General features: G+C 51.8%; 8 protein-coding genes across 12 annotated transcripts; 3 read left to right on the forward strand and 5 right to left on the reverse strand.

Moving 5' to 3' along the window:
- Positions 1-17,281: 17,281 nt before the first annotated feature.
- On the reverse strand, positions 17,282-17,629 carry LOC311180254 (large ribosomal subunit protein eL30-like; the record flags this gene model as incomplete). The annotated part of the gene is made up of 1 exon (XM_084247952.1): positions 17,282-17,629. One exon carries the CDS (start codon positions 17,627-17,629, stop codon positions 17,282-17,284), a length of 348 nt encoding a protein of 115 aa, XP_084104078.1.
- Positions 17,630-18,783: 1,154 nt separating this feature from the next.
- On the reverse strand, positions 18,784-26,392 carry PIGT (phosphatidylinositol glycan anchor biosynthesis class T; the record flags this gene model as incomplete). Of its 5 annotated transcripts, none has more annotated exons than XM_084246448.1 (12): positions 18,784-19,036; positions 19,672-19,755; positions 19,839-20,004; positions 21,651-21,851; positions 22,758-22,923; positions 23,005-23,102; positions 23,209-23,296; positions 23,799-23,885; positions 24,059-24,159; positions 24,463-24,590; positions 25,488-25,665; positions 26,206-26,392. In XM_084246448.1, the coding sequence occupies 12 exons, from the start codon at positions 26,390-26,392 to the stop codon at positions 18,784-18,786; spliced, it is 1,737 nt and encodes a 578-aa protein (XP_084102574.1). The 5 variants fall into 5 exon arrangements, with proteins under 5 accessions (XP_084102574.1, XP_084102573.1, XP_084102575.1 ...); XM_084246447.1 differs by having other exon boundaries at positions 23,781-23,885; XM_084246449.1 differs by lacking the exon at positions 24,463-24,590 and having other exon boundaries at positions 25,528-25,665.
- Positions 26,393-32,446: 6,054 nt separating this feature from the next.
- DBNDD2 (dysbindin domain containing 2) lies at positions 32,447-35,842 on the reverse strand (the record flags this gene model as incomplete). The annotated part of the gene is given in 5 exon segments (XM_084247241.1): positions 32,447-32,649; positions 33,601-33,738; positions 33,916-34,062; positions 35,574-35,694; positions 35,696-35,842. Coding segments are annotated over 5 exon segments (756 nt in total).
- A 6,143-nt stretch (positions 35,843-41,985) lies between these two features.
- TP53TG5 (TP53 target 5) lies at positions 41,986-49,124 on the forward strand (the record flags this gene model as incomplete). Its single annotated transcript, XM_084246620.1, has 4 exons — positions 41,986-42,003; positions 46,926-47,000; positions 47,159-47,289; positions 48,617-49,124. 4 exons carry the CDS (start codon positions 41,986-41,988, stop codon positions 49,122-49,124), a joined length of 732 nt encoding a protein of 243 aa, XP_084102746.1.
- Positions 49,125-53,303: 4,179 nt separating this feature from the next.
- On the reverse strand, positions 53,304-56,670 carry SYS1 (SYS1 golgi trafficking protein; the record flags this gene model as incomplete). Its single annotated transcript, XM_084246454.1, has 3 exons — positions 53,304-53,689; positions 54,876-54,943; positions 56,509-56,670. The coding sequence occupies 3 exons, from the start codon at positions 56,668-56,670 to the stop codon at positions 53,449-53,451; spliced, it is 471 nt and encodes a 156-aa protein (XP_084102580.1). The 3' UTR covers positions 53,304-53,448.
- Positions 56,671-70,417: 13,747 nt separating this feature from the next.
- Positions 70,418-86,328, forward strand: SDC4 (syndecan 4; the record flags this gene model as incomplete). Its single annotated transcript, XM_084247953.1, has 4 exons — positions 70,418-70,486; positions 82,141-82,293; positions 84,085-84,280; positions 86,083-86,328. The coding sequence occupies 4 exons, from the start codon at positions 70,418-70,420 to the stop codon at positions 86,232-86,234; spliced, it is 570 nt and encodes a 189-aa protein (XP_084104079.1). The 3' UTR covers positions 86,235-86,328.
- An 8,549-nt stretch (positions 86,329-94,877) lies between these two features.
- Positions 94,878-102,918, reverse strand: RBPJL (recombination signal binding protein for immunoglobulin kappa J region like; the record flags this gene model as incomplete). The annotated part of the gene is made up of 12 exons (XM_084247646.1): positions 94,878-95,151; positions 95,271-95,374; positions 95,505-95,660; positions 96,339-96,491; positions 96,762-96,871; positions 97,228-97,365; positions 98,341-98,515; positions 98,743-98,858; positions 99,026-99,096; positions 100,386-100,511; positions 101,658-101,766; positions 102,897-102,918. The coding sequence occupies 12 exons, from the start codon at positions 102,916-102,918 to the stop codon at positions 94,878-94,880; spliced, it is 1,554 nt and encodes a 517-aa protein (XP_084103772.1).
- A 1,237-nt stretch (positions 102,919-104,155) lies between these two features.
- On the forward strand, positions 104,156-113,520 carry MATN4 (matrilin 4; the record flags this gene model as incomplete). The annotated part of the gene is made up of 10 exons (XM_084246621.1): positions 104,156-104,235; positions 104,732-105,301; positions 105,787-105,909; positions 107,775-107,897; positions 107,996-108,118; positions 108,212-108,334; positions 110,175-110,588; positions 110,681-110,833; positions 113,271-113,416; positions 113,470-113,520. The coding sequence occupies exons 1-10, from the start codon at positions 104,160-104,162 to the stop codon at positions 113,518-113,520; spliced, it is 1,902 nt and encodes a 633-aa protein (XP_084102747.1). The 5' UTR covers positions 104,156-104,159.
- Positions 113,521-139,750: the final 26,230 nt, after the last annotated feature.

Raw genomic sequence — 139,750 nt, forward strand, 5'->3', positions numbered from 1 at the left:
ATCCCGAGGAACGAAAAAGGAACAACAGTCTTTAACTCAGCAGTGGAGCCTTGTCCTCTTACACTGTTAGACCCACTCAAACTCCCTTCATTCCACGGACACCTCTTTCTCTGAGTGCTGGCTATTTTGTTGTTCTGTCACCTGGCATTTACTTGTCGTTTTTCCTGAAAATAGCACCCTGATTTGCTCTGTGTATGACTTCCTCCACCTCGGACAGGTGGGGCCTGAGAAGCCTGCCAATCAAGGTGCTTGCCCTACCCCCAGACAAAGAATGGCCAATCGGATGTTCCCCTGGAATTTTAAATTTGAGCAATTAATGACAGAAGACCTGAAACTGTATGGAGGTGCCAACTTGGATTCTTTTAGCCTTCCCTTCAGTTCTGCGGCTAAACTAAATCAGTTCATGTCACGGGTTGTCAGGGGAAGAATACACCAAGACTGACTCCTGGTACTCCTAGAAAGGAAAGAAGGAAGGGAAGAGGGTTATCTGTCATCTGCAGTGTAAACCGGGCACTAGCAACGTGCCTGCCCGTGATGCGGGCTCAGGACGTGTCAGTTTCCCTCCTGGACCCCTTCTTTGAGTCCATGACACTCCACCTCTTTTCCCTTTTTTTCATCTTGGCCTTTTTCATCCTTGGTTGCTGGCCTTGGGCCTGGCAAATGCCTGGGGGAGAGCATTTCTGCTGGGTAGAAAGCCTAAACCCGTCTCCTCACACTCAACACCTCCATCAGCAAGCTCCCCCCACCTGCCTGGGGGCGTAAAGCAGAAGGCTCACGCCACAGCATCACTGTTGATGCGCCCCTTCTTCCCTGCCCAGTGTCATGAACTCGTTTTCCTTCTGAACATCTTTCACATTCACCTACTCAGCCTCTGAGCACAGGCTCCTGTTACCCCCAGACTGGACAATTCCCGCCACTCCTCTTTCTTTATTTTTTTATTTTTTTTTTGAGATTTATTTATTTATGCATACAAGAACTGGGGTACAGGCCAGAGGCGCCCCCCAGAGGTGAGAGGATTCACCAGAGACAGAGTGGGGAGCAGAACAAGTAGATCTACTGAAATACACTGCTGAGGGGAGCAGCGGGGAGACAGGAGAGGTCTGCTGTGCCATGTGTGTCACCTCCCTGGACCGGGATCGAACTTGTGCTGCAGAGGCTGCGGACAGCTTCACAGTGCTGTGCTTCTTTCTTTCTTTCTTTCTTTCTTTCTTTCTTTCTTTCTTTCTTTCTTTCTTTCTTTCTTTCTTTCTTTCTTTCTTTCTTTCTTTCTTTCTTTCTTTCTTTCTTTCTTTCTTTCTTTCTTTCTTTCTTTCTTTCTTTCTTTCTTTCTTTCAAGATTTATTTGTTTATTTATTTATACAAGCAGTGGGTACAGTCAGAAGTGCGGGAGGGTGAGAGAATTCACCAGAGCCAGAGCGGGGAGCAGAGCAGGCAGAAGGACCGAAGTACACTGCTGAGGGGAGCAGCGGGCGGCAGGAGAGGTCTGCGCGCCATGTGGGACCCTCCTCCGGTGGCCGGGGAGCAGCCGGGGATGGAACCGGTGCTGCAGAGGCTACGGGCAGCTTCGCAACCCAGCGCTCAACCGCTGCGCCACCGGGGAGGCCCTCCATGCTATTCTTGAGCCCCATTATGTCCTTAATCTCCTTGCCTACCTCAGTAAGTGGCAACTGGTTTTCCCAAGTGCTCAGGTCAATAATCTTATAGTCACCCGCCACCCTCTGTCCTTCTCAGAACCCGCAGCAATCTATCAGTAGTTAACTGACAGCGGCAGTTAAATTTTACTTTTTATTATCTAACCTTGAGGGTTAGGATAAAAAAGGTAAAATGAGCTTCACTTTCTGTAAAGGGAATTTTCTTTTACCGCAGGCACACTCCCCATTAAAGTAACTCATTAACCAAAAAGCTACCTGGTGTCTCACAGCACACCTGATGCTGTGAGGTGATGGGTATTATTATATTATACCTCCCTCCTCAGAGATTCCCCTCGACTCGATGACCTGAAGGTGGTGGAGCTAGTGTGCTGATTATATTTTTTAAAGATGGCCACAACCATATCTTCCATGCCATAAACTCCTCTGCAACACACCCTAGCCACTCCCCAGCCAGGACATGGACTTTATTCTCTACATTTGAACATGGGCGACTCTTCCAATCACTTTGCTCCATAGAATATGAGGAAGTGCCAGTTCTGGGCAGGGAGGGTGAGTGTCACCCCCAACTGCTCTGCCAGCTTCCATTTCCCAACCCTTGGAATACATGATCTTGGTCCCTCTCAGACCCCGGCCACCAAGCTGTGAGACGCCCTGGTGTTAGGGAGTGTCATCAAGAAGTGACCACTGAGGGCCTCCCTGGTGGTGCAGGCGGTTGAGCACATCACTGTGAAGCTGTCTGTAGCCTCTGCAGCGCCTGTTCGATCTTGGCCTGCTGGGGAGGGTCCACATAGTACAGCAGACCCCTCTTGTCTCACCCGCTGCTCCCTTCAGCAGTGTATTTCATCAGTTTGCCTGTTCTGTTCCCCACTCTGTCTCTGGTGAATCCTCTCACCCTCCCGTGCATCTGGCCTGTACCCCAGTTCTTGTATAAATAAATAAATCTTAAAAAAAAAAAAAAAGTGACCACTGAGTAGATGCTCCCGCTGGACCCAGGGTTCTCATCCCATTTCCTTGTCCAAAGGCCTTGAAAACTACTTACTGCACCCCTGGAGTGAATGTTCCCAGAAGCCGCTTCAAGGACAGTCTTGTGTAGTGTGTCCTTGAGCCTCTCAGGATTGCGCATGTGAGTGAACAGTTAAAGCCTCTATAAAACCCCTGGGATTTGGCAGGTGGCGTTACAGGAAACTACTTGTCTTGTGGCCTTGTAAGTTCCCTGGTTACTAAAATCACCAGTGACCAATATGGACTGGTCTGCCTTTTCCCTGTTCCTCCCTGCTCTCCGAGGATGAGGGCCAGTTTCAGATTACACTCTGGTTGTGCCCCTACACCAGAGGCAGAACAAGCCAGAAGAATGCCAAGAAGTCAGAAAACCAAGGTAGCTGGGGCAGAGCGAGATCGCTGGAGTGGGAGACAGTCAAAGAGCTAGGTAAGGGTGGGGTGGAGTGTCACGCAGGCCCTGAAGAATAACAAGCTCTAGGGGACGTGTCCTAATTGCAGTGGACATCATGCGCTGGTTGGGGGATGAAATGATTTGATTAAAAATGTTTGAAAACACCCGGGCTGTCCTACAGAAAGGATGATTAAAAGCCAGCGACGGGAGCTGCAGTGGCGGCACAGCGCAGCTGTCTGGCCCCTTCCAGTAGGGAACGGGTCATGAATCACTGGGTGCTGGTCACTCTGTCACCTCTGGATGACAGGTCTGATTCATTAGATTTGTCACCCTAAGGAAGACAAAGGCACAGGAAGGGACTAAGTGGTTATTCATTGTCTATCAGGACACCCACCCCTCTTTGTCTTAGTCTGGGCTGCTGTCGCAAAGTGTGACGAACTGGGTGGCTTATCAACAACAGAAATTTACTTCTCATAGTTCCAGAACCTGGAAGTCTGATACCAGCATGTCAGCATGGTCAAGTTCTGGAAAGAACCCTCTTCTGGGTTTTGGGCTGTCAATTTATTATATCCTCACGCGGGAGAAAGAGCTCACTGGCTTCTAATAAAGGCACTAAACCCACTAATCTCCATTCTCATGACCTAGTTCTCTCCCAGGGGCCACATCTAAATGCCATCGCATTGGGACTAGAGTTTTAGCATAAAAATTTGGGGAAGACACAAACATTCAAGGTAATGCACTATTTTTCTGATGCTTCTTGGGCTTGAAAGAACGGGGACCCACACAAATGTCACAAAAGTCGTGTACACCCCAAAGGGAAACATATTGGGGGCCCATGAGATTTTTCTACTGAGAGGCTGGGAATGATGAGCAGTTTTTAAACATGACTGCAATATTTTTGACATTTCTCCTATTGAGAAGCAGGGTCTCTGTTCCCTTGCCTTGAATCTAGGCAGGTTTGTGGTTGTTTTAAGAAATAGAGTATAGGGGCTTCCCTGGTGGTGCAAGGAGCAAAGACACAGCACTACGAAGTTATCGGCAGCCACTGCAGCATGACGAGTTCAGACCCTGGCCAGGGAGCTACCCACATGGCGCAGCAGACCTCTCCTGTCTTGCCCACTGCTCCCCTCAGCAGTGTATTTCAGTAGATGCACCTGTCCTGCTCCCCACTGTCTCTGGTGAATCCTTTCAACCCCTGCATCTCTGGCCTGCACCCCATTTCTTGTATGGATAAACAAATAAATCTTTAAAAAAATAGAGTATAGTAGAAGTGATAATATATGCTTCCAAAACTAGGTCATAGAAGACCATGCAGTCTACCTTTTTTTTTTTTTTAATAGAGGCATGTTTTATTTATTTATTTGTTTGTTTGTTTGTTTGTTTGTTTATACAAGCACTGGGTACAGTCAGAAGCGCGGGAGGGTGAGAGAATTCACCAGAGCCAGAGCGGGGAGCAGAGCAGGCAGAAGGACCGAAGTACACTGCTGAGGGGAGCAGCGGGCGGCAGGAGAGGTCTGCGCGCCATGTGGGACCCTCCTCCAGTGGCCGGGGAGCAGCCGGGGATCGAACCGGTGCCGCAGAGGCCGCGGGCAGCTTCGCAACCCAGCGCTCAACCGCTGCGCCACCGGGGAGGCCCCAGTCTACCTTTTTAACTGCAATGCTAGCTCTTTGCACCCAGATCTGCCAGGGGAGAGGTCAGACTTTCCTGAGGCTGCCATATTGGAAGGAACCCCAAGGCCCATGGAGAGGCCTCGTGGAGACACTCCGGTCCACTGTCTAGCAGAGTCCCAGCCTTTCAGTAATCCCAGCCCAGGAGGTGGGGCAGGGTGAGGGGTGAGGAGTAAAGAAGTCACAGGATGATTCCAGGCCCCAGCCATGAAGTCGTCAATAACTAATTGAGTTTTCCCAGCTGAGTGCAAAGGCATCATGGCACAGTGATAAACCACTCCCACTGTGCTCTGCCCAAAACCTTGGCCAGAATCCACAACCATAAATCATAAAGTGGTTATTATTTTACACCAGGGGAAATTGGCAGCATTTTTTTTATAACCCTAATGGACCAACTAGGCTGTACAGAATTAAAATAGACTGTAAATTATTGAGGTTAACCTACTGAAACCATCTGCAACGGAGGTGAAGAAGGAAAACCACCCAGGAAGTGTTTTACTATTTGCCAAACTGATCCTACTCCCCAGCCCATGAGAAGAGTTAAAACTTGAGATAGGGGCCTCCCTGGTGGTGCAAGGGGTTAAGCATCAGCACTATGAAGCTATCTGTAGCCACTGTAGCATGAGTTTGATCCCCGGCCAGGGAGCTACCCACACGGTACGGCAGTCCTCTCCTGTCTCACCTGCTGCTCCCCTCCGCAGTGTATTTCAGTGGATCTGCCTGTTCTGTTCCCCACTCTGTCTCTGGTGAATCCTCTCACCCCCACACCTCTGGCCTGTACCCCAGTTCTTGTATGCATAAATAAAGAAATCTTAAAAAAAAAAAGGAAGAACCTGAGATATGAGTCAAGACCCGATCTGAATCTCAAGACCACCTCTTCCTAATTCTGTGAATGTGGGTGAGTCATTTAACCTCTCTGAGTTTCAGTTTCTTCCTTCCTTCATAGCATCAAGATATTTCTAGCTTCAGAAATTGAGCTAGGATTAAGAAATCATTTTTTTGAAAGCATCAACACAGTGCCAAGACTTGATCAATAGCTATTGACAAAATGCCCTGTGAGTGCCTGGGGCTCTGTCTTCTTATCCCACTTCACCCTCATGCCTAGACAGCCTCAAATTCTGGACCCAAAACACCTTGTGCCTGCATCCCCACCGGTTCATGAAGCCTGAAAATATTTTGACTTGGCCTTGTAACATCAAGCGCTGTGGTTTCTCTGTCTGGTCTCTACAGAAAGAGAGACAGTGAAGATACTACCACACAGATACACAATAGCTTTTCCCCTTGCCTCCTTACTAAAAAAGAAAGTTCGATTTTGTGTGGTGACAAGTACTGTCCTAGAAAGACGATGAAATATACATGTACGCGCGAGAATAGACATTCTTCCCGCTGCCACCAGGGGGCAGGCAGGGCCTTTCTTAAGCAGCGATTCCTCCCCACCAAAGAAAAGGTGTCTTTGGTCTTAAAGTGAACCTGAAATCAAGCCCATTTCTCTCCCAGACTTTTCAGCAACCAGAGACCAAAAAAGGGCAGATTGGGTTGGGCATGGGATTAGACGAAAGGCACCCACTGGGACCCACTTGGATGAGAAATTGCAGCACTTCTTGGGCACCAGGTGGACTTCCAGGCAGTGACACTATAAACAATGCTATTTGCTCCAAAGCAGTCAGGAAGGTCAGTGCTTGGAATGATTTCTTTAATCCACTTTTGGTCTCTGGTAAGAAGAGCTGTTGAAAAGGCCTTACTATTACAGTTCAGAAGACACAGCAGAGAAACAGAGAAAGTGCCACCTCTTGAACCCGCTATAGCAGCAGACACCAAAGAGACAGCAAGGATTGAGTCTCATATAATTCAGGATCTTACAGATACATGAGTGATGATAAAGAGGCTGATGTCAGAGCTCTGGAGAAGTATCATGGGGAATTAAGACAGAGAACAGAAATGTGCAAGCCTGGCAGCTGCTCCTCTACAAAATAATGTGAAGTATGAATTTTTATAAAACTGTGTCAATAAGGTTCAAGTTGCAGACAACAGAATCCACTCCAGTTACCTTCAGAACATGAAAAAAAAAATAGATCCAAGGCCTGAGAGTTTGAACCCACACACAGGAGAACGTGCAGGGTCGCCGTGAGGGATGGAGCGTTTGAGTGAAAATTTCCTGTCACCCTGATGTTCAGCCCCGATGTCACCCATTCTACTGCTGCCACCCCGAAGAACCATGCATGGTGGGGTGAGGAGGAGGGTCAGGCCTGGGTCCTGGCTTCCAGCCTTGAGCTCCAGGGTAAGTCCAGGGGAGAGGTGTGCTCAAGGGGAGAGATGTGCTCGTGCATTCATGCATTCCACAAATATTTATAGTTCCTTCTTAAGGCAGGGCCTGTGCTCAGGGCTAGAGATGAAGTGATAAAAAACCAAAGCTCACGGCTCCTGCTCCCAGGAAACCAGGCGTCACTGAAAAATACCAAGCAACAGCATGGACAGGTTTTGCTTCTTGGCAGGTTTTGCTGAAGAGGGATCAGGAAGGAGGCTGAACTGTTTCGAGGGCAGCCCAGCAGGCCTCGTGTGGGGCTGTCAGATGTCAGTATCTTGGGGCAGCACAGGCCTGGGGAGCCCTGCAAAAGAAAGGAACTCGTTGGCTGTCACCGCCAAGCCCCTGATCTGAACACTGGGCGCCCTAACAGATACTAGACCACCGAGAAGTGAGCAGCCAAGGTCCATGCCACAACCTGGCTGACGACAAGAAGGCGGCAAGTTTGCCAACCCGGGTAGAGGAGCTCAGCAGCAGGCAGACCCATGCATGGGGTGGCCGTCCTGACGTTCCCATCTGCAAAAGGGGAGCATGTGAGAAGGCTCAGACGATCTCCGAGGATTTGCCCAGCAGTGACCTTCATCCAAGCTGGCCCAGCTGGGCCTGTGACTTCACGGGACACTGCTGCCACCTTGTCCTGGGCAGCAGGAGGCAGGAAGACACTGTGCAGGCGTGAAGGTGGGTGGGCCTCTGAACGCCACCCCTTTCCTCTGCCCTTCCCTTCCCTGTCCTCTGTAGATGCAGAGAGCTCATTTCCCTCTACCCCTCTGGAATCTTCCTGAGGTGATTGAGCAGTCAAATTAACATCAGGTATATTAGTAGGAGAAAGGAACAAATTTAATTACATACACATGGAGAATCTACATGGATGTAAATTCTAAAGTAAATGAGGCAAATTAAGGATATATATCCTGAGTTAAGGAACAGGATAGGCATCTGGGGCTTCAAGGAGAGAGGGTGACTCAAATGACAAAAAAACAGATGCCTCGTAGCTGGAGGCCATGCCGTTGAAACAGATTTGTCTGATAGAAAGGTTAGTTCTGGAGAATCTGGGTGCAATCCCAGTGTTTCGCTCTTCTAGGTAGGGAAGGGAATAGTAATGGTTTCTCTGGAGCCCACAGGGCCTTGATTGACCTTAACTCAAAATAATCCACATGCCAGGGGGCCTCCCTCATGGCGCAGGGTTAAAGACAGCGCTATCAAGCTATCGGCAGCCCCTGCAGCATGAGTTCAATCACTGGCCAGCCAGGGAGCAACCCACATGGCACAGCAGACCCCTCCTGTCTCACCCACTGCTCCCCTCAGCAGTGTATTTCAGTCAATCTGCCTGTTCTGCTCCCCACTCTGTCTCTGGTGAATCCTCTCACCCCTCTGCACCTCTGGCCTGCACCCCAGTTCTTGTATGCATAAATAATCTTTTAAAAAAAATCCACATGCCAAAGTGGTCTGTACTGGGGACACCTGTCCTTCACCTGCTCCTGATCTAGTCCTGCCCCAAGTACCCGGCTCTCGCCCCCCACAGGCATGGTAGCACTGCACCTCATCCAGGAAGTGGTTCTCCCTGGCCTCACAGCCACCGTACTTGAAGGTCTCACAGCACCCAGAGGTGGCGTTGAAGAAGAACTTGGTAATGACAGCCTTGCAGGGACCCTGGTAGGGCGGCTCCAGGCAGAAGTGAAGAAGGTCTGCAGGGACACAGAAGGCTCTGGTCAGTTCCGAGCCTGGTCATCCCAGCAGGGTGGACACAGCGGACAACTGAAACAGCGTGTCTGGCAGTAAAGGGGATGTTGGGGAGGAGGTGGGCGGTGTGAGGCCTCCCTTGGATGCTTGGCTTTCTGGGGTGTTATTAATGCATTTGTTAGATGTGATAATGACGCAGTCATGTGGTGATAATGTAAAAAAAAAAAATACCCTTAATGAGGTGCTCATGGATGAACTGGCATGATACAAGAGTAACTTCAAAACACTCCACAACAAAAAGGAAGCTGGATGATGGGCATCTAGGGCCTTATTATTCTGTTCTTTGCACTTTGGGGATTGAAAGTTCCCACTATTTTTTTTTTTTTTAAGGCTTTAAAGAACCATGGGAAAAGGTACGGAAGCAAGCATACCAGTTTGCTAACTTTAGTTATCTTGGGATGAAACTAAGGGAATATTGGGCCTCCCTGCTGGCGCAAGGGGTTAAGCACCACACTATGAAGCAATCCACAGCCTCTGCAATATGAGTTTGATCCCCAGCCAGCCAGGGAGCAACCAGGGAGCAGAGGTGCAGGGGGTGAGAGGATTCACCAGAGCCAGGGCGGGGAGCAGAGCAGGCAGAAGGACCGAAGTACACTGCTGAGGGGAGCAGCGGGCGGCAGGAGAGGTCTGCGCGCCATGTGGGACCCTTGCCCAGTGGCCGGGGATCGAACCGGTGCTGCAGAGGCTGCGGGCAGCTTCGCAGCCCAGCGCTCAACCACTGCGCCACCAGGGGAGGCCCAAGTTCCGAAATTTTTTAGGCCAAAACTCAGGGACAGCCGAATGGAGGAGATATTTGAGGGGAGGCGAGGGGGGCAGACAGAGAATTCCACAGCACCTCTGGGCACACCAGCCTCACTGTATCTGAGTGTGTTCAACATTGGAGCTCTCCGAACCCCCCAAGTGCAGGGGTTTTCATTGAAGTTTCATTACAAAGGCATGATTGATTAAATCTTTGGGCCTCCCGGGTGGCGCAGTGGTTGAGCGCTGGGTTGCGAAGCTGCCCGCGGCCTCCGCGCCGCTGGTTCGATCCCCGGCTGCTCCCCGGCCACCAGAGGAGGGTCCCACATGGCGCGCAGACCTCTCCTGCCGCCCGCTGCTCCTCTCAGCAGTGTACTTCAGTCTTTCTGCCTGTTCTGCTCCCCACTCTGGCTCTGGTGAATTCTCTCACCCTCCCGCACTTCGGACTGTACCCAGTGCTTGTATAAACAAAACAAACAAACAAATAAATAAATAAATAAATAAACATGCCTCTATTAAAAAAAAAAAATTAAAAAAATTAAAAAAAAAAAATCTTTGGTGACTGCACTCAGGCTCCTTATCCTGGGGTGGGGGGAGGGGGACAGTTGAAAGTTCTAATCACCTCTAATCACCTAATTGCCTGTCCTGAAGCTACCTGCAGCCCCAGCTTCCAGTTACCTCACTAACATACAAAACAGTTACACCACGCGTTTTAAAAGGCCTGGGCCAAGAACCTAAGCAATGTTCAAATATTTATCTTTTCGTTACACTACTTGGAGGTTCTGCAGAGATAGAGACCCGAGGAGGCGTCCAGGACTAGCGGGCGTGTGTGATGACGGTGAGACAGTGACTACTCTCAAATCAATGAAAAATCAGCGATTTCCATTTTAGAGCCTGGAAATGTCCCTGGAGTTAAAACTTCCCAGCTTCCCAGGAGGACTCCAGAGAGAGTTTTGCTCTCCACACTGCTCGGCTGCTCCCCCAGCCCCTTCCACGGACTCCCCTCGTTTTCAGCCCCAGCTGCAGAGGGTAGGGGAGCCAGCACATACCAAGGCCTGGGGTGCTGGTTTCATCGCACTGGGTGGCGGGCAGCAGTGCGGTCAGGAGGACGAGAAGCGCTGTGGACAGCTTGAAGGGACTCATCTTCAGGGTCTGGACGCCTGCTCCTGAGGAGACCTGGGGAGGGAGAGCTTTTCCAGAGCCCAGGTGGGGTGGGAGCAGAGGCGTGAGGAGGGCCTGAGGAAGGGGCCGAGCTGAGGTCCCACCTGGGCATTGCTTCATCTCCCACCTCCGGGGCCTTCTGTGTCTGCACCAGGCGCCGCAAGGCTCAGCCACAGCATTTTTCAAACTTCATTAAGTACTAAGAATACTCGCCACGTCACATTTTACTGTTGAATTGAAATGGTGACTTAATCTGGGGTTTAGGATCTCTCTGAAAGGAAGGTGCTGGCCTTTCCAGAATAAAAGGAAGTATTGAGAGTTATCACCCCTTCGTGCCTAATACGACTTTGGGCTTCCTGTTTGTGCAGTGGGATGTTTGGTGTTGCCTCCAGAACTTTTTTACCCAGCTGAGTTAAGGACTGATTAACTTTTCCATCATGAGGAAGGGAGTAGAAATGATATATAAATTACTACGCACCTCTGGGTTTTAGAACTTTCTTGATTTTAGAACAGAAGAGTTTGTGGACAGGAAGAAGGTCTTCGAGTCCATACCTGGCCTGTGATCTAAACTGTAGAGGATAATGCTGCCAGCACCGAGCATGGAGGCACATGGAGAAGTTTGTTAATAGTCTCCTTTGTCTCTTTAAATATCGATTCTGCTTGAGGATATTAAAGTTCTTGGCAGACACGTGGGCTTCAGCTTGAACAAATGCGTTTTAAGAGTCAGAGCACAATCTAGTCTTAGAATTCGAGAATTTAGAGATGTTGTGTTTATCATTCATTTGAGTTGTTTGCTTGTTGTAAAGCAATAAAATCTTTAAAAGAAAAATAAATAAGCAAGTAAGAAGGAATCTTGCAGGTTTATTCACCTCTGCGTGGAAATCTGACCTTGCAAGACCTGCTCCAGGGGGATAAGGTCGCCTCTTCCCTCCAGAGCCACCACAGGGATTTAGTTCTTGTTTTCCAGGGCACAGATAATTGGGCAAAATATCTTGGGTGGGTAGTTTTTTTCATGGTTCAATGGAAAAAATTCAAATAATTCTCAGGCTACTTCTGTACATCCTCGGGCAGCCTGCCTTTGGCCTCCACACTACACACCTTGAAAAGTGGTGGAGGGCCTCCCTGGTGGCCAAGGGGTTAAGCACCACACTATGAGCAATCTGCAGCCTCTGCAGCATGAGTTCCATCCCTGGCCAGCTAGGGAGCAACTCACATGGCGCAGCAGACCTCTCCTGCCTCGCCCACTGCTCCCCTCAGCAGTGGATTTCAGTCAGTCTGCCTGTTCTGCTCCCCACTCTGTCTCTGGTGAATCCTCTCACCCCCACATCTCTGGCCTGTACCCCAGCTCTTGTATGCACAAATAAATAAATCTTGAAAAAAAAGAAATTGCAATTAAAAAAAAAAGTGGTGGAGGCAAGATCAGGTGAATTTCAGAGCGCCCCCAAATTCTCTCCCACTGATACACCCCTCTGTCCGAACCCACACCTTTACGTGACTTCTTTGGAATGGTCAGGGTAACAAAAGTGAGCAGCAGACGCCCCGCTGTGAGCGCGCCTATGCACCCATGGGTGAGGCTCTGGGTGTGATAGGCCATGGGGCCCCAGCTGCTGCCGCGCGGGGGACCCTCCGGGAGGGCTGGGATGGAACTGCCAGGACAAGCTGCAGATATCCTCAGGAGAAGAAACCCCTCATTCCCGTCTCACTGCTTCTGGGACAGGCTCTACTGGGAACGCTGGGCATCACGGTGGACCCAGATTTGGCTGATTCCCTGGCGGTCCGGCCGGGCGCCCTGGTCTGCGCGGTGGAGGTGCTTGAGGCTGCAGGGTCCAGATGTGCAGCTCGGGGCGCCCGGGTAGTGAACGGCAGACAGTTGACTTGCTGGCAAGACTCAGAAGGCTGCTCCAATTAGCTGCTACCAGTTTTCCCCTTAAATAGCCAAGAGGAAACTAAAATTAAAATGAATGGAAAACCGTCTGAAAGACGCCAGGGCTGCGCACTGTCTGTTAAGCCTCATTTATTCTGGCGCCTGCAGATGGCAGGACAATCAGACTGACCACCGCCTCCGCGGGGCTCTGCAGTGCTCTGCCGAGAAAGGACGTGCAAGTGCACGAGTCCCTTCCTTTCTCAGTCTCACCCCTGTGAATTTGGTTTTGGGGGCCCATGGGTGATCGACGCTTTCCTTATAGGCAGCCACTGACTTCTTGATTGTCTGGATCTGTGCCTAAGAGCTCAGCTTGGCTTTCTGCCTGGTTGGTACTCAAAGGTGGTCAGTTCTTGCACATATGCAACTCAACTGTCAGGTCGGGGCCCCCAGATATGACTGAACAGAAATGTGGGTTGCACCCCATTTTTAGTTAGATAGGACCTGACAGAAACGTGGGTTGCATTCTATTTGTGGCTAGAGTCCTACCAACTATTGCCAGTTTTTAAGGGAATTGTCCAAGTCCTTCTTTCTGAAGGGGTCCAATGAGCCCATCAACCCCAAAAGATTCTCAGAACTGGTCTCCTCCAGACACCCTGCTCTGGCATCCTGAGTATTTTGATCTAGGACCAATGAAGTCCCTTCTGTCTTTGCCTACATCTTTTGCTCTTTCCTAATCAAAGAAGAGATGATCATGTCAAATCCCCTTTAAGACTTAGAAGAATGTAGGTTGGCGGGAGGGGGGTAGGTTTGTTAGCAAACATGCCCCCTCGGAGAGGCTCATCATTACTCTCAGAGTGGACATGTCTAGTGTGTGAAGTTCCCCCCTTTCATCAGATTTCTCAGCAGAAACTGTACAAACAAGAGGAAAATAGAAGGACATATTCGAAATACTCAAAGATAAAAATGGGCAGCCAAGAACACTCTGCCTTCAAGACTCTCTTTCAGGGGCCTCCCTGGTGGCGCTAGGGGTTAAGTCTCAGCACTATGAAGTTATTCACAGCCGCTGCAGCACAAGAGGTGCAGGGCAGTGGGGGGCGGGGTAGAGGCGGGTTGGGGGTGGGGGCGGGGGGCGGGGGGCAGGGGTAGGGGGTGAGAGGATTCACCGAGATAGAGTGGGGAGCAGAACAGGCAGACTGATGAAATACACTGCTGAGGGGAGCAGCGGGCGAGTCAGGAGAGGTCTGCTGTGCCATGTGGGCGAACTCATGCTGCAGTGGTTGCAGACAGCTTCATAGTGCTGTGTCTTAACCCCTTGCGCCACCAGGGAGGCCCACAATAGGGAGTTCAATTAGTAGGTCAGATCAATTCAAGAGATGAGACAAGAGCTGAACACCTGCTCCATGTAAGTCAAAGTACTGAGTACTGGTCTCTCAACAACCAGAATGACTCCTTCCCTGGGGTCCCTGGGCCACAGCCCTGTTCCTGTGTGTTAGGTGTGTCCGTCTCTGCCTGGAGACTGTGATGCTCCATCACAGTAACAGCATGGGCCACGGTAACATGGGACCACGTGTGGCAGCATCTTTTGCAAAGATCTTACATAGCGTGATGACTCACCAGCAAGCACTGAATGAATCATTAGTGAATTAATCCTTGAATGGACGGATGCATAGAATCCATCGCACACTCCGTGCAATAGTCAGTCCTGGGCCTCTTTACCCCACACTCACTCAACTTCCCACCTTCTCTACGGTGACCGCCCACACCCCTCTTCTTGATGACTATCGTCTCCCCTTTGTCTGCCCCATGTGCATTCTTACCTCCTACAGCCCGTTCTCCTCACAGCAGCTGGTGTGAGCTCTTGAACATCTACTCAGCTAACTACACTCCCTGACGGGGGCAGACTGCGCTGTCATGCGTGCATATGGGTGGATAACACACTTCGTAGGGGCCAGCCGTGACCAATGATGAGAGTATCTTGAAGCAACTATTATAACCCAGCTCTGTGCATTAGCATGTATAGAAACCTAGAGAGAAATCTGAGTCAGGTCTCGTTATGCGTTAGCTCACCATCAGTGCAGAACGAGGCCTGGGGCCTACACGGTCCCTGCCGATACTCCAAGTCCTCCTTCTCTTCCCGCTAAGTCCCAGCTGCCCACACACGCTTGTTTTTCAAACACACTAAGGGGCTCCTGCTACAGAGTGTTTGTACCTGCCATCCCCTCTGATTAAAGCTCCCCCAAATTTCATGATTTTCTCTATCACCTGGTGCAGGGCTGTGCTCCTTTCTGCCTCCTGAGAAGGCTTTATCATCCTCATCATGTTAATCACTTTATTTCAAGAACATAACACCAGCGAAGTTATATTATGTATTTATCGATACACATGAGTGTTTATTGTCTGTCTCTCCTGCTAAATGGTAGGCATCGTGATGGCTTGGGATTTCCTTTCTTTTTTACTTCTGGATCCCTAGAGTCTAGGACAAGTTGGCACATGACCAGGAGGCGTTAAAGGAAAGAGCCCCAGCAGAGGTGGGAGGCTGGAGATGCAAGGTGATGGTCTTCAACCCTTTCTCCGTGTTCCCGACACTCTTGGCTCCAGGCATGGACCATCCAGGTTTCGGGCATTAACACCCCACCCTCCCCACTGCAGGGAGAGGGCTCGGACCAGACCATCCCCAGATTCTGGTAGCTGGAGGAAGGTTGGGTTTGATGAGCCCCTCGAATCCCCCCTGAGCTTTCTAAGACCACCTGGTCGGGACCTCACAGCTCCCAGGGTGCAGCTGTCAAGCCTGCCTGACCCTGAAGCCGTCTCTCTCCGTCTCCAGAGAGGGTGGGGCTTGCTGTGTCCTGGCCACGTGCGGGGACAGTGTTAGTGGGCTCTGTCCAGGGCAGACAGTTGTTTACCAGGATCTGTCCCAGGCGTGGAGGGAAACACGAGGGACTCGTGTTCTGCTGCCAACACCATCTGTGCAAGCCCCTCAGCTACTCCTCCCTGTTCTCCTGGGGAGCCCCAGAGGCTAGGAGTCACCCCAACCTCCCAGTGCTATCCCAGAGCAGTTCCACACACAGCCCAGCTCTGTGAGGGGAGAACCCAGCTCCCAGTACCCTGGCGACCTGATGGACCTGGCCTTCAGCCCCTCTGGCCTTTTTCCCAGAAGCCGCTGCCTCGTGCCAACCCCCCTGGAGAGGGCTGTGCCCAGGCTTACCCTTGCAGAGCCCCAAGAAGCCTCAGTGGAAAGAACCAGGCCAGACAGCACGGGTAAGAGAAAAGTGTCCTGGCGCCGGTACAGCAAGAAGTTCAAGGCCCCAATTACAGATGTTTGAGTGACCTGGCCTGTTCAGCAACATGACCGCCTGACAGTCATACATTCACCCCCTAATGATTGGAATGCAAACCACTTACCAGGCGCTATTCCAAACACTGCAGTTACAAGACAAAATCTTTGCCTTTCTGGGGCTTAATCATTAACACACAAGTAAGATAGATAGTAGGCTCCTTGGCCGCAAGAGCGGGAGAGAAAAACAGGCGTTTGGAAATAGCATACATGAGGTTGGCAGTACAGAGGGGTGACCAGGAAGGCCTCACCATGACTGATAGTGGAGTTGGTGGGAAGGACGGAAGGGTCCAAATGTGCTTCTTTGATGTGTAGATTTTTTCTTACATTTAAAAGCTTATTAGGAGGGCCTCCCCGGTGGCGCAGTGGTTGAGCGCTGGGTTGCGAAGCTGCCCGCGGCCTCTGCGGTGCCGGTTCAATCCCCGGCTGCTCCCCGGCCACCAGAGGAGGGTCCCACATGGCGCGCAGACCTCTCCTGCCGCCCGCTGCCCCCCTCAGCAGTGTACTTCGGTCCTTCTGCCTGCTCTGCTCCCCGCTCTGGCTCTGGTGAATTCTCTCACCCTCCCGCGCTTCTGACTGTACCCAGTGCATGTGTAAACAAAGTAAACAAACAAACAAATAAATAAATAAATAAAACATGCCTCTGTTAAAAAAAATAAAATAAAATAAAAGCTTATTAGGAAAAGGAGAAAGGAAAAAAGAAACGCCTGGGCAAGCTGAGAGCTGCCTACATGTGGATTATTTTGATGTGAAGGCAATCAAGACCCAGCAGGCTCAGGGAAAACCTTGACCACCACCCCCTTAATTAGTTAAGCAATTTAGATAGAGGAACTGGCCCCAGAAGAGAACTAATATCAGCGATGTTATCTGATTTTATCTGAATGGCCATCTGTGTGGGAGGACAGACATCTAATTATCAAACTTCCTCCCCTGCTGGAGGCCCCGCTCCCAGTCCCATCCTAAGCTTGAGATAGTTCTAAGCCTGCTTTGGTCTCATTTGCCCTTTTGACTTCTATCTTTGAGGCCTACATATGTATGAAATACAATTTGTTCTTTTCCTGTTCATTTGTCTTACGTTAATTTAATTATTAGGCCAGGGCCTCCCTGGTGGCACAAGCGGTTAAGCACCGCACTATGAAGCAATCGGCAGCCTCTGCAGCACGAGTTCGATCCCCGGCCCGCCAGGGAGCAACCCACATGGTGCAGCAGACCTCTCCTGTCTCGCCCGCTGCTCCCCTCAGCAGCGTATTTCAGTCAATCTGCCTGTTCTGTTCCCCACTCTTGTCTCTGGTGGATCCTCTCACCCTCTGCATCTCTGGCCTGTACCCCAGCTCTTGTCTGCATAAATAAATAAATCTTTTTTTTGTTTGTTTTTTTGTTTGTTTTTAAAACAAGCTCTGGCCAGTTTTATTAAAGAAAAATTTCGCATGATTTACTTTTCACCAGTCTGTTCTGGCATGCTTCTAATGGTATCAGAATCACCTGGGTCAATGATCGCCAGTGTGCATACTCTGTAGTATTTTCCACACGCTGTGCCCAATTCAATATAATTACCACTGTAGTGATGGACACCAGTTTTGGCCAACATGGCGTAGTTCTCTATTTCAGATTTCCTCAAGGCTGGGCAGTTGTTGGCGAGGATGACCGGTTTAGCTTTGCCTTGTCTGATCATTTTCAGAGTCTGCTTGTACCCCAGCACGTACTTTCCACTTTTCATAACAAGTTGGAGCCTAGAGTTGATCGACTCCAGCAACTTTTTTGTCTTCTTGGCGGCCACCATCTTCCTGCCTTAGGTGCGGGATGGCCCCCAACCAAGAACAGCCACCAAGATGGCCGGGGAGAGAGAAAAGCAATAAATAAATCTTAAAAAAAAAAAAAAAAAAAAGTATTAGGCCAGTTGAAAGACCTGGGAGGGCAGAAGGGAAATTTTTTTCTCCCTCCATAGCAGTTAGATTCTGCATTTATTTTGAAGGCAGAGGAAAACAGGTTGGTGGTTGGAATACACCTGGGGTGTGAGAGAGAATTTAGGGTGGTTCCAAAGTTTAGGGCCTGGGGAACTGGAAAGATGAGGCCTCCACGGCAGAGCTGAGCCAGCTACGGGTAGGCATGTTTGCAGTGGGGGTGAGAGAAGGGAGGACCAACTAAGCTCATCAGTAATTTAGAGATCGAGGTGGACAGCACCCCACGCAGCAGTACAAAGCGCTGCAAGGGACTTGGACAAGCTGGGCGGATTTTAGAGTCAGAGGAGGAGAAGATGAGCAGTGAGCTCACTGGTGCGACTGGTTAGGAAACAGGGCTCTCCAGCTCCGCCCTGGGGGACTGGGAGCTGGTTCTCAGGGTCAGGGAGTGCAGGGAGTTCTGGGAATTAAGGTGAAATGAAGATGGCAGGAGAGGGGCATGTAGAGACGAGAAGGAATTTATGGGGGGAGGAAGTAGTTTTGCTTGTTTTTTGGAGGGGTAGGAAGGAGGGGAGAGGGTATGAAGTCCTGCTCAAACACCCGGCAAACAAGTCCTAGTCTTTAACTCTTCCCGGGGCTCAAGGACAGAAGGCAAAGAAACAAGGAAGAAACCACTTTTTATTCCATAGCTAGTAAATTCCATCCACCACATGGTGGTGGATTCTTCAGCATGCCCTGTGCTGTCCAAGGCAGCTCTCTGGAGTGTGGGAAACGTTTTCTCTGCATGTCCAATACAGCAGCCACTAGTAATTTCTGCCTACTGAGCACTTGAAAGGTGGCAAGTACAGCTGAGGAAACGGATTTTTAAGTTAAATTAATTGAAATCCAAATGCCACGTTCGGCTCCCAGCTCCCACACCGGACAGCACAGCTATCGGCCCTGGCCCAGGTAGTTTGGTTCCAAGGCCAGAGAGCAAGTGGTAGAAAGTGGAGCTCTTCCCAGGCGCAAAAGTTGCCCCAGCTGTGAGGGGGGTGTCTCAGAGTGGGGGGACACCCCGGACACGCCGGATAAGGTTCGCCAGCCGCTTGGCCAGGCCGCCGGTGCTGGGCTCCTCGACGTGGAAAGTTCGGGTGAGGAGGTTGTAGAAGGAGCCGTAGCACACGGCCACCACGGTGCACGTGAGGCAGATGACGTTGTAGGGCATGCTGAAGTCGGGCGTGGGCAGGCTCACCAGCAGCGGCTCCGTGTAGAGCCGCACGAAGTAGCTAGAGCCGTCGGACACGGGGAACCTGGCACAGAGAGGGAGGGGTAAGGCTGAACTTGCTGCTGCTCCCCGTCTCACCGTTCCCACTCCCAGGCTGCTGGGCCAATGCTCCACGGTCAGGGTGTCCAGAATTTCCTTCCCTCATAGCCTTTCACTGGAAACAGCCAGATATGCAAGCCTGACCAGTGTCCAGCAGCCTTGGGCTGGCTCAGGAGCGGAAACGAAGCTTCCAGTGTCAGCTGAAGGCCACCTCCTCAAAGAAGCCTTCCTGGGTAACCTGCTAGATCCCTCCTCAGCACCACCCTGGCCCCATTATTGTCTAGAACAGAACAGAATCTCCCTCTAGACTGAAACATGGGCAAATCCCCCAGGGCTCTCTGAAGACCCGGGCACTTAGTAAGTGCTCGAGGAAATATTTAAGAGAATCAGTAAATAAACGTATGCTAGCAAGAACTGCTCTTCTCATCTATCTATTCTTCCAGAAGCACTTCAGAATCCACTTTTAGTCTGTTCCAATGCAGATCACTAGGATTTTTGCTAGGATGGAGTTAAAGCCACACATTACTTTGGAAGAGGCAACATTGAGCCCCAGCCCACCCTGCGGGGCCCGGATCCTGTGCCGACGCACACCCTGAAGCAGGCAGCTGAGGTCACACTTACAGGGAGTTGAAGAGGGGGCTCTCTTCCCAATCCAGGGGTTTGGCTGCCACCATGCTGGGCACGAGGGCGCTGAGGATAGACGGGCTGCAGAGAAGCACACAGATACTCCATAAGCTGCGCTCCCCTCTGGCTTCCCAGCAAAGGGCAGGGGGTGGGGTGAAGCCCACCTGACATAGAAGCCGTGGTTGGGGTCTGGGGTGTACTCGGTCCACTTGAGCAGCGCCCGCTCAAACTGGATGGAGACCTTGGTGACCGAGTTGGCCGGCAGCTGGATCAGCATCTCCAACAGGTGGGGCTGCAGCCGGTCTTGGGCAGGCTGGTAGTGGATGTAACCTGTGGACAGGAGGGAGTCAGCTGTACCTCATTTGTGGCTTAGAGCACTGGCACCTCTAGCCCCCAAGTATCAAGGCCCTGCGGCCTGGAACTGGGTGCCTAGAAGGTGGGCTGTGCAAGACAGAAGCCGGCAGACTGAGGAAAGGAATAGGGTCTCTGAAAAGGGAAAAGATGTTTCCAGGGCAGCCTTCCCAGGACGTGTTCAAGTTCATCAATTTCTACATCACAAAACTGGGGCACCAGGCGACAGGATGCAACAGGAAGTCCACCTGGGAAGTTGACTTGCTAAAAATATGGGCCCTGAATCTAATCGAGTCTCTAAATCTAACCAGCAACACACGAGAAAGGCAGGGGAGGGCAGAATACCTGAAACAGCAGCCCAAGGACAAACCCAGAATGCAGAACAGTCCACACAACAGATGACCTAGTTTCTCCAACAAATAGATTTTCTTTAAAAAAGAGGAAACTGCTATAGATTAAAAGATTTTACAGCACCGCACTGAGGCACGCGGTTAACAATGGGGGTGGGGTGGTGAGAGGGAGTTTATGAGAATTTTGTACTTTCGGCTTAATTTTTCTATAAATCTAAAACTGCTCTAAAAAGATAAAGTCCATTTACTATTTTTTTTTAAAGTGAAAACAATAAAAAAAAAAAAAAAGGAAAAAGAAAATGAGAAACTTCAGAGCATGCCAAGCAAATGCAAAGCAAAGACCCTGTTCGGATCCCAACTCTAACAACCCAATCACAGAAAGTTATTTTTAAGATGCTGGGGAAACCAGGAATGATGATGATAGGTTTTTTTTTATTGTTTTAAGCCTATTATCTATTAGAGATACACACTGAACTGTCTGAAATTGAACAGATGGGATGTCTAGGATTTAAGACACTTCAGCAGAAGTGGGGGTGAAGCTGGGGGTGGGTACCCGGGAGCTTCCTGTGTGATTCCATTGAGGTATGTGTTTGAAATTGTCCAGAAAAAAAATTTAAAAAACAAACCAGAAAACCCTCCAAATACACAAGCTACTCGAACCCGAGATTTCAAAGGTGGCAGACAGTGGTCTGAAGGTAAGCGAGACCACCATACAGGGGTATAGAGGTCTGAGGCCTCGCTGTTTGGGGTGTGAGCGGTCACCCCTCCCTGGAAATCCGCCTCACCAGTCACCTCCACTCACAGGGAACCGAGGGCCCTCCTGCTGCGCCTGGCACCCAAAGGAAAGGACTCAACAAATATCAGCGCCTCTTTAGAAAAACAGTAGGAAATAGAGAAAGCTTAAACATAAAAAAGGCACCTCTTTACCCATGGACTGCAGCTCTGGCACCTGTTCTGCTTCCAGCGCTCTCTGAATTGCTGGCCGACTCTTTACAATGAATCATCACAAAAGGATGCACCCCAGGGCCAGGAGACCACTGCCTCCCGAGCCTCTGAGAGCCAACACTGGAAGGCCTCACTATTCTCACTTCACAGGTGAGACCTGCAGACTCGCCAGAGGGAGAAACAGCTTTTCTGCTTCTGAAACTATTCCTAACTCTATGCCTGTGTGGTGTTTCAGGAGTACATCAGGAATGACCCTGAGAAACAAGGCTCTGAGGGTCTGGGAGAGAGAGCAAGCTGGGGGGCTGGAGGGATTTGGGACTCAGCTCTCACTTGGCTTGTTCTCCTTGCCCTTGGAGGTGATGGTCAGCGTGTGCACGTAGAGCCGCAGGTACCAGGGCACGGTGTCCAGCAGCAGCACGGGGAAGGCCCGGTAAGGGTGGGTGTTGTACAGCAGCGTGCTCAGCTCCCCGTTCTGCAGCCCGTAGCCGCTCACATATCGCTGGGCGTGCAGGAAGGGCACAGGTGGGGCCTCTGCACAGAAAAAAGCCAACAGTAAGAGCTCCTGAAAGAAAGGGTCACACCCCACCCCTGCTCCTGGGGCCACATCCTGAGTTTCAAAGCTAGGGAGCGCTGGGGGAAAGCTCTGCCGTGGGCCAGGGAGCTTGCATCCCAGTCACCCTCTTCCTCAGCCCACGATGCTACAACATGACCGTTATTTACTGAGCATGTATAGGTGCCAAGCTCTGTGCTCCTTCCAACCCAAATCAGACACTTTTCATGGTGACACTGGACACAACCACAATGGTCTGGTGCCTGCCTTGACTAGTGGATGTCACGTTTCTTGAAGGCAAACTCTGTTTTCAAAAAATACTTGTCGCGCCTTCCCAGTGGCGCAGCGGTTGAGCACTGGGTTGCGAAGCTGCCCGCAGCCTCTGCAGCGCCAGTTCGATCCCCAGCTGCTCCCCGGCCACCGGAGGAGGGTCCCACATGGCGCGCAGACCCCTCCTGCCGCCCGCTGCTCCCCTCAGCAGTGTACTTAGGTCCTTCTGCCTGCTCTGCTCCCCGCTCTGGCTCTGGTGAATTCTCTCACCCTCCCGCGCTTCTGACTGTACCCAGTGCTTGTATAAATAAATAAATAAATCTTAAAAAAAAAAAACAAAACTTGTCAACTAAATGAATGCATGAAAAAACTCTGTGTCACATTAGCTGTTTCATCCAAATCCACGAGGTATCACTGTCCCCGTTCTCCAGATGAGGCGGCAGAACCGACCCAAGGTCATGGAGCGTAGCGGAAGTGGAACTACAAACCGGAAGTTCTGACTCCAGAGGTCTGGGTCTAAACACAAGCCTACTATCTGGTGGTGGGGGGTGGGGGGTCTTCCCCAAGATGCGCCATTCTGTAGCCCCTCATGGCCTGGCGGCCCACTGGCCACCCACCATTCTCTGGGGGTCTCCTCCACTTGAGCTGGAGGTTCAGATTGCGGGAGGTGTTGATCGTGGCTGGGTCAAGCAAGTCATAGACGGCATAGGTCTTCCGGGTCCCCAGGATGACATCCTGGTAGATGGTGGTGGGGGGCGGGTTCACCTCCAAGGTCTCGTTGTCCTGGAGACACACAGGGCTGACAGGTGAGCAGAAGGGCGGGCTGGCCTGGGGAGGGGAACGTGCAGCCGGGGACCTTAGTACCTGGTTGTAGCTGGTGATGTCCACGTAGACTCGGCTCTCCGCGGCCAGGGGGCAGGCCTCTGTGAGGGTTCGGGAGAACATCCGGAAGAGGGACCAGTCTGAGGGGCAGAGAGCAGGGTGGGGCAAGGGCTGGGGTGAGACCTGGTTGGCACATGCAGGACGGGCTGGCGAGGGGTGGAGAGAAATGACCTACCGGGGCCTTACCTTTCTTCCCCTGCCCAGTGACGAAGGCATCAAACACCACGGAAAGGGTCTGCCTCAGCTCCCAGGAGACGCTGGTACAGCGGGCGTTCTACCACAAGACCAGGCAGCCATGAGGACCTGTCACTCCTCCAACCACATCACTGGGGGTTGCCTCTCCAGCCTCAATCCCCTGCCTGTTGTCTCTTCCCACCGGTCTGATGCTAGCACCCCCTGAGCCTGTGCAAGCAGCTTTGCGGGTACTGCAGGATGACAATCAGCTACAACCCTGAGCTTAGGAACTATTATTCTTGCTTGACAGATGAGCAAACCTGGCCCGGGGAAATTAAATAATTCACTCAAGGTTATGCCAGCTGAGCTGGCAGTTGCACCTGCACTGTTCTCAACCACTCTGCTCCACGACAAAGATTTACTGAACAACAGTCAGGCAACCTCTCGGCTTCCCTGTTGCATGGCCAGTCCCCAGAATGAGCATCAGCATGTCTGTGCTGGCTGCTGGCTCTGCTGGCCACCCACACTGGGCTACAGGCTTCACCTGTACCATCGCTCAGAGTCCCAGGTAGCGCCACCCCCACCGGCCCTTCCCAACTTACTCTGCAAACAGGGCGGATGTGCACCGCCTGCGAGTGGTAGCTAGTGTGAAACAGGCGATCCGCCTTCAGCAGCACAGAGAGTCCTGCCTTAAGGACGCCAAAAAGATGAAAGGTCAGTGCCCTGCACTGTGGGGCAGCTGGGCAGGGGCAGGGATTATCTGTACACGTACCCTGGTTGTCAGGCAGTAAAGGGGCAATGGGCAGTAAAGGGGCACCCGCTCTCTAGGGCTCCCACCCACATTCAGACCCCCTGGCCTTACCTTGGAACTACAGGGCAGGAGCTTCTTCCAGGGGGTGAGGTTCTCCGTGCAGACCACCTCCCGGGGCAGCACAGCATAGCGCAGGAAGTAGTGGTCAGTGCCTGAGGGCGACACAAGTTGTTTGGGGTGGGCCCCCAACCCCCATTCCTCAGGATGCACAATCTAGAGATGAGGGGTCCTCCCCTCTTCCCACACAATTCTCCAGCCCCAAGAGTCCCAGCAGGGGTGGGCAGGGGGGTGCTCGTCCCCCACTTGGGAGAGGGCAATGCAGACAGTCGTCTTCGGGGTTGTGATCCGGGCTTTGTGATCCGGCCCAGCCGAGGAAGGAGGAAACTGAGGGAGAAGAAGGCACAGGTCCAGGTAAGAGGGAACAGCAAGAAGGGCAGGGTGTGGGGTCATCTCACCATTGGCCAGCCCCAGGGGTTTGAAGGAGGCAGTGGGAGTGACTGTGTTGGTAGAGTCGATGAAGTTGAGAGAGGCGCAGAAGACCCCGGAGAGGACGTTACTGAGCTCCTTCCAAGATTTATCCACACTGGATGGAGACACAAACCCACTCACTGTCCCGAGGCTGCCAGTCCCGGCTCCCTCACAGCCTGCAGTTGGCTAACTCTCAAAGATGGCAAACTTGAAGTTCTACCCAAACCGTAGCTATGATTTATTCGGTGTGCATGACACTGACCCACATAGCACTTCTTATATTTTTAAATTACTTGCTGATATTCAATTTGCCAATTTTCACACTGAAGTTCAGATTTCTGCTATCTCTTGAAAAGTGAGAGCATCTGATGAGAGTAGGCCTCCATTCCCACATGGCAATGCACTGGGGGCTGAGTGGAACTGTCCTCTCGAGTTCTATCTTTCTGCAGTCCCTACCACTCCCTATTACCTCAATATTTTTTTAAATCATACTGGTACCATTGATTTCTCATAGTGGGGATAAAAGGAAATTGTGATACAACTACAGTACCTAGAACCACTACCTCGACCTCTCTCCCAAAAGCAATTCCTCTAATATGAAAATCTGGGATCTTATAGGCTAATTCAAGTCCATAGATGTTTTGTTTGGCCCTCATTGTATTATTATTATCATCATTGTTATTGTTTTTGGATGAATGTCTTATAAAAGGTTATCCAGTTTGCCAGTTTTCTACTGCTTTACATCTAATTAAGTTTCAATTATTTATTATCGGCCTCTGTAGAGATATGTAGGTGTTAACTCAGGTCTGGAAATATTAGAGGAAATAAGTATATTCAACCAGGTAAAGAATGCCACCCAGTGGTAGTATTTCTTCCTCCCAACACCAGCTTACACTTCCCAGAACTGCTGCCTGCTGGAACTGCTACTCCTCAGGGCAGAGACAGGGTGACAACACCTTCCCCAGCCACACTGCCTCCATAGGCTGCAAGAGGCTTCAAGGTGGGCACTCACTCAGTGACTGTGTCTTGAAACCAGACCCAGAGCTCTGCACCTGATGGGGCCTGCAGAAAGGGTGGCCCCCAGTATCGAGTCCTCCAGAAGCCTTGTGTGAATGACAGGTGAAGCTCCTGAAGAGAATACTTGGAGATCAACTGCCCCAGGGCCTTGGGGAAGAGCCTATAATGAGAAACTGGAGAGGGAGGTGCAAATGAGTGATGATCCTGGAAGGAGAGTTCCCGGCCATCCTACAGAAGATGCAGAACTGAGGCTCTGGGGTCTGAGAGATCTGGATACCAGGCTAGACTGTTATTTACTAGCGATGTGCCTTTGAACAAGTGTCTTAACTTCTCTGCATCTCCAATTTCTTCTTTGTAATGGTCCACAGAACTTAGCACTGTGCCTAGAACCCAAGCTAAATGGTGACCACCAACAGCAAATCATCAGTTGACAGAGGGCTCTAATTAAAGGTTTAGCGAGGTATCCTGGCCCTGCAGAAAGGGCACTGGATTAGGAGTCAGGAGGCGTGACTGGCCCTCAACGGGGCTCACTTCCACTATCAGAAGAAAGGGGTTCTTCAGTAACTATTTCACCCTTCTCCAAGGAGCCACCGCAGAGGGCCCCAAGACCAGGAGGGGCCAGAACCCCACCCAGGGATCAGGCTCCGCCCCCAGGCTTGCCTCCGCCCCACTCGCAGCAGGTGCCACAGATTTCTTCAGTCTCATCCTCTCACCTTCTTCCCGCTGCAGCTCCGAATCCCAGCGCGTGCGAAACTGGAATGTGGCGGCCACGTCCCCAGAAGGCAGCGGGGTGATGACGAGCTCTTCCCGCAGGCTGTCGCGTGGGGGCCCCGCATGCCCCCAGCCGCCCGTGGCCAGGAGCAGCAGTGCCAGCAGCGCGAGCCGCAGGGCCGCCGCCATGCCCGCGGCCGCTTCCGCCTCCCAGCGGCGCCCGCCCCCGCGCAGGGCCGGCCTCCAATGGGAAGAGCGCGAGGCCGGCGGCTTCCGGCGCCGTCCCGGAAGCAGGGGCGGGGCCTCCCGCGCGACGGCCTGCCTGGGCCCTTTGGCGCGGTTGGGGCTACTGGGTCGCGGGAGGACGCGGCGGGACTTTAGGCGCTGGGCGTCGCAGAGGTTCACATTGCGGACCCCTCCGCCCCCACTTTGACATAGTCCACCCACGCGAAAGTGCTCGGTAACACTGAGCGTGGCCACCACCGCCATTGTGCCTCTAGTTGAGACGGAAAAAGGTTCCCTGCTTTTGCGAGGTCGCATGGCGGGGCTTCTACCCCCCCACTTCCACGGTCTCCCTTTGCTCCGTCCTAAACCTAACCGGTTCCTCGGGTGCGGTTTTCCAGCTACACCCCTGCCCTTCCCCAGGCTCCTACCCTGGCCCTTTTCCTATGAAAACTTTCAAACAGCAAAGTTTAAAGAATGAACACCTGTTACCGTGAACGTGCTTCCCCAGTACCTAGCTCCACCATTCACGTCTTACTCTACTTGCTTATCACATTAGTGGTCAATAAATCCCTCAGTTCATCTTCTGTTTTAATGCATTTCAAAGTAAATTTCAGATATAAGTACACGTCTCCCTAAATACGTCAGCATGCTTATTGAATTCAGTATTTGTTTGCATTTTTCTCAGTGTAAAACTGTATGAAGAAACGTGAAAGACCAAAGCGAACATTCAAATCCTGACAGATGAGCACACTTGTGTAACCCACCTTGCAATTAAGATATACAACATATCTAAAAGCACAGAAAGCTGGCTAATGCCTCTTTCTGGTCTCCCCCCATCTTGTAGGGGTAACTGCTGTTCTCATTTTTCTCTACAATATAATCTGCTCTGGAGCTTCATATGAAAAGATCAATGCATATATACTTTTTTGGTGGGAGCTTCTTTCACAAGAAGAGTTTGAGAATCATCCATGTTCTTGCATGCATCACCCATTGTCATGGCTGCATAGTATTACCTTATATGAACATACCATCCTCTCTCCATTCTATTGATGGAAATCTGAGCTCCTTCAAGTTTGTAGTTATTACAAACTAGGCTGCTGTACCAGTCACTCAGTAAACAAGTTTATCATTTCCCTTGGGAAGATATTTAGGAGTGGTCAAAGAGTAGGCAATATGTTGAATTTTGTAAGAAACTGCCAGCCCTTTCTCCAAAATTTATCATTTTCTATTCGTACCAACAATGTAGGGGAGTTCTAGTTGGTCAACATTTGTCTTTAATTTTTTTTTTTTTTTGAATTTTAGTTCTAGCCATGTGGGTGTATCTGCAGTCGTATCTCCTGGTTTTAATTTGCATTTCCCTGGTACTAATGATGTTGTACTTCTCTTCAAGATTTGCTTATTGGCCACATATTTTCTGAAGTCTGTTAAAATCCTTTTGCACCTCCACCCCCATTTTACTGGCTTGTTTGCCTTCTTATTGAGTGGTAGGAATTCCGATGCTAAATTTCTGCTCATTTTTTTTTCTACCTGGCCTGTGCGGGACATATTCACAAAAGATTTTGTGCAGTGTCATGGTAAAAATGACAACCATATTGATGTGAAGGGCCAGATGTGGATTCAGCAGGTCTGCCAAGATCAATCCCAGCCATTCGGAGAGAAAGCCTCATCTTTATCTCATCATGCCCTCTTTCTGTCCTTCCCCACTACACATAGAATAGAAGGCAGGCCATGGGCTGTTAGGCGGATATGGGTTCAAATCTCCTACCAGACTTGAATTCATAAGCATGAGTGAGATGAGCACCAATTCCCTCCTCTGTAAATTGGACAAACCTACTTTCAGAGTTGTAAGTAAGTGCTTAATAATATTAATGTTTACTCGACAGATCTATGTGGCTGTGTGGTAGGTAATGTTACCTCCATTTTACACACAAGAAAACTGAGGCACAGAAACTTGAGATGATTGCTCAAGATCACATGTGACAGAGTCAGAACTAGAACCTGCCCACCCATTTAAAAAAAGGAAGAACTGCTGCTATCATTATGGTTTTTTTGTACTCCCTTGCTAGCCATCCTTTTGAAATTGCCTGCCCCCACCATTCAAGACCCAGTCACCTCCAGAGACTTCCTTCTCCCTCCTTATAGTCCTCCGTGCCACAGTCCTCTGTGTATTCCTGCTGCAGTGCATATTCTAATGCCATCCTGGAAGAGCTCTGCTCGCCTTAGTGTCTCCACTGCCCAAGCAAGGAGGGGAGCATATAGCAGGTGCTCAGTGAGGTTTCAGTGAACAAATCTACACCATAGCACCAGGCCATGCTGTCCACCATGCTCTCGTGGTATCAAGTTCTGTGCACCCCTGGGGACTGCTACAGTGTGAGTCTTCTAGGGACTGTCCTGCCCACCCCCCAGTTGTGGTCTCTCCCATTTCCTCTGAGGCACAGGGTTCTATGGGACCAGTCTGTCTCTGCTCCTCTCCAGAATCTGTCGGATATCCGTCCACTCTTGGACAAATGTATGCAGCAAACAGAAGCCGCTGCACTGTGGCTTCCAGATTAAAAGCTGGGCTCCTTGCCTCAGAGTTGGCTCCAAATCATTCTTCCATCTCCAAGGGCACTGTGTGACCTAGAAAACAGTCAGCTGGAGACGTTGGCTCTGAAGGCCTGCCAAATCCCTGTGGCTTGGCAGAAGAGGAGGTCATTCTCTAACCAGGAAGTGGTCCTGGGGTCTCGGCCGACCTTAGACTTCTCCAGGGAGTTATGGGGCTCATCGGTGCTAAATTGAAGATTTCCCTGTAGGCTCCCAACAATTCTACCTCTCCCGAGGGCTGTGGATTCCTCTCTTCAGGCAGAGTCCTGGCCCCAAACACCACAGATCTTAGCATCTGATGCTACCAAGCTAGTCTAGCTTCCCATCATTTACCTTAGAGGTCATGGGGTGACTCCAGAAGCTGAGAAATGGGGCAGAGCGCTCCAGAGCTCAGGGCTACAGCCCAGAGGCTCAGCCACAGTCAGAGAGGAAGTTGAGTCTTGCTACTCCAAAGGAAAGAAGGGAGAATAAACACGAGGACAGAGACCCTGTCATCTGGCTGCAGCAAAATCACAGGCAATCCAGGAAATTCACAAAAGTTAACATGAGCCTGGGCCCTGGCCCAGCTTAGTGGATGATCTCAACTTAGACACAGAAGTTTTGAGACAAAAAGAGCACAAAACTCCCACAGGCTTCTCACTAGCATTAGGAAAAGCACTTAAAAACTGTCACTCCCAACGGCCTCCTGCGGGGTGAAAGCAGAATGGGGGTATGGGAAGAAGTAAGTCCTGTCACTCAGCCTGCATGGCACAAAGAGCTTGGAGATTTGGGCTGAAGGTTGCTGACCCCAGGGTAGTGTTTGATGTACAAAGGGAGTGGAATGATTTTCCTCTTCTAGTGTGAGAAATGACTTGATGTTCCTTAAGGCTGGGTCCTATACCTCCCTGCTTTCACTGAACATTCTCCCTGGGAAAGCTCATTCACAGCCAGGGCTTCACTTACCACCCACACACTGCTAACTCGTCCACTCATTTTCCCAGCCCAAGTCTCTCATCTAAACCCCACACTCACGGGTCCAATTGCCCACTCGTGTCCTCTTGGACATCTCAAAAGCATCTTCAACTCAACATGTCCGAAACCAAATTTATGACCTTCCCAAACCTGATTCTTAAACTCCATTAGGGTGAAGGAAGACTCTCTGAAGTCACTAGGCAGAAATGCTGGCACCCTTGACCTTCTTCTCACTCACCCTTCTCCCAAATCTTTTGGGGCTTACATCCTAAATATCTCGTCCTTTCCATTTTCCTACACCCCACCCTTACCCTCCACTGTAGCCTGTCATCTCTTACCTAAGGGCTGAAATCTCCTGTCTCCCAGGTAGCCACTCTGGCCCCCTCCAGCCAGGATTCTACAAGGATCCTTCCAGCCAGTCTTCCCCTGCTTCTCCCCTACCCATCCTTCGGCTCTCAGCTCAGATATGCTTCCTCAAGGGACACACCTCCAGATCTCCCGAAATAGGCTATTAACTCCTTCCTGCCACTAGTCCTAGCTGCAATTTTGCCTGTGGGCCTGCACTAGACTCTAAACTCCATCAGAGCAGGGACTGTGTCTCTTTGGCACTACTATATCCCCAAGGCCAGGCTCAGTGTCTTCCATGCTGAACACGGACATATTGTATTTAACAACGAACGCCATTTGTTGTTTATACAAGTTATGCTCATGCAAGTTAAGTTAACCACTGCCACTGTCCTCTGGGCCACGATTATCTCTTGCGTGAATTATTGTGTTATGTCTGTCTTGAGCTGCCCTTCCCTCCTCCAGTATATTCTTTATACTGTGGCCAGAATTACCTTTTGAGCAAGCAAATTCAACCACTGTCATCCTTTACTCCCAATAAAGTTCAAATCCCTTAATGTGGCATCTAAAATGTAAATTGCTAGTTTCCCACCCAAAGTTCACTGTTTTCTTGTTCTTTAGTAACAAAACCATGATTTTATCGAGATGGCCCTGTGCCCTACCCAAGGAAAATCCCGGCCTCCCCAGTAGCCAGGTGCTGCTGAGCCGAGCGACAGGTTGTACAGAAATCAGATGCGCTGGAAATCCAGTGACTTGAAAGGGTGACTGCCTTTCCCAAGGCCAGAATTTCCTTTCTTCTAGAAAACTGTGTCCTGTGTCTATGCAACGTCTCTAAATGAAATGTTTCTCATGTCAGCAAGTTCTAGTCAATAGGGGAAGTAGATGCTACTGGCTAGAACTTCCAAAAATGCCCCTTGAGCTGGGAAGAGACAGTGGGCTGGACCTTTTTTGCTAGTCCCCAATTTCTTCTGTTTTGTGTGGATTCCAAGGACACCACAGCTGCAAGTCACCTTAGACATGAAATACCAACAAGGACCCGAACCACATGCCTGGGTTGGCTGAGCAAACAGAGCCAAGAAGGACCCGGATGCCCAGTAGCAATGGAGTGGCCACACAGCCCTGTACTTTGGACTTCTTTTATATGAGGAAATAGATTTATAGCTTAAGTCACTGATGTTTTATTAGCAGTAAAACAGAAGCTGGACACAGACTTCAAAGCATTTCATGACTTAACCTCTGTCAGTCTTACCTACCCTTCATCCTCCTCCGATGCAGCCAAGCTGAATGTTTTCAGCTTCTCAGGGTTAAGTTCTTTCCACTTAAAGTCTTCCCAAATTGCTTTTTCTGCCTAGATTCCAGCCCCCACCTGACTCCTACTCATCCTTCAGATCTCAGCTTAAAAATCAAAAACCAAATGTTAATCAATGACACAAGCTCGGTTAAGACGCCCTTATTTTCCCACACCACGCTAGTTCCTTGTCATGTTAGTTATTACACCGCGAGCTGTGGTGTTTACTTGATTTCCTCCTCCAAGAAGGCAGGGATAAGGCCTGTCTTATTCAAAACTGTATTCCAAATCCCCAGCACTGATCGAGGAAAGGCCTGGTGGGGATACATATGGTGGTGGTTAGAGAGCTAAGGAAATACAGTGGGTTTGGTATCTTTGCAGGGTGAAAAATGAAGTGGCATGGTCAGCTTATTATTACTTGTTTATTATTTATGCCATGCCCTGTTCCAAAGAGGATAACAGGAAGCAGGATGGCTGGGATGCCATCTCACTGGGAACGCTAAGGGGCTCTCGTCCACTTAGACACACGGGCTTAGGAGACTACCGGAAGGCTGTGGAGCCTTTGGGGTGGCAGGAGAGCCAAGAAGGCAGTGCCATCGTGTCTTGCCTCGTCCGCCAGCTCCTCACAGCCAGCCCTACCTTAGGAGTGAACTGGTGGACACTGGACGGTTGCGGCAGAGAAAGGTTAGCAGGAAAGCAGGGGAGGGTTATTCCCAGTGAGGTTCACCGGCCGCCACTGCTCCCTCTGGTGTGTCCCGCAAGAGTCTGATTTTCTCTGAAGGGCTCTGGCTGGGACTAGGCTCTCACGCGGAGAGAAGTCAGCTCCGTCAGTCTGTGGGAGGGGCCCACTGCTAGCTGCAGGCTCCGGGCTCTGCCCCTCCATCACCTCCATCCTCCTCATCAGACTGTGCCAAGGGCGTGTCTGCTCCGCCGTCACTGGGATTCGGGCTGCGCAGGTCAGTGGAGGAGTCAGAGGACGCAGAGGAGGAACGGGACGTGGTCCTGTCTGGCGCGGGCATTGGCAGGCTCAGCTCCTCCGGATGGTCGTCCATCCCTGCCCAGAGAGAAAAGCGGGTTAGGGCCACAAATAGGGCTTCTGAGGAACCTTAGAGATGTCCATCCAGGAGAGACTGGAGCCCGAAGAGGGCAAGGACTATCCAAGCCACTGAGCCAGCCCAGCAGAGATCCAGTGCCTTGAGCCCCAGCGCCTTCCATTCACTACACCACATCCGGGCTCTCGAGTCAGGTCAGTCAACCCAAGGGTTCAAGTTCTACCTACGTCACTGTCACCTGCTTGCTACTGAGTAGCTTCGGGCAGGTCTCTTTCCCTCTCCAGCACTCTGCTGCCCCTCTGTTGAAAAGGGACACTAAATTCCAGAAGGATTTTGAGGATGAAAGTTAAGAATGTATCTGAAATATCTGGCACATAGTAGGCCACCAATAAACAGTAGCGGTTTTGTAAGAGGATCTTATAAGTTAGAGGGTTTTGGAGTCAGCCAGTCAGTGTTTGAACCTGCCTTTCCACTCTTTGGCTATGTGACGCTTCTTCTAATTGCCTTCCTTCTAAAACGTGGATAACACCGCCTGCCCGAGTCCATTGTAAGGACTGAGATGATATATGTAGAGTTCTTCTAGCACAGGACGAAGAGACCTAATCAAGGGCCCAAGAAGTATTTCTGGTATCCTTAAGATGACCCAAAAATGCTAAGTTGTCTAATGAAAATATTTACATTTTTACATTATTTTAATTACATTAATTTCACTGAGATGAAGTAACAAAGACTAAGGAGGTTCTGATAGTCCTACACTTTTAGACTGGGGATCTGTAACCCAGTTCCCCTCAGGGTCAACTTCCTAAAATCAGCAGAGACAGCTCTTTCTTTGGCAGAAACGCCCACTTCCAGCCCCGGAGTGTCCACTTCTCCTGTCCGGTCTTGCGGTCTCACTCGGAGCTGACATCCGTCTCTGGCTAACTGGTGCTCAAGTTCTACGCAGAGGGACATACCCGATGTCTGGGGGGTCGGCGGAGGATCTTCGCAAGGCAGGAACACATCTGCTCCGTCCTGATCCCCAAGGTCAATAAATTCCACTTGCTCCAGTGTGTCCACATTCACTTCCATGGATGAGATACTACCTATGGGGGCTGCAGATTCAAGAAGGGGGCAAGTCGTCAGGGGAAGCCCATGGGGTGGCTGGACATACGTCAGGTCTGGACATAAAAGGGGCGAGAAAACAAGAGGAAGGAGCCCCCAAGACTCAGGACCTACAAGATTTCGTCCCCACCCCACCCCAGCCCCTCTCCCTGGGACTTAAAACTTACGTCTCTGTGATTCGAGATGCAGGTGGGACAGGGGGAAGACAAATTCTGCGTCTGGCTGCAAAATGTCCTCAAAGAACTTCTGCCGCTCCCGAAGGCGGAGCTGCTGGCGCTCCAGGGCTGCCCGGGGGTTAGGGTCCATGTCAGCTCCTGGAGGTGGAAGAGCAAGCACAGCTATGAAGTTGAGAGGGAACACGCTGGGGGCCTGGGGAGCCCCCTGCAGCCTGCACCCCAGCAAGGTCGTCTCTGGTTCCAGCCTAGACACCCCTGGAATTGGTTACCACCTTCCCCTTCCCTGGAACAAAGTCCATGACCACAAACTTCAAGGCTCATGCAGGGGGGGTGGACCCCTAGCTCTACAAAGGAGATGCCAGTTCCAGGCACGGCAAAAAGAGGCTCCTCAGTATGCAGGGAACACAGCCAATGGCCGGCTGTCATGCCCCGCTCGGAGGGCCGGAGGGCCAGGGCCGGTCCAAATAGCGGAGTCCCTTTTTCTACTTAATAGGCACAGCACCCCATGAAGGTAGGGAAGAGGGGAGCACAGACGCCACCTCCCCAACCCCACCAATCCCAGCTCTCACGTCACAGACCCAGCTCTCAGCCGTGGCTCTGTCCCGAAGGAAATCCCCTTCCCCGCCCGGTCTCCCCATCTGAAAATGGCATCGCTGTCCCACTTGCCTCAAGCCCGAGCGGGGCCTGCAGAGGGGCCCCCGCACCCCGGAGCTCCAGCCCGTGCGGGAGCTATTCCGGGGACCACCCTCTCCCCCGTGAACTCCCACAGCGCTCTGTTTGTGCTCCTCGCCTCCGACTGTCTCCCTCCCCTGGCTCCCCGCTCGTCAGCGAGTGGCCACTGGAAGGGCGGGTCCTGGGTCGGGTTCGGCCCAGGCCTCCGGACTCCGGGGCTGAGAGCTTTCCAGAACCCCAGCGCGGGCCAGGCCGGTGCATTCATTCCCGGCGCGCAACTTCCTTCCTGGCGCGCCCCGCGAGCCCATCTCCCGCGGGCGCGCCCCCCGGGCCGGCCTCCCGCCTCCGAGGATCCCGCGGGCCGAGACCCCGGCTCCGCTCCACAGGGCGGGCCGGCCTGGGGGACCCCAACCGCGGGCGTGCGGGGCCCGCGCGGCCGCGGGGGGCCGGGCAGGAGGGAGGCGCTGCCGCGGGCTGCTGGGAAAGACTCTCCGCGCTGCCGCCGGGTCACCGGCTAAAAATAAAAACACGCCGGGCCCCGAGGGCCGGCGGCGCAGCGGGCGGAGGAGGGGGAGAAGCAGGAGGGGAGCTGCCCGCATCCGGCGCCCCTTCTTTCTCCCCTCCCCGGCCCCCTCCATCTCGCCGGGTTGGAGGGGGGCCCCCCCGGGCCGGGCCGCGGGAGCGCGGGCTGGAGAGGTGCGGGGAGCTGTCTGTGCGCCCGGGGGTGCCGAGGCGGGCGGCCAGGAGATGGGGGGCCGGAGGCTGCCGGGGCGGCGGGGGCTGGCGAACCCGAGCGCGCCTCCCGGCCTCCGCCCCACCCGCTCCCGACTCCGCGCGAGCGAAAGAATTCCCTAAAAAAGGCCACGCCGCGTCGGCTGGGGAAGGGGGGAGGGGGCGCCCCCCGCGGCCGTCCCCCGGGCGCTCCCGGCCCCTCCCCGGCCCCTCCCGCGCACCTGCGCCCCCGCCGGCGCCCTCACCTGCGGCGCCCCGCGCCCCCGCCGCCTCGGCGCGCCCGCGCGGGACTCGGGGCGGGGGCGTGGGAGCCGGCCGGGCGGGGCCGCGCCGCGGGTGTCCCCCGGGACCGACGGGCCCCGGCGCCGCGAGACGGCGGCGGGAGGCGGAAGTGGGGGAGGGGCGCCGGCGGCCCCCGCGCCCCCCGCGCCCCCCCGCGCCCCGCGGCCGCCCGGAGCCCCTCCGCGCGCTCAGCTCGCACTTCCAGCGCGGGCAAAAAGTTCCCGGCGCGCATCCTGCCCCTCGCGCCCGCCGCCGCCCGCTCCCTGCCCGCCGCCGCCCGCGCGCCCCGCTCCGAGCGCTCCGTGCACTTGCCGCGCCCCGCCCGCCGCTGCAGAACCGCGCGGGGACACACGTGGGCTCCGGGCCCTCGCGCACTTGCTGCGCGCCCACTCCGGGGAGCTCCGGAGCGACGAGCCCACACCCCGACTCCCGGGCACCCGCGGCCACTCGCCGGGCGCACGTCTCCGGGAGGCGCGCTCGGGGGAGAGGCGGGGGCCCCGCCGGCGGGGAGGGCTCCGACCCGGTGCCACCCTCCGGGCAGGTGCCCCGCGGCGGAGGCCCCGACCCTGGAGCTCACCCGGCGGCAGCCCCTGGCTCCTGGCTCCGGGTCTGGGCAGAGCCGACGCCCAGTCTCGCCGCGATCTGGGCGGGGTGGGTGCTGCGACGGGGCGGGTCAGGGCGGAGGGGTGGGCCGCTGCCCCGCGCTCCCGACGCCGGCGGAGCGCCAAGCGCTCCGGGGCTCTGAGGGGGCGCCTGAGGGGGCGCCGCACGCCCCGGCCCGCGGCGGGTGGAGAGGGGGCGCAGAAACGGCGGGCGAAGAGGGGAAACGCTTGCCCCCCGCGCGGAGCTTCTGGCTCAGACCAGCGGCAGAAGTGCCCAGCCTGGGAGCTCCGGGACCAAGACGCCGCCGGTTCTCTTCCTCCTCCCTCTTCTACCCTGTGCTGCTGGCTCCGGGGCTGCTTGGGTCTGTCGGGGATGCTCCCGGGGTCGCCCGACCCTTCATTCAACAAACGTCTGAGAACAAATCAGGAGCTGGGACTCATCCACACAGCCTCCCTGTTCTCTGCCACAGTTAAATACACCTCCATTTCCCGTGACTATTCGTGCTAAATGTCCTCCCAATCCACCGCTCCTGCACGGTTCCACCACCACATCGCCCTGCGGCCCTGCAGAAGCTTTCACCTGGGTTCTCTATACGCACCTCCGGCATCTCAGTTCCCCACAGAGCAGTCAGTCATCATTTCACATCACAAGTCTGATGTGTCATCGCTGTTTAAATCCCTCCATTGTTAGAATCAAATCTGAGCGCTGATACCTGAGCCTTGAAGAAATTAGTTCAACAAGCAGAGCAAAGGGGGGAAGGGCATGTGCAAAGGGATCGAGGTGTGGAAGGTCATGCCACACTCAGGTTTCCCTGTCAGGGCGCCAGGATTCTGTACAAGTACCCAAAGCACTGCCTCTGCTGTTCTTACTGGCATCTCAAAACAACCCTGCGAGATCAACACAGCAAGCTGCTCTCTCACTATTTTACAAGCGAGCAAGCTAGTTTGTGGGAGGCCCCAAGTGCAGCAGTTAAGAGCACAGGCATTGTAGTCAGATTCTCTTGGGTTGTAAACCCAGCTCTGCATCAATCCAGCGGAAGTGTAAAACACTTAACTTCTCTGATCCTTGACTTCCTTGCCTACTAAATAGGATTAATTTAACTTAATCAATCCCTATCTGTTAGAATTCATATAAGATGCTTAGTGCAGGATGTGGGCACTCTGGAGATGCTCAATAAACATTAGCTGTTTTGATTACAGTGGGTTCTGAGAAGGGGAGGAAACTGCTTTCTTGTACAAATTTCTGAAATTATAGGAAGTATGCCCTAATATTTAACACTTCTACAGAGCTGATTTTGTACCGGTCACATTTATAAGTGTTTTTGCATATGTTAACTCTTTTAGCCCTCTTAACAATCCCGTAGGGTAAGTACTATTATTATTCTCATTTTGCAGATACAGAAACGGGGACAGAAAGGTAAGGGACTTAATCCAAGACCACACAGCTAGTAAGTGATGGAGCTGGAATAGGAACCCCGATAGGCTGCCTCCAGAGACTGTGTCAGCCTGTTCCCTTCTCATCCTGTTGCAGTTTTCAAATTTCAAGAAATGTTTTGGTCAGTCTGATTCTTATTCCCCATTAATGGATGAAGCAGATACTCAGCCCCATTTCCTAGCATACAAGAATGAGGTCAAGTCAGGAGCACAGTGGCTGAGAGCTCAGCCCCCAAAGTTACTCCCCGGCTTTCAGGCTCATCCCTGGGAACAGGACTCCATGGGCTATTTTGAGCTGTCCCTAAGACAGTGAAATATCACAAACCTCTGTCCCTTCTCCTTGTCAGATATTTTTTACATTAAGGGGAAAGAGAAGGGGGGAAAAGCACCCAAGCTAGGAATAATTCAGGGAGCTAAACTAGAAGGGTATCAGGTAAGAGAAAGACCCAGAGCACAGATCCAGGAATTTTTAAAAGGAAGGGTGAAAAAGAAGACAACTTAGACTTCTGGCTTCCATCTCAGATGTAGAAAGTGAGAGGAACACAATTACCACATGATTAATAATTTAAGAAATTTTAGGTAATCTATAAAATTATAAATTTTGTTGAACCCCGGGGAGAGATAAGGTTGCTGAGCAACAACAACAAAAAAAACCCTGCGTTCCACAGACAGGAGCCTCCAAGAACAAATAAGATGCAGCCCCTGGCACACTTGTGAAGTGGAAGATGAGTCTCCATACAAGCAGGTAATGAGTTCAGTACAGGTTTTATTGTAAAGGCCCACAGTGGCTAGCAAGAGAATACAGAATCTGTGGACTCATTGGTTAAAAGTGTGTAATTCAGTGGCATTAAATAAAAAGAAAAAAAAAGAATTACAGAAAATTTCTCACCCAAGAAGTTATATGACCTGAAGTTATATGATTAGAAGACAACAGAGTGACATCTTTAAAATGCTGAAAGAAAAAGCTATCAACCTGCAATTCTATATCCTGCAAAAATATCTTTCAAACAGGAAGGAGCTATAAACATTCTCTTCCAGAGAACAAAAATAAAAAATTCATTACCAGTAGATCAGCACTATAATAAATAGTCAAGAGAGTTCAAGAGGCAGAAAGGATATGATACCTGGGTCAACAGAGAGAAACTAAGAGGTCCTGGAATGAATAGAATGGTAACTATAAGAGACTTTTTTGTTTTAATCATCTTAAAAGAAAATTGACCATCTGAAACAAAATAACAATAAATTGTGGGATAATCGTATCTAAAAAAGTAAAATGTATGACAATAACAATAGCAAAAGTGGTGGAATGGGGAAATGGAAATACACTGTTTAAGGATCCTTATACTATATAAGAAATAATTATAATATGAAGATTGTGATTGAAGATACAAATGCAAAGGCAATCACTAAACATTTTTTTAAAAGGGGTATAAAAAAAGAGTTATAGTAATAAGGTAATAGTGGAGATGAAATGGAATCATGAACACAGGTGGAGGTACCCTCCCTGGGGGTTGCAAAGTGCTGACTTTTTCACGTAGACCCTTGTTCAAGATTATCAATACAAGTGGCAGTTTTGAGGGATAAAATCATGTGTTTCTCAGAAAAAGGCAGGCCTGCTTCCTGCTTTTCGTAAGAGTCCCGGGCCTGTGTTCCTCAACTATAACACAGACCTCTGTGTGTGATCTGTGCCGCTGGAAGCACTGTCCCCGTTGTCATTCTTAGGGTGAGAACCAACCACAACTATGCTGTTGTTTCTGTTATTTGGTGTGCTACAAGAAGGAATAAGAGATTTGGTCAGTAAGTCTTATTGTGTGCTTCTAGTGAAAACCCATGATGTTGAAGTTTCTCCCTAATCAAAACATAACTAAATTTAAAGTAAGGGGAAAAAAAGGAAAAATGGGGAAAAGGACAGATGGGAAAATAGAAAATGAATAACAGGATGGAAGCTTTTAATCCAATTGTATCAATACAGGCCAGAATTAGAAGTTAACAAAGGATCAATAAAAAGACAGAAATAAGTATACTGGAGATAAAGCAAGAGGCAATAGTATGCTGTCTATAAGAAACCCAATTAAACTATAAAGAAATAAATATGTTGAAAGTAACTGGATGGAGTAAGGTACACCATACAGACTAATCCAAGCAAGGTGGGGGTAATATTAGTATCAGATGAAGCAGACTTTAATAGAAGGATGATTACCAGGAATGAAGAGGGAGATTACATAATAATAAAGGTTTCAATTCACAAAGAAGACAACAATCATAAATGCTTATATACCTAATAACAAAGATTCAAAAACACATGAAGTAAAAAAAGAAATAGAAAAATTTGTATTACACTTAAAAAATTCAACACTTCTCTCAACAATCAACAAGCAAGCAAACAACAAAAAGTAAGGATCTAGAAGGCCTGAATGCTATCAGCTAACATCTTCTGATTTACATTTTTGTATCACTTTACCCAACCGCAGCAGAATAAACATACTTTTCAATTGCACAGAAAACATTTGCCAAGCTACATCATATTCTGTGCCATAAAACAGACCACAACCAATTTAAAATCATTTAAATTATACAACATATTTTCAAGAATATAACAGAATAAAAGTACAATAACAGAAAGATATCTAGAAAACACCCCAATACTTAAAAAGAAAAGTCAAGATGTCAAAACAACCCATGAGTCAGAGATGAGGTCCAAAAAGAAAAATAGAAAAATCTTTTGCTTTGAATAAAATTGAACAGCAGCAGCCAGACACCAACACAGCCCCCAATGTCCCTTGCCTCCTGTTCTTTCCTGCCTTTGTGTGCTCCCCTCTCACACTGTGTCAAGTTTACTCTTTGTGGCCAATAGGATACAGTATCACATTCCACAAGTAGGATTAAAGAAAAGAAAAAGACCAGGGCTTCTATCTCTCTCTATGGCTTGGATCACTCACTCTGGGGCGGCAAGCTGTCCGGGAAGCAGGTCCTCAACAGACAGGCCCACCTGGCACCTCGCGAGGATTCTGTCCAACAGCCAGGGAAGAGCAGATGACGGCCTGCAACCCAAGCCTGAGAGGAGACACAGGTCCCCAGCCCCAGCTGAGCCTGCAGATGTCGCAGCCTTGAGCCCCCAAGGCTGGATCCTTCAGCTAGAGGGTCCCTGTATCCTGAGGCTCAAAACCTTCAACATGATAATAACTTCTGGTTTAAAACTGCTCCATTTGGAGATAACATGCTATTTAGCAATTAACAACATAGATTTGGTACTGGGCAGAGTGCTGCTGTAAGAGTGCCTGCCATGCCGGGGTGGCATGAGATCTGACCTTGAGGAGAGTGCCGTGCAAGCCCCAGGTGCCTGGAAAGAGCTGGTGATAGAAGCCCTGGCCTTTGATGAGCCTGCCATCTCATGCAGGAAAAGGAGGTAAATACTACTGGAAAAGGGGGCGTGGGGTGCAGAGGGATTCTTGTTATGTTAGGCACTAAGTCTAGCAGCCCTGTGGCTGGCAGTAAAGAAGAAAGCAGAAAATGTGCCTAATGAATAGGGTGATGGCACTGAGGGTATTTCCAAGTAAAGTGTTAAAGGCACCACCTGGCTTCTTGCTGAAGGAGGAGGAGAATGAAGATGGCTGCGCTCCAGTGGAAGTGATGTCGCTTCCTGTGGGACTGTGGGCTGGTCTGGAGACATTTTTGGTTGTCAAAACTAGAGAGTTTGGGCCTCCCTGGTGGCGAGTTTGATCCCAGGCCGGCCTGGGAGCTACCCACATGGCACAGCAGACCTCTCCTGTCTCCCCGCTGCTCCCCTCAGCAGTGGATTTCAGTCAGTCTGCCTGTTCTGCTCCCCGCTCTGTCTCTGTGGATCCTCTCACCCCCCACACCTCTGACCTATACCCCAATTCTTGTATGCATAAATAAATAAATCTTAATTAAAAAAAAAAAACAAACACCGGAAAGGTTGCTACCAGTATCTTGTGAGTAGAGGCTGGGGGGCTGCTAAACACCCTACAATACAGAGCTCCTCTCAGCACTACCCCTCCCCCCACAACAAAGAATTATCAGTTCTTTCTAACATGTCAATAGGATTGAGGTTGAGAAGCCCTGAACTAAAAGGAAGGACTTTGAAATATGAAGGAGCCAGGATTTCATGGTAAAAATTCTCAGTCTCTCCAAATGATGATAAAATTCAGGAATGGTTGCCTCGCAAAGCTCACATTCAGGGCATTGCTGGGAAGACATGATGCAAACATGAAACTGAGAATGTGACTATAAAATATTCTGTTTCCACCTCAGAGAAGGCAAGGCCTCAGAGGCCCACTCAGTAAGACCGCCAGAAAATTACAGGTGTCTGGCTCAAACCATGGGGATTCTAGAAAGCGTAAGGGTGTAGCCTCTCAGCCATTGGAGCAGAAGCCTCAAAGAGAAGAGCTTATCTTTAGGAAGTTGTGGGCATGGCTTCTGTCTAACAGAGTGCCCTGAATAACATTCAGGGTGACTCACAAGTTCTTGAAAGGACTATGTGACCATAAACATCTTTGGCTTCGACTTACCGAGATAAAAAGTCTGAAGAGAGGATTTCTGGTTCTCAACAAGATGGAGCAGAGCCGCATTTCTCTCTGTCCATCCCACGGAGTATAGTTTTAAAAGCTGGGTATGTCCTGGGCCTCCCCGGTGGTGCAGCGGTTGAGCGCTGGGTTGCGAAGCTGCCTGCACCCTCTGCAGCACCGGTTTGATTCCCGGCTGCTCCACAGCCACCAAAGGAGGGTCCCACATGGCGCGCAGACCTCTCCTGCCGCCCGCTGCTCCCCTCAGCAGTGTACTTCGGTCCTTCTGCCTGCTCTGCTCCCCGCTCTGGCTCTGGTAGATTCTCTCACCCTCCCGCGCTTCTGACTGTACCCAGTGCTTGTATAAATAAATAAATAAATAAATCTTAAAAAAAAAAAAAAAGCTGGGTATGTCCTATAAAACAAATATAGGCAGCCCAGCTAGGAGCCCTAGTCCCCAGAGGATACAATGTGGGTCTCCTGGTTTCCATTTTTCTAGAGTCCCATAGAAACTTGCAACCATTTAGGAAATGCCAAACAGGCACAGATAGAAACCACCACCAGGAAAATCTGTTCTTTCTTGTCAAAGGACGGAAATCGACACCCAAGCAAGACATAAATCTTTGACAAGAAACGGCCCACTCCAACAAAAGAGTAGAGGAAAAACTCATTCCCAGTCTCCACTGGTGTAGACAGAGGGGGAAATCAAGAGGGGAAAGCCTGGAGTTCAGTCTTTGGACTGTGGTAAAGAGGGGCGCCTCCAGGTGGTGACAGAGGAGGCCAAGTGAGGCGCCTGGGCTTCATCGCTACGCAGCGGTGACCCAGCACCTCTTTCTGTAATTTTCATGGTGTCATGGAGGACATGGAGCACCCTCGCTCTCTGCTCCCTCACCCTCTGCCTGCTCAGGCCTCCCCGCCTCACCTGCACAGCTGCAGCTCCTGTCAGCTGGACTCTGACTCTGGTTGCTCTGAGGTCCTGGTGCCTGGCAGGCCGCATCAGAGTCAGCTACACCTGCCACTCAGCCCCTGGGCACCCAGGAGTGCTCAGGCTCCTATGGTAATTCTGGTTTTTTGTTTGTTTGTTTGTTTTGTTTTTTAATGCTTTGAGGACCACCGTACTGTTTTTTACAGCGGCCACACCATTTTACATTTGAGAGTTCTAAATACATTTTGGATCCCTGTGTCAGACATATGCTTTACAAGTACTTTCTGCTAGACTGTGGCTTATCATTTCATTTTTAATGGTCCTTTAAAGAGCAGATTCTTAATATGAAGTCCAATTTATCAGTGTTTTTATGGATTATATTGGTGCCAGGTCAAGCCATGAGCAGTCTGTGTCTTGCTGCCACTCTTGCCTCTTACTTTCTACTCCAGCAACACACAACTGTTTGCAATTCCCTTCCACACCTACATTTTTTAAATTCCCCCTGTTTTGAAAATGCCCTGCCCACCTCACACTCCTTTGCCTGGCCAGCCTCTCCTCCCCCTTCACTTCTCATCTCCACTTCAACAAAGGCCTCCCTGACTTCCTCAGCTGGTCCTCTGTGTTGTCAAAGATAATGCTATGTATTTCACCATTTTTTCAAAAACCACTTGGGCACCTATTATCTGCCAAGCACTATTCTAGGCTCTGAGAGGTTATCAATGAATAAAAGACAACAATCTTTGACTTTGAGGAGCGAGTCCACATGCCAGGGGTTCCTCGCCTTCCGGCTGTGTGTTTCTTGACAGCAAGCATGTCTGCTGTCCTCCACCCCTGGCACACAGTGGGTCCCTGGTCCTGGGTGCCCAGGGGCTGAGTGGCAGGTATACGTGACTCTGATGAAGCCTATCAGGCGCCAGGACCTCAGAGCATCCAGAGTCAGAGTCCAGCTGACAGGAGCTGCAGCTGTGCTAGTGAGGAGGGGAGGCCTAAGCAGGCAGAGGGTGAGGGAGCGGAGAACAAGTGTCCTCCATATCTTTCTTCCAGAGTCACCGCCTCTGTTTCTTCCTTCTTCTGGACCACAGCAGCTATCTATCCACCCCCCACCACCTTCACTAGAATAATAAAGGACATCTGTATACAAGAAGCTTCTCTGAGGGCCTCCCTGGTGGCACTAGGGGTTAAGACACAAACTATGAAGCTATCTGCAGCCTCTGCAGCACAAGTTTGATCCCAAGCCAGGGAGAAACCCACATGGTGCCAGCAGACCTCTCCTGACTAGCTCGCTGCTCCCCTCAGCAGTGTATGTCAGTCAATCTGCCTGTTCTGTTCCAACTCTGTCTCTAGTGAATCCTCTCACCACTCCACACCTCTGGCGTGTCCCCAGTTCTGGTATGCATACATAAATAAATCTTTAAAAAAAAAAAAAAGCAGCAGCAGCAGCAGCTTCTCTGAAATCCAGGCTTCGTCTGCAGCCCAAGGTTGGACTTCCGACTGGATCTACTCCAGGGCTTTAAGGAGTCCAACCACACCTAGGGCAGGCAGGGTTGAGCACTCCCTCTGAACACACACCTCTCTGCCCTAGAAGCGTGGCGGGATATGAAATGGTTTCCACACTGGGCTGGGCATCAGCTGGGCCCAATGAATGGGGTGGTGCTGGAGAAGCTGTTGTTAACAAACTCTTCAGGTTAATCTGATGTGGCCAGCTGAGCACTAGGGCTTAGCGTAGCCTGTGTCCTTAAAGTCTGCCATGATCTGTGCCAGCCCTTCACCACATCTCCCTCTGCCCTTGCCTCCTCGCCCACCCTCTCCCCTTCCCTCACTTCCTTCAGGTCTCTGCCAACTCTCACCTTGTTGGTGACGATTTCCCCCCCACCCACTTCTAGCAAAGCAAATACTCTACCTTGTCCTTCACGTCCCCTCTGCCCACACACTTACTTCCATCTGATCTGACAGCGGGAGGCTGGAACTGACTCATAAGCTTACAAAACCCTGTTACATTTTCAAAACTCTGTAGGCTGGGTGTTAAGCACAGCCATCATTAAAAATTAAATTACGTAAACTTAATTAAGTTAATGACATTAAGAACAAAGGTGAAAATGCCCAGACTCATCATTTCTAATTTTTTTTAACTACCCTTCACTTATCTGTGTTTGTGTGTCTTTACACCTATAGAAATACAGTTGAGCTGTACACTGCATATATACTACTTAATGGTAACTACATAATATAGACTGTGTATACAGTGGTATGCAACTCTGCATTCAGTGATATCACATTGGTAGCTTGAAAAGCCATGATAGGGGTATTTATACCACAGGACTAGGTAAATGAGATAAATCAGGCTTTGATATATTGTTATATTGATTGCAAAGACCAAGTTCAAATCCAGCCCACCAACTACTTTTGTAAATAAAGTTTTATTGGCACACAGCCATGCTCATGCCCATTCATTTGCATATTATCTTTGCTGCTTTCCCACAACAAAGGCAGAGTTTAAGTAGTTGCAACCAAAAGGCCTGCAAAGTTTAGCATATTTACTCTCTGGCCCTTTACAGAAGGAACATGAAGACCCCTGGGTTAGCCTTAAGAAAGTAAGGGAGGAAATGTTAATAATGCAGGTTAAATATAAACTTGTGTCCCTCTATAGCTGTTACATTGTAAATAGCAACACAAACAAAACTAAAAACATTCTTCCAGTATCTGACAACTGTGATCCAACAGAGTAAATAAGTCAATCATGTGGTTGATGAATGAGTGTACTACAGCTTTGTTCTTTCACTTTCTCTTATTCTTTAGCACAAAGTCAACATTCATTTGGAACTACACTTGTTTGTCCACTACAGCCATAGGTTTGTTATGGATACAAGAGTTAGTCGAAATTCAAGAAAAGAATACTCTGAGAATAAACTGGCTATCTGGAATTTACAAGAGTATTATAAATATTATTATTTTAGATTTCTAGCAGTAATATTTATCATACTCACACATACACACACTTGGGTTTGAGCACACACTCTTGCTTCTCCTCCACTAGACTGTCAGCTCCTCGAGGGCAAGAATTTTCTTTTATTCTAGTACTGCACCTGATGTGCCACAGCCACACAGGTTGACGCAGGGGTTGGGGGCTCCTGGTCTCACAGGCTGACTTCAAGCCCTAGGTTTCCAGTGCCACCATTACCTAGCTATGTAAATAACTGAGTAAATTTTTAGCTTCTTTGAAGCATGGCTTTCTCGTTAGCCATACTAGATAACCCTCTCGCCTGGCAGGGAGGTGGTGTCAGTGCGGAGGGCTGTGGTTTCCCCACAGATGGGCGCTCCCCCCTCACCCTCCACCCAGCCACACACATATTCCTTGGAGACCCAGCCTTGCTGCTGTCACATATTTCAGTGATGTCACAGCTCCCCTCCCTGGGGGCTCCAGCACAGCCGTGCTGATGCCCAGCCTGACTGTTGGCTGAGTGGAGAAGGGCAGTGTGCAGGCAGTACCTGGTACCAGTCTTGCTCCAGCTGTCTCTGCGGCCTCAGCCCCAGCATGAGTCCATCAGTAAAGAAGAGACCTGAGATTAGAGTGATTTCCAAGGTTGGGCTTCTGACTGGATCTGCTCCGGGGGCCTTAAGGGGTCCAACCAGGGCAGGGGAGGGTGCGAGGGGAAGGACAAAGGGGGTGAGGGGAGCTAAGAACGGTCTCTCCTTTTCCACCCCAAACCAAGATGACAAAACTCCCTGTGCAGGGTTGGTCAACCAAGCTCAGGTAAATGGAGAGGTTGAATGGCGGCGTGCTGGGAGCCTCCACCCGTGGTAATACCCACTCTCTCTCTCTCTCTCTCTTAGAAGCAAGATAAGGAGTCACAGGACATTGTACAGAAGCCAGTCAGCACAGTAATTGAGCGGAACCGACTTAAAATGGTGAGATGCCTCACCGAGGAGAGTCCCTGTGCTCCCAGATGCCTGACTGAGTGGCCCCGGAGGAGTCACCAGGCCCAGCCCTGACATGAGCTGAGCTGGGCCAAAGTCAGGATGGGAAAGCTGAAGCTTCTGTTTTTCTGTTTTCCTGACCCTGGCAGGTGATAAAAAACTTGTCGCTCCTGAAAGTACTCAAGAGTTCAAACCCCCGGATCCAAGAAATGCACACCCTGGCCAAAAGGTGTTGGGAGTCACTGATCAGAGTCCCAAGGACCCCCCGGATCTCCTCCAGGTGAGCTTGGCCCTCCCGTGGCTCCCACCGTGGACCCAGTCGCTATCCTTACAGGAGCAGGCATTGTGCTAAGGAATTTAGAAGTGCCTAATTTTCACAAAGGCGCTGTGGGAAAGGCACACGTGAGCCCGTCTTCCTGGAGGAAAGCTGAGGCTCACAAGGTAACGTGACTGAGCCGGGACGTAGCAGGGTCAGGGTGCAAAGCCAGTTCCTCTCCAGAGCAGAGCTGTGGGCAGTGCCAAGGTCATAATTGGCCAGTTAGGGGAGTACCTGCTTCTTGTTTTCTTCCCTCCCCTCTCAAGGCAACACTCCTGAGAGTCCCCTGCAGACTCCCCATCCTGCTGAGGCTGTTTCACCTGCTAACTACTTCACTGGCTTCACCCTGTTTAGTTTATTCCTCACAATAATCCCATGAGGTAGACTGAATTATCCCAGTTTTACACAAAAGGAAACTAAGTTTCTGAGAAGTTAAGTTTCTTGCCCCAAACCACACAGACAGAAGAGGCAGAACTTGACCCTCAGTCTGTCTGTCTCTTGAGGGCCGGGTGCTCTCCACCCCACTCCTACTCTGCAGGGCTATTGTACAGCGCCAGGCCTGACACCGAGCGGGCACTCAGTCTACAGGAGCCATCACTAGTGTTGTCACCTCGAGCCTGGGGCCTCCCCACTACACGCACATGCTCAGCTAGGACAGCGCTGCCACTTTGCAGGGGGCACAGTCAAAGGCAGACACCTTTCAGGGAGCCCATCCAGCACTCAGTGCCTCCTGTGCCTCTCTGGACCCATCTCCCTGAGTTGGCCTTTTAGACACAGTGAGTTAGCACCAAAAAGAAGCATCAGGATCATCTAGTCCACATTTCTCCGACCTTTTTAAAGCAGTGGAATCTCCAAATATCTGCCCCCGAGCCCCAATTGTGTGGTTGGGGTGAAGGTCTCTCCTGGGGGACAGGGCATTTGAGATAATGAAACAGAATCCTAAGATTTCTTGGGACACAATTTGAAAAATAGAACAGAACCCCCATCCACTGAAACCAGAGAGGCAGATCCCTAACCTAGTGACCTAGTGACACAGGCCTCTATCTCCAGGTGTCCTAACCACTAGCCATGGCCTTTTCCCAGCCTCTCGCGCCCCCAGCCTCTCACGCCCCCTCTGCCAATACTTGTCACAGACTCTCCCACCAGGCACAATCACACCAGGGGCAGAGAGGTTTCTTTCCAGGCTGCCTCTGGCTCTCTCCCCGCAGCTGGCTACACAGCACGTGTCTGGGCAAGAGCAGAGGACCAGGGCTTAGTCCTGCTCTGCTGACTGCTGTCCTCTCCCTGCCAGGACTGAGGTCCACAAGAACGTGAAACAAAATAATGCAGTGCTCCAAGGAGCCATGTGCCCCAAGAAGAAACTGAGGTTCAAAGGGGAGACTGAGGAGCCTGAGCCTGAGGGATCAAAGCCCAAGGAGAAATGGGGGAAGAGGAATAAGACAAAGGAGTCGCCTGCTGTAGAGCCACAGAAAGAAGAGCAGGTGGAACTTGAGGTCCCAAGGACATCACGGGATCGTGGCCTGATCACTAGTCCTGGAGCCCAGGGTAGGAGACCACCGCTTAGGGACCCCCGAGTCGTCTTCCTGAAGATCCACCGGCACAGAACCCCCAAGTGGGACCCGAAGCAGCCAGAAGAGGCTGGCCAGTGGATCTGGTTTGAAGGGCTGCCCACACGTGTCCGCCTCCCGGGGCCCAAGGTGATGTGCAGATCGTCCACGCGGCGCTGGGTCAAGCGCTGCTGTACCCGCTTCTGCTCTGCATCGCTGGAGCTGCCTATGTGCCACCCCTACAGGGTGTGACATGGCCACTGCCAGGCCAGGGTGAGACACAGCCCCACCCCCATGCAGAGGTGGCCCCAGAGTCAGAGGGCTCCTGCTTGAGCCTCCAGGGCTGGCAGTGCTGGGAGGCCCCAACTTCCTGCCCAGAAAGGGAAGCCCAGAGAAGGGAAGCCCCTGACCAGGGCCACACAGCAGGTAGCTGTGGCTAGGTGGGAGCTTCTGGGATCCTCCTCTGAGGTGGGGTGTGAGGTGTGGGTTGTGAGGGGGCCACCCCACTGCCTGGAGGCCTCAGCAGGGCCCATAACTGCTGTGACTCAGACCCTCACACAGGTCTGAGTAAGCGAGTTTAGGGATTTCCAAGTGTGGGGGAGGAGAAGTGGCTAGTGAGGCGCTGCCCCGCCCTGTGAGAACAAATCAACTCTCCATGTCTTACCATTTATTTAAGCCCCAGATAAGATTATTCTGAGCAAACAATGGGGAGAAGGAGCGTGCGGAACAAAAGGCAGAAGCTATCCCAGCCCCTCCATGAGAAAACTGAGGTCCCGAGAGAGGGAGGGAGTGGAGGGCCCGGGGCGCCGGGGAAAGCGGGGTTCCCCTGCAACCCCCAGCTCCCGGGGGCCGACCCCCGCCCCGCCGCGCCGCGGCGCTTCCCGAGCCCGGCCCGCGCGGCAGCGCCCCCTGCGGGCGGCCCGGGCGCCTGACTAACCCGCGGTCTCCGCGCAGGTGCGCGACCCGGGCGCCCGCCGAGCCGCGAGGAGGGGCAGCGACCGCGATCCACGGAGCCGCGGGGGGGTGGGAAATACGCGGGCCTACAAATAAAATCTCCCGCGTGACACTGACGACTGTGCCGCAGGCGCTGCCTGTTTGTCGGGCTGACCCGGTGACGGCAGGAGGCGCTCGGCGGGGTGAGGCGGGAGGGCGTGTGACTCCAGGCTCCCCCCGCCCCGGCCCCGGGACGGGACGCCAGGGGCCGCGCCTTTCCCCTGCGGGCCGGCCCCCGGGCGGGGAACTCCGTGAAGTCACAGAGAAGGGGATTTGTCGGGGGGGGGGGGGGCTGCCCCTTGTCTCACAATGGCCTGCCAACCTAGGGGGTCAGGAGAGGGGCCGAGATGGGGAGTGGCCCGCCTGGGCTCACACTGCTAGGAAGAGGGGGAACAAGAAAGCTCATCTAGGTCCCCAGTGGCCCCCAATCCATTTCAGAAGGGGGAAAGGCACAAGGGAGCGTTCAGCTCTCAAGGCCCTGCTTGGAGCCCGGATGGCTGCGTTGGGGTCAATAAATGGGTGTCATGTGGGTCTAGAAATGTGCCCACTCCCGAGAGCACTGAGTCAGGTGGGGGTTGGTGCTGCTTCTCTACTGCTCCCCTGTGGCAAGCCGCGCTCACCCTCCAACCCCAGCTGGGGAGGTCACCCTCTGTAGGCAGGAGTCATGGGCTGGGGGAGAAAAACTTCAGGACCAAGACCGTAGCTCTTCCGGGGGGAGCCAGGAGGGTGATGGAGAAAATTGGAAGAGACCGAGAAGGATGGATGGGGGTCCCCCCCACCCAAACCCAAGGGCACTGTGGATCCTTCTGTGACAGGACAACCATGGCGCAGGTGTGGGAAAAAAATGGAACTTGTTTCCCTGGGGGCCGTATGGACAGCCTGAGGGGTGGGGGGCTGAGGCATGACTTCTCTTCTGGGTACTGCTGGGCCCTGTAAGGTAAGGCAGCCAGGAGTCTGCTGGGCACTCCCAACCTCTTACTGCCTGTGGGCATCCTGGAACTTCGCTTCTCCTCTGTGCACTCCTCATCCCCCCTCCCCCAACTTCCTGACCAACCCACTACCCTAGTAAACCTCCATTTGTAGCTTTTCCCACCCAGTCTGCACTCATCCCATCCATTTCCAGAGTTGTGTCTATTTTGGTTTCCTTTCTGGACATCACCAATTCCATGAACATTTGAAAGAAACTTCTACTCCATATTTCCTCTCAAGCACCTACCACTCTGTCATCCTCTAAGTGAACTGCAGCCCTGCCCAGTTGACAGTCATGGTTAGGGCAACACGCTCCCAACCAAGAAAGCAAAACCAGTGGGAGATGGGGGTGAGGATGGGGGGCTGCACTAGTCTTCCTGGGAGGCCCAAGAAGGGGCCAGAAAGGTCTGGGCTGGGTGAACTTGTCAACTTCCACCCCACTGGATGCTAGAGCTGGGCCCAGGCTGCCCACCAGGAATGCCAGCCAGCAGATAGGAGCCTGCGGGCCTGGGCTGGAAGCAGTGGCCAGGGCGCCACTGTGGAGCAAGGTTAGCCTGCGTTCCGGAGGAAACCCTAGCAGTTCATTCCTTCTGGCTTTATCTCTACTGCGCTGGCACTTGGGCCTATAGTAACCTGCTTCCCACAGTCCCACAGTCTGGGTCTCTCCACTACTGACCTTCCTTTGTTTAGCCAAGCCAAGGCCCCTCTTCTAGATCTTTACTTGGGCAGTTAACTAAGGGAAATATTAACTTCGAGTGTTTGAATCAGAGTGACTCTTGAGTCACATGACCTCTAAAAAAGCCCGGTTCATCTATTTATAAAATGAGGATACTAAGCTCCATTTCAGATGCTTTGAGCAAATGAGGCTTGATGTCGGTGAAGTCTAGATCATCCACAGGCCCCTAAGGTTGAAGAAATGCTTGGCCTTTTCCCTGCCACCTCACGTTAATGAAACCTCAAGGCAGGGCATGGCGCTGGCGCTGTCTCTGTTATAAGCAGCTGCCAAGTTGCCCACTTTCATGAACTAGCAGCACTTTCAAAAGCCCATCTGAGGTTCACATACACAACCTTTTGCTGAAACGGTATCCAGATTCCTGAGAATATCTCCCCCACCCCCATCTGGCTCATTTACCACTCAAAGGTGATTAGAACACGAAAAGATGAGGCTTTGAGGCAAACAGGACAAGCTTCCTGTCAGCGATGTGATGTTAGAGAAGGCCGTTCACCCCTAGCGCTCAGTTTCTGTGCCTGGAAAGTGAGGGAAGTGACGGCGCCTAGCTCATTGGACTAAGTGGCCACTGACAGCACACTCGGGCAGGCTCCAGAGAAACAGCAAAGGTTTCAATGCCAAAGTGGGTCTAGGCCAGTGTGTTTCTCCGAGCAATTCAGAAACCACAGGTATGAAAGAAAAACTGGGTGACAGGGGTCCATCCAAGGCCTAGCAGAGGGGGCTGCGGGTAGAGGGAGTGGGACAAAGGAGTCCCCTGCACTCAGTATTTTAGCCAAAAGAAGAAGAATCTGGGATCCAGGAATGGAGGTGTCCTAATAATTCTTGACAGCTCCCTTGTCTGGCTATGTGGCGGTCTCAGTCCCAGCCATGGCATTAAAAAGGAAGTACAGGCAAAATTGTGGAAAATACTGTATTTATATACCTGGGAAGGACAGCTGCAAGCCCCTCACAGAAAACACCCCACTCCAAAGAAAATTCTTAGCAGCAAATTCCTATCTCCCACGGCACTATCAACACAGCTCAAGCTGCGAGGTCAGGCACCCACCGTTCCCTTCCCACTGGAGAATTCCAAATAAGGCAGGAACAAGGAACTACTGCCTGAGTTCCGGTGAGAGCCGGGCTGTCTGGTCATTCCTCGAGAACAGGCAGTGACCCAACTGTGAGGATAAGACAGGACGCGATGGATGCTGGGATTTTTCTCTGGGTCCTTCTTTGCTATGTTGAAAGCTGGCAGCAGGGCGGGGCCCAGCAGAGAGAACTGAGAGTCAGTCACGGATTCATGGGTCTGCACGAGTGGAGCAGTGGAGCAGGGCGCGGGCCCTCCCGTGCACTTCCCTTGTTCCTGAAGCCTCCACCTGCTGCCGCTCCCTGGCGACAGCTAATACTGTGCACCTACATCTCTTTCTGTGGCTGTGGATCCGGAAACCGTTTCTCCAAACAGAATAGCCGTGGTTCGGCAACATGGCAAAGGTCAGAGCTGTCCCAGGGAGGCAAGATAGAAGACTAGAAGAGCGGTTTGCTCCAATCATAGATCCTTGATTTTTTTCTTTTTTAAAATAACAGGCTGGTGACAGGTATGATGGCTCAAGAGTGACATGGTTCCAACTCTGTCATTCCCCTGAAAGAGGTCCCCTCGCTGACCTCCCAGATACCAAGGCTTCGGCAGTCAGAGGCCATCCTTGCAGCTGTGATCTGCTTGCTACCTGCCTTCTCCACCAGGCCTCACTCACTCTCCCTCACCAACAGAGACTTCACATTTGCAGGGTTCCTCTCAGACCTGGGCCCAACCTCATCTGGAGGTTCTGAGCAGCCCAATGTGTTGTTGGTGGTGGTGGTGGGGGCGAGTGGGCCAAGTACCCAGCAGGGTATCCAAAGGGCCTCATTCTAGACATTGGATTTAGGGGCCGAGTTGAGGGGGATCTCCTTGAGCTCCGTCCGCATGCACAGGTACTCCCCGATGACAGCCATGAGCGCAATGCACACAGCTTGCACTAGCCACCAGGTCAGCGCCGAGGGAAACCGGGAGCTGTAGAACCAGCAGCCCAGGAGGTGAAAGAAATGGACAGTGACAGTGAAATCCAGACACTGCTTCCCTCGCCGGATGAAATACAGCAAGCCCAGGGCACTGTGGGGAGAGGACAGCAGCGAGTTGTCACTGGGTTGTCCCGGCCTTAGAGTACGTTATTTGGGAGTGGGGGCGATTACACAGGCAGCAGAGTGTACAAAAGCAAGTGAGAGAAATGTAAAGGGTTACAAAATTAGATGCCTACAGGACCCTAGCAGCTAATGAGGAGTGACTCAGGCTAGGGAGAATTAATACAGAAAGTACTGACGATAAATGTCAATGGTCGCAGGGAATCCTCGGGATTGGTGAGGACTGTGGCACCCTGAAGCATACAAGTTCCTTCTAGAGTGGGAACAACAGCTGCTTGCAAGTGGGCAAATCGCCATGCTAGAAGGTTGGCTTAGAGTCAATTCATCTTCCCATTTTTCTAGAGAAGCCAGAAATCTGGATTTATTTTTATATAAAATATCCTGATTTTCAACTAACTGAAAAAATATTTTAAAATACCATGTGTGGGCTGACATCAGTGTGAGCCTAAAAGAACATATATAGGAGCCAAATTAGGTCAAAACCCAGCAGTTTTCAACCTTGAGCATACGGTTAGAAATGATAACATGGAAGACACTGTTCTAGGTATGTCCCATGAATTAACTCATTGACTCTGTACCAGTATGAGGTGGGTCATATCACTGGCTTCACTTTACTGATGAGGAAACGAGCTAAGACAGATTAACTTGTCCACAGTCACTAGACTAGAGGTAAAGGTGAGATTCAAAGCCAAGTGAGTCTGCCTCCTGAGCCTGAGATCTTCATCACCAGGATAAAGCGCCTCTCAGGAGACAGGCAGTGGTCATGAGTGATCTTAGATGTAACCCAGCCATACCTCTCCATGTGCTGATGGGGAGCCCAAGGCCCTGAGAGGAGGAGAAATGTGGAGCACAGACCAAGACTAGAACCCAGTAGTTCTCCTGACTTCCAATCCAATTCCTCACTTCATTCCACTTCAGGGAAGCGATCTGAGAATGGAAGATGTCCACAGGCCGCATGCACAGTGACGTAAGAGGTAGGCAAGTCACAACAGCGATGGACGATGCCCTATGATGGCGCCAGTCCCAGAACTAGCCTCTGCCACCCACTTGCATACACCAGTCCCCTGAACAAGCAGCAGTCTATCACACTCCAAATTTAGAAAGTTAGTTCCATTGCAAGACCCCAAAAGCTAGAGAGCAAAACTGGTGATACTCACCAGGTGAGGGCGTTAAGGACGAAGGACATCATGGAGAGCCGGCCTGGAGGAGTGGAAAAACCCAGGATCTGAAGGAGAATCACAAGGGAAAAATGCCAGAGAAGTGTCTTGGCAGAGCCACTGGTCCCAGGATCCCTGCAGGCCTCCAAGGAACAAGCATTCTTCCCAGGGCAGAGACAATTCCGCCCACCCCTCCCCTTCATCTGTATGGCAACCGATTTCCAACAAGGTGTTTTTGCAGACATCCATCATGGTATCTTATTTGACCTGTCCCAGCAGCTGGGAAAGGGTAATTATCTCATCTTACAAAGGAGAAATAAAAGCTCAAGAAGAACATGCCCAAAGTGATATAGCGTATAAATAGCCAAGGGTAAGATCTGAAACAATTCAGCAAAATTGAGAGTCCAGGGCCAGGCACCGATTTTTGTAAATAAAGTCATCCAAACAATGCCACCCTATTCCCTTAGTACTGTCTAGGGCTGCTTTGGTAAAACAAAGTCAGACTTGATCAGTTGTGATTTTTAATAAAGTCTTTACAATCTTGCTGTTTAGGAAAAGGCTTGCCAAACTGTGGTCTAGAATTCAGGTTGTGTGCATAAGATGGCTCTTTGACAAACATCCAGGATTCCCACATGCCCTTTCCAGGAGGACAGAGGCTCCTAAGAGTTACGACTAGACACCTGGTGGGTGTACAACCTTTTGACAAAAAAGTGCTGAATACCAAACACCTGCACAATACTCTCAGTTCACGAAGGCCTCCAACATCCATTATCTCATAACACTCTCCCAACAACCTTGCAAAGTTATTATTGTTACTCTTAGCTCTTTTTAGATCATAAATTGCCCATGGGTTATACAAAATAAGTAGCAGGACGAGGATTCCGTCCTTGTTCTCCTGGCTCCAAGAACAGTGTTCATGATCCTATAACATATCTCAGGTCTCCATTATGCTTTATAAAGCACTTTAGTATTTTAGGCCCTCTGACATAACATCTTGCAGAGGATTATTCTACCCAGGTTCCAGCAAAAGAACCAGGCTCAGAAAGGTGAAGCCACTTGCCTCAAGTTCCACAGCTAGTGTGCTTGGGCCTAGACTGGACACTAAGTCTTTCTAAATCCAAAGTACAGGCTCTTTGCAGTCCACGACCTCTACACTACTGGTCTCGTTATTTTGCAGACAGGAAAACTGAAGTTCAAAGAGGTGACAACACTTGTCCCAGGTCACCAAGTAGTAAATGGAACTTAAAGGGAAGCCAAAGTCCAGGCAGTTTCCATCTAACCCCTGGGAATGTTCTTTTATCTCTCCTCTTTCACAATCTGGCACCTGAGAATCTGGGGCTCAGCAGAGAACTCACTTCCTCAGAGTGTCAGGAGATGTACCAGGATGCCCGGAATGCACGCCTGTTTGTTGGAACAGGTCCTGTCCATTGTATGAATCGACCTCTCTTACGGTCACTTCATTGTATGGACGGGGCACCCGAGATTCGGAGAAGTAAGATCCCTTTCCAAGGGCCACAAATCAGAAAAGGTGGTCCAGCGGGTCTAGAGCCCACCAGGGTCGGGTCACAAACTCTCTCCATCCCTGGGGACAGGTGAGGCCGAGACTCCGCCGGCGCCGGCACGGGGCCCCTACCTGGTCGTCGAACATCTGGTCCAGCGAAGGGCTGCTGCGAACCAGCGCGTCCACCAGCGCCAGCCACAAGCCCAGCGAGCCGTAGTAGACGGTCTGCATGAGGACGATCTGCGACAGGATCAGTAACGGGTCCCACACGTAGCTGCGGAACTGGCCCGCCATGCCGGAACTGGCCCGCCCGGACCCGAGTCAGCGCCGCCGAACCATGGACCTCGGACGTTCACCGCACCTGCGAGGACACACGCCGGGCCTCAGCCAGCCGGCCGTCACCATGGCAACGCCGACCCGCCCGGGGGGATGGACAGGCGGGAGGGGGGCGCGCCCGTCCTAGGAACTGGAGGGGCAGCGAGGAGGCCAGATCTCCCCCCGGGGCGAAGGGGAATCCCGCCCAGCCCGGAGGCCCGGCTCCCGCCCGCAATTAAGCTCCGCTGGGGTTCACTCACCGTTGGCCGACTCGAGGGGCCAAGCGTCGAGGCGCGGCCCAGCCTCACCGGGTGGCCCCCCCAAACAACACTGACAGACGGAACCATGGAGGAGAGGCCCTGGCGGCCTAGAGAGGCAGCTCCCGCGACAGCTGCTGCCGCAGCGACTGCGTAGGAAAGAAGCGTTTCCGGGGACGGCGACGAAGAGGCGGGGCTGGTGATGCGCAGGCGTACTGGCCGCAATCTCCTGAGAGCCACCTAACGCGAGGCGAGGGCCCCGGGGAGTGACGTGCGCACATGCGCAGAGGGAAGAATGAAGGCGACCGGAAGTGAGGCGAGAGAGCCGTAGAGCATGACTGCCCTCTAGAGGGGAGTCTTGAGGAACACGAGGACGGCTGGGGAAGTGAGCGGGGTGGCCGAGGACCAGGGAAAGGTGTTTGGGATTTAACGAGATGATGAGCGTTGACTCTGTTTTCAGTCTAGTTTCCTCATGTCTATTTTTTTTAGTTAAACTCTGGAGTAATTGAATATGAACCTTCCAGGGCCTCCCTGGTGGCGCTGGGTGTAAAGATGCAACCTATGAAGCAAGTCGCAGCCACTGCAGCACGGGTTCGATCCCCAGCCAAGGAGCTACCCACATGGCGCAGCAGACCTCTCCTGGCTCGCCCGCTGCTCCCCTCAGCAGTGTACTTTGGTCAATCTGCCTGTTCTGCTCCCCACTCTGTCTCTGGTGAATCCTCTCGCCCCACCCACCTCTGGCCTGTACCCCAGTTCTTGTTTGCATGAATAAATCTTTTTTAAAAATAATATGAAACTTCCAGCCCTTCCACACTTGATTTCGCCACTCTCCCCAGTTTACAGATTGAACTAAGGGCCAGAGAAGGAAAGCAACTAGAGATACTGAGTTAGTGGCAATCAGGATTAGAATTCGGGTGTTTCCCACAGCACTGATTTCCTGCCTGCTGGATGCCAGGAACACTTGGGCATTGTCAAATGAAATGATCCGAATCCTCAGACACAACCAGAGTAGTGAGTATTTTGTAACGTGGGTATTCTAATGGGGGGGTAGGCACAATCTCTTAGTAAGTGATAGGTGGGAGCAGACCCTGATTCGGCTTTACATCAGGAATGTTTGTCTGTTCCTTCTCCTCTAAGCCCAAATAGTGTGGTCAGTAAATATTTATCGAATGAGTCAACTGAGAAAGGGCAACAACAAGTTGATGAGTCACTTTATTTCTGCACCAGCCGATCCAAACCCCTCAACTTCTTTGATTCTAGATTCCCCTTTTCCCCAGCGGAAGAGAGGGAAGTAACTAAAATCCAGGGGAAAATCTGGAATGTTAGAGCCAGTTCTACTAGCTGTGTGGCTAGCAAGCTACTTCCTTCTTTAAACCTCAGTTTCTCTGTTTAAGAAATTACAGGTTGGACAAGATTAATGTTTTCCAACATTCAATATGCCCTTCACTAATTATTTTACCATTAAAAAGAACTTATCAAAGACCCAGGTAACTGCCAATCAGAACTTCGGGACAGTAGGTGATAACTGTGTTATCTCTTTGAGTTGATACAATTTCCAGACAAAAGTAAAGAAACTTGAGTCTTTATCATGAGTAAGTATGTGATTTCCCTTATCATTTTGAAATACTGTAAACAGTTCAGTTGAACTGGAAAATCATTAAGACCCAAAGATTTCTTAAGTGCTTTCCACTTTAATTTTTTTTTAGGTGCCTCAATTCAGTTCAACAAAAATATATTCGAATCCCTCCAGTCCACTCACTTATTACTCACATGATCTAGTGTTTCTGAGAAAACATCTTCTATTATGAAGTATCTATGTGATAGTGTTGTAGCCTCACAGACTGAGAAAATAGATATTATCCCCCCTTTTTAAAGGAAAGGAAACCGAGGCTCAGAGAAGGGGCTTGACTCCAGCTAGGTCAGAGAACTCCTGGGGGTGCTGCCCTGGGATTCAAACCCAGGACATTGACTACAAACACAAATGCCATTTCAGGGGAAAAAGAAAAGAAAGGAGGGAGACCTAATAATAGGTAGTGGAAGTGGGAGGTAGGGAGAGGAAAAGGAACAATGAATACCTTGTCGCAAATTGCTCCAGGGTGAGAGATTAAGGAGAGATGGAAGAGAGGTTCAGGAAGTGTTCCAGGGGGTTAACATAAATCCCCTAGTGGCAAGTGGTGCTTCCTCTTCCTTCATGGTGCTGGCAAGTGTGGCCCTTCCTGGAGTCTGGTGCCTTTTGCCACACCTAGGCCTTCCCCATCTTCTCCTGAAGCCAGGCCCTTCCTACCTGTTCTGAAATGGAAAGCACAGGTAGCCTGAATCAGGAGGAGCCGAATGTGTGATGTCATGCCCGGAGCAGCTGACATCATCTCTGGAAAACCCCATCTGGCCTGCAGGACAGCCTGTTTCAGATTCCTTTCCCCTTTAAGATTTCAGCTCTTGATTTCCCATCTTGCCTGAGCCCCAGAAACGAGTGCCATCCAGTGTCTTAATTTGGGTCCAACAAAGAAACCAAAAGCTGGAGAAACCCACAGTAAGTCAGTCCCTGGGCCAGCCTCCTTGGCTCGTTTTGAGAATGTGACCAGAGGCACTCGGGACAGTAAGAAAAAGCTCTGGGTTCACATCACAAAGCCCAAATTAGGGTCCAAGTGACTTGCCTCTGGCATGTCCCATGCTGGGTCTTAGTATCTCAAATTATGCAATTGAATGGACGCCAGCTTCCAAGCGCAGTTCATGGCCCCGTGCCACCTCAATACTCTGAGGAACATGTTAAATGCGCAGAGTCGCAGGTCTTGTTGTAATCTGAGGTCTGAAGGCAGAGTGCAGAAATCTGTATTTTTAAAGAGTTCCCGAGTGATTCAGAGGCACAGTCACATTGGGTAACTAGAGAACGAAATGATCTGTCAGTGACCTCTCACCAGCTCTTCCCTCTAACAGAAAATTGCTCCGTGACCTTGCCAGGCCCATGCCTCTCTTTGGGCCTCAGGGTTGTTTTCCATCTGTAATATGAGGGGGTTGGGCTAGAAGAGCTGATCTCCAAGGGCCCTTCCTACGCTGCCAAGTCTGTGGTCTCAACTTATGAATGAAATTTTAAACTTTAGGTCAGAAGCAGAATGACGAACAGCCACAAGCTGGGACACACTGTCCTCTGGGTGCAGGGCTGCTCGTCACTCTCACACTGGGACTCCGTTGTGGGTACGTGAGGACAGTTACAGGGCGTGCTTTCCATATCCACACCCACCAATCCCTTGGGGAATGTCGGGGTTCTACTGCTGCCTTGCCAGGTTGAGGGGGGGGTTTACATCAACTGAGCCTCAGTGTCCTCCTCTGTAAAATGGGGATCGTGTACTTCCTAATGGAACTCCCTAATATGCAGTCAAACAATGAAAATGTTAGCAATATTAATTATTGCTATTATTTCTTCCCTTGGGATGTGGGAGCTGTAAGATTTATCTCTCAGGCGACACCTCCTGCTCCCGCACAAGCAGTGCCTGGTACGTGGTAGAGTTCAGTGAACGCAGCCCTTCTCCTCTCACCACCCCGCCCCAATCTCCCCTCCCTCCCCCCTCCCTCCCCCTCCCCCTCCCTTCTTCTCTCCCCCCTCCCCCCCACAGCTGCCAGCCTTGCCGCTTGCAGTTCTCTTTCAGGGAATGTTTAATGCAAACACCTCAGGGGGGACACGTGTCTCAGGTTATGCAACTCTGCGCTCACACTCTGGAAACTCCTTGTGGGAGGCCAGCGTTGGGCTGCTTGATCTGAGCATGGGTGAGCGCATTGGGCTTCGGCTAGTGAGTTCCTCACTTGGAGAAGGGAAACTGGAAAGAGAGGAGGAAAGGGAGGGAGGGAGGAAAGGAGAGAGTGAAAGACAGAACAAGCACCTATCCCTTCCTCCCGCTCGTTTTCTCCTCTACACAGAGAACCCTTTGTTACCCAATCTGTTTTATTTTTTAAATTTTTTTAAAAAAGATTTATTTATTGGGCCTCCCCTGGTGGCGCAGCTGTTGAGCGCTGGGCTGCGAAGCTGCCGCAGCCTCTGCAGCGCCAGTTCAATCCCCGGCCACAGGGCGAGGGTCCCACATGGCGTGCAGACCTCTCCTGCCGAGCCAGCTGCTCCCATCAGCAGTGTCCTTCCTCAGTCTGCCTGTTCTGTTCCCCGCTCTGGCTCTGGTAAATCCTCGCACCCTCGTTGCGCTTCTGACTGTATAAATAAATAAATAAATCTTGTATAAAGATTTATTTTAAATAAATTATTTATAAATAGATTATTTTAAATAGATTATTTATAAATAAATAAATAAATCTTAAAAAAAAAAGATTTATTTATTTATGCATACAAGAGCTGGAGTACAGGCCAGAGATGTGGGGGCTGGGGCGGGGGTGAGAGGATTCACCAGAGACAGAGTGGGGAGCAGAACAGGCAGATCTATTGAAATACACTGCTGAGGGGAGCAGCGGGCGAGACAAGAGAGATCTGCTGAACCATGTGGGTTGCTCCTTGGCAGGCCAGGGATCGAACTTGTGCTGCAGAGTCTGTGGGTTGCTTCATGGTGCTGTGCTTAACCCCTTGCGCCACCAGGGAAGGCCCACAAACTGTTTTAAAGGCTGTGTGTGCCTGCATTTGGGGAGGAACATTTGCTGAGTCCCTACTGTGTGCATGATACATATATTATCTCATTTAACCCTTATTTAATTTTTTTTTGGAGAACAGAAAGGCAGATTTATTGAAATACACTGCAAAGAGAAGCAGTGGCAAGACAGGACAGGGCTGCAGTGCTATTTAATTTCTAACATAGGCTTGTGAATTGCTGATACAATTAATAGTCCCACTTAACACATACGCAGAGGCTGAGATTCAGAGAAAGGACACCATTTCCTCAAAACCACACCACCCGTTAGTCTGACGCCACACACTCCCTCCTCCTCCCAGTGCCCCATAAGAAGTAGACAGTACAGGGCCTCCCCGGTGGCGCAGTGGTTGAGCGCTGGGTTGCGAAACTGCATGCGGCCTCTGCGGCGCCGGTTCGATCCCCGGCTGCTCCCCGGCCACCAGAGGAGGGTCCCACATGGCGTGCAGACCTCTCCTGCCGCCCGCTGCTCCCCTCAGCAGTGTACTTCGGTCCTTCTGCCTGCTCTGCTCCCCGCTCTGGCTCTGGTGAATTCTCTCACCCTCCAGCGCTTCTGACTGTACCCAGTGCATGTATAAACAAAACAAACAAACAAACCAGCAAACAAATAAATAAAGCATGCCTCTATAAAAAAAAAAAAAAAAAAAAAAAAGAAGTAGACAGTACAGTCCCCAGAGGGCTTTCGCCCACATAGCCTTATCTCAGCGTCCCCGTCACCCTGGGGAGGCAGGTATATACAGCTCCCATTTTATAGATGAGGAAACTGAGGCTCAGAGAAGGAAGTGATGGCCACTCAGTCAGTACTCAGCTGGAGTGACCAAGGTTAAAAAACCTCTGGAGCTTTGGTCTTTCCACACCAGGCACCTCCCACACTCTCTTATACCAGAGGGGAGCAAAGAGCTGATTTTCTGTGTTCTGTGCTCAAAGGTCAGTGGTTTTCTGTGAATCGTCTCTCTGTGAACCATCTTTCTGTGAACCATCTCTCTGTGAAGGATGGGTGATGCCAGGCACTCCAGTGGGTGACTCACCTCTGGGCAGAGGGCCTTCTCTCTTCCAAAGATTGGTTGCCCAGGTCTAAGATACCCTGAGGAGGAAAGAGAGAGGTGACATTTTCTGAAACATTCACCATCCGTCTTCAGACTTTCTGCTCTTCCTCCCACATAATGTATCCTCCCCGCCCCCAGCCCCATGATTCCCAGCTCTGACCTTGAAAGATTGCAGGCTTTAAGAACAACAGCGGTTTTCTTCACCTTCCTTATCATCCATCCATCCAGTCAGGGAGTCAGACACAAATGAATAAAATGAACAAAGAGGAAAAACTCTGACGTCTTGGACTTCATATTCTCAGGGAGGAGACAGACAATCAAAACTTCAACCAACAATGTAAAATTCAACATTAAGTAGTGAGAAGTGCTATGAAAAAAAATGGGGGTTTGAAGGGAGAGACTGAGAGAGGTGGAAGGTGAAAGGAACTCAGGAATGGCAGTCAGCAGAGACCTCCTCGAACAGGTGGCATTGAAACGAACGATGGAGCCAACTGGGTATCTGGGAAGAATATTCCAAATAGATCCAAAACCCTGAGGCAGGAATGAAGTTGGCCTATCTGTGGGCAAGGAAGCCTGTGTGGCCGGGACTGAGAGATGAGCAAGCAGAGGGAGGGATGGAAGCCATGCTGTCAGACTCACCCAAGAATTACAGCTCATTATCAGCCCACAACACCCCTGGGAGGTGAGCGGAGTGGGTGGAGGGAAGGCAAGAGAGCAGAAGGTGCCTTCATTCACTCATCCAACAAATATTTATTGAATGTTTACTATGTAGCAGACCCTATGATAGCCTTTGGGTATGCGAAACAGACCTAGTCCCTCTCCTGGGTGAGCTTCTGATCTACTGGATACACAATAAACAAGAAAACAAAGAAATAATTGTGTACATATAAATTTTAGAGACTGCTGTGAAGAAAGCTATGTAAACGTTTGGGAACCATGTAAAAGTTGGCGTCAGGGGAAGTTCTTTCTGAAGAAGTAGCGTCAAAGCTACCTGATAGATAGACCTGAAAGATGAGTGGAGGCAAAGGAGGAGCTGCAGGCAGAGGAGACAGAACATTTGTTAGAGCCCTGGAGACATCAGGCGATGATTCTCATTTATTGGAGGAGGAAACAGAGTCCAGAGACACGGGCAGAGAATCTCCAATGTCATGAATCAAATGGCTGAACCACTTTAAGGAGATATATTGCCTCACACCCTGTTATTTTTCTCTTGCACCAACTGTTTTAGCTGTTTGCAAAGAGCGGATTCTAATTTCTGTGGATTCTAATTTCTGAAAAAACAGTTGCACTATCTGCACCTGGACCAGCTGCTGGGTGGAGGCCGTGGAAAAGGACCTCCAGGGTGCAGGAAAAATGGGAGGAAATGGAAAATCCACTGAGCGATCGGTCAAGTGAAATGATGAGCTGAAGTTCATCGCGTCCTCGCTGCACACGCACCATAACCCCAGGCGCTGTGGTTATGTCAGGCACAGGGCACTTGCCCATGGCATGTAAGATGTCAAGATGACATCTCTATCGAGAACTCAGGCCATGGGATGATGGAAAGGTCCGGGACTAGAAGCCACGGGAGCTGGGTGTAGACAAAGCTTTACAACCCAGACAATTCACTTCAAACTCTTTGAGCTTTAGTTTCCTCAACTATAAGCTGGTAGTGAAAACACTAGTCCTTGTCCCCCTCTAAGACAGTCTGGGGTAAGCAGATACAATAACTTAAGCAAAACCTCTATGAAGAACTGCAGTTTAGCACCCTGGGAATGGCTGTGTTGGTGTTATCTGCACCTTTCTCCAGCTGTCAGAGTGGCCATGGCAGGGGAAGTTTGAGGTTAATATGCCAGAGTTTCTCAGGGACAACTCTCTCAGCTCTTTTCCAGCACCTTCCGCTCTGTGCCATCAAGAACAGGACACTTCAAAAATGTTTTTGTGGGGAGCACAGAAATCAGGGCTGTATACTCCAAGTGACAGCACAGTGAGAAAGACTCAATGAAACCAGACTTTGGATCCTGTATTAATCAGCGTGTGCTGCATAACAAACAGCCCCCCAATCTCAGTGGCAAACAGCAATAGCACGTGGGTTTGTCAGCCGCAGGTTTGCAGGCCAGCAGGGGCAGCTCTGTTACAGCTATGTTGTCATTTCTCCCCTCCAAGCCTATCTTCTCATCTGTGAAACACAAGTCATGTTACCGGCTCAACAGAGTGAGAGTGAGGATGACGTTGGATGCTCCTTTCTAAGCAAGCACATCTTCCACGCGGGCAGGTGAGCTGCTGGTGAGCACTGTCTGAGCCAACCCGTAACCCAAGAAGCGTTCTGGCCTGGAAGCTCATGCCCTGGGAGACAATGAGGGCCATTGACTGAGCCAATCACACTGGCTGCTCCCTAGATTCAGACTACAAGAGTGAGCCAGTGAGTTCATAAAAGAGAGTGGCGTACATCCAGGATGAAAAGACAATCTCAAATAAGGACCATGCAAGAGCTGGAAGCTGGAGATAAACCTACCAGGCCCTGGAGTCATCGTGTTCTTTGTCTTCTTTTTTCATTTTAATCCTCAGTTCCCGCCCCTCCCCCTCTTAGTCTCCCAATAACCACCACACCAGCCTCAGCTTCCTTTCCTTAAGGAGTCCCAGCGAGGCATGCTTCCTTGCCACTGCGCTGCTGTGCTAACACACAGGAGATGCAGGTGAAGCTGCCATCAGTTTGGTTGCTAGTTTCTTAACCACTGGTGGCGATTGCTCATTCATCAGGGAGCTGCTTGAGAGCAAATTGGTGTTTCCACCAGGATTTTACCAAAAGGCTACTAGCCTTTTGGATCTTGCTGGTGTCCTAGGGGTTAAGTCTCAGCTCTATCATCTTTATAGCCTGAGTTCAATCCCCGGGCAAGGAGCTGACCCACATATGGTGCAGCAGACCTCTCCTGGCTTGCCTACTGCTCCCCTCAGCAGTGTATTTCCGTCAGTTTGCCTGTTCTGTTCCCCACTCTGTCTCTGGTAAATCCCCTCACACACACACCCCCATCCCCACACCTCTGGCCTATACCCCAGTTCTTTTATTTTTTTAAGATTTATTTATTTATTTATACAAACACTGGGTACAGTCAGAAGCGCAGGAGGGTGAGAGAATTCACCAGAGCCAGAGCGGGGAACAGAACAGGCAGACTGACGAAATACACTGCTGAGGGGAGCAGGGGGTGTGGCAGGAGAGGTCTGTGCGCCATGTGGGACCCTCACAGGCAGCCGGGGATCGAACCGGCGCTGCAGAGACTGTGCGCAGCTTCGCAGCCCAGCGCTCAACCAGTGCACCACCAGGGGAGGCCCCTGTACCCCAGTTCTTACACACACACACACACACACACACACACACACACACACGTTTATTGTATAAATGACCAAATAAGTCCATTTCCACGCTCAAGGCTCTAAAGAAAAACATCCAAATGGCAGTCATCTGTTTATCCACATAGCAGACATTAAATGAATGTCAACTTGTGGCAGATTTGGGGCAAGTGCTAAGGATACAGCCATGAATTATGACAATGTCCTGGCTCTCGTGGCGCTGACACCCAGTGCAAAAGGATGGAGAAGTGGAGGAATAAAGACATGAAGTCGGGTAGGGAACGTGCTCTGGCAAAAAGGAAAGGAGAGGAGTGACTGGGAGGATGAGGGCTATTTTTAGAATTCCTGAAAACATCTCAGTGGATGCTGACTCATTACATGGACCTTGGTTTGCCTCCGTTACAATGGGAGTGCTGTTGGGTGGAGAGGTCTGGGATGGAAGTTCCCAGTCTTGTGGTTATGCAAGGCAGTGGCTGGACATGCCACCACCTCTGGAAACACCAAGCTCTCATTATCTGGAAGGAGGGAGATTTGCATGGAGCAAGGAAGGCTAGAGAGGGTTGGTGCCAACCTGGGAAGGAGCCCCACAGTCCACTCTGCCAGCAGCTCTGAAAATAGAGACATGATGACCTATTATTTGCTATGTGTGAGGAGTTATCGGGCAGGGGAATAACTCAAGTTTCTGTGAGCATAGACATGGAGAAAATGTACATGTGCCCCATAGGTGTGCAAAGCACCACAGTCTCAACACTCATGATGGAACTAGAATGACTCTCAAGTTACAAACGAGGAAACTGAGGCACATAACATCCTGCCCCAGGTCAGGATTGTAGCCCAGATGGCTCTGACCCTGAAGGCTGTGCTCTTAATCCTGAATTTTTAAAAAAAGATTTATTTATTTATGCATACAAGAACTGGGGTACAGGCCAAAGGTGTGGGGGGTGAGAGGATTCACAAGAGACAGAGTGGGGAACAGAACAGGCAGACTGACTGAATTACGCAGCTGAGGGGAGCAGCAGGAGAGGCAGGGAAGGTCTGCTGCGCCATATGGGTAGCTCCCTGGCCTGTGGGGATCAAACTCGTGCTGCAGTGGCAAAGGACAGCTTGATAGCACTGACACTTAACCCCTTGCGCCACCAGGGAGGCCCTAATCCTGAGTTCTTAATATAGTTTGAGAGAAGGCTGCCTGCCAAAGCAGAGGGACAGCTGGAGGATTAGTGGTCTGGGGGCGAGGAGAGATGGGAGTTAGAAGGAGCAGTGAGGGATTGGAGCAGGCTTCCTGGAGAAGGAGGCATTTGAGCTGGGCTATCCAGGGAGGATTGGCTGTCTCTTGGGCTTGGTGTCTCTGGATGTGCCGGGCATGAACCAGCCTTCTTAGTTCTGGCTTAGGAGTCCAGAGAGAAGGTGGGGGCAGCTTCACCCTGTTCTAGACCAGGTCTCAGCTCCTTTATCAGGTGCAAGCTGCTGCCCTGGTCTATTCCCACAATGCAATTTTATTTAGTCATAAGGAAAGACAAAAGGTTACTATATACAGCCAAATGGAAGGAGTTCTAAGGAATGATGTAGTAAAGCTAGCCAGGATGACAAAGATGTTTACATAGCAGATGATTCAACAAAGCAAAATACTTAGAAAAACTAGCAAATACGAATAAATGAAGTGAGGTTTCTGAGGTTGAGGGAGGAGGGAGGGGGGTGGGGGGGAAGTAGGGTCACAGGAATGTAAGGGGTGAGGAGGAGAGAATTTCTGGCTCTAAAACCCATGTGATTTTGTTTGGCTTTTTTTTTTTCTTTCTTCACTTGAGACATCAATTATCTTTTAAAAAAATATTTATTTATTTATGCATACAAGAACTGGGGTACAGGCCAGAGGTGGGGGGGTGAGAGGATTCACCAGAGACAGAGTGGGGAACAGAACAGGCAGATCTACTGAAATACACTGCTGAGGGGAGCAGCGGGCGAGACAGGAGAGGTCTGCTGTGCCCTGGCCAGCTGGGGTTCGAACTTGTGCTGCAGTGGCTGCAGTGGATACCTTCATGGGCTGCATCTTAACCCCTTGCACCACCAGGGAGGCCGGAGACATCAATTATCTTTGCAGGGTGTTGGGGACACAGTGGAGTGAGAGATACAAAACTGAGGAGAAAAACTAGGCATTGTAGGGGCCAGAATCATTTATTATCTCAGATTTTTATTTTTCTTACTTGTGTCCCATGTAGGCAATTGGGGACTTCAGTTCAGTTCTACAAACATTTTGCTTTTTGAAGCCAAGAAGAACCCATTTGAAATTTGTAAAGAAACTTAGGGCCTAGTCAAATTACTTTTAACCCGTTGGGGACCAGCACTTTCTTATGGATATAGAGAGAGAATCCAAAGTTTCTTGTCCTGAGGAAATTTATATCAAGACACCTAATCTAAGGAAATAGTGACTATCCATGCAATCTTGTCCCCAATCCAAGGAGCTGGGGTTAAAACCCCACAAACTTGGGGCCTCCCTGGTGGAGCAAGGGTTAAAGTCTAAGTGCTATCAAGCTATCAACAGCCACTGCAGCATGAGTTGGATCTGGGCCAGGGAGCTGACCCACAGGGCGCCCTCTCCTGTCACACCCGCTGCTTCCCTTAGCCATGTATTTTAGTAGATCTGCCTGTTCTGCTCCCCACTCTCTCAGGTGAATCCTCTCCTCGACCCCGCATGTCTGGCCTACACCCCTGTTCTTATATGCATAAATAAATAAAAATAACTCTTTAAAAATTATTTTTAATGACCTAATCTACTGGCAACTAGATTAGGCCTTCCTACTATTCTGTGGAAAGCAAATATAGCAAAAATCATCTGACCTGCAAAAGGATTTCCTACTCCGATATGAACATCTTGTGTTTTTTCAGTTTATTTCCAAATCCTATGGAAGAGTAGTAAGAATAGCTGAAAATGACTGATTACCCTTAAATAGGGGGGGGGGCTAACATGATGGACATCTGAAGTCATTTCCAACTCTCCACTCCATAAAGTACGTGAATTTATAACATAACAACAGAGGCCAAAATACCTTAATTCTGAAGCCACGCATAGATATATATACATACATACATCTAAATATATCTATGTATATATCTATGTTGATTTATGTTTCTCTGTATAGATACACACACACATACACACACACACACTATTTTTTTCAGGGAGAGGTAAGGTCAGGGAAGTTACCCTCTCTTCCAGTCCCCCAATTAATCCTTTGGGGTCCAAAGGATTTTACCCCCAACCCCACTGTTCCAATGCAGGGGTAAGACAGACTCACACTTACTTTTTCAAAGGGTGGCAACAGATTTGAGTATGGAGATAACTTGCAGACCAGTTCTCAGAATGATCAAACTTTTTAGGAGGTCTGAAACCCAGAAAAGGGATTCTTTAAAACAGAAGTCAGCCAGTTTGAGACCAAAGTCTGCCTTGTCCATTGCTTTTTATTCAGCTGATGGTTTCTACATTTTAAAATGGTTGAAAAAAGTATAAAAATAAATAAATCTTTGGGCCTCCCTGGTGGCGCAAGGGGTTAAGCACAGCACCATGAAGCAACCCTCAGCCTCTATACCATGCGTTTGATCCCTGGCTGCCAGGGGAGGGTCCCACATGGCGCAGCAGACCTCGCCTGTCTCGCCCGCTGCTCCCCTCAGCAGTGTATTTCATCAGTCTGCCTGTTCTGCTCCCCGCTCTGTCTCTGGTGACTCACCCCCCGCACCAGTAGCCTGTACCCCAGCTCTTGTATGCATAAATAAATAAATCTTAAAAATTAATAAAAAGTCTTTAAAAATAAAATGGTTGAAGGAAAATTAAAAGAATAGTCTGAAAGTTAAGTGAAATTCAGATTTCAGTGTCCATAAATACTGTTTCATTAGGACACACCGCGCACATTCTTTTAAGTCTTTCTGTCTGCCTTGGAGCAACCCGCTGGAGGCTGCTGGCTAGGGGATCCGCAGAGCCTGAAACATCTCACTCTTTACCAAAAAAGTTTGCTGTTCCCTGAAAACTAGGGGTGTCCACCCTCCATGTGGAGAGTCTTCGCACCTCCAGAGGGGAGCGCATTCGGTTTGAAGCTTGCTGATCTAAACCGAAGCCCCTGGACAAGTCCGTCCTCTCCCTGGGCCTCAGTTTCCCTTGCTGCAAAATGGGGTGCGCCTCAGCGATCTCTGCGGACCTGCCTAGGCAGGGTACCCAATAAATGATGCGCTTTGGGGTTGCTGGAAGACCGGGACTATGGGGTGTTTGGAAGTCGGGCCGCGAGCCCAGGGCGGGTCCCTCGGGGTTTCCAGCTCCTCGGCAGACGCTGCGCCCCGAGGCCCAGCTTTCGCGGGGGAATTCCGGGCGGGGTGCGGGCCGCGGGGGCGGGCCGGGGCGGGGCGGGGCGGGGCGGGCCGCCTATAAGAAGGGCCGCGAGCCGGCCCGGCCACTCTTGGCAGCCTGCGCCCCACCGCCCGGCTCGGCACCATGGCCCCAGCCCTCCTGCTCGCGCTCGCGCTGCTCCTCGTGGGCGCCCCGGCCGCCGGCGCCGAGTCGGTAGGTGCTCGGGCGTCCTGCGGGGACAGGGGCCGGACCGCTGCCCGCTTTGTTCCGGGGACCTGGGACAGGGGTGCCCGGGGATCTGCGCCGCCCCCAGCTGGACACGGAAGCGGGGAAACTTTGTTGGAAACTTGGCTCCGGGGTCGCGGGGCGCCTGGGAGGGAGGCGGCACCCCCGCGCCCGGGGCTGCCAGCCTGCTGCTCTTCCCGCCTCCCCTCTGCCCGCCAGGGGCTCCAGGCTGGGGCTTGGCTAAACCGTGTCACCCCTTCTCCCTCCGCACCCCTGCCCTGGTGATCCAGGGACAGTCTGGGGGCCCCGAGGCCCCCTCCCTGCCCTCTGTGGGTTCTGGGAGTCAGCAGCCCCGGGATCCGAGGGGGGCCTGTGCTGGGAAGGGGGAAGGGTCTAGGGTTCTGCTGGGCCTGGTTGCGCGAACGGAACGGGGGTGGGGGCGAACTGAACTCTGGCCTGCCCCCAGAACTGGCCCTGACCCCGCCACTGGCTCGTGACTTGGCCAAGGCCCTGCCCCTGCGAGTCTCGGTATCCCCACCTGCACCAGTGGCGCAGGAGGTGCCCGCTGAGCTTTCTTCAGGGACTCCGAACTGTCAAGGGAGACAGGAGTTGAGCCTTTGCTTTCTGCAGAAAGGGTGTTTATTTCTGCAAAGGGCAGAGGGAGACACGGAAGCCTGCGCCTGGAGTGGGGTGAAGGGAATTCGAGAAGGGGAGACCTCAGGGAGCTCTGAGAACTTGAGAAAGCTTCCCTTCTCCCTGCCCACTGGTCCCTGCCCTCGTTTTCAAAGTCCTGGGCCACCAGAAACTCCATCCAGCCCAGCTGCCAGCTTGGGGTAGAGGGTGGGGAGCAGGGAAGCATCCTCACTGGGGAGGGGGGAAGCACAGGAATTGGGAGGAACCTATCTACCACTCCAGGAAGCTGGACTTTGTGCCCCCCCTTTATGCCTTTAAACCCCATTTTTTAGGGGGGATTCCCTGTTTTTTAATCATTAATGCCAATTCTTTTACGGGGCTCTTATTTCCCTGAGCTAACTTAAGGGAAGGTCATTTGCCCCTGGCAGGCTTCTTTTGAATGAATTAAATCCTGAGCCGTAACTGTCCAGAACTTGCAGTGGCGCGTGGCAAACGTCTAGCGCTTACGGTGTCCCGTGGCTCTTGTTCTAATAGTTTTCTGATGAGTCTTCTAGTGATGCTATCAACTAGCTTGATTCTGACACCAGCCCTGCTCTTAACTGTCCTTAAACTGGTCCTGAGGCTAGAGAGGTGAACCACCTGCCCAAGGCCACGCAGCTCACCAGGGGCTGAGTCAGACTCAAATTTGGGCAACCAGGCTTCTAAGTTCCCGCTCCCCTTTTATCTTCCCTTGTAGTGTGATGCTGCTGCTAGGGCGGCTGTCTGTATCTGCCTTTGGGGAACTCAGGACTAGCTTGGAATCTGTTGAGATGTGGGGCTGACCTGCCTCAAGGGATTCTGAGGTGGAAGGACACAGACCCAGTGAGGCGTGACTTCTGCGAACTCTGGGCTACCTTGCCGGCAGGGTAGCGGTTGAGCCTAACCTGGAGCTCAGGTCTGCTGAGCCCTGGTGTGGTGCTCTGAACCAGGTCCTGCGGGCTGTGTTGGAGCCAGGCAGTCAGGGAAGCATTTGATGCCACGCTGGCTCCGGGTGGCCTGGCCACTGTGGGGAAGGAGAGACCCAGGAGGCTGCGAGGTCACTGCCTGGGAGGTCAGTGCCATGCCAGTCCCCGCTCAGCGGCTGCTGAGCCTGCAGGTGCTTCACGGTGAGGCGCAGACAGCTGTACCCAGGGCCATCGGAAGGATGTGGGTTGAGAAAGGGGGCTGTGTGGGTCTTGCACCTGGTGACCCATCAGCTGGGGAGCAGCTGTTTCCTGAGAGAGGAGCCCCGACTCTCTAGACCTGACCTCAGCGCTGACCTTCCTGGCTAATGTCACAGACCTTCCACCTCTAACTAGGTCACTGGTTCCCCTTTTGCCTCCCGCCATCGCGTTCCTCCCAGCGTTGTAGCCGGAAAAATCAGACCTAGTCACAGTTGGATTAGACCAATGAGATTGCGTATCGGCTCTTTTCTTTTTGCAGGTGGAGAAATCTGAGGTCTTGAGCCTGGGGTTTTTGCTCCTGACAGTTTTGATTTATAGAGAACATTCCATATGTAGGTCTGACGCATTTTATCTCACAAAAGCCTGGCAGGTGGGGATACGGTGATGCCCATTTTACAGATGAGGGAGCCGGGAGAGCTAAGAGGGCCACTGCTGTGGTCACAGAGCCTCTAGGCCAGCAGGAGCCCTGCCCAGTACGCAGCCTACCCCCCACCCCCAGGAGTGCCATTGGGTCCCTCCCCAAATTTTAGGTTTAAGCCAAAGGCCTGCCCTCCCTGTAGGTACCCCCATCCCTTAGTGCCATAGTTTTGGGGAGGGAATCCAGGCTGAGCCCTAGCCTTCCTCTGTTTGGCCCAGCTTGCCATCCTAAACCAGTTCTTCCTGTCCAGCTGGGAGCTTTCCCTGATCTGCCTCCCTGCCACTCCCTCCCTGGCCAATTAAAAGCAGCCTTGTTTTAGGAGCCTGACCCCCACCCCCAGAGGAGTTGCTGCCCAGGGGCCACAGCCCCTGACTTGCACTAGGCGCAGTCCATTTGGGGGAAGTGGCCCCACCCACAGGGTGTACTTTGCCTTAGAGACGTTGCTGACCTCTTTCAGAATTCTCCCCTTGATTGCCCAGAAGGGTGGGGGCGGAAGCCCAGGGGGTCTAGGACCCTTGAGTGGCCAGTGAGAGCTCTTGGGGCTTCTAAAAAGCCCTGAGTGCTACCAGATACCCGGTAAAATATTTGGGTCTGCGTTTGGAGGATTCCCTGAGGTTGGGTCCCTCCCTTTCCTTCTCTAGGTTGTTACCCCCACCCCAACTGTAAAACAGGGGCTTGAACTGAAAGACCTTGAAATCCCTTGCCACCTCTGCTGTTCTATTAATAATTAAATACTTGCTGTTGGAAAGGGACTGTGGAAATCATAAAGGCATTCCCTCCCAGTAGAAACTTATGGCTCAGGAGGAATTAACATGCTCCACCAAATTCCCCACACCCTCTTCCACCCACACACACCCAGGGCCGGAACTCTGCTCTATCGGCTTTTAATGAAATACCTGTGCTCACTTTGGTGTTGGGCAGCGTGTGTATGAGTGGATGGATAAACACGGTGCGGTGGGATTATTTACTACACTGTGAAGGCTTGTGGTGATGCTGTGAGAGGTCAGTGTTAGCTTCACGTTTATGGGAAACTAATGCTCAGAGAATGGAGTCATTCACCGAGAGCAGAAACAGGTGCCTGGTGTGAGTGTCCTCAGAATATTCCAGATGAAGACATGGACTTGGGCTGCAGGTAGATAGATACCTGGGTCTGCTTCTGAATTGCCGAGTGACCTTGAGTGCATGTGCCCTATCTCTGAGTCTTGGTGTCCCCAACTCTGTGAGGTGATTGGACCAAAGCAAGGGTCTTGCCCGGGGCCCTTGGATGGGGCTTTTCTTGGCCTCCTGGGAAGAGCTGGGCCAAGAAGAGAAGCTGAGGGGAATGGAGACATTCAGCTCTTGCCATCCCCAGTGCCTGGAAACAGAGGCCTCTTCCAAGGACTTGCAGTGCGGAGTGGCTGAATGAGGAGCTGGGAGCCAGGCTGGCTTCCCGCCCCAGCTCCCTCTTGGGGGGAATTGACTCTTCACTGCCCTCAGCCTCTGGACTGGTGGGTGTGCTCCAAATGACCACTTACCATGGGGGAAGGGGCTGGCCTGTGCTCCGTGAGTCACTGCAAGAGAGTGGTAGTGGCCTGCTTGAGTCACCCATTTCCTGTCAACCTCTAGGCTAATAGGATGGCCTTGGTGGGGGTGTTGGAATAGGCTCCCAGAGTTTTATCTTATCCTTTTGTTATAGGGCAACCCCTTTTCCCCCTAACACTTTGGGAGCCTATTAAAGATTGTCAGCATTTGATTGTCCAACGCCTCAAGGGAACAATAAGGAAATACTGCTACTAGGCCCCAGGCCTCCCCTGCATCCTGGACTCTTGACAGGGTAGAGTCCTCAGAATTGGCCTTTAGATATCTACAGAGGAGATTAAGCTTCCCACCCTTCTTTTCTTTTTCCTTAAAGCAAAAGCAAGACTGCTGCAGGTTTGAGTTCAGGGCAAAGCTGCTGGGGCAGCTCTGACTTGACCGTGGGATTTGGAGTTCTCGGACTCCACTCCTTGCTTCCTGTGATGGGCTGGAGGGCACCTGGAACGGTGGCTTGGGGTCACGCTGCTGGACTCCAGAGGTGTGAGTCCACCTCTTTCTCTTGTCTTTGGTGGACTTAAGCTTAGCCTTTCCAGGCCCCGGTTCCTGGTGGGTAGGAAGGAGGAACTCTGCGAGGCTAACAGGAGCCCGCAGTAGCCTAACTAAGGCGGCAGCCGGGAGAGCTCCAGGATCCGGTCTGGTGGGGAGGAGACTATCCTCAGAAGTTCCCTTCCTTGCCCAGAGGCCAACTCCAAGCCAGGTGGTCTGGTGCTTTGAGGATTCTTCCCCCAGGGCCCTTAGAAAGTTCTCTCCCCTCCCCCCTACAGCTGCTAGGTGGGAAGGGAGGAGTATAGATAGGGTGGGGCTGGTGGAGCCCAAATCTATTTGTCTTAGAAGTGGGCTGTTTGCTAATTATCGGATGGGTTTATATTTAAACAAGAACCAGTTCCCAGCAGCTCCACCCTCCTGGCTCTATCTGCAGGAACCCCCTGCTGAGCAGCTTGCAACCTGGAGGGAGAGGGCCAGGGGCTTGCAAAGGGTCCTGGACCACCAAGACACTACCTAGGGATGGTGGGTGGGTAGGTGGGTGTGGGTGGGTGGGTGGGTATGGGCGTCGTCATCCCCCCCAAGTTGCAGGGTAGTTTTCCTTAGGACAGGACCTCGTCCCTGTAGATCCTAGTCTTTTAGGGGCTGAGTGAATTACAGATAGCTCTCCAGGCTTTGGGGTGGTGTGTGTGCATACCCATAAGCAATGTGGACTAAAATGTTAGTATTCTGAAAATCGAGTTTTCATTAGGGGTGCGGGGAGAGGAGAGGGCAGGAGTCATTTGGGCCTGCTTTAACCCTAATAGTGCAAGAAACCCGACCTCCTGGGCTGGTTTGTCATTAACTCATTTGGTGACCTTTGAGAGCAGCTCTGCTCCTGCCAGCCCCCTGGCTGGTACCCCGGAGGCCACATGCCTGGAAAGAGCCTACATTTTACAGTCTGAAAACCTGAGCCCCCCATCCACTCACCCAGGGACTCACAGTTAGTTAATAAGTCACTTGACCGATGTGAGCCCCAGTATCCTCTATAAAACACCTGGGACACTCGAGGGTCATAATCCGTGTTTGACAAACTTGTAAAGAGCAGGCTTGAGTTGAGTTTATTATTAGTGGCTAGACAACGATCCTTCGCCTGACCTGGGGTTGGCTTTGGAGAGGTGGTGTGTGCACACGTTGAAAATGTAAAGCAATGGTTACAGTTCTTGGGGTTCAAAATTTTTTAGCCTTTTCAGAGGACCCCAGGGATTCCCAGAAGATCACTCTGTGGTCTTAACAATTCTTTCCAACTTTGGGCTTCTCCCCGCTGCCCGTCCTCTGGACCAGGCCCTCCTACTCCGGTGGGGAGCCCCTCCTTTTGCCTAGCATCTCCCCTCCCCCATTCTTCAGGCCTGGAACTCAGCTGCCCCAGTTTTCTCTGGCACGGTGCAAGAGGCTGTTAGTCAGGTGACACCTGGGGTAATGGAAAGGGGGAGGCAGGGAGAGACTGGTATGTGTGGAAACTGTGACTTGGTGGAGCCTGGCCAGTCTGTGGCCAGGCCTTCGGGGACTGGCAGTACCACTGGAACCTCGTGGCATCGGGGTAGGGGTGACCAGGGCCTGGGCTGGTCACTGGGAGTGGGGACACTCCTTATCCTGGGGAAGCCCGGTGGGGACAGAGGTCTGTGGGACAGATTGACCCCGTCTGGAGCAGTGGCTTCCCTGTGTGGTAGGGGGGAGCTGGGAAGGGGCAGGAAGCCAGTACCCAGGGCTGATCTAATCAGCCCGGACCAGGCTACTCTGCTCTTGAGAACACCGGAGGCTTGTTTCTGTCCTGTCTGAGGATCCAGTGGGGACTCGGATCTGAGGAGATTACAAGCCCCAGCGTCAATGCACCTCTGTCTCTGAGGCCCTGTGGGAGCCAGCCCCCTCCCGTTGTCTCTGCCTGGAATCAGAGCAGTGCCCAGCTTGGTTCCTGGGCCTGGAGACAGAGAGAGGCTTGTCTCTTCAACTGTCTTTTACCCATGGGGAAACTGAGGCTTATAGGAGGAATCTCCAAAATCAACTGGGGAGTCCGTGACAAATCTGGGAGGATGGGGAGATGTCCTGAATATCCAGAAACTTCCCTTCCCCCCTCCATTCCTAGCTGACACCCCAGGATCCCAGGGCCCTTGGCTGTGGGAATGGGCTGCTCTTGGAGGTTGGTCAAAAGCTGCCTGATGGCAGTGCCAGGCCTGGTTTCTCTCCTGAGCAATTGTGTTCAGAGTAACCTGACCTTGGAGCGGCTGAGCCTGGGCAGGGATGACATTTGAACCCCTGCCCCACCCCCAGACCTGGTTTAACCCTTCAGGCACCAGAGACAGCTTGTGGATTGGTGTGTAGTTTCTGTTTGCCCTCTAGCTGTTTTATCCCCAGGCCAGGAGCTACTTGGGGTGCAGATCCCTAAGTAGTTAATTTCAGTAGTCTCTGGCCTGCAGTCTGCTGCTTTGGGGAAAAAGACAGGTACTCAAGGTTGTGTGACCTTGGGCAGGCCTCTGTCAATCGCTGGATATTTTTCTCTTGCATAGTCTGAGAGACCTGGTTGATGATTGAAAAGTCTCTGGTCTCAGGGCAAAGTAATAATCTGTCAGAGTGCTGTCCTTTCGCAGTTAGCCAAGCATGGACCCATCCATGCGGATCACCTTTCTAGCAATGGAACTGCTCCTACACCTCTTCCCAGGTCTCTCGGGACCTTTTGAGCACTAATCGCCCCAGCCCAGCCGGTAGAAGGCAGATAAGGGTTCATAGTAGCTGCTGGTCCTTGTGCACCTGCTGTGGACCAGGCCACAGCTGAGCCCCTTGCATGTGCTAAAACATTTCACTTCATGTTCATCATCCTGGAGGCACTACTTGCCCTGGTTACAAAAACAAGGGAACAAGACTTCAAGATGTGGGATAACCCCCAGCCTCATGTAGTTAGAGAGTGGCGGGACCCCGCTTGGCTGGGGCTTTCCTCCCATGCTGGAACCTTCCTTACCCCCAAGGTGTAGTCTTGATTGTGCGCCCCCTGGTTTGCCTCATTCTGGGGAATAGCTGACCCTTCAGGAGGGGGAGGAGGGAGGACACAGCCTGTGTCCATGGCCCCTTCCAGGGATCTCCTGCCAGGGCTCAGTAGTTGGAACCCAGGGCGACCCTCAAGGCCTGTCTTCCCTAATTTGGCTCATCTAGTTGCCCTCTGGTCTCAGCTGCCTAAAAGAAGAGTCACGTGTGCTCCTGACCCTACCTGCCCCTGGGGAGGAGCCAGGTAGGAGAAAGTCCGCCCTGACCCTGAACTTCTCCCTGGTACCCCAGCCAAGTTTCTGTTCTTTTGTTTAAGCAATATCGCTTTCACCTTTGTTTACTGCCTGGCCAAGGGAAGGGGTGCCCTGGAGCTCTGGCCAGACCCAGACGGTGTGTGTTGTGGGTGTGAGTTGTGGGCTGATGGTTAGCATGGAGGGGTGAGGTGTAGGTGGCAGTGAGAAGTCTGGTTGGTCTTGAGAAAGACCTAAGTTTGAATCCCAGCTTTTTTGCTTTCTAGCTGTGTGACTGTACAGATGCCTCAACCGCATTTCAGTTTTCTGCAAAATGGGTAGAGCCCTTCCCAAGGTGGTTATGCCAAGGACATGAGCGCATTTCAGGAGGCATTTAAGGAGGAACCCAGCCTGTGGATAGGCAGAGATGACATTTGAACCCCTGCCCCACCCCCAGACCTGGCTTAACCCTTCAGGCACCAGAGACAGCTTGTGGATTGGTGTGTAGTTTCTGTTTGCCTTCTAGCTATTCTAGTGGATGCATGTGGCATCCACTCTTGCTAGTGATCCCAGTGCCAGGCTTTTCCTAGGTGACAAGCTGAAGGACTTTGGGATAAGTTGGGACCTTTCCTATTTCATGCGTGTAGCCTAAGCACTGGTTGGGGAGTACCTCTGGGGGACAGCTGCTGCCAGTGGGTTTGCTGAGGCCCTTCCTGTGGCCATTACTCTTGCAGTGAATGGAGAGACAGCTCCGGCCAGGGAGCCAGGAGACCAGGAGACCGAAGTTCTCCGTCCAGCGCTGCAGCAGGGGTGACCTTGTCCTTTGATCTCTTTGCTGGGTTATAAAAGGAGAAAGCCCGGCTGAGCCCCCTCTTGGGAGGTGTTAGTCCCTGGAGAACAAAACATAGCCCACCCCCTCTTCTTTTCTATGGATAGTACTGGGGATGCGGCTGGCATCTCAGCCCCCAGGCGCTGAGCCTGGGTGCCCACCAGGCGGCAGGACCAGCAGGGTGTTTGCCGCCCAGATCACTGCCTTATTCAGCTGATGCATCACGTGTCTGTGAGGACAAAGGTGCAGGGAGACCTGCGCGCCCAGGGAGTGTGCCTGTGCACGCACACACATGTGCACACACGTTCCCACGCAGGGACGGGGTGAGCTGGGGAGAACAGACCGCAGCCTTTGCCAGGAGCTGGGTGGGGACCCTCTCTGGTCAGGACTGGGCCCGGCTGCTGGGTGGCCTGGTTCTTCAAAACCACCCAAGGCTGAATGGGCCTCTTCTGAAAAGAGTGGGGGAAGGGAGGGCTGTTGGTGGCCCCTCCCCCACATACACAAAGGAGTGATTGCTCTGGTCTTGCCAGCTAGTGTTAAAGGGCTCCCGCCCACTGGGGCGGTGGGCCTGGGGCTGATGAAGGGTTTAACTTCCTGTGCCCGCCCCTCGGCCCTGCCCACAGAGCAGCATCCAAGCCCCTGGAATGACAGCAAGTCCGAGGCTCATCAAATGCTGCCTTTGAAGACCCCGACCCCAGAATAGGTGTCCTTAGGGGTTGACCCTCAGACAAGCCCTTTCTCCGCTTCTGTAACCTGTGTAGAAATGAAGGGTGAAGGGCGGCCAAGCAACCACAAGCAGGGCTGAGCGGAGAATAAATCTGGGATCGGCCTGGGTTTTGCTGCTGTTTTGGCCACAAGGTCGTCCCGCCTCCGCCTCCTCTCAGCGGCTTCACTTCGCTAATTTGACATGGGGGTAGTCGCTCTCAGCCAATCAGCGCGCGAATCCCATGGGTTGTTTTGAAACACCCCTTAGCACTTTCACACACTAGGAAAGTCGGTGTGTAAACAACATTCCATGGGCTGCTGAGGACCTGGGGGAGTGTGAGGGTCTCCAGGACCCCAGCCCCCTGACTCCCGCGGCCACAGGGGCTTCCCTGTCCTGGGCCAGATTTGCTCTTCCCGCAGCAAGCATCCTCCTAGCCTGGGTGGGATGACAGGCCTTTGGACACAAGCGCGCGCGCGAGCGTGTCTTTATATGGATGTGTTAAAAGCTTCCCTCACCCACACGTGGAGACTGGTCCAGTGTGGCCACTCTCTGTCAGTGTCCAGACCTTGGGCAGATGACTTTACCTTTCTGAACTCTTGTTTCCACCTAGAAAGCCTCCGAGGTTCTGCTCTTTGAGATTATGAGCCCCCTGGGGAATTCGCAGCAAGGGAAGGGAGGGGGGCAAGTGCTGGTGGTGGGAGCTCAGGGACTGCCCAAGGTGTAGGCAACTTGCGAAATCTCTGAGGAGCTTCCTCCTGAGCTGCCAGGCCAAAGCCACAGGCACGGCAGGGCTGTGTGCTGTGTGCGGGGGCTGGAATTCCAGCACCAGCAGCTCACCAGCTCCCGATTCCCGAGTCATGAGGTCATCCTTAACCAGGACTTCACCTCTTCTGGCTCCCCACCCCCATGTGTGCCAGGCCTTCAGCAGAGACTCCCCGCCAGTGGGAGGGGGAGGCTGCCCACCCCTTCCTCCCTTCCGGGAATCCGGAATCAGGCGCATGCCCTGGTGGGGGTGGAAGAGGGCATGCGGCTCTGGCCCGGAAGCCAGTGGAGTGAGTACAGGGAGAAGCGGGCCTCTCTGGGGATAGGAACCTGGCTTGGGATAGGAACCTGGCTTGGGAGTGCTTTCACCTTCTGGGCTCTGCCTGTGTCACTGGCCATCTCAGGGAGGTGAAGGACAGCCTGGGGGCAGACAGAAACAGACCTGGCCTCTTTCCACTGGGAGCAATGTAACTAACTCACCCTGTGACCTTGGGCCAATCATTGCCCTGTTCCAGGCTCAAATTCTGTGAAATGGGAGGGCAGGACCTCCCTCGCCTCAAGCTGGTGTTCTGAGATTCTGAGCAGGACCTTCCCCCGCCACCCCAGCTCCTGGAATTAGGGGATCTGGGAGTGATAATCAGAATGCCTCGGGGAGCTGTGTGCGCTGAATGTAATTGAAGGCCTGACCCCTCTGGCAAAGAGTAGACACATTAATATCTGAATTAATTGGTTAATAGTGAGCTTTGCCCAGGTCTGCTGTGCCGTGGGCAGACAGCAGCCTGAGTGTGGAGCCGAGAGGAAGGGTAGTGGGCATTCAGATGCCCCCTTCTCTCTCCGAGGGACTTTATCTTCAGCTGGCTGGGCTCCCGGAGGGGTGCAGAGTGGCTGATGCACCTCTGTGGGACCTTGGGAAAGGCTTTTTTGCTTCTCTGGATCTTCCACACTTTGCTTGTGACAGCTGCTCCGTGGGGGGTGGACCTGAAATTCCACTAGATCAGCTGGGACCTCATGGGGGGCCGGGGGCACTGTGGTCCTGAGGGCGCTGGAGGTCTGTGGGAGACACCTGCCTCTGCCTCTCTGCCTGTGCTGGGTGGCAGGAAGCCTTCGTGGGAACAGTCTGGAAGGCTGCATGGAGCGTGCACTTTTACTCGGCTGGATCGCAGGTTCTGGGCCGCTCCCTGGCCCGAGGCTGCGCTGGAGCGTGGGTGAGGCGGGCCTGCCCTGCCTGCCTCTGCACAGTCTGACTCAGCTGGGAAAGGTGTCCCAACTGGGCAAGACCAGAGCCAGCAGCCTTTCCCGGCCGTGGGTGAATCAGCTGTGCTGCCTCCTAGGAGGCACCCTGGGAGACCGTGTCCTCTGAAGTCACCCTCTGCGGGATCCTCACTTCCCCATCCGCTACTTGTGACACCAAGGAGAAGGGTTTTATGTCTCTCATGCCCAGATTCCCTGGGTGTAAGTGGAGCCCCAGATGGGTCTGTGCAGCTTAGAACAGGGATGGCATGTAGCAAGCGCTTCATAATCGCACCCAGTAATACTGATATGTGGATTATTACCATCTGTATTAATTTTATGAACCCAGGAGGGCATAGACACTTGCCTAAGGTCACACAGCAAGTTAGGGGCTGGGAGGGGCTGGGACCTAGGACTCTGGGCTCTGGCCTGATCCCCAACAGCACCCCAGCTTACTTCCCAAAGGCTGGCAACACTACATCTCTGGCCTCAGGGGCCGCGATAGAGCCCTGGGGAACTGTTAGCTCATGTGTTTTTTTTTTTTTTTTTTTAATTCTAGATCCGAGAGACTGAGGTCATCGACCCCCAAGACCTTCTAGAAGGCCGGTACTTCTCCGGAGCCCTACCTGACGACGAGGATGTGGGTGTCCCTGGGCAGGAGCCTGATGACTTTGAGCTGTCTGGCTCTGGAGATCTGGGTACGGAGGGCGTGGTGGGCAGGTCGGGGACATGTGGCCTCCCCTGGAGGGTGACCCAGGCTGGAGCCTTGAGTTTTGTGGGATTTTCCTCCAGGGCCCCTCCCACAGTGGAGGGAAACAGAAGAGGGTGGGTCAGCAGTTTCCATCCCTGAGATTTTGGGGGCGGAGGGCCGTTGTTTGTTGCTTGAGTTTTCCTTTGTGGCTCTAGTTTTCTGGGTGCTGGCTTGAGTTTGGCCTTGGGTATGGGGTTCTGCAGAGAGCCCTGGCCTGCTGCTTTTGTTCCTTTGGCAAAGAAAGGAGCAGCTCAGAAGCCTGCTCCTGGCGATCCAGAGGTCTGGGAGGGAACCATGAACAGACCTCGGGGGTGGGGGTGGGGCCTCTGGGCGCAGGAGGTCCCTCTGCAGTCTTCTCTGACTTTCTGGCCCTGGCTGCTGGGCTGCAGGGCTACTGGGTGCAGGGTGCTGGCTTTGGAGTGCCCTGGTCCTGACTTCACTCTGCCACCCTGTGCCGTGCAAGGCTGCGATTCCTAACGTATAAAACAGGAAGGCCATGGAGTGGACTGGGCCGCGTGAGAGCTCTTGGCACATGCCAGCCTCTCAGTAAACAGTGGAGTTTCTAGTATTTAACATGGCCATGTAAAGCCTTCCTCTCGGTGAATTCCCTGGGCGGCCTTGCTAAATGTAGATGCTGATGCATTAGGCCCTGAGTCTGCGTTTCTAACCGGCTCCCATGTGACGCTGTTGGTCCTGGGTCCGACCTGGACTTAGCGGGGGTTTGGAGCTGAGGAGCAGCTCAGTTCCCAGCTTCATATCACAGGGAGACCAGGAGGCCTCAAGGACCCCACTTTACAGGTGTGGTGGCCGAGCTGTGGTGGGAACAGTCACTTGCTGGCCCTTGAGCATCAGGTTACTAGTTGTAAGTTAGGACTGCCCCCAACCATGGCGGAAGGGTCGTCATCTGGGGGTGACTGACCTCACATTCACACAATCTTTCTGTCCTTGCAGATGACTCTGAGGACCCCAAGTTCCAGACCTTGGTGAGTAACCGCTTGCTTGTGCCCCTCCTCGCTCCTCTAACCCTGTTACGGAATCTGTCCTCGCCCTACAAGGGGGCTTTGGTTTGGGGACCAGCTGTGGGTCATGGGCCCACAAGACCCTGCAGGGGTCCTAAGTCAATACTCAGAGGGGCTTGCAGCGCCCTTTCTGTGCCTGTGCTGGTATTTCCCAACACTAATGCCAAATCACATTGGTTTCTAGAGACAACATGCTTCACTTCAAAAGTGGCCATGAGTATTTCCCCACGTAATTAAATGTTTTTCTTATTCATTGTTATAGTGAACTCTGTATAGAACTGTATATAATAGTTTATCTGATTCCCCTTATTAGTGGAAAAGTTGTTTATGATATTTTGATATTCTAAAATGTGGCCCTTACAGTGAGCATCTCTTACACAGATCTCTGTGTAAGGACAAATGGCTGTATTCACAGGCGAGCCATTTCTGCAGTTGCCAAACTGCCCTGCAAAGTAGTATCCAGAATGCCCACTGACCAGCAGTGAGCGGGGACACCCGCGTCCCTGGACCCTGGCTCTCATCACTCAGATCCTGTGTGGGGCAGATACAGTAGAAAAGTCCAGGGAGGGATACCCGACAGCATAGTCTTGGCGAGGCTGCTGCTGATTTCTCCAAGACCGTGTGGTTCAGCTGGGGACATGGCAGGACCAGATTCTCCACCTGCCTATGGTCCTTGTCCCTGTTCTGGGTCCTTCCCCTCCCTGCACTGAATGTCCTTCCTTCCCCCACCCAGGAGCCTCTAGACAATCACATCCCTGAGCGGACAGGGCCTGGAAGGCGGATCCCCACTGAACCCGAGGAGCTGGAGGAGAACGAGATCATTCCCAAGAGGATCTCACCCTTTGACAGTGAGGATGTGTCCAACAAAGTGTCCATGTCCAGCACCGCCCAGAGCAGCAGCATCTTTGAGAGGACAGAGGTCCTGGCAGGTAAGGGCCTGTGCTCCTCGGAAGAGCTGAGAGGGGAAGAGGCCCAATAGGGGCTAGTGCTGTGGCCCATTCGGCTCCTTGGGACCACTTCTTCTCAGTGACACTCAAGGCGCCCTGGACATTGAAGGACCAGACCCCCTAAGGGAGAGGGTGACTCTGAATCTGTGTGTGTGTGTGTGTGTGTAGGTGCCTGCACACATGCGTACAGCCTAGTGGAGGGAAAGACTTGAATATCAAAGACTACTTAAGAATAGACAAGTTGAGTCATTCACTTGCCTTAAGTCCTTCTCATATTTTCAAAGCACTTTTAGAGCCTGAGTTTGGCACCTGGGGAGTTAATGATAAAAGGTTAAGAAGCCCAGCATTTCCTTAGGAGTGGGCCCCCTCCCCCGCTCTTGACGGCCTTGTGGCCTTGGCTCAACGGCTTTCCAACCTCATTGATTGGGTGAGCCTCAGTTTCCTTCTCTGTAAATGGGTACAGCGAGGCCTCCTTGGCTTGGAGCAATGATGCCATGAAAAATAGGATCTGAAATAACTTTGCAGACTGTAAAGGGCTGCTCTGATTTGTCAGTATAATCTGCCCTGGAGACTTCACTGCCCCTTCACAGTAAGTGACGCACAGGTCCCACAGGCTTCGTGGGACAGGTTAAAAGCTGAGAACTAGAGAGCTGATAGGTTTGGCTTCTGGCGAGAGGCGCAGTCCTTGCCTGTAATGGGGCAAGTCACGTCCCAGGGCGAGGCTCCAGGAGTGGCTCTGTCAAGCTGGTTGTCGGCCCCACATCTGATGGGTGTTGTCAGAGGGAACTCCCTTTCTGGCCAGGTTTACAGTCAGGGGCCAGTCTAGAGGAGCCAGTGTGGTGAGTGGGTGCCCTGAGCCGAGGCCAGGAGCCTCCATTCTGCCAAGAACCAGCTGGACCAGCCGTCCCGAGAGGCAGAAGTGGCCTGTGCTAAACAGGAGGGAGCCCCTCAGGCTGCCTGGCTGTGGCAGAACAGATGATCCTGCGGGTGAGAGACCCTGGGGCAGTGCTCCTCGCTTAGCCCAGCATTTGTTAAGCTCTGTGTGTTGTGCCAGGCCCTATTCAGGGTGTTAGGGATGCAGATATAAACCACAAAGGTTTACATGAATGATGATTAAGTATTCGCCATGCACTGTACTAAGTACTTTAAGTGGATTAATTTATTTAATCCTTAGGACAAAGGCAGGGGAAAGATAGTATTCCCATTTTGCAATGAGAGAAATGAAGGAACTTGCCTGGCATCGCACAGCCAGTACGTGGGGGAGATGGGAGTGGAACGTAGGCCTTAACCTCTGGCTGTATTTGCAGTAACAGAAGCCACGGCGTGGGGTTTCTGTAACACAGCAGTGTGGGCATCAGCGTCACACTTGTTTCCCCGGGGGTGTGTAGTGTGTGCCTGTCTGTGGAAGTGCAAGCCCCTGTGGGCAAGTGTGCCCCGCGAGAGCTGGAGCAGGTGTGTCTAGGGGGGTTTCCACTCTGCACCCTCCCGACTCCTGGCTCGGTTCGTGCTGAGCTCTTGCTGGGAGTCGGCCTGGTGTTTGGAAAGAACCTGATCTTGGACTCAAGTCCCTGCTTGCTGGGTGGTGGCTTTGTCACTTGAGCCCCGGGTTGTCAGTGACTTACAGCGCAACCGGCTTCTCCTAAATGAGGTCGCAAGCGTCAAGTGAGGCCTCCGCTGCTGGCGCCAGCGTTGGTGACCATGAGGCTGTCTGGCCGGGGCGGGGGAGGGCGGGCGGGGGAGGTCCCTGTGAGCAGCTGTCACCCCCTCGCCTCTCGCCCCTCCAGCTCTGATCGTGGGTGGCGTCGTGGGCATCCTCTTCGCAGTCTTCCTGGTCCTGCTGCTGGTGTACCGCATGAAGAAAAAGGACGAAGGCAGCTACGACCTGGGCAAGAAGCCCATCTACAAGAAAGCCCCCACCAACGAGTTCTACGCCTGAAGCTTCCTCGAGGGCACCGGCTTGGATCTGGGGGGGAGGGAAGTGGAAGGATTTGGAAGGGTGGATGTCAAGGGAGAGGGAGGGCGACCTAATACTGACCTGTCAGCACCTCCCGCTCTCGTGACGGGTCAGACGGGTCAAGTGTGAGAAGAGATGGCGGCTTCTGGGCCTGCCTGCCTCTTCCTGATTCTCCGGGACGCCACTGTGCCAGCCGAAATCATGGGGTGAAACTTGGCCTGTCTGTAGGCCTGCCTGGGATCGGATCCTTTCTTAACCTTCCAGCTTAGAAGCTAATTCCAGCTTCAGAGCATCTTCTCACCATGACACATCCGGGGCCCCTCTGAAGCTGGGGTGCTGGGTCGCGGTCGCCCCAGCAACTGAGAGGAGCACCTAGAACCTTCTGCACCTTGATCCATGTCCATCAAAGGGCACTTGTGACCACGCTGGGGCGTCTCTGCGGTCTCCTGGGGGCCACGCTAGGCTCTTTCAAGTGACTTTTGGAAACCTGACATTTTTATTTGGGAAGGGAGGGGGTTGGGGGGAGGCGGGCAAAGAGCTGACTGTTGATACAAAAAGGGTTTGTAGGATATTTGTAAATCTATGTTTAGGTCTTTTTGTTAATGGTTCATTCCTTCATGCAGCCTCTGCCGGGCGCCAGCCAGCCCCGGGAGGTGGCCTCTGCACATTTCCAGAGCACCTGCTAAGTGTCTATTTAATGTTTTGTTTTGTTTTGTTTTTGTTTCTCAAAAAAGAGCGGAGAGCCGGAGATATGATTTTTATTAATTTTTTTTTTTTTTTTACTATTTATAGCTTCAGACAGGGCCCTTTTTCCCCTTATTTCCCTCCCCCATTTTTTAATACTTCATACTCTCCTGCTCATGACCTTGGCCCTTTCTGAAGCTGCTTCCTCTAAGAAGTCACTTTTGTGGAAACACAGTTTCCTAGCAGATCCCAAAATGCAAGGTAGGGGATGATGGGATATTTTTGTCTTTTCTCTTGTAATATATTATTTTTCTTCCTCAGTTCTAGAGAAATAGATGAAATATATTTTTTCAGGAAGCGGTGTGGGGTTTCCCGTTTGACGCGGGCCGGGTGGCTGAGTGAGTGACGTTCTGTGTGGCTGAGTGGGTTTGGCCTCTTCGTCTTGCCTGTACCCCCGGCGCCTTCTCCTGACGGGCCTGGAGGCGCCTCTGCCCCGGGTTCGCCCTTCTTTCTAGCCTTTGCCTGGAGCCCATCAGGCTCCTCGGGGGCTTTCTCAGATGGGAGGGAGAGTCGGAGGATCGCACTGCCCTGTCTGCCACCACTGACCGCGTGTGGGTGTTCAGTCCATTAGAAGGACGTGAAGTTCAAGTTCATTCCTCAGTCACACTAACCACGTTCAAGTGCTCGGTGACCACGGGGGCTGAACAGCGCTGTCCCGAGCTTGCAGGGAGAGGCCGTCCCCACCGAGAGGACAGCACTGCCGGAGGTCCAGGCCCTGTCCTGCGCTGCTGGAGGGACCTTTGTCTCCCTGGGCGAAGGGGGGACGGGAGAGGCCCGATCTGGCCAAGCTCTGAGCTGTTATCTGTGCCCCTCCGTCCCCCAAAAGGAGGGATGGTGGCTGGGTCTGGCCAGACCTCACCTTCTCCTGACCCCACTTGCTGGGGTGGGGGGGAGTCCCCCCTGCTTCCCGCACCCTTTACCACCACAACGCCAGGTCCCAGCTGGCTGGGTCCTCTCCCCCTCCACTCCCCTCCCCTCCCCCCAGCCCTTCCCTGCAGCTACTTTGGGAGTGAGCACCTTTTCTGTAGCCTCCTCACACTGTTGTCTGTTACTGATTTTTTGATAAAAAGATAATAAAACCTGTACTTTCTAGATCTCCTGCCTCTGTCATCCTCAGGTTCCTAACAGGTCATCTTTTCTGCGCTCTGTATTCCTGGATCTCAGTGGATCACTACCCCGGCCACAGAGCCCTTTGGAGTGTCAGACCCCGGAGGCAGAGACGTGGGGAGCCAGGGCACTTGGAGGGAGGGAGAAGGCCAGGCGGCACCCGAGGGCATGTCCTGCTTGCCCTAGTGTTTTGTTTAGGCAGCACCGTGTCTAAAACACATACACAAATCCTTAGATTTGGTGCCAGCTGGAGAAATGAAGATGTTCCCCATAAACTCCAGCTCTCCCACTTCTTGGGAAAAATTCAAGATTTGGCAGCTCTAGGGCTGCATGAGAACTGCAGGGGGTTGTTGACCAGCAGGAATCCTTCCAGAAACGGGCTCTGCCTTCTCTCTTGGCATCTGCCTGACCTCTGCTTGCACTGTACTTGGCAGACTCAGACCAACAGCACTGGCCCCCTCTTGAGCATCATAAAAGGGTTGGGAGGTGGGTAAATCCTTGCTTCCAAGGAAATCTGCCCTTAGCTTGTCTGTGCAGAGGGAAACCTAATTGCAGGGACTTGGACTCCAGTTGTTCTCCCCTGGTGCCACATCGCCCCGTGCTTTGCTGGGGGTCATGGGGTGGGTGCGAAGGGAGGATGCAAAGAGGGTCCAGTTCCAAAGAGGAACTGATGGTAGCAGCAAAAATTATAGAGATGGGATTCGAAGCCAGGCCATGTGGATCTGGAGTCTGCTCATAACCACACTGCCGGTTGTGACACTGGGGGCTGCTCAGGCCCCACACCTATGAAGCTGTCCGCAGCCACTGCAGCAGGATTTGATCCCCGGCCAGGGAGGTGACCTATACGGCGCAGCAGACCTCTCCTGGTTCACCCGCTGCTTCCTTCAGCAGTGTATTTCAGTAGATCCAGTTGTTCTGCTCCCCACTCTGTCTCTGGTGACTCCTCTCACCCTCCCACACCTCTGGCCTGCACCCCAGCTCTTGTATGCATAAATAAATCTTTAAAGAAAAACAAAAATGAAAAAATATGTCTGCCAGACTGCAGTCACCTGAGAGCTTGGCTGTGCTGGGGTTTCACATCTAAGGTGGTCTGCCAAGTTGGTGGGCCTATTGGCAAGAAGTCTCAGCTCCTCACCTTGGGGACGCCCCACAGAACTGATGGGGTATCCTCGGGACACATTGGCTTTCCAAGAGAGGCAGGTGGAAGTGACCATCCTGTCATGGCCGAGACCCGGAAGAAACTCACAAGGTCATTGCTGTTGGTTGGGAGAGTCTCCACTGCCTTGAAGGCGGTTATCCTAGCCCCCCTGCTGGGTTGCTCTGGGGTTAACTTATCTGGTGAGCTGACTGGGTGGAACTGGCTGTGATAACGTATCTGAGAATTGGGAAAGGGAAGCAAAGTATGAGTTTTGGACAATATTGGGCCATTTTCTTTCAAGGATCCATTAATCTTCTGTGGCAGCAGAAACACTCCCACATGGCATATTTCCTTCATGGTGCTTCATGGTGCTTAGGTTTCCCCACCCCATAATTTGCTGTGTGTTTTGGAGGGTGGAATAGACAGAATTCCAAGACGGCACCCAAGAATCCAGAACCCTGGTGCGTTGTACAACCTATTCTCTCCCTTTGAGTAAAAACAATGTGGATGCCATTGCCATGATTGAGATCCATTAGGTAGCACAGGTGAAGGGATCATAAACATGTCACTAAGGTCCTGAATTGCAGTTGACCTTTGATTAACACCGGTTCACCTCTATGTGGATTTTCTTATAAATAGACAACATAAAGTTACAGTACTACTACAAACAGTCCAGTCCTGTCAATATATTTTCTCTTCCTTATGATTCTCTTAATGACATTTTCTTTTCTCCAGCTTATTTTATTGTAAGAACACAGTATCATACATTTAGCATACACAATTGTGTTCACTGAGTATGTTTCTGGGGAAGTTTTCAGTCAATAGAGGGGCTGTTAGTAGTGACATTTCTTGGGGGTCAAAAGTTATTCTCAGATATTTGACTACGTGGGGGTGGGGTCGGCATTCCTAACCCCTGCGTTGTTGAAGAGTAGTGGATTTTAGAGTTCACAAAAATGTTATTTTGGTTGGGTCAGGTTTAATCAATTGAAAGACCTATAAAGAAGATGTGGAACCTTCCTGATAAGGAGGGAGCTCTCCTGTTGACCTCTATGAAACAAGTTGCTGTGAGGTCTGCAATTGGCAAATTGCAATGAACTTTGACAACAATCCAGGGAGCTAGGGAATAGGATCCTGTGCCTCAGAGAGCAGCCCTGGCACCTCGACTCTCATCTTGGGTGCCCCTGAGCAGAAGACCCAGCTAAGCCCTGCTTGGACTCCTGGACCATGAAATCCGCAGAACAATAAATGTGTATTTTTTTTTTTTTAAATAGAGGCATGTTTTATTTATTTATTTATTTATTTATTTATTTATTTATTTATTTATGTTTTTGTTTTGTTTATACATGCACTGGGTACAGTCAGAAGCACGGGAGGGCGAGAGAATTCACCAGAGCCAGAGCGGGGAGCAGAGCAGGCAGAAGGACCGAAGTACACTGCTGAGGGGAGCAGCGGGCGGCAGGAGAGGTCTGCGCGCCATGTGGGACCCTCCTCTGGTGGCTGGGGAGCAGCCGGGGATCGAACCGGCGCCTCCGAGGCCACGGGCAGCTTCGCAGCCCAGCGCTCAACCGCTGTGCCACCAGGGAGGCCCCTAAATGTGTATTGTTTTAATCTGGCACATTTGGGGTAAGTTGTTACACAACACAGAAAACCAATACAGGAAGGTCACTTACCTCCTCTGAACCATCAACTCCCCTATCTATTAAATGGAGAGTACAGTATTGGAGCACATCCAAAAGAGCTTCTAGAAAAACTAGTGAGGGCTGTTAACCCACAGAAAGCGGTTACCTGGACCAGGCCTTGTCCAAAGTGCTTTACACCTATTAGTTCTTTTATTCCTCCTCCCATCTTATGAAACAAATACTGATGTCCCTATTTACAGAAGAGGAAACTGAGGCCCGGAGAAGTTAAGGGACTTGAAGTGGCCAGCGCCCCTGGCTAGTACACATCATTTGGATTCCAAGATGGCTGAAAAGCCGTCATGAGCTGTGCGTGCCTTCATTTTAAGGCGACCTCTCCGATAATATGTAAAAGTAATGGGTACGAGGAGACGTAAATGCATGTGCGTGCACACAGTATGTCCTCATTTACTGCTGACAACAAATTCTTGGAAACTACAACTAAGTGAACGGTCGCAGGGTGGGGGTGGGGGGTAAACTCACTCAGATTATCTTCAGGGAAGCAGGTCCTTCCTCACACATTCACTGGGGTTGCTTTTTTCATCAATGTTGCGGTGAAATGCCATTTTAGAGGTTATTCAGGGATCTGTGGCAGAGCGGGGCAAACCCAGCCAAGCCCCAGTACCCCTCCCCTGGTGAGCCTGAGCCAGGTGGGAAAGGACGATGTTTCGAGCCAGATGAAGACTTGGGGGTGAGCCTGGCAGAGCGGACCTCTCTTCAATGGCCTGTAACCAGGGCGAGTCCACAAAGAACTAGGTCACGAGGCTCTGCCTGCCCCAGAGCGTCGCCTGCCTCTCACCCCTCCCTCAGGCTTCCCCCATGTGGCTGGCTGATAACTGGAGGTGTTCACCACTTCACCCCATTATTGTGCCACTGCTTCCTCCCCACCTCTGTCCCTTGGGGACTGGAACAGAGCCAGGCCTGACTAGGGGACCTTTTTTGATGAGTGTGGTCAGGACAGACACCTGCAAAGCTTGCTAGATATTGTCTTGTGGGCTTTGTGCCCCTTTCAAACCACTTCCTCTCTCCCAGGCCATCGTCACGGTGCCCTCAGTGATCCATACCCTCCCCGGGGAGTGTGGTGTCTGAAAATGGGCCCACACTGCGGTCTTGTAAGTTTCTTTTTGAGGAAGCCCAAGTTAAAAGGAACAGAAGTTGTGCCCCTCAAAATAAAAGAAACAGAAGAGAGAAATTCAAAGGTAAGGGCATAAACCAGAAGGCTCACTTGTTCACAGTAGGGCCTCAGCAGCATGAGAGCCAGTAAGTAGGGAGAGTGTGGGGCAGAGATTTTGACCTTGATCTTCCTATGCGAGAAGCTCAGAGCCCTGGAGTTTAGGATTCAAGACACATGAGCTCATGCACATGAGCTTCATGGGCTTCTCCCTGGACCTTATTTCCCCAACTGTAAAACGAGGAGGAAATATGGACAAGAGCAATGATCCCCAACCCGTGTGTGTGGTGGTGGGAAGGGGAGGGCCGGGGTCTTGATCCTGAGAGCATGAAAAACTGAAGACAATCCTTGTGGATCTTCATTTCTCTTAACTAGAGATAAAGGAACATGGGGTTCCTGAGCGGGGAACAGTGCCACCTGCTGGCATCACTTTGCACTTGCAGAATAGCTCTGCCAACACAACACAATTTGGTATTTATTGAGGCCCCATTCAAGACCTTGCAATGCACCCTCTGGGACAAGCAGTGATGAGCTCCTTCCCACACATGGAGTTCACAATCTAGAGGGGAAACCTGACATGCACATGATCCCAGGTGGGGCCGTGACAGGGGTTCTGTGGAACACAGGTGGAAAGCCTGGGGGGTTCCATGGCGTGGAGTGGCTCAGGCCCACCAGGCTCCAGGCCTAGACGCTCCCCTGCTTGTTGCAGGCTCTGCTCTCACTGGTTTCAAGTTCTTAACAGGTTTTTTTTTTTTTAATATTTATTTATACAAGCACTGGGTACACGGGAGGGTGAGAGAACTCACCAGAGCCAGAGCAGGGAGCAGAGCAGGCAGAAGGACCGAAGCACACTGCTGAGGGGAGCAGCGGGTGGCAGGAGAGGCCTGCACGCCATGTGGGACCCTCGACCGGCGGCCGGGGATTGAACCGGAGCTGCAGAGGCTGCGGGCAGCTGTACAACCCAGCACTCAACCGCTGTGCCACCGGGGAGGCCCGTTCTTAACAGTTTTTAAAAACATTTTTGTTTCACACTGGGACCCACAAATTGGAAAAAGTGACATCTGAGCAGGAAGAAGCCTATGCCGGTGCAAAGGAAGAAGCAAAGCCCCCCACAGTGCAATGGGGGGGAGGGGATCTACTAGGAGCTGCAAAGCGGGTTAGATGGATTCAGGCTGGGGGCTGGGAGGACCTGCAGGGACAGTCCAGTGAGGGCTGATGGCATGCACCCCTCCCTCTTGTCCCTGTGCCTCAGAAGTCAGGCCAGCTGGGACTCTGAGGTCGCAGACTTCAGGGGATATGCAAGTTGGTCCATGGGCTCTAGGGCGCCCTGAGGAGAGCGCAGAGGAAGCCAGAGCCGCGTGGCTGGGCCTGGTTCCAAGGCCTGCTGTGGTTCTTGGCTTCCAGGGTTCCTGCCTTGTGGAGTTGGCAGAGCAAGTCCTTGAGGGCAGCACCTGAACCCCAACTTCCCATGTGGTGCTCTATGAACCCCATAGCTTCCCGCTTCAACATCATCAGGGACAGTGAGCTCACAGTCCCCAGGCAGGCGCTCCCATTGGGGACAACTGTTGCCTGCCTTCCTCAGCCAAGATTCCCTCTTGGGGATGTGGGTGGCTTTGAACAACTTCCTCCCTCCCTATCAGAGTGGGTTTCAGCCTGCAGATGGCTGATGACGGAACTCAGCCAAGACTTCTAGAATGTAAAGAGCAAACCTCATTTCCTCCCCTGGGGAAATGTCAACTGCTTCTTTCTCTTGGGGCTTTCCATGTTTCAGAAGGTGGGGTGATTTCTGCAGAAACAAGCCCTTCCTCAGATTTCTATAAAGGGCCCAGTGTGGGGGGTGCAGGGCCTGAGCCCATATTCCAGCCCAGACCTCCCCACTGAGCACCATCAGGAGGGGCACTACCTGATACAGGTAGCCGGGACCCCTGCCTGGTATTCTGCTTCCCTGCGGCAAACAGCAGCTGAGGGTGGGCAGGCTAAGGGGGCAGAACTACGACGTGGCATGTCCCTCCTTGGGGACATGGGTCACACAGAACACACTCCTCTTGCACAGAGATCTGTGATAGTGGGAGGAATCCCTGCCCTCAGGCCTGCATCCCTCTGGGCCCATGAGGGAAGTGCCTGGGTGAGTAGAGATGGCCAGATCTGACCCCCAGGCACCTGCCCAGCCACCAACGCTGTGGGCCAGGGAGCAAGCTCAGGCAAGGCTGGAGCCATAGGGAGTGTATGCAGGGGCAGGGCTGGTGCTCCAGGGTGGAACCCAGGTCTCCAGGCAGGACCCCCATGCTTCAGGAGGGGACCCAAGTGGGAGCCAGCACTCCAGGGGGGACTTGATACTCAGGTCAGACAAGTCCAGGGCCGGAAGGCCTTGCCACATAAGCTGAACCCCACACTTGGGGTGTGAAGCTCCTCTTGGAGACACAGCTGAGGGCTCGTGGGGCTGTTTGTGAGACAGGGAGGTGCCGAGAGAGAGACTGAGGGACAGGCACACACGAATAGATGTCCACAGAGTTCTTGAGAGGAAAGAGCTTGGTTTAGAGTGAAACAGAGTCGCCCTCCTGAGGGATCCGCGCACCCCTCTCAGGTGGTGTCTTCCTGGATGGAGAAGTGGCCGCGAGCGAGCCACCTGCCAGGTTTCCATGGCAACAGCTTTCGGCCGCTCAGGTTAGCCCTTCTCCTCCCAGCGGAGGGGCAGAGCAGGGCCTGGGGCCGGCGTGGGCCTGGGCGTGGGGCTGGGGCCGCGGGGGAGCCGGGGCGCAGAGCTCCGGCGCGCGGCGTCCAGGGCGCGCCTAGGTCTGGATGAAGAGGTGGAAGTTGGTGCGCGTGAACTCGTGGTGGATGCTCTCCAGGAGCGCGTCGGCGCTGGCGGCCGGCTCGGGGGCGCCCGGGGGGCCGGGCCGCGCGCTGTACTCGGGGGTGTAGGTGAAGGAAAAGGCGCTGGGGTAGAAGAGCCCGTCGGCGCGCACGAGGCTCACCGGCACTGTGATGGGTGCGCGCAGCCAGCGCCAGTCGCTGCTGAAGGCGGCCACGTCGGGCACCACGCACACCAAGGAGCGCGGGCTTCTGGGGTGAGGGAGGGCACGGGTCGTCGGGGTCGGGGGAGGGCTGCGGTGACACCAGTTAGGGCTGACGCTGCGCACCCTCCCTCTGGCCCCGGGGCTCGCCTCACCCCCGCCCCATACCTGTACATGGTTTCGGCCTCCACGTCCCCGAACCACACCTTGAGCCCCGCGTGGAAGTTCTCGCCCTGGAGCTCCAGCGTGGCCACGTCGCCTCCGCCGCTCAGCTAGGGGAGGGGGGACCCCACGGTGTTGGGCAAAGGGTCTCCATGAGCCTGCTGCTCTCCCTCACTGGCACCTCCACCCCCAGGGCAGGCAGGGTCGACGCCCAGCAGCGCCCCCCAACGCCCAGTTCACCTCGAGGGTGCTGATGAGGGGTACCGGGGTGACCGGCTCGCGGGTGCACGCCAGGCTGGTGCTGAAGGAGAATTCCACGGACTCAGTGCCGATGATGGTCCAGCAAGAGCTGTCGTTGAGCAGCGCCCGGTTAGCTTCCTTGGGGCAGGCAGAGGCCTGGGAGGACACCAGAGGGCATCTAAGCAGGAGTTTGGGGAGCCCCGGAATGCCTGGGCTTCCCCATCTAGTTTCCTGTCCTAAGTGTCCCTGTGAACCCGGACGAGACCCTACAGTTCTCTGCGTCAATGAAGTTCCCTGCACTCACTAGTGTCTAACATTCCAGAATTCTATTTTTAAACACTGCACAATGTTACACCCTAAAATTTTACAGTTTACAATTTGGAAGGGACTATTGCTCAACAGCACTGCTGTTTCCTGCATGTTATGATTTTATCTCAATCTTCTTGGAGAATATTCCCAGAGCATACTCTTACTTGATGATGTTAATAACATTTCCCACGTTCCATGCTTCTGTCTTAACAGTCTGTGCTTTTATTGTAATAGTCTGTTCAATGATACACAATACTTTATTTACATCCCACAGCCTAATAGATACCCTCAGGGACCCTCCCAGGCCCCCTCCCAAGGAAGCTAACGGGGTGCTGTTACAGCTCAACGGTCTATGACTAGGACTCGGGGCAGCAGGATTGCTCAGTAACATTCCCGCTGCTGTTTCTACCTTCTGTGAAGCTGCCCTGCCCGTCTATGACCTAATGGCCCGTGGAGGCGGCGCTGCTCAGCGGGGAGCAGCGGGGATGGCCATGGTCTGGCTTTCTTGGATGCTTTGCTTCTCACCTGGAACTGCACCACCTTCTCCGTAGCCAGACATAAGTACGTGCCGCCCCCTCCTGGAGGATCCCCGGGAAACTGGAAGGCACACTTGTGCAGCTGGGAGATGGGCTCGTCCACGTCGAGGAGCGCGCACTGTTTGGCCACTTTCCTGATGATCTACCGGAGAAGGGCGCCAGGCAGGGCCTGGAAGGTGCCTGGGTGCGCAGAGGCCACCCTTCCTGCCAGTTTCTGCTTCTCCAAGAGCCATGGGGGTATTGCCCCCCACTCCAGGGACCCTTTCCTCCCTCCAGGCCCAGAAACCACTGCATGTCCCCAGGGAGAACGGGTGTCCTGCCTTGGGCCCTCACCCCAGCCCCCCCCCACCCGTGTGAGTCACACCTTTGGCGTGGCTCTGGGGAACCCTGCAGTGTGCCCCTCTTCCCATACCATCGGAGGTAGCGTGATGCCTGTGACGGTGCAGACCAGCTGCACCAGGGAGCCATAGCGGACGTAGCCCTCCCGAGGCGGGAAGTCCCCCTGGGAACAGTGTTCATCAGCTGAGGGAGGGGAGGGGAAGCAAAGAGATTTTCAGGGTGTCAAGTTTCCACTCCAAATCCTGCCCTCTTGCCTTGGCTCCACTTCTCATCACACTTGGGTCCTGTGGGCCCAGCTGGCTGCAGGGAGGGAGCTAAGGCAGAAGGTTCTCATCCCAGAGAACCACCTCACAGACTTGTGCCCCCACGGGAGTTAGGACAAGGCCATCAGTCACTGACTGGCCTCTGGGGCTCTGTTTCTGAGCCTCAGCTCCTTGGGGTGATGTCCCCTTCCTTGAGGAGTCACAGTGAGGCTCAATACACCCCTGTGTGCGTGAGAGAGAGAGAAGCGCTCAGCCCTGGCCCGTGGGGCTCATTACCCAGGTGCAGCGTGAAGGCAGCCCACTGTCTTGCGCTGGCCACGAAGGCTCCATCCTCCACCGAGAGGTAGCGGGTGGAGACTGTCTGGGAGCGCAGGCGGTTGAAGAGGGACACCTTGGAGCCCGAGGAGATGCACACTGCGAGGGGAGGGGCGGTCAGCGCCTGAGACTGTCCCTGCAACTGCCCAACTGTCCAGCCTCTGCCCCCAGGTGCCCATCGGCGTGGACACATTGAGCACTCCTGCTCCACAGCCATTTACTCCTCTCGCTCCCCGCCTAGTGAGGACAGAGGCAGCGTTTTTACTGTTATTCAGGATTTTTCTTTTCTTTTTTCTATATTCTCAAAACCCCTAGTCACTTGGACCCCAGGGCAGTACTTATCTCAGCCACGTGTCTCTCCCCTACTAGCAGACAGCTGCTCTGGAACAGAACGGACACTTCTCTTTATTTAAGGGGGTCCCGGCACCTAGCACCGAGCCCAGGAATGCAGCAGGCACTCAGCAAGTACTTTTAGGGCCTCCCTGGTAGCACAAGGGGTTAAGACACAACCTATGAAGCTCACAGCAGCACAAGTTCGGGTAGCCAGGGAGCTACCCACATGGCGCAGCAGACCTCTCCTGTCTCGCCCGCTGCTCCCCTCAGCAGTGTATTTCAGTCAGTCTGCCTGTTCTGTTCCCCACTCTGTCTCTGGTGAATTTGCTCACCCTCCACACCTCTGGCCTGTACCCCAGTTCTTGTATGCATAAATAAATAAATCTTTAAAAAATAAGTACTTTTAATTGAATTTCCTCTGCCCTTTTGTATTCACTGGCAGTCTGTCTTTAGTCCTGCATCCGCAGGAGGTTTTTGTCTGGTGTGGTCCTCAGCTTTCTCCAGGTCTGGTCTCTACCCCTCTCCCCGCTACTTGGCGGTCTCTAACTCGTCACGGTCCCCAGGCAAGGCCCACCCACTCACCCAGACGCCGCCCGCTCTAGGCTCGGCCCCCGGGTCTCCAGCCTGACCCCCCCGGGTCTCCAGCCTGACCCCACGCCTGCAGCCCCGGCCTCGCCCGCATCCCCGTCCCAGGCTCCCGTATGACACCTCCCCTCCCAGCCTGCGGCCCGGCCGGCTCACGGTCGGTGTTTTTCAGCGACTGCTTCTTTTGCGAGGGCTTGGAGATGACCTTGATGAGGCGGCTGTGGAACGTGCCCAGCTCGCGGCCCCCGCGCAGCACCAGGCGCAGCACCAGCCTGAAGTGCTTCCTCTTGTCCGCGTCCGAGATGTACAGGGTCTTGGCGCAGCCGAACTCCTGCGGGGTTGGGGGGATGCGGTCGTCTCATCCCAGCCCCCCGCCGCCGCCGGCGAAGCGCCCTCCCTGCTACAAGACGTCCGCCCCATCGGGTTGACATGCACGAGTCAAGCCCTGGGGCGCACCCTCCAGGCGGAACCCCGGCGCCCCGGCTTCTGCAGGAGGGTCAATGAGTTCTCCTGTGCTGGGAAGAGGCCAGGATGGACGCAGCTCCCGCGTGCGCTCACCCTGGAGTCCGGCTGCTCTTCGAAATTCAGCTTCTGCGTCTCGGCGGCGCTGCCGGACGCGCCGTCCAGTCCCATGTAGCCGCACACGGTGGGCCCCGCCTCGCCGGGCTGGTGCGCTGGGGAGGGGCGCGCGGGCTCTGGAGCGCTGGGTGCCGGCAAGTCTCGATCTCGCCGCCAGATGGCGCGCGAGACCGCGTCGACAGCGCCGAGGCCCCAAGCTCTGCTGCGCGGACCCCCCACCCTGCAGAGGGAGGCGCCCCAGGGCCCGGGAGTCCGCCCTCACCTTGACCCTGCGCTGGCTTCACCCTCCAGCCGGGACCTGCGAGGTAGACACAGGGCGGGGGGCAGAAGAACCTGCGGAGACATGAGCACAGCCTTATCCACGAAGGGGCGCTGGGCTGTCCTGTCCCTGCGCAAAGGCGGCGCAGATCCAACAAGACGGTCCAGTCTCGCTTTTCCGGCCGCTCCTCCAGATCGTTTCGTGACTGTGAACCCCATCCACCCCCAGACCTTCTTCCACTCCCCTCATTCAGTCCTTCAGCAAGCTCTGTCCACGCCTTCACACATATCCACACCCCTGGCTTCTGGCCACCCCCACGCCGCCCCCAGCGACGGCAGTTTTCTCTCGGCCCCGGCCTCGCCTTCCCCTGGTCTGTTTCCAGCCGCCTCCGGCGTGCTCGCACAGCAGTCACGGTGCTCTGTGTGTATGTTTTTAAAGCATGTTACTCATCTTCTTAAAACTCCCATGGTTTAAATTCAGAGTCCTCACATGACCTGGCCAGCGCGCACCTCTCCAGCTTCATTTCCTCCAACCTCCCGCCTTCTCTAATCCCAGCCACTCCCACTTCACTGGACCTCAAGCCGGCCAAGTTGGTACAGCCTCAAGGTCTTGGCATTTTCTGTTCCTTCTCCCTGGAACCTGCTTTGCCCAGATGTTCTCATGCCTGGCTCCGTCTTCACATTCAAGTCTCAGCTCAGATGTTTCCTCCTTCAAAGGCCTTTCCTGCACCTTGACCTTTCTAGCGAGAGTCTGGGTTCTCTTTCCCTGCTGGCTTTCATCACATCTGGAAATAGGGCCTCCCTGGTGGCACAGGGGTTAAAGACACTGCACTACCAAGCTATCGCCAGGCACTGTAGCAGGAGTTCGATCCCTGGCAGGCCTGGGAGCAACCCACATGGCGCAGCAGACCTCTCCTGTCTCCCGGCTGCTCCCCTCAGCAGTGTTTCAGTCAGTCTGCCTGTTCTGTTCCCCACTCTGTCTCTGGTGAATCCTCTCACCCCCCACACCTTTGGTCTACACCCCAGTTCTTGTATGCATAAATAAGTAAATAAAACTTTTTTAAAAATCTGGAAATATATCCTTTGCTGACTTTGGGTACTTTGCTAGCTCAGTGGCGTGCCCAGTGCCCAGACACAATCACCCAGCGAGTTGCTGAAGGCTAGAGTGAAGAACTGGGCCAGCGGGAGGACAAGTAGGGGTTGTGGCTTCTCAGGGAGGTGCTGTAGAGAGGACAGTGGGGCCATGGGGCTGAGGGCAAAGCTCAGGTAGATCAGCAGGTAGCTGAACTGAGTCCTCCCCAGGTTCTAAAAGACACAAGAGGGAAGCGGGTATAGGGACTGGGCCAGGCCACCGAGGCACCTACCGCTTCTCATTTCCATAGGATTTCTGGGCCACTTTGGCATGGAGGATGCGCACGGTCTGTTCGCACTGCAGCTGCAGGCACCTGCGCACACCTTCCCTCAGGGCAGAGGTGCCCTCCGGGGATGACCTGGAGGGAGGGCAGGCCGGGGCAGGGCAGGAGCAGAAGGCGGGAGGTGAGGGGAGACTGAAGCATGAAGGTTGAATGAAATGAATGGGAGGCATGTTCTGCCTCCTGTGGGGACCGGCTGTGACGCCAAGGGAGAGGACTCTGGTGCCAGTTGCGAGAAAAACATTTGGTCTGTGTGGTGCTGTGAGCCCGCAGGAGCCCACCGGGACCACGCACGTGCCACTATGGGGGTCTGCCTGGTCAGTGAGCGTTAGCCAGAGCCTCCAGCCTCACAGAGGCTGCACTCCTGCAGGTCTTGGGGGGAGGCAGGGTATGTGAGGGTGCTTGGCTTCCCTGCAGCCTAGAAGAATCTGCCCCAGGGGAGTCTTGAGGCCAGGGGAAAAAGACCAGGGGTTTTGCAAATGCCTGGAAACATGGAAGGGCCGGGCCAACTGGGTCCCCAGGATGCTGGAGGATCCCTTGAGCCTGACGGGGGTCCTCGCCACCTCCCTGTCCTGATTCCCTCAGAAGAGGCCCTTTGCTGTCCCAGACAGATGTCCTTTCCTCGAGCCCAGGGCTCCGCCGCCCAGTGGGTGGTCGGAGGGCGCCCAGGAGCCAGTGCGCTCAGCCAGAGAGCTTCGCTGGGTGAGGGTGGGCGGGCCTAAGACCCCAGCAGGGCAGAGAACTGGCAAAGGACTGAAAGTGGAGACTGGAGGGAACCCCGGCGGGGCCGGCGGCTGCCCTGGGGCTGTCCTCCTGGCAGGACCTGAGTCGGGATCAAGCCTCCCTCCAGGAGGGCGCCGCGGAGGCAGGAGCCCGGGCCGCCCCTCGCCAGCGGGGCCAGGCCGCCGGCGGCCGCTCCGCCCCTTGGGGCGCTCCTCGGGGCAGTGCTCGGCGGCTTCCAGACATTCCGCGCGCCGCGAGGGCAGCCGCCGTCTCCCGCCCCGCAGCTCGCCGCGGCGGCCGCTCCGAGGGGGCGCGGACTGGGGGGCGCCGCGCTCGCCCCGCCCACCCCCATGGGAGGGGAGGGTCCCCCCTGCTAGTGGGAGGGGTCGCAGCCCGCGCTCCCCCTTCGCGCTCGCCTGCCCCGGGTTAAATGCGGCCGCCGCCTCCGCTCGCCCCAGCCGCCTGGCAGTGCCCGCCTCGGGCACGCTGCCCGCCCGTTACCTGGTCCAGCTGCCCGCGAGGCTCCGCCCGTCCGCTCCGCTCAGCGGCCGCGCCTCCAAATTGTCCGGTAGGCTCAGGTGAGTCAGAGGGCCTGGGGGCGCGGAGGGGTCTGCGGCGAGGGGTGGGGGGCGCGAGGCAGACGAGGCTAGGTATTTAACACCTGGCAGCACGACTCTGGCCCCCCATCCGGCAGTCCCCACTTCTGTGGGGTCCAAATTGAACCCCAACTAACAAGGTCACGGAAATGGGGGCCTTCCCCCTAATCTTTTCCCTCCAGGCACGCCCCAAAAATGTCATTCTGAAGCCAATTCTTGAGGAATTATTCAACCCTGCCCATCTTTGAGCGCCTGCATTCCCCACTCTAAGGGCATTTCCAAGCCAGGATGAGCCCCTCGGGGAGCCCGGGGCTCCAGGGTCCTGCCCCCCCATGGCTGTGTGACCCCGGGCCAGACACTGCCCTCTCTGGACCTTCTTCCTTCCTCTGTGGAATGAGGGGGTTGGAAAGGAAATTTGAAGCAGCAGCAACTTTGACTTTCGAGGATTCCTGGGGTGCAGGTGGGGCGCCAGGTGAGATGCTGGCTCAGGCCAAACACAGGACAAGGGGGGCATTCATCAAGCCTTGGGGGCTCAGAGGCTTCGCAAAGACTCTTTGTGTCTTTCCTCGCCTTCTCCCCGAGTGCTGGCCTCGCGGGGCACACTAGAGAGGCGTTCATTGCTCGCCCTCCACCTCCAGCAGCAGCTGGCACATCTGGTTGAGTCACCCTCCCGTGACGGGCCCTGGCAGAGGCGGTTCTGTTCCTCTACCGGGCCTGCAGGGAGGAGGCAGAAAGGAGCCTGGACCCGAGGCCGCCCGGAGTGAGCCGCAGCCCCCGGCCCGGCCCGCCGCGCTCAGAAAGGGCCTATTCACGGCCCGGGGGCGGGGCTGCGGCTGGGTTAGGGGCGGCGGCGGGGGGGGGGGGGGGGGGGGGCCTTGGCCAAGAAAGAGCGACAGAAAATCGGTGAAGGCAGCTTCAGCTCGGGGCGCGGGGGCGGAGGAGGGAGCAGAGGGAAGGAAGAGAAGAAAAGGGATTTACTGACTCCGGGGCGCCAGGCCCAGCCGCCCAGAAGCGAGAAGGGAAGCCGGGGTCCCTTGCCGCGAGGAGGGCCTGCGTCTGGGCCTTCACGTTCCCATCTGTACAGCGGGGATCCTCTGTCGTTGTCAAGGGGCGTCGCCACGGGTGGCGCGGGGTGGGCGCTTACCTGCTGCCCCCACAGAGTCCATGGCCCCGCGCGCTCACTGCCCTTCGGGGAGCGCGTGCACCGCCGTCCCCAGAGGCCTGCGCACCCTGCTTGGGGGCCCCGCGCGGGATATATCCTGCCCGAGCCTTATCTCCAAGGCCCCGGCGCTCCTGGCCCTGTTTGCTCAGGGCTGGGGCACCTGCTGGGCCGGCGCGGCCTTCCCACGGCGCCTCGCCGCAGCCGGGCCGGGAGGGCGCCCCTGGCGGCCGTGGGGGAGAGCAGCGCCCCGCCCGGAGTTCAAGGGCGCGCGGGGGTGGGGTGGGGGGGTGGGGTTGGGGGGTGCTTCCAACCCCCCCCTACACCTAAACCCTGAAAAAAGGGTGCGGCTAGCGGTTGGGGGGCATGTCTGAATGTGTGTGTGTGTGAAGGACCCCCACACTCAGGGGGCCGAGGTGGGGGGTGGCTTCCATCTGCTGCGGTTGTCCTTGCTGGAGAAGGGGCCGCTGAACACTCGGTGGGGGGGTGTCCCCTGAAACCCCAAGGAAGTAGGGTTGGTTCCTGGAGCGGCCACTTTTTGGCCGCAGGGCTTTGGGAACCGGTGTTTTTCTAGGTAAACGGGAATAAGAGAGCGTCGCAGGAAATGTCCAGAGCATGAGGCACCAAAATGCATGAAAAGCATTTAATACCGTACTTGGCATTTGGAAAAAGGCGTTTTATTTTTTTAAGATTTATTTTTATTTATGCATAGAAGAGTTGGGGTACAGGCCAGAGATGCGGGGAGTGAGAGGACCCACCATTGACAGAGTGGGGAGCAGAACAGGCAGACTGACTGAGATACACTGCTGAGGGGAGCAGCGGGGAGACAGGAGAGGTCTGCTGCGCCATGTGGGCTGCTCCCTGGCTGGGGATCGAACTCATGCTGCAGAGGCTGCGGATCGCTTCAAAGTGCGGTGCTTAAGCCCTTGCACCGCCAGGGAGGCCTGGCGTTTTCTTTTTAAATTTTGTAATTTTTAAAAGCTACTTTCGATTTACTTACCATTCTGCGATTCTACAGAGAAATTCCTTGCATTTCCCAGCAAGCCCATGTACTGACTTTTTTTTTTTTTGGTGAAAGATTTCAAAAACATACACAAAAGCAGAGAGATGAGTAAAATAAACTCATGATCCTCTTCTCCCCTCCACGTGTCCATCCTCCAGAAAAAGAGCTCTGCAAATACTAACGTTGTGCTATTTCCCCTCCTCCCTCCAGGCTCTGACAGCTCCGTTCTCTGTCCCCCAAGCGCCATGAGGGGGCTTCCAGGCTGGCCCTTGGCCCTGCTGCTCCTCCTTCTGCCCTGGGAAGCCCAGCTCCAGCGCGCGGGTGAGCGCGGCCTGGCCAGCAGGGGGTGGGGAGCAAGAGCTGGTTCTCCACCTGTCGTCGAGGCCGGGGAGAGAGAAACCAGGGCTTTGAAACCGGAAAAGGGCTGGATTTGAGGTCGCAGCCTCACCTCTTTGGGCCTCAGTTTTCTCAGGTTGTGGCTTAGAGGTGGCAACGTGGGGCTTATGCAGAACTGCCCATTTGGTGTTAAATTTTTCAAAGCAGTCTGGAGCTTTCACATGAAAATCCCGATTTGGGATTTCTTTTGAAAAATCCAGAGGCTGCTGCCATTGAATCCACCCCCCCCAACCCCACCCCCATCTTCCCGAGCGCCATGCTGCCTCAGAATAGCTCTCTCCACTGGCTCTCAGCCTGGTTCCTTCTGCGCTGGGCGCGGTTACCCCGGGACAGCTCCAGTTCGCCCTGGGTTCGGGGGAGGGTCTCCTCCGAGACCTTCGATCTTCGCTGATTTTGGAAAATCTCCCCGATCTTCTCGCAGGTCCCAGGTGCCGCTCTGGGCCCCTGGATTTGGTGTTTGTGATCGACAGCTCGCGCAGCGTGCGCCCCTTCGAGTTCGAGACCATGCGGCAGTTCCTCATGGGCCTTCTGCGCGGCCTGGACGTGGGGCCCAACGCCACGCGCGTGGGTGTGATCCAGTATTCGAGCCAAGTGCAGAGTGTCTTCCCTCTCGGCGCCTTCTCGCGCCGCGAGGACATGGAGCGCGCCCTCCGCGCTCTCGTGCCTCTGGCGCAGGGCACCATGACCGGGCTGGCCATCCAGTACGCCATGAACGTGGCCTTCAGCGTGGCGGAGGGGGCGCGCCCCCCGGAGGCGCGCGTGCCGCGCATCGCTGTCATCGTGACGGACGGGCGACCCCAGGACCGAGTGGCCGAGGTGGCCGCAAAGGCGCGCGCCCGCGGCATCGAGATCTACGCGGTGGGAGTGCAGCGCGCCGACGTAGGCTCCCTGCGCGCCATGGCGTCTCCCCCGCTGGACGAGCACGTCTTCCTTGTCGAGTCCTTCGACCTCATCCAGCAGTTTGGCCTGCAGTTCCAAAGCCGGCTGTGCGGTTCGTCAAGGGAGCGCTGCAGCAGGGCGCGGATTTCCACCCGCTCCGGGGGCCCGCCTGGGGCGCCAGCTGTTGCCCTGCTCACCCCCTAGTGCAGCGTCCTCTGCTGCCCCCCACCCCCCCACACCCCCCCCCCCCCGGCCCCGCGCGCAGGCTGTGTGTGACTTCAGTGCTGCCCGCCTTTGCTTCCACCGGCCTAGCTCCACCACCTCTGGCCCTTCTCTTACCCCTGCGTAGTCTTGACCCATCCCGTTGACACATCTAGCCCGGGGAACCCCTCTTCTGAACTTATTCCCAGGGGCTACTCGGGCCCTATCATTTCTCCAAGCCCTCCGACTTGGATTGGCCCTTCCCCTCTTACAAGAGTTGTATTCCACCCAGGGCCATACTTGAGCTTGGCACCCGCCTCTGATCGCAACCAGTTGTCTCTTGTGGCGGCTTCTGTCCCTCTGTCCCCTGCTGATTCTAGGCGTGTGTGTCCTCAGGAAAGGACCTGTGCGCTGAGGGGAGACACGGCTGCCAGCACCAATGTGTCAACACCCCGGGCATGTACCGCTGCGCCTGCAACCCTGGCTACCAGCTAGCGGCGGACAACAAGAGCTGTTTGGGTGAGAGCTTCCCTTGCCCTGCAAGTCCAGGCTCCTGACCTTCTGTGGCTCCCTGTTGTCCCAGCACCCGGAAGGGCCTTTGGAAGTAAAAGCCCAGCTCCTGCACTTTACATCGCTAAGAAAGGGGAGGTAGTGCCTGGGGACACTCAGGTTCTTGGTGGGGCCAGTGTAGAAATTTGGAGCCTACAGTTAAGTGGAGCCCCCACTCCTCTCTCGGGTTGGTCTCCTTCCTGGCTCCATACACCCCCAAACTTGTTTGTGTCTTCTCATAGGCACATTTTTAAAAAGATTTATTTATTTATGCACACCAGAACTGGGGTACAGGCCAGAGATGCAGGGGGGGTGAGAGGATTCACCAGAGACAGAGTGGGGAGCAGAACAGGCAGATCCACTGAAACACACTGCAGAGGGGAGCAGCGGGCGCCACAGGATAGGTCTCCTGCACCATGTGGGTTTCTCCCTGGCCAGCCTGGGAGGGGATCAAACTCGTACTGCAGAGGCTGCGGATTGCTTCTTAGTGTGGTGCTTAACCCCTTGCGCTACCAGGGAAGCCCCTCATGGGCACATCTTTACTGTTTCTGTGACTTAAACACTGCTTGAGTCTTCAGTCCCCCCAATCACGCCCCTGCCCCCACCCCCCACATGTCAGTCATTCCTGCTTCTGCATCTCTGCACTTTCTTCTTATGGCGACTGTCCCCCTGGTGTCCTCGCCACTCCTTTCTGCACCTGCAAGTTCTTCAAGGCTCTGGTTCTTCATTTTTATTTTCAGAAAAGTTAACAGCACACAATGTCTGGCTCATACAGTTGGGATTTTCTTTCGCGTGCGTGTGTGTGTGTGTGTCCTCTCTTTTGATCATAATTGCAGCTTCCATTTATGCTGCCAAGTTAGCATCAGACGCTGTGGTTGGAATGTTAATGCTGCATCTTCAACCTCACAACCACCTGGAAAAAGAGGGTACCTGATTCCAACAGCCCCGATGTCAGCTTGTTTCTAGAAACTTAGAAAAGGCTGGCTTGAAGCCCCATGTGATGACCCATGAACATTCAATCCCCTCCCCCAAGACCCCTGGGAATCCCCAAGTGTAGTCCCCTCTGCTGTGAACTTCTGCTGAATCCATTCAATTTGTGGATCCTCGCTCAGTTTCTCAATCCACAGTGATCCTCTTGCTCCATGCGTGTAGCTCAGCCTCTTCCTTGGTTAACATACTTGTGCACACACGGGTATGTGTGGGCCTCTGTAAGTGTGCTTATGCCCATTTTACTAAAGATGATGTGAGTTATATTTAAGCAAAACCAAGTTTTCATGCACAAAGAAACGTCCATCATTCATAACTGAAAATTACATACACTTGTTTCTGAAAGTCCTCCGTCAGCCCCTCTCCGGGCAGGGGTTCTCACTAGCAAGCTCATTCCTCTCCATACTCTCTTGTGCCCCCCTCCACTCCCATCTCTTTTCTAGGAACCCCAAATTCCCAGCTTTTTAATGCAGGGTAATTCACCTGTCTCCATCCTCAGTTTCCAGCTCAGCTCTTGGGTGGCACTTTCAAGTCACCAAGGCACTCAGCAGGGCAATAGTTCACCCTTCTCAGAAGGAACTTGCAAATAGCACTTCCATTATATTCCCTTTTTTGCAGACAGGAATGTGGCAGAACCCGGCCCTTCGCTGTCAGTCAGTGAGCATCTTGAGGGCGCGGCCCCTGCTTTCTACAGCTGTGGATTACAGCTGGGTACCACCCCGGAGTGCTTAAGTAGGATCTTTGGGATTGGGCCCACACATAGGTGTTCTCCTAACGCTGCTTGGAATTTGTGCTGTCAGGGCTGAGAAGTACTGCCCGGGCGTCTGCTGACCTCACCTCTTTTTCAGCCATTGACCTGTGCGCTGAAGGGCTCCATGACTGTGAGCACCTCTGCGTCAGCTCCCCAGGGTCCTATTCCTGTCGCTGCCATGCTGGCTTTGTACTCCAGCAGGACCAGAGGAGCTGCAGAGGTAAGGGAGCCCCCCACGCCTCAACTAGCGCCCTGGACTGAGGCCTCTTGATGGCTCCAATCCTAAGTGACATCTTGTGGTCTCTGACTTCCTACCAGCCATCGACCACTGCAGCTTTGGGAACCACAGCTGCCAGCACGAGTGTGTCAGCACATTTGGTGGCCCTCGGTGCCGCTGCAGAGAGGACCATGACTTGCTGCCTGATGGCAAGAGCTGTCAGGGTGAGGAGGGGTCGCCTGTATTTGTGCTGAGGGACAGGGGATCTTAGCTGGTGGAGTCTACCCTGACTCATCATGACCTGTCTTTCCTTTAAGCCCGGGACCTCTGCAATGGTGTAGACCATGGATGTGAGTTCCAGTGCGTGAGCGAGGGCCTCTCCTACCGCTGCCTGTGCCCTGATGGGCGGCAACTCCAGGCAGATGGCAAGAGCTGCAATCGTGAGTTAGGCATGGAAGGGTGTTCTGTCTGCCCCTGACCCACTGCCCATGTCTGAGCATCCTTGGCTTGCTCTTGCGGTGTGGTATATCCATGTGTGTTTTGAAGTTGTCTTTTTTTGGGGGGGGAGCGGTTGGTGCCATGCCCTGCCTCGATCTCTTTCTCCTTAATCCTCTGCCCTGCTGCAAAGGTTAATTTAAAAAATGCTTGTTTGATCACATTGCTTTCTTACTCAAAAGCTTCTGTGGCTTACCAGTGCCTACAAAATAAAGATCAAAGCCCTTCCCCTGAGTCTTTCAATTGGTGGTGGATTTTAGTGGACAATGAAATCCAATCAGTGGGTCACAACCAGCATTTAGAAGAGAAAAAAATAGAGCTTGCTGCATTTATAAAGTGTAAATGTTTCATGAAATGTAATTGTATATGAGCACATGCAGTATGTCATGGTATATTGTTGTGGTTGACATTATTTTCACGTGGGTTGTGGTAAAAAATTTGAAACCACTGCCTCAGCTCATCACAGCCTTGCTTCAGCCAACCCAATCAGCCCATCTTCTGCCACGCTAGAACATTTCAGCTGGGCCGGACCACCCATTCCCGAGTGCCTGGATCCCAGCTTCCACCTCTGCACATACTGCCCTCACCATGTAGAATGTCCCTTTTGGCCTTGGCAATCAAGTGTCACCACCTCCATGCAGTCTTCCTCAACAACTCCAGGAAGTTTGAATTCTTCCTGCCTTGGAGTCCCTGCATGTCTTGCAATTCTAGCACTTTCTTTGACTGTGGCATATGACATTTCTGACCTCTCTGCCCTGTCCTGATTTCCTTAAAGAACAGAATTATGTTTCTTCCTGTTGAACCTCCTTCAGGGCCCTGCAAAGTCCCTGGCTCAGACCAGGAGAGGCAGCATTGTAGAGTGATGCGAGCGTGAGTTTTGGGAGACAGAATTGGTTTAAAATCAGCCAACATGTAGCTATGGAATCTGGGGCAAATGCATTATCCTTCAGAACCTCAGATAACTGGGAAGATTGAGAAAAAATACATATGTCCAGGAGGATTTTGCATATGTCCAGGAGGTACATATGTACAGGAGGATATGTACCGAGGATTTTCTTTCTGTGTTTTCAGTTATCCCTGGTCAACTGCAGTCCCCCCAAATTATTGCCTGCAATAAGATATTTTGAGAGGGAGACCATGTTTACAGAACCTTTTTTATAGTGTAGTGTTATAATTGTTCTATTTTATTATCAGTTATTGCTGTTAATTTTTTAGTTTGCCTAAGTTATAAATTAAACTTTATCATAGGAATGTACGTGTAAGAAACACCACACTCTTTACAGGGTTCAGCACTGCCCTGGGTTTCAGGTACTCCACCCACTTGGGAACATACTCCCTGGGGTACTGAGAATTATTGCAAAGCACTTAGCCAAGTGCCTGGCACAGGGTAAGCTGTCAAAAAATGTTATATTTATTATTATTAATACCTGTAAAGTTTTTAGAATTCTGTCTGACACATACTATTCATAGATCAAGATTAGGTAGCGACTGGAGTTCTGGTTGCTTTTGTTGTTTTTCCTCTTCAGCTCTCCCTCCTCCTCCTCCAACTCCTGCTCCTCCTTAAAGTATTTTTAGTAGATTGCCTGACTCTGCTAAGCACACAATGAATGCCAAGGGTTATAAAGATGATGAATGCTGACAATAACATTGTTATTATCATTTAACACAGTGCCGGGCACAAGAAAGACTTCACAGATGGTATTTGCTATATAACAAGTGTTGGCAAATGAATGATCAGATGGGCAGCAGGCTGGTCCTTGCATCCAAACACTGTTTCCTCCCCAGGGTGCCGGGAAGGCCACGTGGACCTGGTTCTGCTGGTCGATGGCTCCAAAAGCGTGCGCCCGCAGAACTTCGAGCTGGTGAAGCGCTTCGTGAACCAGATCGTGGACTTGCTGGACGTGTCCCCCGAAGGCACTCGCGTGGGGCTGGTGCAGTTCTCCAGCCGCGTGCGCACCGAGTTCCCGCTGGGCCGCTACGGCACCGCGGCAGAGGTGAAGCAGGCCGTCCTGGCGGTGGAGTACATGGAGCGCGGTACCATGACCGGGCTGGCCCTGCGCCACATGGTGGAGCACAGCTTCTCTGAGGCGCAGGGCGCGCGGCCTCGCGCCCTCAACGTGCCTCGTGTCGGCCTGGTCTTCACCGACGGCCGCTCCCAGGATGACATCTCGGTGTGGGCCGCGCGCGCCAAGGAGGAAGGTGGGCTTGGCACAGAGATGCGTTGGGCTGGGGCTGGCTGGGTGGCGGCTTTCCTGAGGGGTAGGGCGCCCCATGTGTCCTTGACCCCTTAGGCATCGTCATGTACGCCGTGGGCGTGGGCAAGGCTGTGGAGGAGGAGCTGCGTGAGATCGCGTCCGAGCCTGCCGAGATGCACGTGTCCTACTCCCCAGACTTCACCACCATGACACACCTGCTGGAGAACCTCAGGGGCAGCATCTGCCCGGGTGAGCACATCTGCCTCGGAGCCCCGCCCCTTCTCTCGTGGCTCAACCACTCCTGTCTCCCTTCCCGTGGCCAGCGGATGGAGCCACTAGACAGCAGTAATTACTCGAAGTGTGGCCCATGTCACTTGGGGGCTTGTTCCAACTGCAGTATTGACAGCGCTTTGCAGACATAGTGAATCAGATTTCCCACTTTAACAACGATCCTTAGGTCATCTGAATTTATGTTTAGGTTTAAGGCACACTAGACTAAGCAAACTGCCACCGAAATGAGTGGGTATTCAGAATAATTTGGGGATATTTTTCAAAGGCACGCCAAAGCAAGTAGAGTCGGACTTGTTGGACTCAACTTTACACACCTGGCAAGTGGCGGGGTAGAAGATGTTTCAAGTACACAAAGATCTGTATTTTTTTTTTTGAACAATGTAGCCCATAAATTCAATCCATTTACTTTATAGGGTGCTCTCCTGGGAAATAGAGATCCAGTCTGTCTGTGAAATGCGCTGCTGAAACTTGTGTCCTCGTGTTCATAGGCAGCATAGGGAATTGCTGAGGATAATTTTTGCCACTGTCTTTAGACTTTTAACCCAGGCTTATGATGTGACTCTCTTTTAGACCATCCTGCCTCTCCAGAGCTAAGTTCTGCAGGGCTGCCCTGAGGAATCTACCATTTATACACACATGCACACACTTTGTATACACATATACACATATTTGTGTTTGTGTATACATTTATACATAAATCTGTACCCCCTCTCTCCCCCTTCACTCCCTAATTCTAATAATTAGCCAGGGTATCGGGGAGGCACTGGATTAACAGCTTTTAAAGGGTCCTTCCTATCCTGACTCTTATGTTCTCTGAAATCTGACTTTGGATACATCACTTACCCTTCCTGAACTTTCCTCTTCTGTAACAGGGAGGTACTGGCTGCCCAGGTTGCCATCTCCTCCCCACCCCCCACCCCACCCCCGTTCTGGCACGCTAAGAGAAATCTGTGGCTGAGCCTGTTCTCCAATTGGCTCTATGACCTTGGGCAGATCCTTTCTGGTCCGTGGTTTCCCCATCTGTTAAGAGTATTTGCAGTACTGTTAGCAATACCAGTGATGGTGCAGTGTGCTGCCATTACAAAACTAAGATGTAACTTTTTTTTTTTTAAAAAAGATTTATTTATTTATTTATACAAGCACTGGGTACAGTCAGAAGCGCGGGAGGGTGAGAGAATTCACCAGAACCAGAGTGGGAAGCAAAACAGGCAGACTGAAGGGAGCAGGGGGCACGGCAGGAGATGTCTGTGTGCCATGTGGGACCCTTGCCGGCAGTCTATATCAAACCAGCACTGCAGAGGCTGTGGGCAACTTCGCAGCCCAGCGCTTAACCACTGCACCACTGGGGAGGCCCCTAACTTTTCTTTTTAAAACATTAGTTTTTATTTATTTATGCATACAAGAACTGGGGTGTAAGCCAGAGCTGTGGGGAGTAGATGAGAGGATTCACCAGAGACAGAATGGGGAGCAGAACAGGCAGACTGACTGAAATACACTGCTGAGGGGAGCAGCGGGCAGACAGAAGAGGTCTGCTGCACCATGTGGGTTAGCTCCTTGGCCGGGGATGGAACTCTTGCCGCAGTGGCTGGTGATAACTTGATAGCACTTAGACTTTAATCCCTGTACCACCAGCGAGGCCCTAAGATGTAACTTTTCAATCATAGCAGCGAGGCATTATTGAAAGCAAAGTGTTAGGCACTATGCTGTAATACTAAACATGGTACATGTTTACAGAATTTCAGTGACTGTAAGATTCATTTGTTGGGCTCCAGCCCCAGGGTTTCTGATTCAGAAAGTCTGCGGTGGTGTCTGATAATTTGCATGTCTAATTGCTTCCTAGGAATGCTAATGCCACTGGCCCAGAGACCACACTTTGAGAACCACTGATGTAGTTGAAAAACACTATAAAGTGTTATCTGTGCCAGGCTGTGCCGTAGATTGGAAAGTGGCACTTTCCAATAAGCTAGCCACTGGCTGCGTGTTCTCATTTCATTTCAATGCACTAAACTGAAAATTTTAGCTCTTCTGTTGCACTGGTCGCATATCAAATATCAAACAGCCACTTGTGACTTGAAGCTGTTGCCCCGGGCAGGGCAGATATGGGACATTCATTCCCATCACTGCATAAAGTTTCATTTGGAGCGAGCTGCTGAGGACACGTGCTTCTCCAAGTGTGGTCTGTATCCATCTTACACATGAGCAACAGGCTTAGAAGCCCTTGAATGCGATTTCCAGATTCTCACAGATAGGAGCTGCCACTTGGCCCACGTCTGTCTGACTCCAAAGTCCATATGCCCAGGTACAGGTCCGGTGGAGGGGGATCAGAGAGAGTGGGCCCGGGCCGGCTGGTCCTCCTGCAAGTTCTCACTCCCCTGGCTCTCTTGCTCCCTGGCAGAGGAGGGCATCAGCGCGGGCACAGAGCTGCGCAGCCCCTGCGAATGCGAAAGCCTCGTGGAATTCCAGGGCCGAACGCTGGGGGCGCTCGAGAGCCTGACGCAGAACCATATCCTTTGGGACGGGGGCCCGGAGACTGGAGGTGGGGTGCAGGGATCCCCACCAACCCCAGCGGGTTCCTTAACCGCTCACTGGCCCAGCTGACCGCGCGCCTGGAGGATCTGGAGAACCAGCTGGCCACCCAGAAGTGAGGGCCGCAGCGGGGCCGCACCCGGGCTGGGGTGCATTTCTGTGGACTGTGCCCCCTCGGACGCCGTCGGGGCGCCGGGACCTGGCAGAAGCCGGGCCCCTCGGGCTTGGGCTGTCGGGGAGCAGGCGCTGGAGGCCCCCGGCGCTGTGCCGGAGCCGGCCTCGCCGGGACCTGGAGCCGGCCTGCGGGGGCGCGGAGCGGGGGCGCCTCCCGCACGCCCTCGCCGCGTGCTGTGCTTAGTTCTTTGTTGAATTTCGGTTTTGATTGTTTTCCTTAAAAAAATATTCTGGTTTCCATGAGGCTGGTTTGTGGGTGTTCCTGAGCCGCCGGGGGAGGGGAGAGCAGACGGCGCGCTCAGCGGCGCCCCGGCGTCTCCTCGGAGAAAGGCGCTTTGTCCCGGGGTCCGCTGGGCGTTTGGGGGGCTGGGGACCCGGCGCTGCTTCTCCCTCCTTGTTTATTCAGCCAAGAACAGATGGCTCCTTATTCTGGTCGCGGGAAGGCAGGGCTACACCGGAACTCTTGGGGTTCAAGCCAGTCTGAGCCCCTCCATTCCTCAGCGGGCAGGACTCTTTGCCTGCCTCATGGTGCCCCCAAACCTGGCACAAAAGCCACTAAAATTGGGCAGGAAAGGGGTTGACAAGGACGTAGGAGACCGTCGTTGAACCCCTAAATGGACAAACTGGGGGCGAATAGGTGAGTTTCACCTGGATTTTATCTCCCTCCAGCACCTAGAAGAAGAAATATCAGTCGGGTCCTCTGAGCCAGACCCGGCCTCTGCCTGCTCAGCCTGTGCCCCGTCATCTGCCGCCTCTCCAAAAAACAAACAACCTACCCCTCTTATCCCCGCAGGCAAAAAACCCCATGAAGTGCCAAGCTGGCAAGCACAGGGCAGGTTCTCTATCCATTCAGTCAGAGGGTAAAGGAGAGTTTTGGAGCCCTCTGGCTTTTTCAGCCTTTAATGATCTTTCCACACCAATTGTGGGGCAAGCCTGCAGGCTGGCAAGGCAGGGAGGCTGGGGGCCCAGGAGGCTGGCAGGCCTCCCAACCCTTGGCAGGATCTTTGCTCTGGGCTTTCTCTGGCGTTCCTCTCTGCTGCCCGTTTCGACTGGCTCTTATAGCCTCAGCCTCCAGGCTCAGGTGTGCACACTTACGCATGCCCACACCATGCTCCAGGTGTCCACCATCAAGCATGCGTACCCCACACCCACACGCCCAAGATGCTTTTGCATTAGCACAATCAAGGCCGCAAGTGATGGCCACAGAGGCCAGCAGCATGAAAGACTGAGCATCTTCATTTACCACACACCTCACTATCAGTAAAGAACTAAAACCAGTACCATTTCCCAAGTGCATGTAAAAACTGCAGATGTAGATGCTTTCACTCCTAGGAAGATCTGCAGTCCTAGGCAATTTTCTCTCGGTTTGTTTCCTAATCTGTAAAATGGGGATTGAAATTGTTCACCCAACAGTGATGGCGAGACTCCAGGAAATTATTCTAAGGCATCTGACATGGTGCCAGGCGCATAGTAGGCCCTTAATGAATGGACTAGATGTTCTTTTTCCCTAAAGATTTATTTATTGATGCATACAAGAGCTGGGGTACAGGCTAGAGATGCGGGCGGTGAGAGGATCCACCAGAGACAGAGTAGGGAGCAGAACAGATCAACTGACTGAAATACACTGCTGAGGGGAGCAGCGGAGAGACAGGAGAGGTCTGCTGTGCCATGTGGGTCACCTTCCTGGCTGGATATCGAACTCATGCTGCAGAGGCTGCTAATAGTGTGGCAGCCCTGGGACTTAACCCCTTGCGCCACCAGGGAGCCCTGGCTGTTCATTTTTTTCTTATAATGATAGCTAACATATTTAGTCTTTGACAGTAATTGATTTGCGGATATTTTCATTTTTTCCATACAACAGCCTTGTTTGTTTTTGCCTTACTATCCCTGTTTCACACACGAGGAAACAGAGACACAGAAAGGTTAAATAAAAGCTTCCCAAAGTCATATTACTAGTAAGAAACCAACCTCATGTTTAGTGGCCTAAATAACACAAATTTATTAACTGATAGGTGTGGAGGTCAGAAGTCTAAAAGGGTCAGAAGTCTAAAAGGGGTCAGATGAGCATGCCTTCCGGAGGCTGCTGTTTCTTTGTCATTCGGTTTCAGGTGTCAAATCCCCGGTCTCTGTTTTATAAGGGCCCTTGTGATTACATTGGGTTGACCCAGGTAAACCACCTGTCTCAAGCTCTTCAACTTAACCCATCAGCAAAATTCCTTTGCCCTATAAGTTCCTGAGTCTGGGGTGTGGACATTTTTTTTTGCCGGGGAGGGGGATTATTAGTCTGCTTATCACAAAGAGCTTGAAGCCAGGCAAGGTGACCTCAGAGCAGCTTTTTCCAGGAACTTCTATGCCTTTACCAAATATGCCTATACCTAGATTTGGTAAAGAGGAAGAGACATGCTTGAGTGAGACCTCTGAGTGGGGAGCGCTTGGGTGGGGGTGAGGTGCACCTTACTATAACTGTAGCAGAAAGAGGAGCCTTCAGATGAGAGGATGGAGTAAAGGGCAGGTATGGAGGGAGTCTTCCTGGAGGAGGTGACCTTTGGGCCCAAACTTAAACCATACCTGCTAGGGATTTCACAGGTGAATGAAGCCTGAAGGTGTGTGGTCAGGAGTGAAGGGAGCATGGGTGATGCGATGACTGAAATCTTTCCTGGATGAAGGGTCAGATGAGCCCAGCAGCTGGAGTGTGGCCTCACTGTTCATCCCTTTTGTTTACAGTCAGGGAGCCAGGCCCGGAGCACAGAATTGCCTGCCCAAGACCACACAGAAAACCCCAGGGGGATCAGGCGGCAACCTGGGCGTCTGACTGAAATGCAGTCCTCTACTGATGAGGGGGGCACTGAAAGCAAAGGGGAGAGACAGCCTCGTCCCTCCTCCCTGGCGCGTGGCCTGGATTACCTTGTTTCCTGTCTCACCGGCACTTTACTCCTGCAATGTTCCCAGCGGCCACTGGATGGGGCCTGGACCTCTGATTTGAACTTGGATCCCAGAGTCCTTTCACTTGACATTTGACACAGACTGATGAGCCAGGCCAGTCCTTCTCTATAGACCTTCTACCCCCACCCCCTCCACTGGCAGGAAGTGCCTTCTATCCCTTAGGCATTGGCCACATTCTCCTGATCTGCGGCCAGCCCTGTTTGTTACCAACATGTCAGTGGTGACAGGTTGCCTTGCCCACCTCCTTTCCCTTTCCTCTTACCTTTTCACCTTTTTGAGTAGGAAAGAATGTCCCACCTAAGGGTAGCTGGCCTTTCTTGCTTTGTTTATACCTTCCTCCTACTTCAAAGGATAGGAGACTTATAGAGGTCTCATCAGTTCAATTAAAAAAAAAAAATCCATTAACCCAAGAACAGAAAGTAAGAATCCAAGGGCGGGGGGAAAGGGGGAGCCACATTGCTGAGAAAACTCAAGTCCAGTAGGCTCAGAACCTGAGCAGACCCTGGGCCTGGGCCATCTGGCGTCCAGACCAGGGTGGGGGGTGGGAGGAGAGTGGGGTTTGCAAGCTTCCAGAATCTGCTTAGACTGGCACAGAGCACTTACATTGGGGGGGATTCTTGAGTCTCATCCCTGGAGGGAACTCAGAGTCCTCAGTTTCCTCAGTTCCCTGGAGATTTTGAATAATTAAAAAACGGGGTCTCCTGCAGTGACTGGCAGAGATGTTAAGCACGGAGCTGTTTCTAACCTGGGAAATGCACGTGGCCTGGGCTGGGAAGACCAAGAGCAGGCAGGACCTGCCCTCCCAGAAGTTATGTTTGCAAGTTTGCCCTCCTGGCCAATCACCCTGACTCTCTCTCTGACTTTCATCTCTCTACATCCTCTGGCTCTCTCTTGCCATGATTTTTGACCTTTCTATGCTTCTATTCTAACACACAGTTTCTCCAACTGGCAGAGCTCCTATGTCCAAGGGTTATCAACTCTTCTGGTTCTTTGGACCCAAAATTATGAGCAAAGAAGGGAAGAAAACTAGTAATTACAAAATCCCTGCAGCAGGCCAGGGCTCTGCCCGATCTTGCACCCTTTCTAGAAGGGAATGCCAAGGTCAAAGAGGCCAGCAGCCCAAGGCCACAGAGCTGGGATTCGAACCCAGGTGTCTCTGATCTCAGAGTAGCCCATTGCACACATCAGTTCTACCCTTCCGTTCATCAGATCAATGTGGACTTAAAAAAACAAATACTGGGAAACTTAAGGGGCAGACAAAAGCATGAGATAAATAAGAGATGAGGGCCAGAACCCTGGTCTTCGAGGGGTATTTTAAGCAAATTCTCAGACTCACGAGTCACTGCTTCTGTTCTTCATCCTGTCCTGGGAAATCCCACCTCCACCCCACAGCACCCCGTCTCTGCCCTTTTGCAAGCTCAAGGTGATTCTTCTCCCTGACTTGCAAACATAACTTCTGCTGTTCACCTGGGTCTCTCACCACTGGGGAGCACGGGGGAGTTCTTCTAGCAGCAAGACTGGGGGTGGCTAATATTGAATTTTCAATATTAATCCATTCATTAAAGTGGAATGGTCCCAGGTGGCTACTGACAGCTGAACTGGACACCGCAGGTGTGCAGAACCTGGAGAGAGGCGAGGTGATTTTTTTGAATGGGGTGGTGTAGGGGCAGGAATGGGCACAGTGCAGGTTCTCTATGATCCGAGCAGACGGAATAAAGGAGTCCTGGAACCCTCAGTGGCTTTTCAGGCTTTTATTGGGGTTTACCAGGTACACGGCAGGCAGGGGTGGTCGGGGGCAGAGAGGCTGGCAGGCCTCCCAGCCCCCAGCAAGTCTTCACTCTTTCTGGGCTCTCCGGCGTTCTCTCTGCTTCTCTCGTGGTTCTACTCTCTTCTCATGGTACTGCTGGCATCCCCGTGACACTGCCCTTATAAGCTCAGCCTCTCAGCCCAGGTGTACCCACTTACACATGCCCACACCCCACTCCAGGTGCCGCCATCAGGCAAGCATTCAGGACTGCAAGGTTCCATCATCAATCCTAATGGCGGGAGGGCAGAAAAGCCTGATACTTTTTATTTACCCTACAGGTGGTTGTCGGGGGGATGATGCCCTTTGAACTGAGGTTCTAATGAAGAGAAGAAGGCAGGCTTCCAGTGCTGGGGGTATTGAGGGGGGCGTGCAAATGCAGGGAGGAAAGAAGGCCGGTGAGGCTGGGCTTTGGTGGGTAGGGTTGGTAGCGGACGAGGGGTTGCGGAGGCTTGGGGCTTGGCAGCTGTGACTAGGATGCCCAACGCGCCCCTGACCCTGCTTCGTCTCGGCTTCCTAACCAATCAAGTGGGCATGGCCGCTGCCCCTGTACCTGTCCCCTTCCCTCTCAGGGCTGCGGGGAGGCTCAGAGGGCCCTGATGATGTTCAAATGCTTCCAAAATGGTAAAGCGCTGCCCTTGGAGAAAGCCAGCGCGGTGGTTCCTGGAGGCCCCGGGCCAGCAGCCGCAGCGTGGCCGGGAACTTGCTAGGAACGCACCCTGGGGTGGCCTGAGAGCTGAGCATTCACAGCTGGGGCCGGGCCCAGTGATCTGTGATTGCACCAGCCCTCCAGGTGGCGGTGGTGCGCGCTCAAGTTTGAGAGCAGTGGGGGAGCAGGGCCGGGAGGGGTGAGGAGGACCGTCACCTCCTCTTCCTCGGTCTCCGGTCTCCGGGAACAGGGAGAGGGGTTCGGAGGGGAGGTGTCAATGCTTTCTGACCCTCTAGGCCGCCTCTCAGGACAGGTCAGTGTTTAGTTGCGCATGCACTGATTCAAGGCAAAGCAAAACAGGGAAATAAGACCTTTGCATGATTTTGGGGGGAATTATTTAAGCATTTCAGACCCACAGTTAAAAATAAGCCTTGACTAGCGCAGAGGGCATCAAGTGGGGGAAAAAAAATCCTCTGGCTCCCCTGATTGCTGTCCTAAGTGGTTTCTTGGGAGTCTTTCCAGACAGTCCCTGCACGGGCAGAGGAAACTAGCACCCGCTCTGAAGCCGGCTTGCTTGCTTTGGAATCCCAGGTTTGCTGCTTATTTGTCAAATAAATGGGACAATTTGCCTCCATTTCCTTATCCCCAAGACAGAGCTAATAATGGCACCAACCTCACGGAGTTGTTGTGAGAATGAAATCTAATTCCAGTAAAAGCAACCAGTGCCTGTTGTAAGGGAAGCGCTATGTGCTGGGGTGTGTGTCATACACGCAGTATGTCTTCTTATCACTAAAAAGCAAGTGGAAGGAGATTGCACATTCCTGACCCTTGTTCTGTTCCCTGTGGCTCTACCCGGGATGCCTTTTTCCTCTGGCAGAGCGTGTGAGTGAGGATGTTTCTGGTTTCTCTCTAGCCTATGTCTGATCACCTTTCCTAATGGGGGTGTTAGTCATCAGTCTTTTAGGGGGACCAGAGGAGCCAGGACTCCTTTCTCATTCCCTGGGAGGTAGACAGGGGGCATGTCGGCATCAGGCAGCTGTCTAGACCCGGGGGCAGACCAGCTTGTTCAGATCCCAGGTCTGCCGCTGGCTGTGTGACCTCAGGCAAGTTATTGTAGCTTCTCTGTGTGTCACTCAAAGGCGGCCAGTTCTCTCACCTGTAAAATAGAGGTGATAAGGTTCCCTCTGCCACTGGATTAGCGTGAGGATTACATGAGATGATCCGCTTAGCATGTTCAGAGCTCTGCCTGGTTCATAGTATGTACAAAACGATTCTTTGTAAATAAACAAGATGCATGGCTGAGGTTTAATGAGTTCTGTGCTTTCTCCTCGGGCGATGACATCTTGAGGGAATAAAGCAAAGGGGCAGGGACAGCTGGGAAGTCATTTGTGACCGTGATGGCATTGAGTCCACTGCTGGATTCCTAACCAGATGCTTCTTGCTGGTGAACTTGCCTGACTTTCCTGGTTTCTGACCATTATTGCTATGAACTAGTTTCTATCTCTACAAGGTTTCAAAAGTCAGGGCTGGAGAAGATTATGAATAGAACAATGTGAAGTAAATGTAAAGTGAAAAAGGGAAAGAAGTGGTGCCCTCTAGGGTTGTGAAATAGTCTCCCCCATAGCCTTCCTGTTGGCTCTTACTGTTGAGTAAGCGGGTGTGACGTGGCTGTTGCTTGCATCCGAGAACTGACCATTCCTTCTTCATCCTTTGTAAGGACTGCATAGTATTCCACTCTCGTGTATAACACCTCAATTAGTCACTCCTTATTGGCGGGTGGCTGGGTAATTTACAGACAGTGACATGCTTCTTAGAGTCTATTGTTCCACCTATATGACCCCATCTCTGACTCTCCTGATATTCACAGGCACACAGCTGGGTGGGGAGTGGTGTCATCCATAGCGTCACACAGTGCCAGGTACGAGCCTCTGCCTCTTTTCTGAAACAGGACTGGCAAAAGATTTAGAATAATAGAGAGCTCAGTGGGCCAGAGAGGAAGTGGGAGGGATTCCGGATAGTGGGGTGGGGATGAACTGCCGGCCTGGTTCCTGCTCAGCGCCTTCACCCAAAGCCAGGTCTTCCCTCACCTGGAAGGTTGGTCTTCATCATGTTACGTCAGCAATGGGGAAGACATCTGCACCCTCCAATGCCTTGAGGGTGCTGTGACTTGCGTGCCAACCTGTGGGTACTCACCCTGTGAGAGGGGCCTGGAAGGAGAGCAAGGGCTGAGCTTGTGCATGGTGGGCTTTTGGCAGCTAAGAACTCACAGGGCTACTGAGCCTGTTTTGTGTACCAGGCACTGCCATGGGCTCTTTATCCAACGTGACCCTGTGCGATTCTTGTGGCAAGTCTGTGAGGCTGGAATCATCATTCCTATTTCACAGATGAGACAGCCGAGGCACCAAGTCACTCAGCGAACACTCCATGACCAGTCTCCTTCCTACGTCATCAGCTCGCTCAGTAACGGGAGGGTGGGGGCTTTCCCTTGACTCAATAATTGCTGCCCAAAGGTGAGGTCTAGGAGGAGAGAGGAATCAAGGAAGGACTTCAGGAAAAGTGGGCAGCCCCGGCATTCTGCATTCGGCTGCATTCTCGCAGGTCAGGGGAGACAGGGAGGCAAAGGCGGCTGGGGTGTGCACTGAAGAAGCACAATGATAGCGACACTATGGACAGAGAAGACTAATGTCATAACTGAGAAGGGATGAGCACTGCGCTCTTCTCTAACCAACAGGCAGGCCAGAGAGAATGGGGCCCTTATGGGGCTGAAGCTCAACTGTGCCCTTCTCCAGCCTGAGGCCGAATGCCAGGCAGAGGGTTTGGACTGGCGGCTGCGGGTGTCAGAGGATCTGGTTAGAGTTGGGGCCAACCATGGGTCTTCCAGGTCTCCCTGGTCCCTGGCTGGCCTGTGGCTGGTCCCTGGCTGCCTTTAGCTTTCTCCTGGACTGGGGCTCTCCCTGCCACTCTGTGTGCATGTTCGTGTGTGCGCGCGTATGTGGGTGCCCTCTCCTGGTCAGAGCCCTTGCTCATGCCAGTCCTCCACACCCTCATTTCCAGCCTGGCTCGACTCAGTACCTCCTATGCTTGAAGAAAATAAGCTCCTTCACGAACAATACCCAGCAAGCATGTACCCTGTGCCAGGTTCTGTGCTCCAGTCTGCTGGGGAAGGCAAAGACCATGACCATGGCGATGACCTGCAAGCTGGCCCCAGACCATCGGAGGCCTCTCCGATGGGAATGTTCATTCCCAGCAGCTGCTCCAGGAAGACAGTGTAGAGGTGTGTCTGGCGTGGTTCGTAGCTGGGTTGCATGCACAACTGAACAGCTATAAAACCTGGGGATTTGGAGGGGAAGTGGTGCGGAAACTCGCTCATCTCACTGTCACCCAAGACAAAGCCTCGTGAATAAGTTCCCTTCTTCATTAAAATTGGCACCTACCAGTCTGGAGTGGCTGCCTCTTTCTTTGATCTCTCCAGGTGGATGTGGGCTGGTTTCAGATTACACCCAGGACGCTCCTGGGTAGGTGCCCCAACAGGAGCTTTCGCCCCCAATGCTTTCTTTCTGCCTCATAAATGTGTTTCACTTATTTAATTTAATTTAGAATAGCTTACTTAGAAATCTTTTCAAATGGAAAAGTATGTAAGGAGAGAAGAAAGAATTCTTACATCCCTGTGACTTAGAGCCCACAACTTTATTTTTACTGAGATTTAATGGATATATAAATTATATTAGCTTCAGGTGCACAGATTTACAATTTGCTACGGGAACATATTGTGAAACTGGAACCACAGCAAGTCTAGTTAACATTCATGTAATTACCAGTTTTTTTTTCCTGTGATGAGTTGTTTTTGTTTTTTTTTTTAAGTTGGCAGCTTTGTTTTGATATTCCATTTTTGTGGAAGATTTTCTGGTCTTTTTTTTTTTCAATTGCTGTGTGGAAGAACTGGGGTGTAGGCCAGAGGTGCAGGCCAGAGGTCTGGGGGTGGTGGGTGGGTGAGAGGATTCACCAGAGACAGAGCAGGGAACAGAAAAGGAGGATCTACTGAAATACATTGCTGAGGGGAGCAGCGAGTGAGACAGGAGAGGTCTGCTGTGCCATGTGGGTAGCTCCCTGGTGGGAGAATCGAACTCAGGCCATAGTGGTGATATTGCTGAGACTTAACCCCTAGACCACTGGGGAGGGGCCCAAGAAATGTTAAGATCTAGTCTTAATAACGTTCAAATAAGCAACATAATATTAACTGGAGTCACCACACCAGGCATTATTCCCCCGGGACTTCTTTACTTTACAGCTGGAATCTATGATTTGACTACTTCCCCCTTCCCCCTTCTCCCTAGTCCCTTCCTCTGGCAAAGGCCAAGCTGTTCTCTGTATGGTTTGGTGTTTTATTTTAGATTCCACATGTAGGTTTGATCATACTTGTCTTTGACTATTCCACAGAGCATAATGCCCTCAAGGTCCAGTTATCAGCTCTCCACACCAGGAAAAGAGGGTAGAAAAGTCAAGTCTAAGCTTCTGACATAGCTTTTCTCAGGTCAGAAAATGTGGAGGTTTTGTGCAGTCACCCCTGGGTCTAGGGCTCGGTGTTCAACTTCTGGTTCCCAATTTTGATCTTATCAGCATCCTTAGAGATGTTTATAGTCTAGAAACTGAGCTCATCAACCAAAAAATATATAGGATGCAGGCTAAAGTCTACAGAGAAAATTTATACTTCATGCCACACGGACATACTCATTGCTCTTCCTGATTCTTTCCATAAACAGACATTTTTCAGCTGAGTTAAAGGGGAGGATGCAAAAAGGGAAGTGACTTACTCAGGGACCTGTAATTAATGAATGACGGAGTAGGACCTAGAATCAAGGTCAGCCTAAACCAAGCCCAGGGTTCTTATCACTACTGGAGAGATTTCTAAGTCTGGAGCATAATGTCATCATTTGCTCTAGGAGGTAACTTCCTTGGTCATGTTGCCAGTATTCAGGTATGATGTCTGGAGCCTGCCCTTCCTGCTATTAAGGGATATGGAAACCAGTGCGTCACATAGAAGGTTTCACAGTCTCTTGCAGGTTGGAGTACAAATCACTGCAATTTTCCTGGAAAATAATCTTTGCAATAAGATCAAGAACTTTATAAATGGTGGTGTTGACTGACCCAATTGTTTCATGAGCTTCTATCCCAGGAAATACAGACAAGGAGAAAAGTTTTGTGTATAATGAGATTATATTCATGTCAAGGTTATGTATAATAGGTAAAACTAGAAACAATTCAGCAATAGACTGCCTAAATAAATCACAGCATTTATTTATACTGGATAGAACATTATGTGCATATAAATATAATGTTTGTGAAGAGTTCACATCAGCAGTCTTCCTGGTGGCCTAGGGGGATACGTCTCAGCGTTATCACTGCTATGGCTGATAGAAACCTTAGTAGTGACAACACTCTGCACCTCAATTTCTTCATCTTCGTAGTAGGACCATAAAAGTAATGAAGTCATAGGTGACTGTGGCTAAATGAACAAGAGTATGGACTCCAGCTTGGTCTGATCCCAGAGTCTCCTTTGAGGTAAAGAGAGCCAGTCAAATGGGCTCAGGGAATGTTATTTTCCAGGCTACAATGGAGTCTTGAAAATGACTTCTAAATTAGACACTTTTGCTTTTCAAAACAAACAAACAAACAAACAAACAACAACTGTCAGAATGAAATCCTTGGGACTGGGAGAAAATATTTACAATACATGTACCTGACAAGGGATACATATATCTGACAAAGGGTACACATAATTAAAGAGCAAAAGTGACAAGAGTTGAATTTGTGTTTCATAAAAGAAGTTATATGAATGGCCAACAGCACATAAAAGGATGCTCAACGTTAATCTCAAGAAAAAGATAAGTAAATATAAGTAAAACTGAAATGAGATATCGCTTCATGCCCACTAAAATGGTTAAGATAAAAAAGATTGACTATAACAAGAGTCAGTAAGGATATGGAGCACAGGAATTTTTATGCATTGCTGGAGAAAATGAAAATGGTACAACCAGTTAATAAAACTATTTATAATGAAATTAAATATACATCTATTCTATGACTAGCAATTCTACTCCTAGGTATTTATTCACGAGAATATAAAGCACTTATCCACAGAAAAGAACACTCATAGCAGTTCTACTCATCAAAGCCACAAACTGACAGCTATTCAAATGCCCATCAACAGGAGAATGGATAAACAGATTGTGACATATCCATATAATGGAATACCACTTAGCAGTGAAAAGGAATAGATGACCCACACAGGCAACGACATGGATGAATTGCAAAAACACTATGTTGAACCACAGAAACTAGACACAAAGGATTTCATATAGCATGATCCCATGTATCTGAACTTTGAAGTAGACAAAACTAATGTATCAATACAAAGAAAGAGAACAAATCAGTGGTGGTTTAGGGCTGGGGTTGGGGGTAGTGAAATTATTATTAATTTTTTAAAGATTTATTTATTTATTTATATAAGAATGGGGTACAGGCCAGATCTTTGGGAGGGTGAGAGGATTCACCAGAAACAGAGCGGGGAACAGAACAGGCAGACTGACGAAATACACTGCTGAGGGGAGCAGCGGGTGAGACAGGAGAGGTCTGTCCCGCCATGTGGGACCCCGCCGGCCGGCCAGGATCAAACCAGCACTGCAGAGGCTGCTGACAGCTTCATAGCGCTGTGCTCAACCACCTGCACCACCAGGGGAGGCCCAAGAAGTGAAATTATTATAGAGAAACATAAGGGAACTTTCCGGGGTTGTGGAAATGTTCTGTATCGTATTTATCAATACTCATCAAACAGCACATCTGAAATCTATGCATTTTATTGAATGCATATTATATCTACAAAAGGATTTAAAATAATTCATGTTCTATTTAATAGTTCAGAGGATATCCCTCTGACCCCGGACATGCTTGTGAATAATATTCAGGGCTGCGTAACAGAAATTTAATCTCTAATGACCTTTTCTAAGTGTTCTCAGGGCCCCAAATCATTTTGTCATGACAGATGCAGCTTGGGCTTCATTAGTAATTTGATAAATGGGATGCCTTTCTTCTAAGCCCTTGAAGGATTGCCAGAAAGGCCCTAGCATATCTTTGACGCCTTCACAAATCATTTCTCAGGTGGCTTATGTTTAGGAAGGCATTTGAGATTGCCCATTATCGGTCTTGTCTTCTCCCAGAGGTAGATTTCGGTGTCTTTGCCCCAGCTTCTAGACCTCATCTTCCCTGCAGGGATTCCCCCTGCAGGGAGAAGCATCCTTTGACTGTTCCATATAGAATTGCATTCCTGGACATCTAATCTTTGTGAACAAAAGTCAAAAGTGCAAATCAGGAGTGACTTGAGTGGGGGAACACAGGATGGGGAGTGGCCGGATCGGCCGGTTGTCTGCTGCCTGGGAGAAAATGTTACAGTCACATCTGTCACCCCCTGATCACTGGGGAGGATTTGAATGGCCTGATCTTTTCTTGCTTTCGCTCTTCCCCATCTTTTTCTTTCCTGTTCAGCTCTGCAGAGGTTTCTTCCCTGTGGCCTTCATGACTGTGAGAGCATCTGGACACTCACCCAGTCTTCTGAACTTATACTAAGGCGGGTAATCCCTCTATCCTTCTAGCCCAGCATCGTGTAAGTCAGCATTTTCCGGCCATCCTTTCTAATTAGGAACAAGAACAAATAGCCATGGCCTAGTGGTCCCAGGACAAGCACAGATGGAAAGTGGAATGGTTCATTAGTTCTCTTATCCCCCAAATTATTTTCTGCACCTAATGTTGATCTGCACACCCACTGTGTACATACCTTGTGCCTATCGCAAAGATATGAACCCAACATCAAAGGCCCCTGCATACATGGAACTGATACCCAGCATTACTGAGTGCTTACTGTGTGCTGCTGGGTGGTGTGTTAGCTTTGCTTCGATTATGGAATTAAGCAGGATTTATACGGTCCCTGTTCTTGAAGGACTTTCCGGCCAGTGCAGGGAGATACAGCTGCATAGGTCATCTTAACTCAGAGTAAAAAAGGAAATGGGGGTTGGAGAACAGCAGGGGGGTATCTAATATAGATAGAGAGGTCAGAGGTCACAAGAGACAGGTGTAAGCTAGGCTTCCAGAAACCTTTATGGAGTCTAAACGATTTCAAGATTCTGATGAAAGATAGAGACATGAACTCATTCCTCTGAAAAGTGAATGATATCTGCTGTTATTTCCTAGGTTTGTAGGTGCCATGATTGATCCTTGGAACTCAGAATAAAAAAGCCTCAGCAGACGCATCAGAGCCGAGTCAAGCGGAAGGAGAGATCCCAGTTAAGAAGGAATCCTCCTTCCCTCTCACCCCTCAGAAACCTCCCTGAGCCGCTGACACAGGCCAGAGCAGTAGGGCTCACCTCCACCAAAACTGCGCTCAGAGTACGGTGACTCCCGGAGGCCCAGGTGTGCCAGTGCTGGGAGGGTCTTCATCTGTACCTGACCAGATGCACGCTGTGCACAGGTGAGGAAGGTGAGTCTCAGAGAGGAACAGTGTGTTGGCTACAGTAATAGAGAGTCAGGGACAGACCCCAAGCACTCAGGTCTTGCAGTTTCCAGTTCAGAGGGGATAGGACAGGCACGAGGGAATCTGTGAAGGTTAAAGATGGCACCTACCAAGCCAGTGCAGAGACAATTGTAGCCTTTGCTAGAGGAGGACAGGACCAGATGGGGCTCATGGTCATCTGGTCTGAGAAAGATCCCCCCAGAGGTGAGGCTCTAAGGCGACAGAGGACCTGACCTCCCCTCTAAGCTCCAGGTGGGGAGGGAGGAAACTGTAACAATGACAAGAGTGACTGTTTCAGACTGACTGCCTGCCAGGCACAATGTCTGGTGCCTACCCTGCACTTCTCACAGTAGCCCTGAGGGTACATCTATTTTACAAAGGTGCCCCCAAATAAAAGCAGTCTTTTTATTTGCCCAAGATCACACAGGAAACAAATTGCACTCAAACCTTGAATTCAAGCCATTCTGACTCCACTGTCACCTCCAAGCTGCATCGCACCGACCAGTTCATCCTTGTATCTTGTGTCTAGTTCAGTGCCAGGCGCATAGTAGGCATCTTTAAGGATTGAATGGATAAAGCGGACTTAGGAGGAGGTGCTGGGTGGCAAAGGCTCTTGGATTCCAGGAGCTGTAAATCGGGTCAAGAGGGGTGTGCAGTACAGATGGGGAGCCAGGAGAACCAGGCAGGCACCTACCTGGCAAGTGACCTGGGCAAGCCCTTCTCTTAGGGCCCCAGGATTTCTTCCCCTGAGAAGTGGCTGGCTTAGCATAGATGATCTCTCAGACTTTGTTTAGGATTTGGAACTAATTATAAGCAGGTTGGGATAACTCTGAACTGCTAACGTAAAACCAGGTTCTGGCCTGCAAGGTTCTTGGGGGCTGGAGGAGGGCAGCCATAAAACCGAGATCAGGGAAGGTGGGTACCCGGAAAGGAACAGGGATTTGCCATTCAAGGTAAGTGCACACCCTAAATCCGAAACCCAAACACGTAAAAATAATACTAAGAAAGCAAGGTGCTTTAGGCAGTGGGCAAAATCAAGGGAGGCTTTCTTTCCTGAAGCTAGAGCTGATTTTGGTTAATTCAATATAAACTGTGAGGCTAAAGTTTTTGAAAATCAAAATATCTAGAGCCCAATAAAATGGTTTTTCTATTCCCCCTCGAGCCTGTTCCCCAAACAGTATCCATATTGATTCCAGTCCTCTGAGAGATTTCTTTTTATTCTTTATTTTCCAAATAGATATCCACTTTTATAGTGTGGGTAGTAATGGGGAGCGGGCTGGGGAGAGCATAGAGGGGCTTTCTTATAATTTGTTTTTAAAAAGGGAGGTGTTCTGCTTCCTTTCCTGACCTCTCAACGCACAAATGATTGACTGTGTTGAGACCTGCTTAATCCTACTGCCAACGCCGAGGGAGGGCCGTGGGCTCTGCCCTCTCTGCACTATACATCAAACAAAACAGCTGGCACAGAGAGACACTCCTCACCAGTCCTTTGTCATCATTGCATGTTCTCTTTGTTGTATCACATAAAATTTATGTTTCTGAGAACTTCCCATGAATCTCGGTGTCCTTGCTTCATTGTATACTCTATTCATCTATGTTTTAAATCAATAGAACAATAGTTTTAATGAGAGTTTTAGAGGGTTCTAGGCTTATAACAAGCATTTTTATTAAGGATATCTTGAAACAGCAGCCTACCAACTTAATATCGAGGAGATGAGTTTAAAAAAAAAAAACAAAATTCAGTTGTGATTAGAAAGGTTTGTTTAGCTAGGAGACTTTATCAATGTGAACACAAAGGGAGGAGAACCTGAGGTCAGTACATTCCAGGTCTCCCCCAAACTCAGCAGATGTCAGAACAACACATAATATAGTCTCACTATGAAGGTCTTGCACCGCAGCTCTTTGTGCAAAAAAATTTTTTTTTTAAAAGATTTATTTATTTATTTATACAAGCACTGGGTACAGTCAGAAGCGCGGGAGGGTGAGAGAATTCACCAGAGCCAGAGCGGGGAGCAGAGCAGGCAGCAGGACGAAGTACACTGCTGAGGGGAGCAGCAGGCGCCAGGAGAGGTCTGCGCGCCATGTGGGACCCTCCTCCAGTGGCTGGGGAGCAGCCGGGGATCGAACTGGTGCTGCCGAAGCTGCGGGCAGCTTTGCAACCCAGCGCTCAACTGCTGCACCACCGGGGAGGCCCTGTGCAAAATTGTTGAGATGACAGAAATGCCAAATCCCAAAATTACTGAAGTAAGAATTTCGATCCTTTCAACTTGGAAGTAAGAATTTTCAAGTGGCAAACTTAAAGTAGTAATGCAGATGTTGATTTATAATGATACACACCTGAAATTTATATGCTATCATGCAAAGTTATTTCAATAAAAACATTCTAAAAGGAATTTAAGACCCTGGAGAGGATAAAAGGAATGCTATTTATTAAAAAAGAATAGAAGGTTATAAAGTAAAAATAGGTTGATAGGAATTAAGAACACCTGGGTGTGGACAAAGATAAGAGATTGTGACATACATCTAGTTCTAGAACGAGAAAAAGAAAGTCAGAGATGAGATATTCAAAAAAGTAGCGGGGAAAGACTTTCCAGAGGTGAAGAAAGAGGTGAGTGTTGGACTGAAAGCGTAGATCAAGTGCCGAGCGGAATGAATGACTTAACAAGGTGCTTGGTCTAGATGACAAGTCCAGGGCATTCTTGGAAGCACCTAGACCAGAAGCTTATTAGGGTAATGTCAAGAAAACTCCCACATTGGCCAACTAGAACATTGCTTATCCGTGACAGTCACGCTCAGGCTGTGTTACACCCCCGGGGCTGAAGGGAAAAGCATAGGGATTGGGCCAATTGAGGGCCTTGCTCTTATGTGTTGTTATGAAATCTTGGAAATGTCAATGGGTTTGGTCCTCAACCCTTCAAACAACTATGAGAGGAAAGGCTAAGGAGACTTTCAGGGCTGCCAGGGTGCACAGGGGAAGGAAGGTATTTCCACTGAGAGACACCTCAAGGAGCCTGAGCTCATGTGTACCGCTTAGGACCAGAGCCCATGGTGCCCTGGATAGAACAGGGCACCTGTTTGTTTACCCCTTTCAGGGAGCATCTGCCTGGCATTTCTATCTTTAACACTTAATTCCAGGGGCCTCCCTGGTGGCACAGGGGTTAAAGACAGCGCTATCAAGCTATCACCAGCCACTGTAGCATGAGTTCCATCCCCGGCCAGGGAGCTACCTACATGGCGCAGCAGACCTCTCCTGACTCGCCTGCTGCTCCCCTCAGCAGTGTATTTCAGTAGATCTGCCTGTTCTGCTCCCCACTCTCACCCCCTGCACCTCTGGCCTACACCCCAGTACTTGCATGTATTAATAAACAAATCTTTAAAAACACTTAATTCCATCATCTCCACAATTTTGCCAGGAGCTATGTTGTAAGATCTTCAAGTAAGACTCAACTTTATGTGATGTTTTGACATTTACTGAGATTGGGGGAAACACGGAATGTACTGGCCTCAGGTTCTCCTCCCTTTCTGCTCACAGTGATAAGGGTTCTTAGCTAAACAACCCTTTGTCAAGAGACCGGGCACTGTCCCTGCTCATCCGTGAGTAGCAGATCTCGGATCCCTGTCTGTTTATGGAATTCTTCAAACAAGCCAATTATATCCACCTGTGGGAGCCAGGGGGCACCTCATCTTCTCGAAACTCCAAATTCTGCTTCCCACAACGTTTGGTTGTTCACTCTGCTCCCAAGTGTAACCCGCATGGTACTGTGGGGTCCCTGGTGTCTTCTGTCCATTGTGAGTATATTTGATTTATACATTGCTGTTGATCAACTTGAGTGTCATGTGATTGGCCATCCTCACACCCTGGGGACGGAATCCTTTCTGCATCAGTGGGTAAAGAGAGGCCTATCGGATCTCACCAGAAAGTGCCCCCATCTCCGCTCCTCTGATCAGGGTCCCGGGAGTGAAGGCTGTTTGGGAGTGGAGGGGCACAGAGGCTGCACCCTGAAGTCATGGGTTTACCCTCAGCTCTGCCATCAGCTGCTGATGGACCTAGGCAAGTCTATAGATTTCTCTTATCCTCAATGTTAGTAAAACTTAGTTGCAAAACCAAGAACCACTCTTGCCAGTTTAAGCAAAAAGTGATTTATTATCAAGAATTGGTATTCTGCAAAATCACTTGAAGAGTTGGAGGAGGCAGCTATAAACTGAGTTTCTGGAGAAAATTTCCTCCTCTGAGTCATGCTGCCTTGGCCATAACTCAGAAAGTTATTGAGTGGAGAGCCACGCAGGCTCTCCCTGGCGGGAGCCCTTCATTCTGCTCCCCTCCCACTCAGCTCTGGTTCAGTACTTTAGAGAGTGCATCCAGCCGGTGAAGCCCCCATCGCAGCAGAATCCTGGCTCCATGGGCTCTCAAAAGTGTGGTTTTCTAACTTCCTAGCCTCGTGCTATAGGGGGTATGCAGGGGAGAGGTTGAAATGGATGTTGAGTGAGTCAGTCCACAGGTTCTGCCATAACCTCTGGTCTTCAACTCTGAAATGGTTTTCTGGGAGCTCTGGGGGGCTGTGAATGGTGAGGGGTTGCTGCCTAGGGTTGAATTCAAGTTTGTCTCATAGTCAGAGTCCCTCTGGAGATTATCTAGATAAATGATTTTCAACCCTATGGACCCAATGTCCTTCTGTTTTTTTTAATTAACAAATCCTTTGTCATATTGCCATTACTAATCTGAAATGGAATTGATATCTAATGTAACTTCCACACATGTAATTCCCAAACAGGCTCAATATTGTGCCCTAACTATAATGATAGAAAGAAGTAAAAGGAAAGTAAAATTTGTTGGAAAATGATATGTGTTCTAATATTTAAAGGCTACCGTAAAGATAGAATGAGTTGGCCAAGAGCTTGTTCTATACGTGAATGTAAATGCAGATGGTTGTAACGACAACTCAGGACATGAAAAGCAATTCTCTTAAGGATGTCATGTTGTAAGATGGTCAGCAGCCCTTGAGAAATTTCTGAACAAAAGATAATCTTCCCTGAATTGACATGGATGTTGCAATTCTGAAAAAAAAAATTAACTGGGCAAAGAATATTTTACTTTTTTGTGTAAAATGAGTTTGGTATGAAGCTCCTATCAACTGGTTTTTCACTTTTAAAAGTGTCCACTAGGACACTAAAAACTTTTTAAATGAAAGGAAAACTTGTGTAACATGATTTTGTTCTTAACCATTTTATTTTTTTCTTTGTTTTATTATCTGTGAACTGCTTTAAAGCATACAAATCAGTGACATTTATTACATTCACACTGGGTACAACCATCAACGCTGCATAGTTCTAAGACATTTTTGCCACCTGAAAAGGAAACAAGGACCCGTGAAGCAGGTACTTCCTATTCCTGTCTCCTCCAGGCCCGGGGAGCTGCTGGTCTGGCTTATGTCTCTGAGATGCCCACCTGGATGCGTCATATGGATGGATTCGTACAATAGTGTTTTGTGTCTGGATGACCTTTGGTGTCTGCTTTTGGACGCAGTGTGTTGTTCTTGAGATGCATCCCCGTTTGTTATACATCAGTATTGCATTTCTTTCTGTGGCTCAATAATAGCCATTGTCTATACCACCTCTGTGGAAAATACTTGGCGTCCCCTCGTAAATTTCAAGCATGGAATTGTCCTATGACCCAGTAATTCTGCCTCTGGGTATGTGTTCCACATAACTGGAAGCAGTTCCGCAAGCAAATCCTTGTAAAGAAATGTCAATAGCAGCACAACTCACTGGGGCATTTTGAAAGTTGCATAAGATGATGACACTTTTGGGGGTCAGGACTGTTCGTGCAATGTGTGGCATCCTTGGTCCTTGTTCACTAGATGCCAGATCCTCCCCAGTCATTTCAAAACCCAGAAAACACCTTTATAAGTTTCCCAAAAGTCCTCTGGGGCTTTGCCACTACCACTGAGAGCCACCAATGCTCTAAGAAGGAAGAGATGGGGGCCCAGAGGCTGCTCATTCAGGGACAAGTGGAGTCAGGGTTAGAACTTGCCTCACCCCAACCTAAGTGTACAGTACAGGAGGAAGAAAACACGGGATGGGGGTGCGCTCCCAGTGCTGCCACAAGGACTGATTCCCGCCCCCCTCCCCAAGCTGGTTCCTATCACCAATAGGAGAAAATGCAAAAAATCACCAGGCCATAGACCGCTCTCAGTAGAACGGAATTTCCCAATTTCATATAAGGTCCATGAGGACAGGAACTTCAGTCTTGATTAGTTCTCAATTCCCCAATCCTACCAAAGCATCAGGTACATGGAGAGTTTTAACATGTGTTTGTTGAATGAATGAATGACGGATGGATGGATGACGAGTGTGTGATCCTGTGGTCCAAGGATTCTCTTTCTTCTTCCTGGGATGGGAAAATTGAGTTGTCCCTCGTGTGAGCACATCCTTAAAGAACAAATTTGGGCTCCAGTCATCTTTGCAGCCCAAGCACTCAGCTGAGGCTGGGCAATGGTGTGTAGTGCACACAGTGAATCAGCATATGCCTCCTGTACATTCAGTTTCTGTGGTTCATGAGCCTGATCTGGGACATGGGGGTGACGGGGAGAAGGAAGAAAAATGGGAGAGGTTACTGGTCGGTAGCATTCCTCTCACAGCACGAGGCAGGGAAAGAACAGACGACTGAGACAGACAGATCACGACTGAATCACAGGTGAGCGATGATGTCATCTCCCTGAGCCTTTTTTTCCTGTAAAAGGGGTTGATACTGATTCCTATCTCCTCTGGCGGGAGGATTCAGACAGGATGTTTCTGAGATGAGCACACAGTGACCGTAGGCTGATCATGGCAGATACTTATTTTCTCTGAGGATGAGTCCAAGGTTTTCCCTATACCATTTATCATTTCACCTCTGATTGAGAGTTGCTATTGCTGGGTCTTTTGTGGTTCCATTCAAATTTTTGGTATGGTTTGCTCTATTTCCTTGAAAAATGCCATTGGAATTTTCATAGGATGGCATCAAAACTCTCTATTTCTTTAGGTAAGATGAGCATTTTAGCAATGTTATTTTTTTCCAATTCATGAGCATGGAATGTCTTTCCATTCTGTCTTCTTATATTTTTTTTTGACAACATCTTACAGCTTTCAATGAAAGTTTCATTTCCATTGCTAAGTTTGTTCCCAGCTATTTTATCTTTTCTGATGCAATCGTGAGCGCTCTCCAACATTTTAAGTTGCAAATAAAGGACACATTTGGAAAGTGACATGAAATCAGTTCATTGATGATAAATAATTATAAAGCAAACACATTGCAACCACCACAGAGGTCACATTCATTTTTCAATAGGTTTTAATAAACTCCCAAACCACTTCCTTATTGAAAGGTCACAGAGAAAACAGATTTGTAATATTGTCGGTTGATCATAGAGTAAAGAGATATATTCTTTTTGGGAGCTATCCAGGCTCTTGGGGAAGAGACAGGAAAAGATCCTGGTCTGAAATCTGACCTCAACACAAATCCCTGCTCAGCTTCCTCTGGCTGTTGACTTCCCGGCATCCTCTGCAGAGTCAGACATTTGCTGCATGGACCCCAGACCCTTCCTCCTCATGCCGGACTCTCTGACCCCCTTCTACTGATTTGGTCTCTGAGGGGAACCCCCTTTCTCATGTCCTCAGAATTGCATAGAAGAATCCAACTGGACGTGCAGCAAAAGTTGGAGCCAAGGGAAGCGTAAGAGGAAGACAGTTGAGCTCTGGGTCTCTGTCCCCAGGACAAGGGGAAGCTCCCAGACTCTCCTCCGTTCCCAACCCCCCCTTGCCCCTTCTCTGCAAGTGCTGCTCCCCTAACACGCCTCTCCCAGGGCCACACCTGCGCCTGGTCTGTCTCTTGGGGCTTCTGGCCTTAGGGTGCTTCTGGCCTTGGGGCTTCCGGCCTTGGGGTGCTTCACTTCAAGGAAAGGAAAGCCGTGAAGAGAGGATCAGAAGGCCACTGGGGCTTCTCCCTGTTCTTCACTATGTCACTCATTATTCAGTGATTCACTCACTCCATTGTTTTTATGTGTGAGACTTTGGGTTAAGCACTAGGAATACAGCAAAGAACCAAAGAGATATAGTTTGTAAACTCATGGAATTTTTTACATTTCATTAGAACATTATTGTTCTAACAATTAGAACATTTCTAACATTAGAACATTTTTGTTCTAACAAAAATCAAAATTGACACAAGGAGCTCAGAGTCCAGCGTAAAGACACTTACATCAGAGAGGTAGGTGAAGTGAGGTGCAGAGAAGCATCTAACACAGAGAGTGAGTCAGATATCCCTTTGCTTATCCCCAAACACCACTGAATAATGAGTCAGGCAGGATTTGTGAGTGAGAGAGAGTGGATCAGACGAGGTATGGGCATGAGTCTTACAGACAAAAGGACCTCACCAGCAGCCGCCCTCAAGAAGGAGCAGCCAAGGTCCCCCCTGAGCCCCACTTCCACCAGAGACCCCAGGAAAGCAGCCAAGAACGTAGCCAGGACAGCTCCAAGAGCCGAGAGCTCAGCATCAGTGGCCTGAGGTGGCCTCTGTCTGTGCTGCGGGTCTTATGTCACAACCACTTGTGTTCTAGAAGAGACACTTTTTCCAAGTTCAACCTCTCATTGTACAGGTAGGGAAACTGAGGTTGAGAGAGCAGCAATGACCTGACCAAGGTCACACACTGAATCAGTGATGGCAACTCTAGAATTTGGAAATAGACTAGATTTACAATTACCAATTATAACTGACAATTGTAATTGACAATCAATCTTAATTACATCTTTTGTGAGATAATAACCTGAGTTGGCATAAGACCCGTATATTTCTGAGTGCTGGGGTGTGTGCCTGCTTTGCCAAAGAATGGCTTGCACTGTTAAGTCTTTCTGTGTGCTAGACCTTGAGACAGATGCTCATTTACTCCACACAAGAGATGCTCATTTACTCCACACAACTATGAAAAAAGTGTGATTTAGCTCACCTTACAAAAACTACTAAGAAGCGGTCTTGACTTGCTCAAGGTGGTGCCAAGATTTGAATCCAGATTGCCTTAACTCTAGTGTTCACACATTACATTTCTCCATCGCATTTCACTGTGCCCGGCCTGCCTGGGTAGATAGGAGGCACCCCAGGACATCTTTTTGGGGTGAATGTCCTTAAGAGTCAATAGTCTTGAACACTGTAGCGTGACCAAGGCTGGGTGGAGACGATGGAGTCACAATCTGGGACTGGAGATCAGTTAGGAGGGGCATAAATTGGGAGTGAGCAGAATAGAGAATCCGCATCACACACGTGGGAACTAATTTGCTGTGTGACTTTGGACAGGTTCCCTCCCTTTGAGGCTGTTTCCTCATTTGTGAAATAGATCGGCCTCAATCTATCCTGAAATACATTTATGTGCAGACACTGTATAATTTTAAGATTAAAACCTATGGCAACTAGGTGATAGATGATAGATGCCTGGCCCTATTTGCTCCAGTATGCATGTTGATCACAAACAAGTACAGTGCTTCCTGATAGATTCTTTGCAAAGTTCAGGAGCCATTAGCAGTTGCTAAGTGACAGAGAACTCAGATTCTTTTTTTACCTTTGTATATTCTTTTCTTATTTATTTTTTAATTTTAGCATAGAAGAACTGGGGTGTAGGCCAGAGGTGCGGGGGTGAGAGGATTCACCAGAGACAGAGTGGGGAGCAGAACAGCCGGATCTACTTTTAACAGATTCTGTTAAAAGAATTTGAGTTCTGGGTCTCCCTGGTGGCCTAGGGGTTAAGTCTCAGTACTATCACCACCATGGCCTGAGTTCGATCCCAGGCCAAGGAACATCCCACATGGCACAGCAGTCCTCTCCTGTCTTGCCAACAGCTACCCTCACCAGTGTATTTCAGTCAATCTGCCTGTTGTACTCCCCACTCTGTGTCTGGTGAATCCTCTCACACCCTACATCTCTGGCCTGTACCCCAGCTCTTCTACATGCAGAATAAATAAATAAATAAATATTTAAAAAATATATTTCAAAAAATAAAACCACAAGACGGCATCACTGATAATTTGATTATCATTACAGGAGGAAAAACAGCACGAAGCAAGACAGTTATTGGTAGGTGCTTGATGTTAGATGGGGCTAGACATCATTTTAGTTTTAAAATAAACAATGAGGCTAAAATTTCCTAATATAAAGCTACCTAAAAATTGGTCAAAGTGTTGTTCTTAATTTACAAAGGATAGTAAAAAATTTTATACAAGTAATCAAAAAATACATATTATGTATATAATAGAAATCCTGGAAATAAAAGAATGCCTACTGGGCCTCCCCGGTGGCGCAGCGGTTGAGTGCTGGGTTGCGAGGCTGCCCACGGCCTCTGCAGCGCCGGTTCGATCCCCGGCTGCTCCCCGGCCACCGGAGGAGGGTCCCGCATGGCGCGCAGACCTCTCCTGCCGCCCGCTGCTCCCCTCAGCAGTGTACTTCGGTCCTTCTGCCTGCTCTGCTCCCCGCTCTCGCTCTGGTGAATTCTCTCACCCTCCCGTACTTCTGACTGTACCCAGTGCTTGTATAAACAAAACAAACAAACAAATAAATAAATAAAAAACATGCCTCTATAAAAAAAAAAAGAATGCCTACTGAAATAAAAAGTCACTAGACAAAGTGGAGTCTAGACTAGGTGCAAACGAAAGAAAAACTAATGAACCCGAGAGTGGGACAGAGGAATTAACCCAGGACACAGAAAAGAGAAATGAAGAGAAATACTTGAGAGAAAGGTAAGACAATGAGAATAAAAATAGAAGATCTATAGAAGAGATGATGGACACCCCAGACGCAGAATGGGGAGATGGAGGAAGGGCAATATTCAAAGAGATGAAAGAATATTCTTTTATCAGTATTCAAAAAGAAAATTTTCAGAATGCAATAAGTAAGGGACCAGGAAAAAGACCAATTATAATAAAGTAAAAATCAAAATCAACAAGCAACTATAAACCAGGGGCACACTACAGGGTGGTGGGGGGTGGTGGGGGGTAGGAGGGATTACAATCAAAACAAGGGGGGTGGGAATTGTATACGGACTATAACCAAGATGAAAATGCATTCATTGTGCAAACATGAAAAATGATGTAAAAAATATATAAAATTTAAAAAAAAGCTACGGTGGGAGGGGCTGGCTGGCAGCTCCCCCATGTCCTTCCTTCTCTTCCTTTTATTACAAATGAGATTTCACAGAACAAGTAAATCCAGCCTGTTTTATCCAAAACCATTCACATAGAAGTAAAGATTTAGGAAGGCGGTTCTGGGGAAGGATTTGGGCCTTGGAAAACAAAGACCTTTTATGACACCTGCGTGTTCTCATTTGAAAACTAGTGGGTGTTGGTAAATAAAACACACACTTTCAAAAAAAAAAAAAGAAAAGATATGCAGCCTCCGATAGAAAGTGCTCATACAGGACTGAACAGAATCAATGAGATAAGCGTGACTCAACAAGCTCTCTGTGGCTACTAGCTCATGCTTTCATCTGACCAGGAGTCGACGGACCAAGCTCCTGAGCCTCAGATTATGATCACTGATTGCTCATGTCAGCCCTCGGGGCTAGGTACCTACGGGAAGTGATTTCCAGAAAGGTGCATACACCCCCTCCCACCCCCCACCCTCACCCGCAATGGCATTCTCTGCAACTCTCTTCTGGGAAATGCCATGGAGGGCTATGGACAAGGGGAAGCGCCAGGGAGGAGAACCCCATCAGCCAGATTCACTGAACAAGGAGGTCACGTCCCTGCCCTGCAGGATACACAATGTACCACGGCCCAGAATTGCTGATTCCGTCTGTCTTCCCTGAGGCTGGGGACCCAGCACAGTGCCTGGGTGAGGTGGGAATGCAGTCAGGGGAGCTGAAAGGAATGGATTGAGTGAATAAATGGTTGAATCCAAGTGTTTGGTAGAGGAATCGAGGGCGTATGAAGCAGGCTGAGTACTCGGGGAGGGTCCCCCACCAAGCAGTGTCTGGGAAGCAGCATGGGAGTGACCAGATTGGGGAAAGCAACAACGGGTGTGTTATAATTAACTCAAGATGCCCCTTAGGGCTTGCAGCTTCCCCGAGGGCCCGTGTCTCCTGCACACTGGACGCTGGTCCAGGTCAGAGGTCAGCAAACATTTGTGATGAAGGAGCAGAGACTTACAGCTTCAGGACTTCCGGTCAATTATTGAGTCTCTGCTGTGGTACTCAGTCCTCT

Source organism: Talpa europaea (genome assembly GCF_964194135.1).
Source record: "Talpa europaea genome assembly, chromosome: 11".
Taxonomy (NCBI): domain Eukaryota; kingdom Metazoa; phylum Chordata; class Mammalia; order Eulipotyphla; family Talpidae; genus Talpa; species Talpa europaea.